Here is a 144,179-nt window from a genome sequence, read left to right on the forward strand (position 1 = left end):
AGGTCTTTTCTGCAGCCCTGCTACAAAGGCTTAGTGCTGGGGTTGGACTGGGATGCTCCTTTCTTGTTCAAACAGAACAGGTCCCAGGGCAGATGCACTGGTGGCACTCCACTGCCACCAGCCTCCAGGTAAACACAATCCTCTAACTACTCTTTGTCCTTTGAGCACAGCCATCCAACTGCTTTTTAACCAATTATCTGTCCACCCATCCACAGTGCAATGACTCAACTTAGTTCCAAGAATTTTGAAGGAGACTCTGTTGGAAGCCTTGCTAAAGTCAAGGTAAATGACACCCACTGCTGTCAGTTTGGTAAGGTGTGATTGATCACTCCCTGGAAAATCCATGTCGTCTGTTGCCAAGCTCTTATTTCTTCACCTGCCCCCAAAATATCCTTCAAGAGGACTTGCTCCATGGTTTTTCCTGGGATCAGTGTTCTGGAAACTACTCTAACTAGTAGAAATTTTTCCAACTTCTATGTAAAATAAATTGTATTGCATGTCCTTCTCTACTACTAGAATGATTTGAAATCTTCAGAGTGGATACCACATTTAATTAATCACTGAACTTCATTTTAAGTTGGTGTCTTCAAGAGCCCCACTCATTAAATTCTACTTCTTTTATAATATCTTTTGTCCATTGTTTGACAGCAGAATTTAAGGCTTAGTTTATAAAATCCCCATCCAAGCTGCCAAAATATAGGTGAAGGAAACTTTTTTTATCCCGAAGAAAAATGATGACCATAATTACTTCATTTGAATTCAGTATAGGATAATGCCTTTATTTTAATTTATTATTTGAGTGATATGTTTATTTGCACACTCTTAATTGTCTGTTTTTAAAGAAACCTGAGTTATGGTTTTAAAGGTTAAACACAAAAAAAGTTAGAAAATATATTGCTTTGTGTATTAAACCTGTATTTGGGGTATATGCCCAATCCTAGTATACGAGTGCCTACTAAGATGTCCAAAAGCTGGTTTTGCAAGAAAAGTTCACTTGTAATTTCCAAATTCTGACTCAGAAAGTACATATTTTTTTTAGCATATTGCTTCTTGCTTTCTCCTATTATTTTTATTCTGTGACTGTTAACTGAAAGGGACTGTTCTTTCTGTGTTTAGACAGCACCTGGGCAATGCAGCCCTAGTGAGTGACTGAGGCTCCTGGCAACAGTGAAAGGATCTGCAACATCCATCTAGTTGCTAAATTCTGAGACACTTCTAGATTATGTGTCACTGCCCAAAACAATTTTGCCATAGCTGAATTTCCTTCCTTCCCTTCTCCATACCCATGTAGCTTAATATGATGAAATGGGGGTTACAGTTGCCAGGTTTGTGTGGGAGACAATTAACAAAAACTCAGCTTTTCTTCTCCCTGCTCCTTCTCTGCATATCATGCTTCAGGGAAACACAAAATTTGGGGGTACTGCAGCAGATTTGGAGATAGAGCTAATTCCAGTCCTAACTGTGTATTTTGGCATTCCATTAGAAGAATAACTGTTTTTTGCTTTGGCTTCTGAATCAGCCCAGCCACAGAGTTCCACAGTCTGTGAATACTTCAGCTTGCTTGTCTTTACTTGTGGTTCATGAGTTAAAGAAGGTCAATGGCAGTATGAGGCATTTACATCTCAGCAGAAGCTTACCAGAATTTTACAGGACAAAGAAGTATTTCATCAACTATAAGTACTCCTCCTCTCAAAAATCCTCCTGCAAATATAGGATATATATATATATATATATATATATATATTAAGAGTCTTGGATAAAAATTTGAAAGAATGCTATTAATGCAAAGTGTATAAAAGCTGATATTTAGCAGAGTTTCAAGTTAGTAAAAGGAGTGTAACTTTTAATTACATCTCTGTAGGCTATCTGCAGAGGTATTAGCCAACAAAAATGAGGATATGCTTTAAGAACTGTGTCCAGTTTTCAACTCCACAATTCAGAAAAAGACATGCACAGACTAGAGAGGGTCCAAATGAGGGCCACAGAGATGATTCAGTTGCTGGAGAACCTGACTTACACGGAAAACTGAAGTAATTAGGCCTTTCCTCTCATGAGAAGACTCATGTGACCTCATCACAATTTTCTAGTACTTTAAAAAGCACATTATTTTCACATTATTCTAATTTCTAGTACAGTTAAAAAGCAGACAGAAGGTCACTTCACAGGGACACACATGAAGAGGACAAGGGACAGTGGGCTCAAGCTCCTTAAGGACAGGTTTCATCTTGAAATAAGAAACAGATTTTTCACAGTGAGAAGAATCAGCCATTGGAATGATCTCCCAGTTATGTGATAGTCTCCATCAGTGTAGGTATTTAAGATACCACTGGACAGGGTGCTAGATAATGTCATTAGGGCTCCCTTTCACATGAAAGTTTGAAACAGATGAACTTCCTATCTTTTCCAACTTAGGGTGTTCTATTATTCTATGCCCCATTTACTACTTTTTGTTAGCATTTGGACATGCATTATTAATCAGTTTACTTTTGCTGGGGGCTTTTTGTTTGGCTGCTTTTTGTTTTGTTGTGGGGGGTGAGTGTTTTGTTGGAGTTTTTTGTTCTGGTTCTCTTTTTTGTTTTTAATTCAGGAATTCCATCCAAGCCTGAAATTTAGAAGCAGATGGGACAATTTACCATTTGCTTGCCTGAACAAGATAACATCAGAGATCTCTTCAAAATGCTTTATTATCTCCTTTGTCTTATCCTCCTTACAATTCTCCTGGAATCTCAACCAGATTTGATAAATTATTTGAGGATTTGGTTTTGACATGAACAACTGTCTTCTGCTGTGGCTCAAATTCATAGCATGGAACAAATGGCTTATCTGCCTCACACTACTATTCTTCATCTGTCTGAAACAGCAAAATTATCAGTGTTGCAGTGACCTCTTTTTTTCCATGATGAAGGATCATGCTGATGTTTTTTACTAAACAAAATTACTTTGAACATCTAAGTTGGCAGGGATAAGAAATTAGAAAAAAATTCTACAGTTGAGAAATTGCAGTAAAATGAGAGGAAAGGATTATAAATATCAACCAACAAAATGTAATTTGTGGCTCAGCTTGCATAGATTTTATACTACCTTCATTTGACGTAATTTTAAAGCACAAACACAGCACATAAACCCCAAGGATTTAAAAACACATGAAATTCAGAAAAAAATAAAATACTCCAGAGGATATTCTGATTTATTCTTAAAGGCTGGAAAAATTGCATCTTGAGGTCATAAGTAACTGAAAAAAAAAAAAATTACAGAGGACAGATCTTATGTAACTTATGACAAGAACTCACAAATACTCAGGTATGCATAGTTAGGATATATGTGCCAAGAAGAAAATTAGAAGTTCCAAGACATGCAAAGTAATTTCTTTAATAGGCCATTAAAAACATTAATACATCATGCCCACCTTGCTACACAAATTTACCAGTCAAATATTGAAATTTGAATAGGACAATTTGGCTAATAGATCGAGAATTTTCAAACTACTTTCAAGAAGTAGAAAAACATTATAAATTACGAAATTCAGTGAAGAGTAACAGAAGTGGTCAGAATGTTGGGACTAATTTTAGGTACAATTAAGTGTTGAATACCTCAAATATAGCAAGGAGTTGACTGAAGGACAAGTAACCAGTTACAGATATTTCTTTAAAAATGTTAACATTAATATGATATGGATGAAATAAACCAGGAAACAATTTGGTAAATATAAGTAAAAATAAGGAATAAGCATTTTATGGTTTTATTTATGAAAAATAAAGGAAATTGCATACCATAGGAATATTTGGTATGTGAAGCATCACTGTAAAAGTGCAGATGTATTATATGATGCAGTTGGCCACTTTCTTACTAAAAAAGGAGGCTTTTTTGTGGAAAGGGAGCAAAAATTCATAATATTGCAATCACAGAAAAAGTATATTTCCAATAGGTCAAGAAACAAATCAAGAAAGAGTTTCTCACTGCTGCTGTGGCTACCACTGACTATAACAGTGAACAAGTGTTTTCGAGAATGAGGGTAAGCCTTCCCCTGAATTCCTGGATAAGGTTGCTACAGAAAGAAATTCTGACCAACAGAGCCACGGTCTCACAGCCAGTACCAAAACCTCCCAGAAATTATTGGAGTCTTTCCATGGATTTAAATAGACTTTAACATTCTGCTATAGTGAAATGAACTTATGGCTAGCATAAGCCATATAAGGTCCTGGTCTTTCTATGCCTAACAAGGGGAAACAAGAAAAGAAAAGAACAAAAAGGAAAGAACAGTAAGGGAGGAGGGCAGGCAGGAGAATGGTAGAGGCATAAATGAGAATAGCAACTCTGGGCTATGTACCTCTTGGATAAACTGATAGGGAAGAGAAAAGAGATGATCAAAGGAAGCTGGTTTAAGGAAGAGGGAGGAAGAAGAACCTGGCAGAGGAACATGAATAACACAGTTGGCAGACACTTCATGGACCTGCAAGGATTCAATATCCTCCAAGTACCTCTCCCACTTTCCTATTCCTATTGCAAATTCCAAGAAAACTGAAAGCAAAAAAGCAAAGAAGACAAAGAGGAAAGCTTTTCCATTGGTGGCAAGAAGTAAATATGCTAGTTATGAGAAAAAGAGAGAATGCAAATCACAGATTAACAAAATACATATTCTCAGATTCTTGCATTCATAAGTTAACACTGGAGAGGAGGTTTTAGTTTAGATAAACACTTTTTGGTTAAAGACATAAAATCCAAAAAGATGATTAGCTATGGGCATGATAAAAACGATCCTATATTACTCATGAGCATGCATGAAGCAGAATGGGTGGCCTTAGAAAGGGATTATGGGAAGAGATGGAGAAAAAACAGAGCAGCCACATCAAAAAACTGATGAAATCCATAATGGCAATAAGCTTGTATTAAAAATATTTTAACCTAAGACTGCACAAAGAGAGCCTTAAAATTTTTCATCCTGGGAGATGGTGAGCAGACCAGCTTTACCTATTGATGAAGGCACAGTTCCTCACTGAGGCATGGGTCATGGTCCAGGTGGCAGGTGCTTCTCAGAGCTTTCACCAGCAGTGACTTGAGTGGAAGGGTTTTGCCTCTCTTCCCCTGCCAGGCAGTCCAAGCATTAATATTTATTCAAATGGGATAAACAGTAGAAACAATTTTTGGAAGAAATAGAAATTCAGTTTATTAAGACTATGGAAACTCAATGCCAGATATTTAAAAGTATAATCAAGCACTTAGGTCCAGCCATAACATTTAGATTCTATTTAATCCTAATGTATTTTTGTAACTGATTTTTGATGAATCAGCCTCTTAAAATTTTTTACATAAACTGTTCTTTGGATTTATATGCAAATACTATCCTTTGTAAACCAAAATGTTGGCATATATTCCTACCACAGTTTACAAGTAGCCCAACTATTTACCCATCAGATTATTCCTAGATTTTTGATGGAAAATAGCATCCAAAGAAAGGAAAGTGCTACCTTTTGGTATACTGCTACAATAAACCCAAAGACATCACAAAAATTCCCTCTGTTAACATTCTTGCAAGAAAGCTAATCTGAATCTGATGGGTTAGCTCAATTTCGTCCTGATTGCTTGACATATGCATTAAGAACAGTTTGGGAAATTATCCATATTATGCATGAGCTACTTCAAAGACTGCTAGAGCTTGTCAAGTCATGCCATCTTACAATGTTCTTAGTTGACCAAAATGGTATTCTTACCTCCAGCTGAAGTGAGACACCTGAATAGCACAAAATTCAAAACAGGCCACAAAGCAATAGCTTAAAGACTTGTGGATCTTCCATACCAGATCTGCTGTAGAAAAAGGGAAAGAACCTTTCATTTCCTTATGCACCCTGCGGGTTACAGCAATATGTGCTTTTTAAATTTCTCAAGACACTTGCTTCTGCCTACTCCTATAGAAGCTTCCACACTTACATGTTTGCCTTTGTGCTACAGATATCATACAGATATTACTGCCCAGTAAACTGGAGTGGTCAAAATAGTCAGAGAAGTTACAGAAAACAAAAGTCACAGTCTGAGTTAACAGAATAAGCAGTGAAACAATTATTTGGCATAGCTAGCTTAAAATATAGTGAAGGGCCCAAAAAATGGCCTGTCAGAGCAAAAAGTCTCTAACCTTTTAAGAGGAGCAGAGATTCAAACTTTATCTCACCTCAGATTTCCAAGAGTTCTTCCCACACTCTACATTGTGGGTGACAGCTAAAGCTGTAATTTCTGTGAAACTTTGATAATATTCATTCTGCATTTTGGTGCAGTCTATAATTACAAGCGCCTACAGAGGCTTTCGGGGCTATTTAAATTCATTTATGTATTTCTCACAGTAAACCCTGTGAGTAAAATACCCTGCTTAACATACAGAAATATATAAAACCCCTTCAACAACACATTGTTACATCAGGCACCACACCACAGGTCTAACATCATGTCACACAATTTTTAGTTAGTACATTCTATATAAACACCCTCGAATATCATATCACATTTGAAATGCAAACACACATGATAAGACATAATGAAATAATTTACTATGCATCTATCTATTTATGTATATAGATATCTATCTAGACATAAAACATAATGTAACATAAAGACAAAGCAATATTTTATTTTTCTCATCAGCCAATTAAATTTTGCTCAAACAGGCACTATACATAGTTAGGATTCAAGGAGTGAGACATTTTGAAGAGTTCAGACAAAGCTCTATACAATACTGAAATGTAGATAACAAATGTAACAAGGTTTACCTAGGGACACTTTAAGCTCATTGCCACGTATGTTCTTTAAATGTACTCTGTCCCTTGGTGGTGCAGAAGCAAATTAACAACAAGGGAAATCTACCAAGGAAAACAGAAGGTGTACATTAATTTCACACCTAATTATTAACTAATTTTCTCAGGCTCTGCCAGAATAATCAGCACTTGAACAGCTTCACTTGTTCCCAATGAGCCTCTGCAGCGCCTGTGTTTAAAATTCCAGGGGGGGACAGTTACAGCAGGATGAATAATAATGATTGCACGGAGCCTGAATCTGGGCCTGGCTTGGGCACTCTTTCCATGGGGCTGGCACCAACCACATCCCTTCATAGTACCAAGAATGACTAGGACACTAATGCTAGTGCAGATAGATGTAATTTCTTTCTGATAGCTGTGCTACACTAGCATAAAACTGAAGGGGAGGATGATACAAGTGAGGTAGCTCCATTGGTTTTGTGTTGCTATAAAATTGTAACAGGATTAAGACAAAGTCTGTGTTATTCACACTGGAAAAATTATTCAGGACAAATTAATTTGCATGAAGTATTATGAATGAAGGCTTTGGTGCTCTGATACAAACAATATGTAGTGTTGGGAGATGACAGGTTCAGCTAACAATAAATGAAATACAAATCATCTTTGACAGACAGATGACGTGAAGGGCTGACAGAATTTTTTCTACATGCTGCCTCTTTTGTAGATAAAACTTCTAAACATACAGCACACTTAATCAGTTCCTTATATGTTTGATTCAGATTGCCCTTCACTTCCTTCTGTACCCCATGCAGATTTTAATTTGCTGTAACATCTGTCTGATAAAAACTCTTACATTTATACAAAATAAGTGAAAATTTGAAAAAACCATTATGCTTATATAAAGATACAAACATCTTCTACATCCTATTCTTATTATGTTATTCTAGGTAACAGAAATTGATATATAACCTGTCGTTGACCTAGAAAAAGAAGCACATGTGAAAAATGGAAGACAGTTAGGACCAGATTCAGGTCTGAAACTGAAAATTAGGGTGCAGCCTCCTATTTGGCTCTGAAAACCCCAAATGCCTACACAACTCTTTACACTTCAGTCTCACAGTGCCCACTGACAGTATCTAACTCAGCTCCAGAAACTGGGAACTCAAAACAAACCTGCTCCTAGGAGAATTTTTTAGTGTCTGAGAAGCAGGCTAGGCTGAGCAGGGCTTTCTCTTCTGCTGAAGATTTGTGAAGGAGGTCACGATTTGCCAAAGAGGGAGGGAAAGACAACAAATGCAAACTTGTCTCTGCAGAGACACTTGGATAGGAATGAGTTGTAGGACTGTCTCTGTAGGATTGTCAGGACTGATCATCCATTTTATATTAAACAGTGACTGGACTTCATTAAAAAAAAAAGTACTCCCATTAAAAAAAAACCACTCCCACATCAGTGCTTAACCACAGTGCTACAGTCAAGCTTCATCACTGTGTTAAGATTTCAAGGAATTGGGGTGTCATGGTTAAAATGCAAAAAAAAATCTGCATGGGGTAAATACCAAAAAGAATAAATGGTTCTAATCTGCAAAGTCAGACTATTGCCATCCATTGCCTTCAGAAACAATTGAGAATGTGCAATGACACTCAGGAGTGATCTTCAGGTAACCTCTGAGGCAAAGCATTACAAATATAAACTAATTTTCAAAGATAAGTGCAAAAACCATAAAATCCTAGCAGAGCTTATTTACTGTTTTATACCAAGATCTATGCTTCCATAAGACTTTATGGAATTGCACCTAATTTACCATGGATTATTTCTTGAATAAAAACTAGGAAGAAAGGGAATAATAATTTCCCTATAATTTTATATTATTTTCATCACAGTAGGTAACCTACCTATAATAAAAATCCTCCAACTCTGTTTTGTAATACTGTGTTTATTGTATTGAGTTATATGCAATATAATACACATCAATACCATATGGTGCATAAGCAGTAACATAAAGAGTATGAAACACAATGGCATTACAATTATTTAGTGCTATAAACACTATAAAGCATCAAACCTAGCAAAATTAATCTAAAAAATAAGCAGAAATGTATTTTTAAAGTGTTCTGATAGCTTTGAGAACTACTCATCTGTGAGTAAATCCTCCTTCCTCCTTAAAACAGGTTGAATCCTCCACTGGTATATTTTGATAGATCCATCAGCATAAATCAGATAAATCAACATACAATAGCCTAGAATCTACATCCACATGGATTCTTTCTTCCAGCTACTGCATTATCCTCCAGTGCAAGCCCAGGAACCTCAGTTAAGCAGAAAAGAGTGCACCAAAAGGGAATCTACTTTTAAAATAATAATTATCACATTCTTAGCATACTTTGCATGCTACAGGAGTGCTCCAAGGATTCCAAGTAGAATAATCAATCTCCAGTCAAATCACAAGTTCACAAAACCCATCTGACAGATGACAAAGGGATAAAGTTTACACTCAGACTTATCAAAATGGAATATGCTCCCACTTGCTTTGACTGTAAAGCCAGGTAAATGAATTTCCAACCCCCATCTTTACTCCAGAATCACTTTACTTTTAGTCCAGAATCACTTTACTTTTAGTCCAGAATCACAGTTTTTTCCACCACAGCAGCACTGACGCACACACTGCAGGTCTGGTATAGGAAACAAGACCATTGACAAGTTGGAAAAAACATACCTTCTGAATCAAGAGACCTGAGTCTCATCTTTTGTATTCAACTAAACTTCTAACCCAGGAGAACAGGGGCTCAGTGTGTGTTTGCTCTGGCTGTTGCCCAGACAGGTGCATAAGTACAATTGCCTAGATGGAGAAGGTAATTCCCAAAAAAAAAAAAAAGAATTGAAAAGATTAATTTTCTGAACTGAAGAGCAGAGAAGGGATCTGGACAGGCTGGATTGATGGACCAAAGCCAGTTGTCTGAGGTTCAACAAGGCCAAGTGCCAAGTTGTGCCTTTCGGTCACAACAACCCAGCTTTACAGGCTGTATGATAAAATATGCATTGCAAAATTTGTAAGAGTCCATAAGCAGGTGTATGAAGATATAGAAATGTTTGTCTTATTGCTCCGTGAAAGGAGTTGGACTGACAAAATCCTGTCTCTATTGGAATTTCAGTCACATCATGAGGGCGCTAAAAAATACCAGTGAAAATATTAAATATTCTTATTATTATTTAGAGATTATTTTTCATGTCAGAGAAATCGGTATTTGCAGATTTACTGAATCAAATTCATTCTTAACACTAAAATTCACTGGAATTATATTGAGATGAGGGTGGCATATTGACTTCAATAATGTAAAACTGTAACACTTTTTTTTCCCAAAGACATTAGATTCATTATCTTAAGGAATGTGTGTTACTAGTTAGATTCCATTGCACAACAGATTACATAATAATCTTAAAACAATTTTTTATTAAAAGACCATGTTTTGTGTATTAAGGCATTCAGGACTGGTGTTTTCCTTCATCCATCTTTCTTTATTTCAGACACTGTATTCGTTCAGAAAATATCCAAAAATCTTTCTAAGATGTAATATTCTGTTAGGATCACAGACATTATATAAGCAAAATAAAAGAAAAAGTAAAACCAAGTGTTTTCTAGAATTTAAATAAACAGTGTTGTTACCAAGCAATGCTTTTACTATTTCTTTAAAACATCACTTTGAGGAGGAGGTCACAGTTTGCTAGGACACAAAATATTTGAAAAACAAAGCACACAGTTCATGTTGCTGTAAGTACACAAAGGAATAAAGCATGGCAAAGGATGGGCCAAATTCTGTCTTCCTGGGCCTGTCTTTCAAAGAGTACAGCTTCAAACAAGCAGCAAAGAGTATGATTTGCTTACTTTTCAAACATTTTACAACATTCCAAAAATGAACAGAACAAAGTTATCTGTGCGTCACATCTGGCTAGATTAATCTGTACTTGTAGAAGAGACTCTTAAAAGAAGATCATAACTTATATTAACAAGAGAATATAAAACAACAGCTTACATAGCAAATGTCTCCAGTCTTTGACTCCCTGCAAATATTAAGATTACAGACAGCACTTGGTTGATGATGCAGGAAGGAAACTGTATTGTGTTTGACACTGGGATTCAGAACTGTAGCAGGATAAGCCATTGGGTAAAGAGAGCAGTAGTTTATCTGGACGGGTACAATTTCCAGAAGACAAATGGGAAACAGGAAAGGGAAGGTGTGGTGGCTCAACACTTCAACCACAAGTAACAAAACCACTTTTATCACTTGTAGTAATAATGGTGTAATAAAGGAAGTGATAGCAATGACACATTTTAGGGAAATCTAAGAGGGAGCAGAAATGCAAAGAGAAGTAGCAGTCAGTGTCTGCAAAAGAATACATCAGCAGCTCAGAGGAGCTGATGAATGAATTCTGAAGTGCAGTAATTAATGCTGATCTTGAGAGGAAGTCTGAAGGAAGTTACTTTAGCAATATTTTACTAAGGATGAACATAAATTGAGCAATTATAAAAATATTCAACTTCAGGATATCAAAGTACTGTTTTGAGATGTAGCACAGTCACTGGTAAGGACAAATAGAAAGATGGACAATACGAAGGCACAGGAATATTCACATGCAATTACTGAAAAAGGCCACCAAGCTTGCTGAGCAAACTCCTTAAGAAGCACAGTGTAATAAATTCTGTCAGCATAATTTAAAATTGTAGCATTTGTGTTCCATGCATATTTAGAAGTGGAGATTATTTTTTAAAAATAATGAAAAAAATTAAAAAACACCCCAATTTCTTCCTCACTTTTCTCTCAGGATGAAACATTCAGATCTGAAGGCATGCAAGGATTAGAGAGTGCATTTGGACCAGTGAAGACTCACAAGGAAGCCCCTGCTTATGTTTTGCATTTTCTTTGGAAGCATGGTCATTGGCAGCTACGCAATTGACAGAATCACAGAACAGGTAAAGATAGAGTGACCACGGGAAGTCATCTGGTCTAACCTCCCTGCTCAAGTCACATAGCACAGGATTGTGTCCAGGTGGTTCTTAAACATCTCTAGAGGGAGAGACTCCACAACCTCTCTGGGCAAGCTGTTCCAGTGCGTGGCCACCTGCACAGTAAAGAAGTTCTTTCTCATGTTCAGGTGGAACTTCCTGTGCATCAGTTTCAGTCCATTGCCTCTTGTCCTATTGCTTGGCACCACTGAGCATAGCCTGGATCCATTGTCTTGACGTTCCCCTTCAGATACTGGTAGACATTGATGAAGTCCCCTCTCAGCTCTCTCTTCTCAAGGCTGAACAGGCCCAGCTCCCCCAGCCTTTCCTCTTAAAAGAGATGCTCCAGGTCCCCTCATCATCCTCATAGTCCTCTGCTGGACCGCTACAGGAGCTCTATGACTCTTTTGTACTGAGTCATCAAAGTGGCATTTCTGGGACAGCAGTACCAGTACTTGGGCCCTTGTCCTGGATGCATTGTGAGGGCAGCCCTGGAGCTGACAGAAGAGTGCAGGCAGAAGAATGACCTGACATAATGCAGTTGTGAAAGACAAAGGGGAGGAGAGCGCTGATGCAGAGATACCTTTGTGGGCTTCCATGATCCTCCATTTAAACTGCAGTGGGATCTGCAATTCCCTGACCAGGCAACCACTAGCAAAATGAAAGGAGACAAAAGTTCTCTAAATTATTTTGTATTTCTAATGTTGATGCAACTGCCTTGCCTCAGTAGCAGAAGCATTTTACAACAATGCAGTGTACCACATCTGAAGCAAAAGCAGAAGTGTTAAAATTTCTTTTTTAGTTAAAACTCTGCAATGCTGAGAGGTAGTTGGCCTGAGTGGCTCTAGCAGTGATTTTAAATGATTAAGATCAAATGGAGGAACTGAAAGGAATCCTACAGACAGGCTATAATCTTTTTTCAGTGATCACACATACTATTTGTAGTGTTTTGAACTGCCATGTAGTTTACATGTCATTTACAACAAATGAGCTTACAGTTCACTTCAGAAAAGGCATACAATACAGGCTTCAATGAAGACAATGAAATGGATAATTTTAACTGCAAGCAATAGTAAACAGTTAATTGAAAATATTTAATACTTTTGGAATCCTCTTTAGCTTACAAATGTTTATCATACAAAAGAACAAGCAATTCTAACACTCCAGGTCAACATAGTTTCTTCATATTTTCTAGTGATATTGTACATCCTATGTCTACAACTACAATTATGTCATCAAATTTGATTTAAGCATATTATTAACATCCATAAATACAAGTATATTTACACTGAAAGAAATGTTGTATTACAGGTCAATAGGTTCAATTCACGCAACTCCTGAATATTGCTGCCACCTTCAGGAAATACACGATAAAAAAGGACCAAAGTATTAATTAGAAAAGAAATAGAAAATTAAGTCAAGGTCTATGATGCCACTTGGTTATTATGTTGTACTTCTGTGAGATTAATTTTCATAATGGCATATAAAGATGATTTCATTATTCTCAATTTCCAACAAAGACCTAAGTCTGACCTAGAGGTCTGCCTAAAGCCAGTCAGAGCTAGTAACACATGTCCTTGGCTCCTTGAAGTTTCATCAAAAGAAAGTTGTGGATCGGAAAATTATTTTATTGGCACTTGGATATTTATATTATCATTGAAGCTTATTTTGTCTTTGATTCTTTGAGGTAGTTACTTAGCATTCCAGTATAGACTTTATCCCCTCACTTCCAGTAGTTACTTTTACAAGCACAATCAGAGCATCTATTGAAAACTGCGTCATAAAATACAGATGGAAAAATCAGTACCTATATATTCATTAAGTTACATTTTTAATCAATAACATTCCTGATTGGTATTGGACAGGCTGGTTCAGAGCTGGTGCTTAACAATGTTATGCGAGAGTTCTATCGATTTCCTGCCAGTTTCTCACTTTTCAGAAAAAAGAGATCAGAACAGCAAAGTAAGATCTTCAGCCTTTTTGAAGTGTCAGCATAACTGAAATTTAATCACCAAATAAGCAAACTGACCTAATTTGATTTTTGATTCCTGTAATAGTTTACATGCATCTCATACCAGCTTAGTTCTCAACAGGTATGTACAAAGTCATCTGATGTAACTCTAGACCTGTCAGGACACTTTACATTTTCCCTATTATGGAACTGATATAAATTCTGTTTGCATGTACTCTTACACATGACTTCTAAGTGCAGCTGATAGTATAAGTTCTCCAGCCTGCAACCCTTGTGACCATTTACCCACCATTTCCTTAGTGTTTGTTTTAATGGAAACATCTATCCAGGGGTTAGTATTTCCCCAGAGTGCACAGGGAGGAAAGGACAGATGGTCTCCAAAACAGAAAATTTCCTTTGGAGATTATTTAAAAAGATTTTCCCATAAGCAGTAATATTTTAAGCAGTTTCCTTTTTGATATTTATGATTAGATTATGATCTAAAGATGTCTTAGAACATGTTCATTGTTCCTCCAAATCTGGGAAACTGCCATAGATGTGACGTGCGAGGGCAACAAATGCCACAGCATTCATACAAGGCTTGATGAAGTGTCCTTGTTTTTTATTTGCAAGCTCAAGAACTGCTTAAGGAATGTCAGTGAGCAGAAAAGTGATGAAGACTTCTTGTGCTATCTCCAGAACCAGAATTCACATTTTTTTCTCCTTTCCTAACTTATTTCTTCCTTTTCATATCTTAGTCCCAGTTTGGGAAACTCTAAAGTGAGGAAAACTTTGCTCCTGATCTTCATTTAGCTCCGAAATGGAAGAATAAAATATTGCTTTTGTTTGGGTTTGGTTGAGTTTGTCCTAGTCAAGTGGAGTTTGCCTTCCCTTTTATTTCTTTGGTATATAATCCTTTGTAAACTGTATCAGCCAAGGAAAGGCTGATAAACTGGAATTTCAATAGATACTGGCTGTGCTACATTTTTTTATGAGATACTAAACCCCAATTCCTTTAGTAGGTCCTACATACAGAGTTCGTGAAAGTCTTAGCTAGAGTCTTGGAGAAACTAACAGTTGTGTATCAACTACATAAATCAAAAATGTCTCCAGACTTTGTGTATCATCCAGAAAAAGTACTCTTGTGGGAAGTTACAGTGAAGAAAAAAAGCTAGAAAGAGCAGAAAGTGGGGAAAGAAACTGTGTTTCTGTCATAATGACATGGGCACCAACACAAGCTGTTTCCACTACTACCACCAGCTGTAAAGATTCCTCTCTTTTCCACAGTTTCCTTTTTTTTCTGGTCTGCCACATTGAAGACACTGCAGAAACATTTCAAATTTACAGAAATTTGGCATAAAATGATAATTCAAATATTGGGACATGTTCAAGGTATGAGGAGAAAACTATATTAATTAAATTAAACTTCTCTATAATACTTAAATTACTCTACAATACTTAAATTACTCACATTCCTATAGCGTTTTTCAGTTTGAAACTCTGCTTACGTTATATGCTACACACTCTAGGAATTTGTGTACTTGTTGTTTCCTTTAATTTTCTAAAATTAAAGAAGTCAGCACTGTGACTTTCTAACAATGCTGAGATCTTATGAAGAGTTATTTGTATCTCATGCCTTCCTGAACTGGAGTTAAAAGCCAGGCCTGCCTGTTTGTACAAATGAGAGAGAACATCTGGAATATTTTTACCAAGGAGAAGAAATTTCTAGAGTAAGAGAGAGTGTAATTTCACCAGTGTGAAATCCATATGAACAATTTCACAGTGACTGCAACCTCTCTCATGTGACAGACATCCATCCATATAAACATACTGTACTTCAGAATAGTGTTCACTCTGGAGTATCACCCTTGGAGGGTGTCTGTCTGGAGGCATCCCCATAATCATGGCCAATGGCATCTGAGGTGTGCCAGCTTTATTCACAAGAAGAGGCTTCAGGTTCCAATGGCTACAAAGTGTGGCTAAAGAAGCTGGGTGCAATACAGAGGGTGGGAGAGGGTAGAAAGAAATTGAAGGATTTCAGGAACATCACAGGGATATCTTTCTGCGGTGACACTACAAGTGTAACTTTTCTTATAAGGTGTTTTATAAGATAAGGAAGGCTTCTTAAAGTGGAGACTCTTTCAATAAAGACTACAGATGCTGAACAATATATACATTGATTTTTTTTCTATTCCTTATCAGCTATGAAACTGAGATGCTGTCACTTGAATCAGTGCTTGTGAAGTGATAAAGGAATTAGAAGTGTTGCACCACAGCTCTCAGTTGGTATGAGGACAGAAAAGAAGCAAACCATTCCGCTGCCTGTGAAAGAAGAACCTGGCATGGATGAGGAATAAACTGCTGTCACTTGTAGCCCATTCCAAACAGTGCACTTTAGAAGATGGGAGAGTGCATGGCCAAGCTAACAGGACTTGGGTCAGTTTACTGGTGGCCCTCTGCAAGCAGCAGTCAGCAGAAAATTTCTCGTTTTATTCTGTGGGTACCTGAGGGCACAGGCCATGTTCAAGCACCGAAGAGCTCACTGCTAAAGGTATCACAGAAAATTTGTTGCAACCCATCAAAATCTGGTTTCTGAGGATAGGCAGTAAGAGAGATTTGTGTTCCTCCTGAATCATCCCTTTTCAATAGAAGTACTGCGGTTTACAAACTTAATTCCACTATGCAAGTGGATGCCCACAACTAAGTAGAGCCCTGTTAACTGAAGGGGCTACAGGTCCAGTTAAAGGAACCAGCCCTCATGGAAGATTAGTGTTACATGGAAGATAACATTTAAGGGACACATCATCGTGGAAGATTAGTATCACCCAACATCAGAATCACTAGAAAAATGTAGGAGGAAAGGAAACTAATGCACTGTGTAATACCTTGCATGCAAGCACTGATGAACATCGTTATGAGTGCTTACAGTAACTAAATTCTGGTTTATTATAGCTAACCCAATAGAAATAATTTCATATCAAACTGCTTTTCCTGTTTTTGTGTTATGCAAAACGTTATGTTTTATGTATTTATTTGAGAGAAAAAACACTGTTTGTTATTTTTAATATTTCCTTAATTATAGAAGGGAATGTAGAGTTAAAGAGGACTGAAAAATTCCTTGCCGTTTATTATTTTATTTATTGAGACAGCCTGCTCCCCTGCTGATGTAAATCGGGAATAACAGCACGACTGTATTCCTTTGATTTGAGTGGGGAACCTGGAGGCCACCACCCCCCGTTAAACAGAGAGAAGCCTGAAGCCAGGAGGGCTGAGCATTCCTGAGCTCTGCTGAGGATGCCCGTACAGCAAACACATCCCCGCGCCGGCCGAGCTCCTCTCCCGCCGCCCTCACGGAGCCCTCACGGCGGCCGCCACCACGGCAGCGCCACCCCGCGCGCCCGGGCAGCGGGCGGCCCACGCGGCTTCTCGCGATGTTTCCAGGGCCCGGCGAGACTCGGCGGCGGCGGCGCCGCGGTTGCCAAGGGCCGCGGCCGGCCAAGGTGAATCCCGCGGGCCGGGCAGCGGCGCGGGCTGCGGGCAGGGAGCCGCCCCGGGGCTGGGAATGCGGGGCTCCCGGGGCACGGGGGAGCGTGGCGGAGCTGAGCGGGTGGGAGGGGCGAGCGCATCCGAGGTGCCTGGGCAGACGTCGCCCGCGCTCTCAGCGATAGCTGAGGGAAGCGCCTGAGCAGGGGTAGCATCTCCCGACGCTTGGGAAGAGAACGGCGGCTCTCCTCCTGCGTGGCTTCTCCCAGGAATGCTGGTTGCTGGCCAGCCCTGGTGCGAAGCCGAAGGACGGGGGTAAAGCGCCAGAAGGGGCAGGGGTTCTCGCACTGCTCGCGTTCTGGGAGCTGCTCTTCTCGGTTTGTTGCTAAAATTGCTTCCCTGTCCAGGCGGAGGCTTGTGTATGTATAAATGCTGGCAAAAACAGGCCGCTTCTGAATCGTTGCCTGAGTTGTGGGGCAGGATTTGCATTTGGGATAGTGCCGGGACCTTGAAAAGAGTGCCCAAACTGGACTTTGGGTAAAGCTGTAATTTAGGGAGAAAACGACCATTTAAATGTTGCCTGGAAGCTGAATGGGGGATATGCCTGCTGGGCAAATAACCCCCAAAGCAACAACCACCAAATAACCCAAGCACAACAAACCACAGACTTTCACTAATGAAGTGTAAGATATGTATCTTTGTTAGTGGTTGCATAAGCCAGGTTAGACTTTTCAAGGCAAACTGGAGGTGAAGCTGCAATATGCTCATGATTTCTCTCTGAATAACCTGAGCAGGGCTTTGCATTGACTGCCAGCCAGTGTTTGGATACCTTGCACTTCTAAAAATGCCTATTTATATCAAAATACTTGGTGATTTTTTTTTTCCTCCCCCAGGGAATTAGGATATTGTCTTATGTTTATATAGACCTAAAAGAGCATTGACTTTAAGTATCTTGAGATTCTATAAGACAGCTGCAAATCAATAAGTTAAGATTATTGCAAGGGATTTGGTGTGTTTTGTTTGTTTGCTCAGTTTTAGTTTAATGAAATTTCTGGTAACATGATTGTGTTAATGTTGAATTATAATCAAAGTGGTCAGCTTTACTTACCACAGAAAAGTGCTATGTTGAGGAACTCAGCTGGTGCTATACTGCTGCTTTTTTTTTTTTTTTTTTTTTCTGCTTGATACTATTTGATACTTAAGCAGTAATTTACTATGTTGTCTCTTCCAAGTGTGTGTGTGTAATTTATTCACAGGTGCTTAGAGGATCTTTAATTTTTAATTCAAAGACGTCAAATATCTCTAAGTAATTTTTCCTTAAATAGGCTAGAAATGTATAAGCTAAAACTGCCTCTGAGGTTTGAATGTATTCCATGGCATGTAAAGATTTTTAAGCCATTGACTAAGCAAGATCAAAAATGAGCTGGTGTATTTTTTTTTTTCAGCCTTTGAAAATTTAACTGATGTCTATCTCCTGGACTTGACAGATGTTTCCAGTTTCTCACTGCTTCTTCTCCTCCTAGTTTTTCTCAGCAGTTTCCATTTAATTTAACAAGACTCTGTCAGGTCACTGCTGTTGATTAGCACAAGGCAATTAAACTGTTCTGATAATTCCATCTGGCCCTTGCAAAAGCTGGCAGTACTTTCAGTCATGGGTGCAGCAATAGCTCTGAGCAGGGGGATTCCAAAGTCAAAACTGGGTAGTAATAGTGGGTAAGAAGCAGGTGAAAGACTATTTATAAAGTTTTCATATCAAGATACAGTCATTACATCTGTAAAACTTTCCCTCTTTTTTTTTTTTTTTTTTTTTTAGCTTACTGTGTGGTCTTATGCCTCTGTGATGGGCAAGTACAAATAGGAATATTCATGCTTTTCTTCGTATATAGTATATCACCTTTAAGAACATTATGCTACAATATCAGGAGTTTTAGTGAAACTGAATTGATTGATTTGTTTTCAGTTTGTCTGAAGATAAGCTCTATCAAATATTTCCTGTCTGTGATTTTCTTTTGATAGAAAATCCTGTTGATAACAGAAAAAAAGTGGCAATTTAAGGGATTTAAGGCTTTTCTTAGCATCTTGAGGAAAAACAAAACAATAAGTTTCTTTTCCTTCTATTTGTTTTCTACAGATGTCTCACTTTACAAGTGAAGATGAAGCTCTATTACAATCTATGCTTAGACAGTTGCTGCTGAGTGTGAAGGAAAAAATCACTGGAGCCCCATCAGTAGAATGTGCAGAAGAAATTCTCCTGCATTTGGAGGAAACGGATGAGAATTTTCACAAGTAAAGATAATTTTTTTTGCTATTTTTAATCTTTGGAAGAAGTTGGTATGTGTTAAGCTGTATTATTCCTGGGAAATGTCTACACTTTATATTGCTTTGTAAATGTGTATGTACTTGTACATTTATAGATATTTCTGCCACTAATCAACTCTCAGATGATGCTAATTTAAAGAATAAAATTGATGTTGTCATTTTCTTGGTTTGCTTTTTTCCCCATCCACTCTTGCTAATATATTTTTTTACTGTAGTAGTAATTCATTAACTGTTTGTGAAAGAGGAATTTACAAAGCTCTGGTGCATGTGCACACATAATGTACTAAATGCACATGTGAAAAGGTGCTAGAAGAAGTAATCACTGAGACTCTCAGTATCTTTGACACCTGCTAGACATCACAGTCTTGTTTTTCAAAATAGAGTACTTTTTCAGAGGGCCATTTGGCTTCCATATTTGATTGTTCTCTCTGGCCTATATTACTGAAAATGTCTATCTTATCAATCTATTCAAATCATTATTTTAATTTATTTTTAAAGTAAAACAGAAATGTATCCCCATCACACAGCTGTTAAATCAGATTTGACAGTGTGACCTCACTTACATGCAATCTAGATTTCCAGATCCCACACTCCTCTTTCCTTTCCATGATGTTATAGCTTGATTATTTTTTTGCTACATGGGAGATTTTTAGTACATAGTTTATGGCAATATCAATAGAGAAAATATCAAAGAGAATATCAAGCTGAAATGACTTGAATACATTTTAATAAGAAACAGATCTCTGTGACATGATTTCTTCTGAGAAATTTGCTTCCCTATAATTTTTTTTCAGAAGTGGCACTATTTACATTCTCTTAAATTTACCTAGGTATTAGCATTCCTTTGTCAGTAGTAGGAGTTAGGTAAAAGTAAATAAGTGAAATAGAACTAGGGTTTATCTAATATTTCACTGTAATTTTAAAATCTTGATGCTTGCATGTGTTTTGAAGATTCTTTAAAAGGTATTTTAGCTCAGTTTTAGTTTTTGTTACAAATTGTATTGGATTACAATGTTGAATTTTGAGTAGTAGGTTGCTGGGTGACAAGCATGAGAGTAAAAGAATTTGGTTGTAAACATATCAAAGTTGAAAGACATGTAATTCTGAAAGAAAAACATTTAAGAGAAGATATATGCAATGAATCTCAAACAAAAAAAATTGAAATTATTTTTGTAATTTTTTTCTAAGAACCTAATAGAATAGCCAGGGTGAGGGAGTAAAGTCTGTAAGTGGTTGAAGCAATGCCTGTGTAGCTTTTCCTTTTACATCCATTACTCTTTCTTTTATTTTAGAAAATTTGTGATCCTATATATTTTCATGAGAACAGTTTTAATTTACATTTAATGGAAAATCAAGTGATCTTAAAATTCAGAACATGAGGATTACTGTCTGGTGCTGCAATATTTTTGGAGGTATTCCTGTCTTGTTTGTGACCCACAGCAGTAGAGAATGGTTTTCATGGAAAGTCAGAGAGGTCATATGGTCATTTATAAGTGAGGTGATGAATAAAATTTCTCTTTAACCTATCAATCGAGATACCAAGGTCTGTTATTAGTAGTGTGTGCTTTTGGACTGTCCAGTGCTCTAGTTCAGCTCAGCATTTTCAGCAGTACTGTGTCTGCCTGCCTCATGCTTATTTGCAGGCAGTAATTTTACCAGATTTAGAGGCCTTACTTTACACTTTGTTCCCACTTTGATGTAGAAAAGACAGAAATCCAGGATCCTCAGAAAGCTAATAAAAAGGAAAATTGAATCAAGTACAAAATGTCTGTGCAGTAGTAGACATCAGAATTTTAAACTACATAATTAGCATGTTTTCTGTTACATTAGAGGTATTTTTAACACCACCCCAAAGTGTGATACCTTTGTAAATCCTACCAGATCAGTCTGAATTGATTCTGTTTGTGAAGAAGTAATGCTGTCATTGCTGAAACATATAATTGTTACAAAACATGTCTAAGGTGGAAGAATAATGCAGAAGGTGAAGACTAAATTAGTGGTGTGAATAGTGATGTGGTTACTGTGTATTTCAGAGTGAAGGAGTCACTGCAAAAACATATAGCCTGGAAGTGTTGCCCTTATAAAACAAAGGGGAGACAGTTTCATGAAAGCTTTAATGCAGTGGAGAGTTGTGTGCAATTTCACTAATGAACACAGAAATAAATATGTTTTGCATCCTTCTTGAGCTGTATTTCTGTTACTTTCACTGAGAGCAAGAATGGAAAGGTGTAGGAGAAAAGAAATATACTGACCTTATGGAACCTGAAGTAGGCAATCCAGTGAGGAGGTATCCATCATGATACAATTTTGTGTGCTTTTTTTGTTTGTTTTTGGGTTTTTTTATCCAAGTTAGTGTGAAGTAGTTGCACATCTACTTTTGATACAAATCAGATTAAAATTTGATACAATTTAAATTATGCATCTGCTCTTACTATATGATTACTTTTTAGTGTGTTTCTGTTTGCCTTGCCCTTTATGTAAATCACAAAACTATCAAAAAATGAAAACTGATTTGTTCTGAGCAATACTCTTTAGCAATTTCTATAACTAATAAAAAGTTGGAGGACCCAGGGAGAGTCTTTAGTTTGAGATTTCCCTCTGATTATTCTATTCTTTCAGCAAGTATCTGTGGGTATCTGATCATAAGATTGCATAGTAGTGAATCCTTGAATTTGATATGTTTGTGTACTCACAGACAGCTCTTTAGTCAGTTTGACTGAGATCTGTGTATTTTCATGGCACATAGAGTTTCATAGGCCATAGGTGTTCTCATATGTTCTAATTTATAAACTGTGTTTTCTGTGTATCTTCTAATTTTGTATGCATAATGCATAAATAATATTAGGAGACAGTTTATACTCCAAGACATGATCAGAGTGCTATAAGGAATGTTTCTTTTGGAATTTGAAATTTCTTGATACTTTGTTTCTTTTTTTTAATACTTGATCTTTTGTCCGAGTGGATTTCTACTTTTAGAAGAAGCCCAAAGTGAAATTGTGCTATTTGATAAACTAACTATTGGTTTATTTCTTCTATTTGATATTGTTTCTTCTTACAATATGCTGATAATGACCATATTGAAGAAAATCAAACTGTAATGTGTTATTTTACACTCCTGAAATTTATTTCTATGCAAGTCATAAGCTCTTTCCTCCGGGTAACAGATCTACTGGGAGAAAAGATAGTGGTTGTTGATATAATGTTGAAAATGTTTCATGGTGAATTAAAGGAGATATTACATTTTAATTTTGCATATTTCTTGCAGCTATGAGTTTGTGAAATACCTCAGACAATACATAAAAAATACTGTGGGACCTGTGATTGAAGAAGAAACAGAAAAATGTACCTCTGCTCAAAATCAGAGTGAAATATCTGGCTATGACACACTTGTCCAACATCTTACTAAGAAAGCCCGTGAATCAAAAGAGTGAGTATATACCTGTAATTCACATCTCTATTTCTTCTTTGTCCTAGTCTTCCTTTCACTTTTCTGTAACATATTTTGAAAAAATAAGATCTGAACCAATAAAAATTCTGAACCTGTAACCAAAATCAGTGCTAAGAAATTCAGATTTTGCCCTACATTGCAATCTGTCATGCTTTGTCTCACACTGGAATTAAGGTTGTGAACAATTGCATAAAGTGATAGGTAGAAAATATGTGAAATTTTTGAGGTATTTAGGATTTGAGCATCAGCAGTTATTTTAATGTGTTGCAAAATAAAAAAATAGGAAAATAAATGTTAGAATGGCTGTTTTTTAGATTGTTGAAATATGCTGTTTGCATAATTTTGTTTCAAGGATCAGGACCTTAGGGTTTTGTGCCCATTCAAATTGGTAGAAGAAACTCCAGTGAGCTAAATAAGTATCTTATATTTTTAATTTGACATGTAGGAGGATATTAAAGAACAATATGATAATTTGTATCTTTGATGACTGTAAAATAAATAATTGTAGCATTAACGTAAAAAACAATTTGAAATAAAATATCAACATTTTACAACAGGAAGCTTCTTTGAAGCATTTTTTTATTTTGAATTGCTTCCCTGTGGATATTATTTTTAAATTTATGGAAATTAGAAAAACCCTGTTTTTTTTGAAAGAAAATTACTTTGTGTGCATATCCTGTACTCAAGATCTTGAATCAGGATGATGTGTTCATGTCTACTGGTTCTGCTCGAAGTTTATAGCAACAGTAAAATTGGATGATGAACTATGAGAAACAAACAGGAACAAGGATGAAAGCTGGCCTGTTTTCTCAGGGACATATCCTCCTGTCCCTGAAAAGGAGGGTCCCTCTCTTCTAAAAAGGAGGCTTTTTGGTGGATTCATGTTGTTCTTTCTTGAGAACATCCAAAAATAGAATTATGATAGTGGTATTTCATTGAATATCTCTGGAAGGGAAAAAAGGAGTTTTTATTGTAATTTTAAAATATCATTAACTGAAACATGTCAGGTACATTTATGTTTCCTTGGAATTGGTATTCATTAATTGCTGTAAATTCAGTGAGTTCAAGTCAAATTAGCATTATGTAATTTTCAGTTATTCATGATGTAGCAATTTCTTTTTCTTATTTTTTACATAGTGATTTTTATGCTCTTATATATTAAAATAATCTTTATTTTTAAGATACAGAGAAATGATATATGCCTTGAAGAATGTCATGATGGCTGTGGTAGAATCTTTGATTAACAAGTTTGAAGAAGATCGGATGCATGATAAGGAGCTAGCTAGTAAAGCAAAGGAAGAACATCAGAGTGGCTGTTACACAGACAACTGTTCTGACAGTGACTCCTCCTTCAACCAAGTACAATGGGGTTTTTCTCTGTGTTATGAAATAATCATGATACTGCAAAATTATTAAGCCTCTGTCAGTGGAGTGGCCCTAGAGGAAGACTAATTTTTCCCATCTTTGTTGTATCTTAAACCCAAATTATTTGCTTTTCTTTCAGTTTTAAGTACAAAGCTTATACTAGCTACTATAGGCATCACATGCTAGATGAGATCAATATATCAAGCCTATATGCTCCAAAGTACCTATCCAAGTATGGTATAGGAAGATAAAGTTAGTACATCATCTAACTTTTATGATTTTACTTTAGAAGCCAAATAACATGCAGTTCATTTCCAGGCTACTGTGCTATGCTGCATTTCTTGCTGAATGAATTATTATAAGGGATTTATTGAAGATATAGAATACGTTGAAGTAAAGCCAACAAAATATGTCATAGTAATTTCATTATCTTAAGTTTAACTTTGGGCAAATAGCAGAAAACATTTGGAATGTTGACTTTATAGTAAAATTAGTATAAATGTTGAAGTCCTAATTATTAAAAGTAAATTAGGTATCAGAAAGACTGATGATTTTAATCTTCTGGTGTTCAGTTTAATAAAATATACTAATGATCATTTTATAATGTGTATTACAGAGTTATGCATTCATGAGTCAAGAACAATTGCAGCTGCTCACAGAAAGGCTTGACCCTAGTCAGCCCAAGGAAGTAAGTTTAAAAGGAGAGCTGAAATGTTAATACAAATGAATGTTTATGGCATACTGGGGAGCAGCTTGTATGTATGTAAAAGTTCATATATACCTAAGTGGAATCTTGTCTTTGTTGGTTCATCTCTCTTACCTTTAGTGCAGAAGCTACTCTGCAGTGCGGTTACTTCATTGTTTGTAACTGTCTGGTTCAAAAACTAGTGTTGCAGCAAGTATCTTTTATTTCTTTTTAGAGATGCATGTGCTATAGATTGGCATTTTTAGTTAAAAAAAAAAGAAAAAGTTCCATGATAAATAAAGTTACTGAACATTATTTGTCCTGTATACATATCCCTTACCCTTCTTGGTAACTTCTGTGTTGCCCTTTGAGTTACCTCTGTCAGAAGAGAGAGAGATGCCTGCTGATTTGCCAACAACCTGCTGCCAAATGGAAAATATAAGTCCAAGTTAGGTTTGCTGTCCTGTCAGTGGCAGTACTAATTTGTGTCTCTAACCAACAATCAGCACCAGCTGCTGGTATTTTTGAAGCTTGGAGAAATATCAGTTTGAGTGTGCTGTCTTGATAAGACTTGTTGGGGCTTGTGTGACAGTTGAAAAAGGCATGGTATGTAGGAGCTGCTACAAACATTGTTATGGAGTTTTATTAGAAAACTAGGTAAAAAGTCTGACGCTGTTAAATGTTATTAACATGTCCTACAGTTTTTTTCAGTAAGATGAAATAAATTGCTAGAGATGACACTTGTCTATGAATTAAAAAAGCTTTACTTGAAATTATTTAGAATGCTGATGAAAATTCAGTAGTACAAAGCAATGTTTAATAACTGTGTCTGCTTCTAGCTGTGAGCTTTAGTGACTATATACCTCAATAGCAAAATATTTGATTACAGGCAGAAAGTAGAACATAAACCTTGCATTCAGTATCAAAAACTCATTTAAAATGGTTTTATTACTTCTTTGAATGCATGCATTTCCCCACTCAGTGATGTAGTGTTTTGTCCAAATAGCCATAAAAAATATAGGAGAAGATAAGTATTTATTATTCCTTATCCATTCTACAGCCAGATTCTGTACCTTCCTGTCCTTTCTCCCTCCCTCTGACTTGTAAATTACATATTTCAGAGGTTCCTGTGAATGTTTTTTTGGTGTTTGTCTTTTTGACTGCTCCAGGTTCGCCAAGAAGCTTTGCAGACACTGTGCTTGGCCCCAGCCTCCGATATCCTGAGCTCTGAGAGTTGGCCAAATCTGCGTAAGCATCTGACGATCTCCCTTGCAGATCCTGATGCAACATTCAGCGTAAGGGAATGTTTTGTATCTAATTATCTGATTTGTATCCAAAGAAAGGACTACCAAAGAGGTGTGTGAAGTTACACACATAAGTAGTCCAGCAGGGTTCAAGATATTTTATTATTATACAGACATATTTTCTGAAGTAACAGAAATACAGGATTACAGTAAATTAAAAGTCCTTTGGTTTAAAGGACTGCAAGAGGCTTTCAATAGGATTTTTAGACACCAAAGTACTCATTTGGATTTCTTTTAATGACAATGAAGACATTTGAATTTCTTTTCGCAAAAATGCACGAAAAAAACATGGACAGAACTGCTCTGTAAAATAGGTCATGTTAATATTTTCTGCTCAAGTCAGGTTTATGCTCCATGATGATGAGAAAATGATACATAGTAATAATACACAGGCAGTGATGAGGAAGAAACAAGAGCTGCTTAAATGGCTTTTAGATTATTTGTAATGTCAAACTTCTTTGCTTCTTCAAATTTTAAAGTGATTACCAAATAAATAGGAAAGTGGCCCCAGATGCTGCCATATATTTCTCTTTCACCTGAGTTCTACAATTTCTTTTAAAACTGTGATAGTTACAAGTCACTGATTCTTAATGGAAAAGTAATGTTCCTTGGTCTGCTCTGTAACTCAGTGAAGCTTTGCATTGGTGCTGTAGTTCAAGTATTTGAATAAAATTTTCTTTGAACTGGAGATTTCTGTGATCAGAAACTATATTTTTATAAAAACATGTTTAATATCTGTACAGATGTCTAGATAAATAATACTCAATATTAAGAATGATGATATATTGATTATTTTGCAGTTACAATACACAGTTAATGACTATTTAATACACTGCTTGCTTTTTTCACCCTTAGGAGAAAATTCTCAGGTTCTATGCAAAAACCTTTTCTTCTTCTCCATTTAATATGACAAAAGAAGTCTATACAAGTTTAGGTATGTGCATTTAATTACATTTTAAACTTCATGGGTCATGGACTTTTTGAAAAGTTAAATTTTATAATTATGACTGTGTAAGACAGCCTGTTTTTTCATTGTTGTCATGGAGGTGAAATAGTTTTTTGTTGTTGGGTTTCTCTTTTTTTTTTTTTTAGCAAGACACTTGGAATTGTACTTTCTTTCTGGAGAATATTCTCTTCATATTTCAGCTGGTCTGGATGTATCTAACTCAGATGTAAATCGTTTACTTAAAAAGGTAAAAATGAACTTTCTGTACCTTTTCTATCAGTACTGAAACATTATGCATGAATTCTCTTTTGATTTTAATAATTACGTTTTTAGGTTCGCCTTTTAAATGAGTACCAAAAGGAAGCACCATCTTCCTGGATTCGACATCCAGAAAAGTATGTCACCTTCAAAACCCTGTAACTGTTTCTTAATTTAATAGGTATTGACAGAAAATAAGATGCATGTAATTTTGGCAAAGGCTTGATTATAGGATGCACAGTGGCTGGTCAGTGATAACAGGGGAAATAAAATTAGAAGCTGGGAAAAGTAAAATGGGGAAGTTACATAGGAGTAGTCATATTAAGCTGCTTACTTAGCTTTTGGAGTGTTCTAAGTACTTTTGAACAAAAATAATTGGGATGTAAGTGTAGCAAGTGTGATACTCAGCACTTAAAAGATCTAATAATATAGGAGGCTATAGATACATATTAGTTTTATTTGTAGTATTACAAAGAACTAATGCCCATACAAGATCAAGGTAAAGATAATGCTGTTGATATTTATGATTTGTCTGAACAAGGTTTTATGAGAAGTTTGTTCTTGAGCATTACTGGTGGATGAACTTCAGTGATATTTTTGTTTTCTGCCCATTTTTTCCCATTTGTGTCATAAGGTACATGGAAGAAGTAGTGGAGAGTACCTTGTCACTTCTGTCATTAAAACACAAGCCTAATCAGCCTGCCTCTCCAGATTTCTTGAGTCCAATGCACTTCTTGGCTCTGCTAGATATCAAAGCAGTGTGGTTTAAGAAGTGGACGGTAAGCAAATAACCTGCACCCAACAATTCACAACTTGTTCATGTCAGACATTTATTTTGAAAAGTTACAGTTCTGACATCATGGACCTATCGTGTCCTATAACAGCCCATACTGAGAACTGTAATTAAGGAAGTGTAGGGGTTTTTTAAGACTTTGATGGTCACTGCTTTTCAATATTACTATCCACCTCAATTTCTGTTCAGCTACTTGTTTTCATGAAATTTCTGATTATTTTCTGTGCTTTATGTCTTCATTTCCTTTGGTAGAATTGACTGACAGCCATCAAAAGATACAAGTATTTTTTTGGAAGAAGCGATGAACATGAAAGGATAGTTATATATATTATACACTACACACAACTTGCAAACTTCAGTGGACATTAGATATTTTTCCAGCCTACCATATATAAACTTAAAATATAGGAATTGCTTGGCAATTTCAAAATGCATAGTTTAGCATTTCAGCATAGTTATATGTTTTCTGTTTTAACTGTGTGTTTTGCTACACTTTCTTCTAATGATGTAGTTTCTTTTTGTCATAAATGTACTGCAAACAAAAGTCTCAGTTGAGAATAATATTGGCTTACTTGAGCTGGAGTTCAATACACTGAATATGTACTGTATATGGGATGCCTACTAGGACAGAGATAATTTCTACTTTTTAGTTAAAAACTAGAATATTTCTCTGCAGTTGACATTACATCTTCTTTGTCATTCAAGCATGCATATTACAGCAGAAGAGTAGTATTTAGGCTTCTAGAGAAGAAATATAAATCTTTGGTAAGTACTTCTATTAATATACTTTATTGATTATATATTCAATAATAGTCTGTAAATAAAATTTATTGATAGAAGACAGGGTAATGGCTTGAAACTGAAAGAGAGTAGATTTAGATTAGATATTAGGAGGACCTTTTTTGCTGTGAGATTGGTGAGACATTGGAAAAGATTTCCCAGAGAAGTTGTGGATGCCCCTTCCCCCATGGCATTGTTTGGAACTAGATGATCTTTAAGGTCCCTTTCAGCCCAGGTGATTCTATGAATTACCAAGGCAAATTTACTTGCAATTTAGTCTTTTTTTTTTTTTTTTTGAGCTGTTCCATGTTCTTCACCTAGTTAAGCCTTTTGGATTTTAATTTTTTTTTTTCAGTTTTTCTTTGCTTAAATGGATTATTGATAAGCACAAAGAAGTATGTATATATGGCCAGCTCTGAGTAAGGGGAATTTGAATATTTTATTGCAGGTGTTTACTTAGGATTGTAATTTATTAATTTGTTATGTTTCATTCATATTTTGGATTATTTCCAAAAAAACATAGAAATGACAAATGGTGCATGATAACCCCTGTAAATACACTGTGCTGAATTTGGATTTTTGATGAAAAGATGCTAAAAAAACTGCATGGTATTCTTTGAAACATTAAGGGTTCAAAGTCGGCAAGATAAATCAAACTGGGAAAACACATTTAGTAATATAGCTGTTAAGCTATCATATATTTTGTATGGGCAGATCTCTTTACAGGGATGGAATTTTAATTGTTTTTAATAAGACCACTGTAGGTATGAGATCCATTCATATAAAAAGGACTTGGCTTTGTTTTATAAAATCTTTTCATACAAATGAAATCAAATGTAAAACATATGGGATTGATAAAAATATAGAAAAGGACAGACAACTATAAGAGACCTTTATCTTTTCTATCTCCATGCATAGAACATGACATAGAATTAAGCATGATTCATACAACAGAGTTTATAATAGAAAGTCCATGAGCAGGGTAGTCTAATCTAATTTATAAGCTGAGGGTAAACATCTGATTAAGGTTAGGGTCTTTTTTTTATTGTGTATATCTGTATTTTTACACTTGTGAATAAATCTTGGCAGCTCCAAGCTGTAATAAATCTAACTATTCTTCTTGAATCATAAGAAAATAGAATAAAATAACACTATCCTGGCTGAAACCAGGACAATATGTTTTGTTTTCCCTTGCTACAACCATGCTTAAAATTTTTAAACTTTTATATACCTTGATTAGATTATAGTGCTATGACAATGATACACCACCAAGAGCAGCAGTAGCACTGACAGCACCTAGCAACTAAACCTACAGTTTAGTAAGTGTATTCAAGACAAACTTTTTCACATGTGGAAATTTAAAAATCTTTAATAGTAATGACAGTAGGGCATTCACAGATTGCTGTCATCTTCTCAAAACACTTCCATGTTCTCTGTACTCCTTTTCATAAACTGTCTGTATGTGTATAGAGCTGATTGTGTGATAATGTAATAATAATGGTGATATATTTTAATAGCCCTGTAAATTTTGCCTCGTCTTGGTTAATCCATCCAAAACACTGAAAAATGAAGTCATTGAAGTGAAGTGGATATTTAAGTTCTTGTGTTAAAGGACAGTACTTAGATACAAGAGAGAATGAGTTTATTGTGAAATATCAGGTACTTTATTATTTTGTGCTTTATTCCGCAGATTAATGCAGCGGTCCAACAATGTCTTGATTATTTTGAATTTTGCAAGGCAGCATTTAATAAAAATTCCGAAGTCAGTGACTTCTCCCAGCAGCACTGTAGTGAGTATCTTTGCATGTCTCACATTATATGCACACACATCCTCATTATTTAGGCTTTTGAGCATGCTACCTCAAGAGCAAGACATTCTATCTATTCTATATTTCTTCCCCAAATATTTTATGGTTATCTTTTAAGAGAAAACTAATAGCAGCAGTTAATTACTTAAGGTGTCTTTATATACAAAATTATCTGCTTATGTTGCAGGAAGTAGTTAGGTACTGTAAAGTAAACTACAGGAGAAAAGTTCTAATGTTTTTGCTTTATTGTTACAGGTGATATGCAGAATTTTTCTTACACTGGACCAGAGTTGCAGTACATCTATTTTGTTCATTCTCTGTGCCTCTTAGGAAGATTGTTGATCTATAAGCAAGGCCAGAATCTCTTTCCAGTACAATTGAAAAATAAAAAAGGTAGGATGAGAGTTGAGGAGAATGGAACCTGTTGAAAACAACTGTATCCATTCTTGATATTTGTTTGTATATTTTTACTGCAATAGTGTGGACATTGAAGAACAATACTTTGTTTACCAGCTCTGGGCCTGGAAACTTTCATAAAGGTGGTGTCTCTGTATATATCTATAAAAGAGCATCTATACACAGTTTTTCATTCTTTGATAGTTGTGGTTGAATGGATTGCTAATGTGTTTTACTTTTAATATATTAATTCCGTGTTGAAGGACAGTTGGACCAGTGTGTAAGTGATTCAGTTTTCCTTGGTGGGAGTAATAGCTCCTATCAAACCATTTGATGTAATAATTGGTTGGAAGAAAGACACGTCCAGGGACCAGAACTGTTTTTCAGGTGTGAAAGAAAAATCACTATTTTAATATCAGCTAATAGCAAATTGAAAACAAGTGCTCTGAGCTTAATCTGTTAATTGAGATAGAAGTAGAAGAAACGTTCTGTACCTGTGGAATGGAGGTGTTAATAGGGACACAAGATACAAGATAGAAAAGCTCTTGGACAGCCAGAGAGATCCATATGGTGCGGGGTTGTCAAGAAGAAGTTTGTGAGGGCAATTGTAGCATTCCATTGCTTTAATGTCTTTATTAATTCAATGTGGAATTCGAAACATTACTGGATACTAGTTCTGTGACTTGTCTTTTGTCCTGGTTAGAGGATCAAGTCTTGATAGATCCTATGTGGAGCAGTTGTAAGAAAGGTCTACTAATAAAGTACTTTGGTAATTTATGCATTACCTGTGTAGCATCCATCCAGCAGAGATCTAGGGATGGTGGTTGGTTTTGCTTTCCTGTAAAAATGTAACAATCTTGCCATTTCTTAATAGTGTCCTTCTCAGCTTCATAGATGGTAACTCTTTCCTCACAAATTGGCTGATCTATTACCACAATTACATTAAACTCAGAGCAGTTGTTACCATCTTGCATTTAGCTACATTAGTTGTTTTTGTTTCAGATCTGAGAGAGTTGTGTGACAGCCTCTCTCTTTTCCAGTTTCACTTAATCTAATAGTAAGGTAATGCTTTTTTTCTACAGTCATGTATATTCAGTATTTTCAAATGTTGGCTGCCATTTGTTGCAGTGCAAGATATTATAAAATTTCAATTGGCTAAATTGAGAGCAAGATCAAGTCTTAAAAGTTGATCATTAAATACCGTAGTAGAGTCCCAAGGACATATATGTCCTTTGTTTTATCACTTACATTATACATAACTGATTTCCTCTATACAGCAAAGCATTTTTACATATATTTACAAAATCCATTTTTCATTTGGAAAATTAAACTTAGTCTTTAATTTACAAAATACTTTCTCTTTTTTTAATTTTATTTTTCTTAATAGATAGCGTATCGATAACTGATGTGTTGGTATTATTTATTCAACTTATTTATTACTCTCCAAGTCACCCAAACACAGCTTTGGAAGCAAATACAGGTAAATGTTTTTTTTTTTTCCTTATACACGAATATATTTAGTTATAATGAGGCGTATGATAACTTCTTTTGCAATTTTTAATTAGTGTCTGTTACTAGTGCAGTTTTTTTCTTACCCCTTCCACCCTTACCATTTCTTCCTCCCTCTATGTTGAATCAGCACTTAATAAAATCATTATTAATTCAGAAGCAACTACATAAATCATATAGAAATATTTGTCTAAGTTAAAATATAAATAAATGTTTCTTGTGTTCACCAGACAATTATTCTCCAGAAAGTCTTGTTATGGAGATTCTGCAAGTTTTTTGTGATCAAACAGGATGTGCTGCTGAGTGTTTGTATACAGACACAGTGATTGATGCCCTGCTTCATCCTGTTCAAAGTTTGCTGAGTGGCACAGAGGTTTGTAATAATCTTCCAAATGATTTTTTCATTGTAGAATATTATACTTTTTCCATATTTTCTGTGTAAAAGGTTTCTTTACTCACATACAATCATAGCTTCTGTAATATTTTATACATTAACTATCATAGTTTGTATTGAATAGTTTTGTCTGTTACTGTGAATGGTGTGACATGGAAGTCTTGTGAATAGTAGCAAAAATTGTGCTGTAGTGAGACTACTTTTCTTGGGAAAAAACACACTGTTTATTTTTTCTCATTTGTTTTGTCTTTTTTCTGATGCCATTTAGACATTTCTTGGATGAATATTTTCTCTACCTTTATTTGAAAAACAACCTACTTTTATTTTTAAATTCAGTTGGCAACTTGTAAGTTAGGTGTTCTCAATGACTAGTGTAAGTAAAATATATAATTCTACATGGAAAGCTACTATTTTCTGGATTGATAAAAGAAAAAGGTTTTCCTTGGTGGTTTTGGTTTTTTTTTTGTAAACATTTCTGTAAGAATTATGAATATATTGGGAAATTGTACTCTTAATAATGAAGATTCTGTGTGATGATGTTTGAACATAGGCTGGTAACTTACTGTGTTTTAAGACATTAAGAAATCATCAGAGAGATGGCCTTCAAGTTCTGCATGTGTAAGACAGACTTGGAAAAACAGCTTTCACAAAAGCATTGAATTTATAGGTTTTTGTTTTGATTTTCCTCTTCCAAATAGGTGTATATAAACTGTATTGAGACCACTTTACTTGATGTAGCTGATATTTTGGCAAGGATTGCTGGTTCAGAAGATGGTCTTTCTCTTCTTCTTTATGGAGAAAATGAAAAAAATGCCAAAGACAGGTAAGAGTGCATTAATGCATGGCATTAGTGAGCACTTCCTTGAATTATATTGTTCTTATGAAACTCGTTTGTTCATCTTTCATTTGTCTATAACATGATACATTTTGGTTTTGTTTGAGTAAAATATCTGATTATAAATTAAAGTAGTAAGTGTTTCATAGCTGTATGGGGGAGATATTTATGTGTAGGTCCAGGTGAAATGACGATGTAACAAAATGCTTATAATAAGAGAGATTTTCATGTTTTTCTTCTTTTTCTAATTAATTTGTAATTAAGTGTTTCCCTTTCCTAATATAGTTCCATTATATTCGTAGTGTTGCTTTTCAGACCAAAAGCCTCTCTTCTTCAATTTTATTTGTTATTAGAATAAGTGTTAAAACCAACCAAATTTATTGAAATAATAGATTTAATGTAGCATTCACATTTCAATACATTTAGTAGAGACAGATCTTGTGTAAGACGTTGCCATGTGTAACACTGTACCTAATTCAGGATCAGTGTGTTCCTATGGATGGAATATAGTTAGCTGATGCTAAAACTTGTAACAGCAGTAAAACTGAGATGAGCCTTTGAAAATAGCTAAGATGCAGGTCATGAAAATGTTTGGAGTGTATGTCTTCCAAGTGGAGAAATCTCAAAATTGTATTCCCAGCTCGACTCCTATAAAACACAGAGTGTGTAGTTCATAGTCCTGTAGGCTGAGTGGGAGGAATGAATATATTTTTGCATTGAATAGTTGTTTGCCAAAGTGACATCACTTGTGTGATGACATTTCTTTTCTTCTGACTGGCGTTACAAGTTATAATATAGTTTGTCCTTCCATAGTGGGTCATAGTCTCTTTCCATAGTTTCTTTTCCCCTAAAAAATGTAAATAAATTTAGTCAGAGGATTTGTTGCAAGGCCTACTACAAAACAAAATTTTAAATGTATTATTTTATTTCTAGTCCTACAGCTGCTCATGTACTTGTTCAGTTTACAAAGAAACTTCTTCATGATGACATTCCTCTTTTATCTGGATCTGAACTTATGTCAGTTGTTAAAGGAACTTTCATTTTTGTATGCCGTCAAATATACAGAACTTGTGAAGGCCTACAGATGCTAATTCCTTATGGCTTGCATGAATCTATTGCAGAGGCCTGGAGAAAGGTAAATTTTGCTTTTGGATTGGAAAAAATCTTACTGTGAGAGGTTCAGCTTGTGTAATAGTTGTTCTTACAGGTTAGTTATTTTTAAGCAGTTAGATAGTACTTGAAACTGTTGTCAAAAAAGTTCTACTTGCAAATTTTCCTTCTGAATGTGAACCTAGCTGAAGTTTAATTTGAGACTTCTATGCCTAAGATTAAATCAGAAACTCTTGATGCATTGGGAGACCTGTCATTCATTGTCCTTGATGGTACAAGTTACTTGGTGTCATGATACCCACTGACAGCCACAGATCTTGCCTTCATTCTTGATTTGGGATATTTTGAAAGAAAATACTCCTGAGATGTGCTCTTACTAATTTTTAGTTGAACTCGTTTGTGTCAAGTGGGATATATGGAGGGAAAAAAAAAAAAAAAAAAAGCAAGCAGATTGCAATTGTTAGTGAGGTAACATTGAACTATTCTCAAGAGACCATAGTGAGAAGTGCCAGGCAGGAGTTTTTGTCTTACCTGAGTACATGGATTTGTTAGCAAGTTTAGACTCTGTACTTCAACTTCAGTTTGATTGCTAGTCCTGTGTTTTTTCTACATGACAGAAAGTGCTTGGATCCAACAGTTCTGTGTATTTTGCTTTCTGTTATCACAGAATCACAGAATGGGTAAGATGGGAAGAGAACCACAGTGGCTCAACTGGTCGAACCTCCCTGCTCAAGCAGGATAATCCTGTAGCGTGTAGCACAGGATTGTGTCCAGAGGGTTCTTGTCTATCTGCAGTGGGGGAGACTCCACCATCTCTCTGGGGAGTCTGGTCTAGTGCTTATTCACCTGCACAGTAAGGAAGTTTTTTTATGTTCAGGTGGAACTTTTTGTGCATCAGTTTCTGCCCATTCCCTCTTGTCCTATTGCTTGACACCACTGACAAGAGCCTGAGTTCCTCCTCTTGACACCCTCCTTTCAGATATTGACAGATATTGATGAGGAACCCCCTCAGTTGTCTCTTCTCAAGACTGAACAAGCCCAGCTCTCTTAGACTTGCTTCATAAATGATGATGCTCCAGTCCCCTCATCATTGTCAGTTCTATTTTCATTGTTCTAATAGTCACATGCAGTGTGAAAATTCTTGTGATTGTAAAAAATTACTTACGATGGAGAAATTACGTCAGGTTCTATAAATGCTGTTTTCAAAAAGTTCACAGAGAAGCAAATTCCAACATTTGAATCATTAAAATAACATTGGCACAGTTTAGGCAAAGATAGCAAACAAATCTTCAACTTTGGCTTCCAGCTTAACTGAAAGCATATTTAGACTGTATGTATTAGGACTCGTAGTGGAAAACCAGAGTCTAGGTGTATTAAAAGTGGGACTATCTTTTTTATATCTTAGAGAGGGATCAGATCAAACTGGAACAAAGAATGGACTAAAAGACTGAATTTGTTATTTCTGGAGGCGAGGAAGTGGGAGGGAAAATGAATGCAAGGGAAAAAAGAATGGAACAGCTATTCTTCCTTCTTGTATGCTTCTACTGTATGCTTTTATTATGATGAGGTATTTAAAAAATACAGTCACAATGTAAACTGAGGCAGCAAATACCAGAAGGGTAAAACATGAATAGAAGATACTTAAATCACCAGTTTGTGGGTATTTCTCACTGTTTCATGTATTAATATTGCTATGATGGCATACATTGTCTTAAAAATAAAATATATTAATATTCAAAATCCTAATTACATCCCAATAAATTCTGTTTCTCTCTCATCAAAGAATGTTGGTTTTGAAACTTATATTCTTTCTTGCATTGACACTTGAGGATTTTTGTTGAATTAAGGAGCTTAGTTCACTTGATTCATGCTGTAATTGATATAACTCAGCAGTCTTCTTTTTGATGCTTTCCTATTGTGTAACTCATCAGTTTTACTCAAAGTGGTCTGTTTTTATTCTATTTAATGTTTATCACAGGCAGAGTGTTAAGAGCTTTTGATGGGCATTTCCAGTTATTTTCTCTAAAAATCCACAGCATTTGCACTTTGTACAGACTTCTTTCGACATTAAAGTAGCTTATTATGGTATATAACATAATTTAGACAAATTGTCTTGACATGTACAAGATAAGGAGACTAAATGTGTTGAATAAAAACAAAGTCTATCCTACAAAATGCTATTTCTTCACTTCACTTTGGTATATATAAACTGAAGTAGAATCAACATATTCTTGACTTCAAGAATCAACAAGTTATTACAGGAAAGTCAACTCCATCATCTTACTACTTGTAAAAATATTTTATATCACTTTTCAATTTTAAAACACCTGAAGTTTACAAAATATATTACCGTTTATAGAGTAACAAAAAACAGTGCACTATGGTGGAGTCTTTCCAAGCAGTAGTATCAATTTTTTAATGGTTGGACTGGTAACTTATATCCTTTTCTTTTACATATCTCCCAGAGTTTTAAGACTGGGAGATGGAGAAAGAAATTAATTTTCTTCTTTGCAGAATCTGATGGAATTCTGAGACAGAATTTATAGAGATGATAATAACAGGGGAGCAACAGATCCAGTACAATTGATTAGTTTAATAGAATCTTTTGTTGATTTTGTGCATCAGATTTATAAGGCAGTAAATTAATAACTGCTCACTTTTATTTCAATGGTGTAATTTGACTTCTCTCCCATAAACATAAAGCAACTGAAATAACTAATTTTAAATATGCTGTCTTTCATGTCAGTTATTTTCAAATACAATTTAAATGATCAAATATAAAACTATGTATATAAATTTATGTCTGTAACTTTAATGACATCCATAACAATATATATGCATTTATATAATTTATAAAAAAATAAATAATGGCAGAATTAATTAATTAATAAGTTTGGTATAGTGACTCTAGAGGCTGTTATTTCCATGGACAGAAATGGAGTTAAAGAGTTGTGTTACAATTTTTTCTTTTTTTCCTTTTCTTCATTTTTTTCTTTTAAATGCCAGTTTTTGATTTGGGAGTCTCCAGTTGGAAAGTAAAGTAAAATAAAAATATTTAAAATGTACTATCTTTAAAATTGTTTATACCCAAGGAAGATGTTAAAAATAAGCCTTTCTGGAATAAAAACAGTGTAGTGGATTAGTGTATTCTGTGCCAAAGACTAGACTGCAACTAATCACTGTTTTTTTTTCCTTTTGTATATAACAAGAGAATAAACAAGATCTGGAGTTTAAAAATGGTGTAAATAAACATTAAGGAGGTGTTTGTTTATTTTCATTTTACAGGCAAGTTTACTTTCAGAAAGAGTGCCTACTCCTGTAACTGATGCAGACTCCACTTCATCAATAAGTCAAGAATCAAAAAACAGGTAATTTGGTACTTGACTTATGCACATGAATAAGTGTGAACACACATTGCTGCTTTAACTACAGCATCTTGTAGACATCTTGTAACCCCATGTCTTTGTTGTAGCTTGATTCCAGCTGGCAACTAAATGCTGTACAGCCATTTGCATCCCAATGGCATGGGGAGGAGAATGAGGAAAATGAATTATTAGTTGAAATACAAACAGTCTAATAATTGAAACAAAATAAAATACAGTAATACTAGTAATACTAATACTACTAATTGTAATAATAATAATATTAATAGTAATGAAAAGAAGAGAGAGAAGTAACACATAAGAGAAACAAGTGACATACAAATCAATTGCTCATTACTCTCCGACCAATGCCCAGCTCATCCCTTAACAGTGATTTTTGGCCAACTCCCTGCAGTTTATGTACTATGCATGACTTTTCCATGCTATGGGATATCCCCTTGGCCAGTTTGGCTCAGCTCTCCTAGCTGTGCTCTCTGGTGGTTTCTTGTGTACCTGCTCACGTGCAGGGCATGAGAAATTGGAAAGTTCATGACTTTGATTAGCAGTACTTGGCAGTAACTAAAATATCTGTGTGTTACCAATATTATTCTCATCCTAAATCCAAAAAAACAGCACTTTTTCGGCTGCTTAGAAGAAAATGCGCTCTATCCCAGCCAAACCCAGTATTTTTGCCAAAAGGATAGTGGTAAGTAGAGAAAGTATCCTAGCATTGGTCTCACTAGAGCTACAAAATTCTTCCTGACCTTTAACAACTTTTTTGGCTTAGATAGTCTGATCTATGTAAAATTGGTTTATGGTTGATTCTCTCTGACTTAAGAATTTGGTTCGAGGAAAATGTGAATTAGAAAGCACAGAAGAAAATAGCTGTCTGTTTATCTTATGCCTTTGATCTGGTGCTAATTTAAAATGCTCTTCTGCTGAATCATATTTACACCTTCAAAATACTATGTAGCAAGATTGGCAGCATTTTGGCTGAAAGCCTAATACATACCAAGTGAAAGGTGTCCTTCCTTTTGTACTGAAACTTAATGACCCTTTATAGAAGTTTGTATTCATTATGAGGAGAAATACACAATTATTTGGGAATCTGAAAATTCAGTACAATGTTGATTTTCCATTTACTGCTCTTAGTATGGAAAGCTATTGTGTAAATGCAGCACCTTTCTTCATAATTCTATACCAAGTTCTTGCAGGAGCCTTTAGCTCCTCATATGTGAGTTCCTCATAGTGTTTTTACATTTTTGAGAAATTCTGTGCCTGTTTTGACAACATATAACTGCCATGTTAATATCTTTAGACTGTATAGAGTCAGGTTGTAAGTCATATTTAAAGATAGCATAGGTCTTTTAGGTTCCCCTGTAGATCATCTCTCTTTTCTGAGTTCCTACCTAACCTTAGTTTTGCCACACTGAATTTGATTGTTTGAACAAAATGCAAAGTACATTATCTCTGTTCCCAAATGCTTCTTTTAATCTATCATAAACTTATAAATTAAGCATAATGTCCAGTGAGTAAAGTACTGTGCTCCTCAAAGGTTAGGAATTGTGCTTCTTTTTTTTTCATGCTTTTTACCTATTGTTTTTAATTACTATTTTTTTACTCTTGCAGTTTGTTATGGGAAGAGACTTTGTTAGATGCGTTGTTAAGTTTTTCTACCACACCCAAAGGACTATTTCTGCTTCATAGTACAGGTGCCATGAATGACTGTGTGAACTTTATGTTTAACAGTTTATCAAAAAAAATCCAGGTAAGCATTGCAGAGTCTTTATGGTTTACTTTTTACTCTAAAGTTTGAAGTGCTAGAAAAAAATATTATTTTCTTTTCTTCTAAGTGCAAATTCTTTTAGACAATGTTAGTAGGTCATGTTGAAATCTAAATATGCTAGACAAAGCTCAAAATATAAACAAAAAATCAGATAATGTGCATTTTTAGGACAAAAAATAGTAATGCCAAAGGCATCCTACTGAATGTGTACAAGAACATTATAATGCTAATGGTTTTATTTGCTTATATTGCATGTCTCAACCACAGTATTTTGTGTTTAAATTTTTATAAGATATTTTTTAAAGATGTTTGGTTAGGAATCTGACCCTGGTAAGTCTGTAGAGGATGACATCTATGAACTGTTCAAGTCTAAGCATAAAGTGGATTAAATTCTGTAAACAAGGGTAAGAAAGATCAATATTTAAGAGATCATTTGAGAGTTTCATGTCTTCTGAATTACCTACACTGCACTTTTATACTTCTTATCAACAGACAAATGAATATGAAGACTTTGGTAATAGAGTCATTGTTACACAAATGGCAACAACACCAATGGCTGCAGTAGCTCTGAAGAATTCAGGTAAATTGAAGAATGATGTTATTATGAGTAATTGCATGCTGTAGTCTTGCATTTTGGAAAAAGACAGTGAGAAAGATGTTAGAAAAAGATCAGCTGTGTAAAATAATTACACAGTACTAACAAAAACTCCTAAATGTCTGTTAATTTCTTCTTGGTGGAAATTAATTCTCTACAGCTTTCAAGTCATTCATTAATCTTGATGCAGCATTTTAGGTTGGTTTTTTTCCCTCTGATATTACACAAAATTTTTACTTCACTAGTTTGATTTCCAGAAATTTTCTGTATGTGTGTGAAGACATTTGTGCTGTTTAAAAATAAGTTTGCAGAGGCTTCTTATTGATCTGCAGATCAGAATTAATATCTGTTGATATCTTTAATTTGTATGTACATTTCCATGGTTACTGACTGTCAAAGGGTGAGGAATTGCAAGGGCCTAAATGTCATTCATGCAGTTACATATTAGTGAGATGTAAATGAGATTGTGCTACAAGAAGAATTGTCAATTCAGACAACGTCCCTTCAGAGTGAATTTCAGATAACCCAACTGTTACCATGTCATCAACAGTCCAAGTATCCATTATATTAAAACTAGAATTTCATCAATAAAATTATGGTAGGGTCTTAAGTTGCTAAAGTCCATGAGGTACCAAGGTTGCAAATCATCTCTCTGAGTATCTAGAAGTGGCTGGTGTTGACTGAAAGACTGTCAGAAAGGCAGGAAAATTCTGCCACTCAAGGAAACTGATGAGTTTCTTAGTTACTATTTATGCCTCTGGGATTTTTCACAAAGCAGGGAGCAGATCTACCAAGGAGTTACCCATCTGTCCTGTTGTAAGGTTTTCAGCCAAATTACTTCTTATGGCCTTTTTATACCCTTTGGTGTCAGAGACAAATTATATACCAAAAATATTCAGCATTGATTTTCAGCCCTTACATTTGAAGATTTCAGAGTTAGATGACTCTTTCCTCTTCTATTTAAATATTTAACTTTTTAAATTTTAACAATTTAAATTCAGCTAGTAGTGCTTCTCTTAAAGTTGGGGGATTTCTTGTCCTTTTCACTGTGGTATGTTTTAATTTATTAATGAGTTATAGTGAATCTCTATTTTAGAACCACAGAGACAATGCTAGCTAATCTTTAATCCATTGCAGTTAACTTTTTAAAGAAGGTCAGAAGCTCATTTACATAGAAGATATATAAATACAATTCTGCTCTAGTGTAATGATCTTTGGAAACCATTGCTGCAGATTGTAGATAGAACAAAAGCAGACTGCTCTAGAAAGGTAGTTTTGACTAAAGGATTGAGAATAGAAGGGATAGTAACCCTAAGGCAATCTGTGTTGTGAAATTTCAGCCTTCAGCATAGAGAATTTTGTCAATCTTGGTTAGAACTGTGGTGTAAAATATTTCTAATGTGAACCTCATGATTAGAACAAACATTTGTTTTAGGCTTTATAAAGGCACTTGTAACTGAATTATGGGCTCTTTTGGAGTGTGGAAAAGATGATTTGAGAATAACTCAACCAAGATCTACTCCAGTTGATCCTATTGACCAAAGTTGTCAGAAGGTGAGAAATTATTTAATCTTATGCTTTTGTATGGAAAGAAACAGTGCTGTGGTTCAGATAGAATGATACATACCTTTCTGTAAATTTTTATTACAAACTAAACCTGCTTCTTGGCACAGGTGTCAAAATTGGTATAATACACTAGTTAAATGATGACTGATAAAGGATTCTTGTGTTGCATGGCAGTTCACAATGCCAAGGATTAACTATTAAATAATGAATAACAATCATGACAAAACTAAGTCTTAAATGCTGGCCATCAGTTTATGTCTGGATTACCATATTAAAATCAGGAAGAGCGGTGCGTTTAGAGTATTTTTTGTCTCTAGATTTTAGAATTATGTGGTAATGAAATACTGTAATTTTCAAAATTGCTTGTCTATCTAATTTGATAGATAATAGATATTTCAGACACTACCGCCCTTTTAGATTACATGGATGCCTACCAGGGTGTGCAGTCTTATTTAGGGCAGGTCTCTATGTTAAGTTTAGCTTATGAAGCGTAAGAACAAAGGTAATGTAAATGACAAATAATTGCTAACACTTACTTGGTTGCCCATAACTGATTAATATTCCCTGCTTTCTCTCCTTTTTTTCTTTCTCTAGTCTTTTTTGTTTCTGGTAAATGTGCTCACTTACCCAGCAGTTGTTGAACTCCTGAGTAAACGAGATATAGCAAATAAACCTATGTACTCATTCCGTGAAATACCCACAGATATAATTGTAAGTATTTTGAAAGAAAAATACTTCTGTGAAGCCTTTTTTTTCCTGAGAAAATGTTATTGTTATAAAAGAATAAATCTTTTTTCTTATTGAAAGATTTTGAATTTTTCTGCATTTTGTATTATATGCAGCATGAGGGCAGTATATGCACATAACACTTCATATTAACTTAAATTTTCATTTTGAAATCTTAAGGGTAATATAAATTTTGATGCCTGATTTAAAGATCGTCTTTCATCACTTGTGTTAGAATTGTGTTTTCCCACAGAAAAAATGTAACATAAATAGACATGTTTGTAGGTGCATACAGGTACATACAGGAAAATGTTGCAAAATATGTATATACTTGTATTTTTTACAGCATTGCTCTATCACATTATTTGTGGATTAAAAAAGAATAAAGGAAAAAAAAAACCAAAACAAAATGAAAACACAAAAGCCACGTACCTCAGGCTATTTTTTTAAAAGGACATATGATTCACACAAAGGAAAAAATGATCAATTGGGAAGCTACTTAATAAGCATGCTTCAGAAAAAAGCTTCACCATTTCTCTATTTAGTATTATTTTGTATTCAATCATTCTACTCCAGTCAGTTACAGCTTTTTCTCATCTACAAAGCACAGACAAGTAATTTGTGACCTTGTGTGACAGTTAAAATCAGGTTTTTTTCTAATGAGTTAGCATTTTAAATTGGTGTTACGTTGAAGTGTTTGTTTAGCACAGGCTCTGGATTGGTGATATTTTAAGTTGTTGAGACAGAGTTTGTCATAATAGTGTATGTTATATTTGGAAGGGATTTTTGAGTTCTTTTTTGCAATATTGTTTTGCTGATTTTGGGAAGAAATTGCATGATAAATTTAATTTTTCCAATCTACTCAGTGCTAGTGTGTTTACCGATAGATAGCTTTGTTCAGTTATCAAGGTTTTAAGGAACTGGGAGTGAGGAAGATAGATCTATGCTGAGGATGATAAATACTTGAGAGCATTCAAATTGTGGTAGATCTCAAGAATGATTTTTGTAACTTTTGAAAGCCAGTGTTATTTTAGCTTTTGAGGTGCTTGAGTATTTTTATGAAATTTTCTAGGTTTCTAGAAATGCCAGTACTGATACAATTGTTCAAAGTTCCCTGGGGAGATAAAGATGTTTTGGATGAGGTTTGTCTCAACAACTACAGTGTAGCAGTGTGTTTTGTAAGCCTAGCAATCCATTTGTAATCCATTTGCATCCAAGATTATGTAGTTAACAGAAAGGAAATAGTCAGATCCTCTAACGTTAATTTAACTTATAATGGCTGAGACTAAGTACCCAGGAAACTTCTGAAGTTAAGAGATACAGGTTTGTTATAACCATGTTTTTGGGCAGTGATTGCAGAAAGCAAAAGATAAAAGATTTTGACCAGATATAACTACAGGAAGCAAAGTAAAAGCAACTTCTCTGCCACTAGAAGATTTGAATGGAAGAACTAACTGCTTTGTTTTCCTTGCTTTTTTTCTCTGTTTCTGAATTGTGTCACATTGCCACAGAATGTGGCTTGTTCATGCTAAACTATATTTGCTAATGCAAAAAACTTAATCATTTTTGTATATCCTTTATTTCTTGAATACCTGTGATTTAAAAAATTTTTACCTCCTTTGTATTTTTATCAGACCAGCTGTATCACTGGTTGAACAGATTATCAGTTGAGCTTTTACGACTTTTAACTGAAGACTAATCAGGTTTTTATTTGTGCCCTTAGGAAAATTTTTATTAATTCATGCAAGATTTCTCTTGCATGTACTGTGTTTGGCATGTAAAATTATTTTAGAAAATGGAATCCATAAGTGAGGGTTCTTCTCCCTGCCTTTAGTCTATGAAGGTTTCTGCACTAGATATATATATATATATATGTTCAGTGGAATCTAGTTTGGAAGGTACCCTCTAGACATGTAGCTTTGTAAGATATTTAGAACAGGTAATTTTCTTCAGTGATTCTGAAGAATCTTAGATGGTTTGTTTTAGGCATTCAAAGTAGATTATATCTGACCTGTAATATTTAAACTATGCTCTGTAGATGAGCAGAGCAGATCTATCCACACATTTTGGGTGTAATCTTGTGTTAGAACTTGTTCCTTATCTTCTTTCCTAAAATCCCAAATCAGAGCTTAGTCTCCTTTTTCAGTAGTCCTCTCACTGTGCCTGGTCTTTTTACTCTTTTGCAGCTCCAGGCTTTGATTTATAAATGAGAGAAGGAGGTTGATGCCAGAGAAATATCCTTTAGCATTTAAAACTCTTTGTGTGTACAAATATCTAAAAAAATCTTAAATCCCAAACAAATCAATTGCTTGCATTATCATTTTTATGGGCAGCCTTGAGGTCTAAGTTGACTATTTTAATAGAGAATTCTATTGTAAGTGTACAAAGTGAAAAAAGCAGTCTCCCCCACCATCACAAAAATCTAATAGGAAAAATATGCTTTCACTGTATTTTAAATGAGTACATTCTATGAAGACAGTTTACTTTGAAAAGTTCTAATCTTTTTTTTCTACTATTGTGAGTTTTACTCATGATTTCTACTTTTCTATGTTGAAAACCAGAGCTTTTGTGGATTTCATGAAAGTATGGGTTTTAACTTTCCCTTCATATCTTATTGAAATGACTCAGTGATCTAATTAGGTAAATAGTAACTCCCTCTGCTGTCTCTGAAATTGTACTTCCAAAATGTGGAGAAAATAAAACTCTGTATTTAATTGAGATTAAAGAAAGCTCATAAGGATTTTGTAATCTGTTTCTTCTAGCCATAGCATAGCAATCTGTCTCTGACATGATAACATCACTGAATGTTTTTGTTCATTCCTTAGTTTTTTTAATGAAATAATTTCTTCAGAAGCAGTTTGCATATGCAGCATGCCAGAGGGGAAGATAATTAGATTGGCTTTGTGGAAGAAGTGAGAAGTAGCCACAAGTCATTGTCTGTCATCCAAGATGAAAGGTGTAAACCTCAACATCTGAGCCAAGCCTTGCTATACTGAGACTAAATGGCTGTGTCTTGAGGCATGTAGTACTAGCCAGTGTGAGAAAGGGTTATTGTACTAAAGAAGTTGCTGTTCTCTTCATTAAAATAGACATGTACACACTGCAAGCATACAAAAAATAATTAACCTTTTTTTGGTGGTTTAATAATAAAGAACTAGGATAGCTGATATGCAAAGATCTTTTTTTATGTTTATATTTTTAAACATTTTTTTTTTTTTCTAACCTTCTACATGGGTAGGAAATTTTTACCATTTTCCTCTTCATTTTTGCAGTTGACTGTTGATAATAATTACATACAATAAATAATTTCAGTATGTGTTTTAATAATAGGTTTCATTCAATAATAAATATCCCTATGAAACTATGATGTGCATAAATTATAAAAACATACATGATTTTTTTCATTTCTCTTCCTTTGACAGGATATCATTGACAGGCTTATAATTTTGAACTCAGAAGCTAAAATTCATTCCTTATTCAATTATGAACAATCCCATATATTTGGTCTGAGGTAAGATGCAGGTTTTTTATTCTCTGGTCACATTAACTAAATAGGATATAATATGCTTGGATGTGTTAGTTCTGACAAGATAACATTGTTTGGGTTTTATTATTTATAAAGGTGAAATTCCCCCCTTTTTTACTATAAGATGATTAAATGAAAAATAGCCTACAAAATGAGAACAGTGGTGAATCTAATCCTATTATCTGTAAATGGATATATTGTAATATGAGAAGCAGTGATAGCAATTGCATGTTATTTTACCTACTTGACTGTAAAAAACAAGTTGTACATTTGCTGTACACCAAAATACTAAAATTATTTTTACTATGTTTATGTCACTTTGGTTTATGTAGCCTCCTTGTACTTATAATTGGTTTTTTAAGTATTTGTTTAATTACCACCTATTTCACAAACTTAGTTTGAAGACTGTAGTATTTCATTCCAAATATTTCTAGAACTTGAAGGTACACTTAAAAGATGCTTACACTGTTATGCTCATGTATTGAAATATTCAGTGCTTTATAATTTAAACAGAGAAATTAGTTTCTGCAGTTTTATTCTGTTTTCCAGCAATGAATACATAAATCCTTGAATTCACATTTTTTTTAGGAATTTATTTTGGACAGTTGAGATGAAAATCTATTGGACTGTACTTCATAATAAGGAAAACTTTGATAGCCTTGCTTGAGCAAGATATAGCCCAACTGATTAAATTCTGAAACTACCTTTTTGCAACCATATTTGTACTTTGATATCAGAGTAAAATTATTTCATAGTATATATGAATACATATAATATATAAGAATATATGAATATGTAAGATACAGTATACTTTGTTGATAAAGATGAGCATAGAGGAGATGAACAATGGCAGAAATTGGAGTTGGGAGATATATGACTGGGACTTATAAATCAGAAGTTATAAATGCTGCTTTGGAGGAAATCACTAGTTTATATAGGAACGAGAAGTCTTAAGATGAAATTTGAAAACTAAAATATTGTTCTTCATTTAGGATTAGATTGATTCCATAGAAATCTTGACAGAACTTCCATTGATTTAAATAGGATCAAGAGAAAAAGAGAAGTTTTACAGTTTAAAATAAATGGTGGTCGGGCACTGGAACAGGCTCCCCAGGGAAGTGGTCAAAGTACCAAGTGTAACAGAGTTCAAAAAAGTATTTGGACAACACTCTCTTGCATTGTCCTTGTGGTGCAGGGCCAGAAGTTGTACTAGATCCTGATGAGTCCCTTCTAATTCAGGATTTACAATATTAAGACTTATTTAGATTATTAAGACTGGCAAGTAACTGTCACCTATATTGCCTGAACATGAGAGGTATATAGTTCATTTTAAAGTTCCATGATCTTTTCTGTGAATGATACTGACTACAGACACCCATGTTCTGTAAAAGGAACCATTCTTTGTGTAGTTGGTTTGCTCCTTGACCAAATTCCATCAAGAGTTGTAACTTCAGCAGGAGTTACACCAAATAATATTAGATGCTTAACAGATCTGAAAATGTGGAAATTAGAGCAAAATATCTACATTTCTCTTTGCTGTTATGTAGAAAATAAATATTTAGGTGTTTGTGATAATTGCAGGATTGAAAAACAGTATGATTTTGTGAAGCATGTCTAGAAAATTTTCTGCTAGACTTAATACCAATAGTACAGCCAAACCTACATTCTTTTAATTATTCACAGATCTACACAACCATACACTATTTATATATGTGGTGCCCCCGGAGCTGAGTGCTGAACTTCAGATCAGTTTAACCTACAGGTTATACTTTAAAGTCCTGCTTTTGTTGTTAAAAACAGTTACACATTTACTTATTTGATTGTTAAACAACTTCTGCAATTTAGAATATTTTCCTTATTGTGTATACTGAGCTTTAGTGTCTTAAATTATTTTAGTTATTAGCTGTGTAATTGCATATAAAACATAAAATACATAGGTATTTCCACAGCCTGTTTAATCCAAAATGCACAGGTGTATATATTTATGTTTGTAGTGTTATTATTGCATTCTCTGGTGGATAATTTTCTTCATTTTGAATAAGTATGAATTCTGAATTATAAATTTAAAGACAGTCTGGTAGAGGCTCTGCTGTCAACTTCTCTTTTTAAGCTTAAACACTCTGTAAAGTGGTGTGCATGCAGTAGAAATCAAAGGGAAAGCATAGGGAAGCTAGATATGCTGTGCATAGCCAGTATCTCCCCATCTGTAAATGTCTACCACCAAAGACCGCAATGGTGGTCTGTGAAAGGTGCAGTCATATAGATTAGGGTTTCTGTGGTCAAGGGCAGAATACTAAATTCCACCACAAGCTGTAGCTAATTTCAAATCTGTGGTTCCTTTGGTTTTCTTGTGGTTATTTTTTGGTTTTGTTAGGTTTTGTTTGTTTTTTTGTGTTTTTTTGCTTGTGTTTTAATTTTTTAAGTTCTCAGAATTACCTTGGCCTAGGATGGTTCTTCAGTAGTTTCAGAGACATCTGGTTGCATTAATTGCATCAATTGTGTGTTTCTGTGATGAGATTTGTTCACTTGAAGGTCCTTTTAAGCTAACTGGAAAAACAAAAAGGGGTTATTATCTTTATAATTATTATTTATTTATTGGAAGTGAAACATTTTAGGCAAGAAGTTGAAGATAAGGATAGAAATGTGCAAGTATACAGACAGTCCCTAATTTGTGTATAGAAAGATTTTCAAACTGTCAGTTCAGCTTTCAGCTTCAAAGCAGATTTACACTTACTTACAATTGATAAGTCTCCCAGTTGGCCAATATCAGTTGAAAAAAGAACACTGAAGGCTGTCTCAGACACTCTTTTGTACAGGTTGAAAATCTGGATGCACAGGAACTAATGCAGAAATTCCCAGTGGTTTTTCTGGTTTATGAGGCTCTGAACTTTGTTCTGAGCACAAATCTTGCAGAAAGGAAATTCAGAGCCATAATTAAAGCAATATTTTTTAACATACTAAATACAGAGTATTTTCTTAACTTACTGATCAGGTTTATTTCTCTGATACAAGTGTACCCATTGATCTGATTTTAAAAGATATTGCATATCAGAAATAACAGTATTCTTTAAATGTGACACTAGAAGTCTTCACCACCTCTCATTTAAGGCCAAGCTCTTTGAATGTCTAACTTACATTAATAAAGGAATCTTTCAGATTAATGATTTTATATACTATCAACACAATTTGTCTAGTATTTCAGTACAGTAAATATATTCATGGTTTTTGAGTTTTTACAGCCTGCCAAGAAATTATATGCATAATATATATATTTTCAAAGTCTTTGCCTGAAGCATTATCCAGGCATTTACATATTGCTATTCTCTCTGCTCAGAAAATAAGTTTCCTGTGAATGTTAGTGACACCTTTTTGTTAGCTGAATTAGTGTGGCAGAGTAAAAATTTCTACCTTTGATAAACAGGTTCCTGTCTCTAAACAGTATCAATACCCCAAAATAAATTCAAAGATACTCAATTAGTGTTGGCTTGAGTGAAAAACAGGAGAAACAACATTATTGGAATATGCATAGACTGTGGGCAGTGGGAGGGGATAAGAGCTGGTTTACAGGTAGTTTGCAAAAATTCCCTTTACTTAATAGAATGCTTTTGTAACACATTGTTCCTGGAATCTCTTTCTTGTGGGTGTATGATAATATGGCAGTATGGGGTATTTGAATACTTTAAAGAGTAGACCTGTTCTTTCTTTGGCTTAGTTTTCTCCCACTGTCTTATTTTGACCATAAGTCAATAAAACTCTTAAATACTGTGAAGTTAAAAGGTCTTTTGTATGTACATGCTGAATCTGAAGAATCTTTGTTTGCTCCGCACTTGTTCACTAAGGTGCTAATGCTAATGAGCATCAAGCAACAAGGAGAGCACTCTGTTAAAGAGTTTGGCCTTCTGCAGGGAAATACCTGGAAAATTCTAAGGGTAAACCCTTTTCCTTCAGATATGCAGATTGTGACTGTTTAATTTGAAGGACACAATGTGTTTGCCTATCGTTAGAGATATCTGAAGATAACCCATTTGTAGAAGTGTAATATGAACTGCAATGAGAAATAGATTTATTTTAGGCTTCTGTAATGCAAGGCTGAAAACACAGTTTTTATTACAATGCTCTGTGTGAATAAATGCATTTCTGTTTCCGTGGAATTATAGAAAATTGTAAATATTAGTCTAAGTCATATGCTCATCTCTATCAGCCTCAGGATTGTAAAGCTACTGTCTGCTGCAAATATAAAAATATTATTGGCTTGTTATTTTCGGGTTTGTGTAATAAGGATTTTGACATTGTTAGGTCACATTTTCTTTGTTATATGAAATATCATGGTAAATATATTTTTTATGTTTTCTCGCTTACCAAATGAGTGCAGAAAATGATGAAAATGCAGTGTATCTGTTTCTGTTGCCCTAAAAAACTAGCAGAGAAAGATTTAGGGAATAAAATTTAAATGGCTTATACTATAGTGACATCAAAATCAATCAGCATCTTGAAATTTGCCGTAAAGCAGTATGTATCTGTCAAAATTTCATCTAGAACACTTCAGTGAAATCCAGGTGAATAAATTAAATGAAAAGAAAAAATGTTAGGAAAAAGATAACTTGGTGAGTTTAGGAAATACAAATAATAAACACCTCCATTACTTTTGTCAGCTGCATTGTAAACACACCACCCTTATCTTATTGAATTTTAGTAGTGAGGTAGCCTGAGCATATGAAATAGGTGATTCCTTAATTGTATTTGCATTATGTGTATTGTTAATTAAGAGAATGTGTGATTTTAATGATTGCAACACAATGCTGTTTATATTTTGTCTCTCTTTTCCTTTTTTTTTATTTGAAAGCATTATGAGTAGAAGAATCCAAAGGTAAAAGGAGACAGGGTATGGGTTAGATTAGTGACTACTAGTGATGGGGATTTGCAACAGGATTATGTGACAATGCTTCCACATTATCTGTGATCATGTAGTTACATAGTTAATACAATTTTTTGCTAGTTTTAGACATTAATAGAAGTTTGTTAGGTTTAATAATTTAAAACAAATAATTATTAATAAAATAGGAACTGTAGATTCTGTGATCAGATGTCACTTGTTGACTTTTTTTTTTTCTTAACTGAGGGAAATTAAAACTCATCACTTCTGAGTCCTCTAGACTGGCAAGTGATGTTCATGAAAAGCATTTTTGTTTAGCTAGGGAAACTTTTTATCATTAGCAACCACATTACATGTCATTTGTAGGTACATGGGATAGCTGAAGCAGGTGCTCTTTTGAAAATTTTTTCATGTGGAAAACATTGTAAGGAATACATTAGTCTCTGAATTTTCTTTCTGGGGAAAACATGACTGCCCTGAGGTAGTACCTTCCAGTGCCCTAGGCACTAAGGGTATAACTTCTGTAGCCAGAAATTCATATTTTTTTCAAAACCATGTACTTCCTTCAGTGGAACAATTAGAAGCCTCAATCCTTTAGCTAGACCAAATGCAGAGGCATTCTCTATCTGCTCACTGCTAATGTCTTACGTTCAGTTTGCAAAGGCAGTGTGCAAAGCTTTGTTTGGCTGAAGCTTCCAAATGTCCTTCATGTTCTAACTGAGTGGTTTTTGACTTCTTTAGGGTTTTTTTGTTAGCCATTGCCTTTGTCTGCTGGTCTGGTACTTGATAATAATTACCATTCACTGTATGGATCCACGTCCTTATTGATGTTTAGGCTCTTACTCAAAGCATAATAAAGAATAAATCAAATTGTTAATGTAAGCTTTGAGGCTGTCCCAAATGATGATGACACTGGAATTTTTTAAAGCAAGTTTGGCTTTGGATTTCACTCTTGTTCTACATACTCATTTAGTGAAAAGGAGGTCCTGCTAATTCAAAGAGTTTCCAGTCCTTATTTTATTGCTCTTCAGTTTTTAATATTTATTCCTGAGAGATAAAAAAATCTTACCTTGTCCCACAGCTGAGCTCTCTACAAATATCATGCTACATATTTTGCACTGGCCTGATTCAGCCATGCCTGTATCTGTAGAAGGCAGTAACTACAAGCCATAAGAAAAGCTTTTGCTAAAGACCAGTTTAGTTCTCTATGCCAGCATCATGTTACTGTCTGTAGCAGTGATGTAAGTATTTTGTGTTTAGTTGGCCATTTTATGCTGCATGTACACATCTATTACTGAGATTACAGTATAGTTTACTTTGAATGAGCTGCTTTATTTGTTCTATATGGTGGAAATTTCATGCTGCTTATAGCATAAAATTTTATTTCGTATTGCTGGACTGTGTACGGACTGGGGTTAAGTATTTTAATAGCACCCCACATGGGTGCTTCGTTTTGAATTTGGGACTAAAAGTGTATTGATAGCATAGCATGTTTCTACTGGTGCTGTGTAAGAACTGCTGAGCAACAGAGCTTGCTTTTTTATCAATACCCAGCAAATTGGCTAGGAATGTGCAAGAGTTTGGGAATGAAAACAGCCGGGACAGCAGACCTGTACTGACCAGAGGAATGTTTTATACCATATAACATCCCTCTCAGTAATAAAAACTGAGGGGCTTGGAGGTTAGTCTTGCAGGTCTCATTGGTCAAAGACTGGCCAGGCACGCATGGCAAGGGAGTGAGCAGCTTAGTTGCTGACTGGTGACAACCCACCACAGACTGTTACAGCTTCTGTGTTCAAGAACAGTATCTTGTATCTTTCACCACCAGCTGAGCATTAGCAGATATGCCTGCAGTGAGGACAGAACATTAGAGTGGCTTTGGAAAGAACATATATTATGAAAGTAAGGAAGAATAGTGTATGGTGGTGTAGTGGGAACTGCAGAAAAATGGAATTGGGTTTACCATAATAAGGGTCCTGTTTGAGAGAAATGTGGTTTGACATTGGGAAAAAGAACAAAAGACATAATGTTTTGTGTTCTTAAAAGGAACTCGTATAAAAGGTATTGAGATGTTGAAAAGCTATCCTCATAATACACATTTTTAGCAACTCAGAGTAAATCATGGGCAGTTTAATTATATTATTTTCAAACAAAAAAAATAGAGAGACAACATAAAAATAGCAAGGTTTATTTAGTTGTTGATTTATCTTCCATAAAGGACCTTTTGTTCCGTCATAATTAAAGAAGTCATTATGATTCCACATACCAAAACCAAGAAGATAGCCTGTGGAACAAAACACTAGTTAGAATACCTTCTTTAAGATTAGGGTTTTCTACAGTGAAGTATTAGTTGTGAAATTATAGTTGAAGGGGTAGAATCCAGGGAGCACCTTTCAAGACAGACAGATAGGGCAGGAAATGCAGACCAGAATTACTTCTAGCATATTTTCACAACTATGATATGTATTTTGATATTTCTGAATTTCTTTGAAATTACTCTTCTATAAAGGACTGCCTTCAGATAATCTTTTATTTTATATGCAATGCAGTTTGTTCCTGGGTGTATGGTATATCATATTAGTAGTGATCACAGAATTGTATAATCAGAATTGAAAGGGAAATGGAAGATTGTGTAGTACAACTGCTCTGCTCAAAGTGGGTTCAACTACAGAGCACTACTCAGGGTCCAGTCTGGTTTAGAATATTATCAAAGCTGGTGATCCTGCAGCATCTCTGGGCAATTTGTTCCACTATTTTACCACAATCAGAGTATATTAAAATGAAATTTCCTGTCTTTCAATTCATGCTGTTTACATCTAATCCTTTCACTGAGTATCACTGAGAAGAGTCTGACTCAGTTTTCAAACCTTCCTGTTTGATATTTATATACATTGACAGGATGTCCCCTGAGGAGCCTCTTCTCCAGACTGAGCAGTCATAGCTCTCTCAGCTTTTCCCTATGTCAGATGGCCCAAGCCTTAGTCAACCTCTTGGCCTTTTGCTGGACCTGCTCTAGTGCATCTGTGTGATGCTGTTACTGGGGAGCCCAGAACTAGACCCAGCACTCCAGGAATGACTTTACCAGAACCAAAGCGGGGCAGGGTCACCTCCCTCAAGCGACTTTTGGCTTCATTACACAGCCCAGGAGGGCATGTTTCTGGCTCATGCCATCAGGGCCCCCCAGTCCTTGTCTGCAAAGCTGCTTTCTGACTGATTGGTCCCCAGACTATATTGTTGCATTGGGTTCTTCCCAGCTACAAGAACCTTATCAAAGTGTATCTTCCAATTTTCAGCACTATTCAGGTTGGGAATTCTGTCTTCTGGTTTCCAAAGAAAATTTTAAAACATTTCTCAGAAATATATGCTTTAATCTTATTGTGTTATATCTTAAAAGGTTTCATACATTCTCATAAGCATGTACTTCTTCTAGATGAGATATTGAGATGGGCAGTCTGTACCAGTTCTTATGTTCCAAAAACAAACATGGTTACAGATATACTCACTATAAAGTGTGTTTGTGTTTTTTAATTGTAAACTTTATATGTTTCTGACTTTGGAAGGTAATTAATGGAATATTACATTAAACCAAATAACCTGTACTTCCATAATAACATTTTTAAATATATTTTTCTGTATAGGTGAAAATTGAATTTGAATGCCCCAGCAGCAGCTTCTCACACTAGATCTTGTATATCTTGTCATTTATTTCACCACAGTTCCATATACCTAATTTTATTTGCTCATGGTTGGTTGTTCTTGTTCGGTTGGTTTTTTTTTCACTCTGCCTTGCCTACCAGAAGAGATGTTATAAAGCATTCTCAACTACTAGTCTTCTCCCAAGTGGTTTTTCACTGCTGGAAACAGGTCTTTGCCATTTATTGTACTTAACAGAAAAAAATTATCCCTCTTCATAATGGTTTCAGTGCTCTTATCTGGGTTTTTTTCTTCTAAATAATAAAAATTACAGTTGAACTGTCATTTCTTCTGTAACTTAGAAAAGTATTCAGAACAAACTGATGTCACAAAACAGTTAATGTAAAAGAAATAAAGCTGAAGAGTACTGAAACTGAACAGATCAAGTTGTTTTAAAAAAACAGGAAAAAAATTGAGACATATTCTCGTCTTGACTGTTTAATCCTTGGCCACAACTGTATGAATTTTCAGGTGTTAAATTATTGAGAGAATGGCTTATGAATTTTGCTATTGTCAGAAATAGCAAATTCATATTTGGAAATGTATTAGGAATTACAGGGAAGAAAATAAACTTTGACTAACAGACTATGAATTTAAAACAGTGTGTTTTCTGGTTCATATCAATTCTTATGCGAATGCAAAATATAATGATTATCAGCCTTAATTTATGTTGCATTTTATGACTGTGTTAAAGTAGGAAATAAAATCAGTAACAAGAATGTTTAGTTACATTGTTTTCCTTGAACTAGAAGCCCTCAATGAAATTATTTTGTTGTGGTTTTAGAGTGAATAGATTACTTAAAAGTAAATGTAATATGATTTGGATTGCTATATTTCAGATTTATATGAAAATATATTTGAGTACTTACCCTGTTAGTTTGCCCCAAAGTTATGGAAGAAAATTGTGTATAATGTACTGTCTTGCACATTTCTTATTATTAATTTCATTTACTATTTGTGTTTCTCAAAAAAAACCCTACCCAGCAGATTTATTGGTTATGTTACATGTTAAATCTTTTATTGGTTTTGAACTGTGTTAAATTTGCTTATGTGGAAGGGCTTAAAAGCCTTTTTTTCTAAAGGAAATATATTTTTTTACCTCCCTGCCTTCCTCCTCCTTCAGACAACCTAATTCTGAGTTGCCTTACCAGCCTATTATTGTATAATTTCCTTACATTTAATATGGAATGTCTTTCTAAGCCCGTATCATTTTTGTTACTCTGTGATGTAAACTCAAAAGCAGACTGAGCTGACCAGTGAGTATTTCTCTGGTTGCTCAGTGCAAATGAAAAAACTCTTGGGAACCATTCCCTGTTTGCTTAGGGTTGTGCCACCTTAGTGGTTAAAAGAGATATTAAAGACTGTTCCTAACTTAGTTTGTCTTGGTTTTTTTCAGACACTTCAAGTGGGTTTTTTTGTTGTTTTTTCCTCCCCTTCCTTTCCATTGCAAGATCTCATAAACATGTTCACCCTTGTCTTTCTGTGCATTACTGGAGTCCCGACTGATGTGTTGCCATTTCAATGTGTCCTTCTGCAGGCTGTTAAATGTGCTGTGCTGTGAGCTCAATACCCTTTTACTCTTGGAGACTCAGTATAAGGTGTCTCAAGTTTTACTAACTGCTCAGGAGGAAAATGTCACAGAAACTTCAGAAGGACCAGGGTAAGAAATGATTGATGTAAATGTTATTTTAACTATCAAACTCTTCTTCTGAGAACAAGTACATGAATGCCTTAGTGGCTTTAAACATACAAATGCTTTCACTTTAGCTGACTTCTAATGTCCTAATGTAAGTTTCCCTACATGCAGGATTGCCAGCAGTATTAAATTATGAAAAGATGCAATAGCTTTCTCTTTCTTCCATATTCACCCCAATAGTATAAGAAATAAAAAAGGAATTATTTTTCTACTTTTTAGTTATATTACTCTTAAGTTGTTTCTTAAACAAAAAGGCTTTAAGACTTGTGGATGTAAGTATTTTATTATTTTTTTATTAAAATTTTAATATTTTTTATGTTATGTATTTAATATAAAATCAGGGTATTGTATTAATGTTAATGAATTAAAGGCGTCATCAGTACTTTGAAATTTTTATGGGTGAGTATTTTTGATGTTGTTTTTATTGTTTGGTTTGTAGCTTTGTCAATACTCCAACAGTTTACTTGTAGATCAGTCAGCTCTCCAGCTTCTATGACTTTCCACTGCTGTCTTTTAAAAGAAATTGCACAGCACATCCTTTCAAAAGGAAAAGAGTATTTTTGGGACAGAAGAGGACAGTCATTTAGTTACAGACATTTTTTTCCTTTCTCATAGCATGCTGAGTTTTAAGTATTTTCCTGTTTGTTATATGGGACCATTACAGAATGTAAGTCAAACAGTGTGGGTGATGATAGTTATTTTCTATTTGAAGATGAAACCTGCTATTTCCCTACTAATGCTTAATAACTTAATAACTTTTCTTAAGAAACTTTGTGAATTTTTACTGCTTTCAGAAATCCTGTACCTTGGGCTGCACAGTGACTTCATACAGCATGTTGTCTGTGTTTCAAATAGTGAATAACCCTGCTTATTTGTGACAGCAGAAGTGTACTGGTAGGCCAATTAAAGAACAAATTTTGATGGTAGATTAACTGTCACTGCCCTAATTATATAATTTTTATATGACATAAGAAAACTTGTGGGATTTTCTACTCTTTTGGGTCTGGTACTTGCTCAAATGTTTCTAATCAGGTAGGGAAGCACAAAGTTAGAACAATGCTTGGAGACATCTCAAAATGCTTCATATTTCTGTTTATTTATGCCTGTATGTATTCCAGGCTGTGTTTTAACTCCAGTATGTTTCTCAAAATATTCTTGCTTCTTTAATTTTTTTAAAATTAAATAGTCAGTTCATCAAAGTTTCAAATTTTGTTGTGTTTTGTTTGGGTTTTTTTTCCACAGAGTTTTTATAATTGATGGTCTGTCAGTGGAGAGAAACCATGTTCTTGTAAGGATAAATCTGATCGGAGGACCACAGGAAAGGATTTTGCCTTTGAGAGAATTAGATAAGGTTAGAACCTAAAGTTTACAAGTTTCTCTTTCTGTAACATCTGCCTTCATTAACTGAACATTTTTGCTGATAATTCAGCATATGAAAAATTATTTAGCACTGGAACACCTTTAGCTTTATGAAGTGTTAACATTTTAAAGAAGGGATACACTGAGCAAATACATTGCTCCTGCTGTCTGGGGATTGTCATGTACCTAGGACATATTACATTCTGATGACATGTTTATTTTGCTCCATTTTAATGTTACTTTTAAGCAAATACAATTTGTCTGTGATTTTTTTCTTTTACTTTTAAATTTCTGTGTTTTCTTTACTAGCTTTCCATTTATCTTCATTGTATTTAATATTTTTTCCATGCTTGGATTTTCATATGCAGCATCTAATACGTGGAGCTTTCATTGATGTTTTAACAATGGAGTGTTTGTTAAGCAACTTCTTTAAATGTTCTACTTCTTACTGGCTGTCAGTCTCATACAAATGAAATGCAGATTACTGTCAGCACAACAAAGACACCTAAAGCAATGTATAAAGGTGGAAATACAGTTTAGTAGGTTGTTGGGGATTTTTTTAATAATTTTTATAAAACTTCCAATTTCCTTCATGGTTGAAAAAAGGAACTGTAAAATCAAAACTGTCAGTGGAATATACACCATAAAAAATTATATTCTCAAACGCTTTTAGGATTTTCTATCTTTTTTTTAGTTATAGCACATCTCATTGGAAATTGTAGTATCAAGCATAATTTTAGTGCATAGGCAGTAATTCTAGGAACTGTACCTTTGCATGTTAATCGAGAAAAAGCTATTAATTTTTCTGCTAAATTAATTTGTTTCTGGTCCTGTTTTTAGGGCAGTGGTCTATATCCTTGGCCAATGTTTTCATCATTGCCTGTGCCAAAGTGCTATCTTGCAGAAATACCTAGGAAAGATGAATTCAGACAAGGTATGAAGAAAGCACACAAGCAGTGTAGATTTCATGAAAACATCTCAGTCAATTTAAAAAAATTTCTTTTTCCTTTCTCCCTGCACTCTGCTCCCCACCCTCACATCCCACAGATTATAATCTCATTAAGTATTTAAGGTTATTTCAGTGTTGGCTGCAATTGTAGCTAAATAAGTTGGTTTGGTTTTGCTTGTTTGGCTTTGTGCAGCTGTCAATCTGCAAAGCTCTGTTTGGTAATCTAATTCTTATGCAAACTTCAAGATTAACCTCCTGGCTCGTCTCTGGTGGGTGACTCATAAGGTACATTTATATCATCTCTCTAGTAACTGAAGCAAGACAGTTTGCTTAAACTGCAGAGTTTTTTGTACACTATTTTCGTGATTCACATCCCTGTGTTTACAGAGCTTGGTGGTGTGTGAAATAGACAGTGCTTAGGATAGTTGGTTTCCACACTGAACATCAATTTGGAATGTGAGCAGACTGAAGAATCCTTTGAAGAACTACCTAGGCACAGCAGTTTATTTCACACAGAGAAACTGTTTAAAGGTTTTAGTTTGCATAGACAATGGAGGAGAATCTGGTCAATGGTTTGGTAAATAAATAATTCATTGTATTTGTTCATGTTTACTCTATCCCTGAGATGAACTTATTAGAAATTATTTATGAATATCATTAGCAGAGACAGATTTACAGAAGTGATAGAAATTCTACATGAACTGTGGACTATAAAATAGTCTGTTTGTATATATCTGGGTGAAAAAAATTTAAAAGTTGATTTCCTGCTCTGACCAGAGGAAAGGCCATATAAGTTTTAAAAGAAGGAAGTTTTCTGTATCTTAGCTTTTTAATACTGTTCCAGGCTTCCCAAGGCAAGTTTCATAAGACAGCAATCAGATAATGGTAAAGTGGGTGTCTTCAAGGAGGCAGTAGTACCACTCCTGGGCTGGAAACACATTTTGTATTATTATTATTCTCATGACGTATTCAAAGGATCCCTGTGTTCTCTTGTTCAGAATAATTTTGTTGCTCATCATTACCCAGTGGGATAATGAAACTGATATTAGAGTTGTCACTTTTGTGGGTGAGAGCCAACTAAGAAAACTTAGGTAAAAACTTTGGCTCACAGTAAATCTGCCGAAATGAAGTTTCAAAGGTTTGCAAATTTTTCATGTTAATGGTAACAGAAGTAAAAGATTGTATAACTGCAAAATGAACAGAAGGTTTGGTAGTGGAGTCAAAATATTATGTGTTTCTTGTTTGAAAATAAAAGGGAAATAAACCATTGAAAGTGTTCTATTTCAGTACTAGGTTAAAAAAAACAACAAATCACTGAACTGTGAACATATGATTTGTCAGATTGAAGCTTTCAGGATATGTAAGTTATTTTGAAAGAAAGCCTTAGAATAAATAGATCAAAAAAATAAAAGAATGAAATTCATAAATTGCTGTTGTGGTGCTTGCAAAAAAAGAAATCAAGAGCATGAATAGAAAATGGAGAATGTGTGAACTATATTTTTAAGCACTATGATATAGAAGTGATAGATGTTTTCTTTCAGAAAGAGAGGTTAAAAATATGATTACGAGATGGATCCATGAGATACATTTATATAAGATCTTACAACTTTGTTGTGAATAGTCAGAATGCATATTGTGTGTTTGGAGATTGTCTGGAGTTTAGAAAAATACTTCTTAAATTTTCATTCTGCTTTAGTGCAAGGAGATGGACAGGGTTCACACAGACTTTTGACTGGCAAGGGTTCTGCAGCCATGGTGTGAGTGGGAATGCATGACTGCTTCATTGTATCTGTTGACAAGTCTTGAAGGCCAGCTCAATGTCTCTGGTTCCCTGAACCTGTCTGTGCTCAAATTTCATACTGTGGTATTTCATTATGTAACCTGTGAGGTATCATTCCAGTCCTCTTATTTTGAGTGTTTCTATGACATGAATAATTAAGACTAGTGGATTCTTAGTACTGTTAAAGAATGTATAATTTCTTTGGCTGAAAAAGCTGTATCTGTAGGTTTTATTCTGTCTGTCCTGACTCTTATTTGTGTCCTTTTATTGTTCAAGAGACATGGACACCTCAAGAGAAGCTTACCTTTTCTTTCTTTCTGAAAATGCAAAGATCCTATATCCATCCTATATCCATCACGTAATTGTGATGGCAGGTTTAAAAAAAGTAACCTGAGTTGATTTTTTAATATATTTATATAATAGATATTGGAGATGGCTGGTGAGAGTAAAAAAAAATTATTTTCAGATGTGCTCTTGAATATGATACTGCTAATACTTCTGTTTCTAACCCTCCCTTTAAATGGAGTTGAATGACAGATGCCATAACAGAACATTATGGAACTAGTGTGGCCAAACTAGATCAGGGAAAAGGAAGCTTCATTTCTAGATCCCTGGACTTCATTTATCCTGTGACTGTATCTGGTATAATGGAAACCATGGATAAAACTGAAAGTAGCTTATGAGGGGTGTTTACTTAAAAGGACTTGTTCACACTTAGTTTTCTAGCATGAAAACGCAAGAAGTGGGTAGGGTTTTTATTCTACAAATTCTTTTGAAGTGGTAAATGTGCAACACTGACACCTTATGGTTCAGTCTGGGGTGCAAAGGGAGGAGAACTAATGAGCTGTAATAAAAAGCAGAGCAGTGGTAATTCTGACAGTGTATGGAACATGTTTACCAGCACCAAGGCAGAAGACTCTAACATAACTCTTTTTTTAACACTCTTGCTTTTATTCATATAATTACGGTGATCACAGACGCTGGCAAGTGCATATTTTGATTCACTGAATAAAAAAGGACTCTAATGTAATTTGTGTTGGTAAATTTAGTAACTGAATTTGAGTAGTGGAGTATCTCTTCCATTTCATGGGGACACTTAAGTAAGCAGACTCACTCAAAAAATATATTTGTATTTGAGGAAAGTTTGTAGTGTATCAGTGTTTACAGTTGTTAGGTGTTTGTCTGTGTGGTATATGGGTCTGCAGGAAAGGATTTATGGAAAAATAAATTTGGTTGATTGTATATTAATATGCTCTAATCATTTCAGCTGGTAGTTAGAGTTTGAAAACTATTGGATAGTAGTATATTATTGATTCACTTCTGTCAAAGGTAATTTATAGTGAAACTTCAAATGATTACGTGGATCATTATTTATATATGAAAATTAATTCTGCCATTTCTACCTGTTTACACTGCAGCAAGGTAGCCTGTTGATTTTCTTGTTTTAACTGTTCAGTTATTGTTTCATTAAGGTAATTTGAGGAAGAGCTATTAAGTGGTTTTCAAAGAATGATATAATCCTTTCATATTCAGCATACAACTGTGAAAAGTTTTTGTTTTTTTTTTTTACTTGTTGTGTTAATTATAGTGTAGATTATTAAAAGTTAAACCATTTAGAAGGCTATTAAATGGTAATATTCACTCCTGTATTTGCACAGAATATGTTTTCCTTTTCTAGTCCTAGCTCTGAAGTTATGACAGTTGGTAATGACTGTGTCTGAAGAATATTGTCCCTAAATGTCCTGCAACGATGCATTCACTGCTTAGCATTTCCCTAAACTTGGGTATCCCACCATTCATTAATCTTATTTTCTTCTACAGTCCAAAAGTCTGTGGCTATATCTTATCAAAAATATTTTGATACTTTATCTCAGCCACTGTTCTCTGTGTTTGTTGCTTTATACTTCTAAATTGAATGGGAACTTGCTGCCATGTTTCAGTTTTGATTTCATTGAGGGTTTCTTGATTGTTTTGTTTGGTTTTGTTTTCTAAATCTGATTTCAGACTTTTTTTTTTTTAATACCTAGTATTAGCAGTCTCATTAATTTTTTTTCTAAACTTTCTCTGTCAAAGAATCAGTCATCTTCCCTGTCACATAAATGCCTTTATCACCTACACTTCTTTCACTTGTTCTCCTATTTATATTTGGTATTCATGGTCATGGTATTCATGTATGAGACTATTGCCTTTTCCTTTTAAGTCCAGTCAGTTAAAAAAAGATGAATGAGTAGTAAGTAGAAATGCAAATGAAGTTTCCTAAATTATATATCTCTGTACAGATTTGTTTCTATGTCAAATAAATTGTAGTCAGGTTATTCATCTCTCAGTTTAGATTTTGAATAAGATATGCATGGATTTACAGGTCTTAGTTATTAATCACAAAAAAAACACTTCTACCACAAAGCACAGTCAGATGAGAAGGGGCTTGTTGCTTTTCTTGTGTTTTCTAAAACATTGATGAATTTTTCTAGTTCTTACTTGCATTTGAAGAGCTAAACAAGCTAGCTGAAGAATTATTAGAAGAAATATAAAGCAGCATCTTTTAGAAAAGGGAGATCAATTTAAATTTGCAATTATGATGTAGTATGTAGTATGATTAGATTCCATACATGCATGTATGTGTAGCTTATTTATGCTACAATTTCAGAGCTTCATAAACTAGTAGATGTGGGGGTTTTGGCTTTTTTTTTCATGGGATTACAACAGAACAGCCAATGCTAGCACAGTATAAGTCCAAGCAAGAGATGGGATGCCAAAATTTAACCACATATGAAGATGAGAGGAGTGCAGTAGATTAATTAAATTGACATTAGCTTCTTTTCAATCATGACCATATTTAAAAGTTTGCTAGCGTCAGTAGAGGAAGGTCTTAGTCATTTTCTTCCTCATATTTTCTCTTCTCTTTTTTTTCTCCATCCCATGTTCCCTCACCTTCTATTCTTCACATTATTCAGCAGGTCTAGTATTTTTTCAGGAAAAAAATAAAATTCAGGTCATTAATTTATGATAACTAGTGAACTCATATAGTGACAAATCAGAAAAGAGAAGAAATAAAAGTAGGACTTCTGTTTCTTGGTGTTGTTCTGTTTAGAATACCTCTAGTCGTAGTGGTAGTGTGACAGCCTGCCCTCAGAAACATGTAATGTGCATAGCCCAGAACTGTGTTGTTGCTTAAGTTTCAGCTGCAAGGTAATACTGTTGGGAAAGTTATTGTTGCCTACTAAATTGTGAAAGTGAGCTGGCATTTTTGATATCATGAGTTTTTGTAAACCATTGTCATTCCAAAAAAACCCCAAGGTTCTGTCTTTTTTTTTTTTTTACTGTGATGACCTGCTGGTGGAAGTGATAGTCCGCATTTAATGACAACCTAAGGGAAGCAGGTGGTTTACCTGGAAGAAAATAAGCTACAGTAAGTTTCCACAATACGATACCAGTTACAGTTTGTAATGGATATATTAAATACATGACTGCACCACACTATTGTGGTTGCATGGGTCTCTGGTCCTGATTAAATCTCAGCTTGGAGTCTCTGGTCCTTGTCTGCCAAATTGAATTACTGCAATCCTTGGGAAGTAAAATAACTGTTTAGCTCATATCGAGATGTGTTTCTTTGCAGTTCTAGGATTTTTTTCAATACTCACCTGTTTCAGAAATAACAAAAAATTGCAGAGGAAGAACTAGAAATCATACTGATTATGCTGCAAGAGTTAAATCCTTCACATGAAATTTTCATAAATAAGCTGTTCTAAGCATCACTGCGTGTTATTTGGGAAGACACTAGAACTTATTTATTTGAGGATAACAAAGAAATTTCTGGTTAATTAATTTGGGGCCATTATTAATGATAATAATTAAGTTACTATAATAAGATTGTTTTGAAATGTTATGTACTGTATAATGAATTCCAATGGCAGGGCTACACACTACTAATTAGAAATCATTAAGGTCTTTAGATGAGTTTAAATTAAATTACATACAAAATCATAATTCTGTTGAAAATATTCTTAATGATAATAATATTATTATAATAATAAATAATAATCTTAAAAGAATAAGATAATTTGAAAAGAGTGTTTTGAAACAGAAATGCTATAAATAAGCAGAAGTGACAGCAAATATTCTAAATATCCATAGACTGGCTCAAACAAATAGTTGGCACTTGTCCTGGTTTAGGGCTAATTTAAGGAGGAAACTTCTGAAGGGGTCCCTCTAGAAAGCAAATTCAAGCAGCCCCTCCTCCCACCAGTTCAGGAGAAAAAAATCTGCTTGGAGAAAAGTGGAAAAAGATCTGTTTATTTAACAAGCAAAGTATTCACAAACATGAGAAAATGAATACTGTTAACCAATGGAACCTGTTGCTGTTCTGAAGAGATGGCAAATGCAGAGAGAGAGTCCTTCTCGTGGGGTGTAGCTCGGCTCGCTCAGGCTGGTGTGAGTCCCTCCTGCGCTGGAAAGTGCCGCGTCCCGGCCCCGCTGGGCCACAGCTGTGAGCTCTGGGGTTTGTCTGGGCTTTCGGTCCAGAGCAGGCTGAGCAGTTCCAGGAAAAGAAAAGCCACAGTCTGGGGAGCTTCTCTGCCTCAGCTAGGGAAAATAATGAACTAAAAGTAAAGGTGAGCTCTGTCCCTGTCTGTGCTGCAGACAGCACAGTCCGGGAGCAGGAATGCGGTGGAGCAAGTGCAGTGTTTGCAAATAAACTGAGCACTGCTTCTTCCCCCTCTCATTCTTAGAACCGGTCTTAAAGGTGCAGAACTTAATATCCAGCATAAACAGAAGAGATGATTGGGGATACAAGAATCATAAAGTCACCCTAGGACAACACTTCAATAAGAGGAGTCACCTTTCATGGCAACATTCATTTCTATAGTATCCAAAATGTAGAAACAGGATAAAGAAGATCTTGTGAGGTATAAAGAATTTTCATCACCCTAGCGAATACTTTATGTAGGTTCCATTATCTATTCAAGATAAATGATAGGAACTGCATGATCCAACAGCAGAGGAATTGTACACAGAGCAAATGCATGTGCACTTTTCTTGTCTCAGGTACCATCTTTATTTTTCCCCTCAAGATGGCCAGAAGAGATTTCATAGCAGTATCAAGTACTTCAGGAGCCACGTTACCTGTGCTCTGGCAGCCAGGAAGGCCAATCCTGTCCTGGGGGACATCAGGCACAGCATTGTCAGCTGGGCAAGGAGGGGCTTATCCCTCTCTGTTCTGCACTGGGGCAGCCTCGCCTCAAGTTCTGGGGGTAGTTTGGGGCACCACAACATAAAAAAAGACATTAAGCTATTAGAGTGCCCAAAAGAGGGCAGTGAGGATGGTGAAGGCCAGAAGGGGAAGCCTTACATGGAGTGGTTGAGATCCACTTGGTTTTTTGGCCTGGAGGAGACTGAGGGAAGACCTCACTGTGGTCTTCAACATTCTCATGAGTGGAAGTGGAAGGGCAGGCACAGATCTTTTCACACTTGTGATCAATGATAGGACTTGAGGAAATGGAATGATGCTGAGTCAGGGGAGGTTTAGACTAGATATCAGGAAAATCCTATTCATCCAGAGGGCAATTGGGTACTGGTACAGGCTTCTCAGGGAAGTGGTCACAGCAACAAGCCTTTATGAGTTCAAGAAGTGTTTGGACAATGCTCTCAGGCACATGGTGTGATTTTTGGGGTGCCCTGCATAGGGCCAGGAGTTGAATTTGATGATCCCGATGGGTCCCTTCCAACACGGCTTATTCTATGATAGTATAATAGAAAAACAAAAGCCATGCACACAGACAAAGCAAAACAAGGAATTAATTCACTGCATTCTGGTGGCAATCAGGTGTTGAGCCATCTGCAGGAGGGCCTGACCCCATCATTCGTAATGGTTACTTAGGGAGACAAACACAAACACAGAATCAATTAGGTTTGAAAATACCTCGGATGTCATTGAGTCTAACCTTTGACTGAACACCACCATGTCAACTGTCATAATGTCAACATCACTCTGAATGTTCCTCCCCTTCCTCTTTCTCCCCACCACTTTATATCCCCACCTGGGCATATCATATGGTGTAAAATATCCCTTTGGTCAGTTTTGGTCTCCTGTCCCAGCTGTGTCTCCTCCCAGTTTCCCACACACCCCCAGCCTCCTTGCCAGGGTAGCAGTATGAAAGAAGAAAAGGCAGAGTCTGTGTAAGAAGGATCTCTAGAACATCTCTAGATTATCAACTCTGTGTTCAGCACTAATCCAAAACACAGCCCTGTACCCACCACTGCAAAGAAAATTAATTCTACCCCAGCCAAAATAAGCACAAAACCCCACCAGTAAGCAGAAAGAATATGTCTGTTTTGTATAAAGCAGAATGTCATCAGCTTTAGGACTGCTTCTCCAGTTTGTCTTAGGAAAAGACATATTTATGTAGTCTTATGAGGTCTGCCAAAATATACGTGGCAGTGGAATTGGGGTTACATGATCTTTCAACTCAAACTATTCTGTCAGTGTATGATCATTATATAATAACACCAATTTTTCATTTCTTCTAGATAAAGATCTTGACAAGCTCTTAAAAGTCTTGAAAAGTCCAGACAAGCCAACTGAGTGGGCAGAAATTTGTAGAAAGCAGTTCTGCAAAGTCATGAAAACCAAACCAGATAGCATCACTGGACCAAGTGAGTATGAGTTAAGAGGTTTTACAAAGAAAGTGGGCAAAATGCCACTAGTAAGCAACTCTTCTTATTTTCATTGAGGAGTACATTATCTATACAAGTAGTCCATAATTTTGTGTTGATTATAAAAGCCATTTCAATGGGATGTTCCCAAGAAAATAAGGTTTATGCTTTTATGTCCTATTTTTCTCTTTATGACTGTTATCCCTTTATGTTGTCAGTGAAGTTTGACAGAAAAAGAGGGCTCAAATACAAGTCTTTGTTACAGATCTCTAAAGGGTCCATTATTGAGCTGTTGAGAAAATGAAAAAGAAAGCCTGAAAGAAAACAGATGCTTAGAGATCAGTGAATGAGTTAACATGGATTGGGAAATTATATTAATGGGAAATTTCAATAAAAATATCAGAAATAAGCCATACTATCAAAGAACCCATTCATTCAGGTTTTTCTTTATTTTCATATGCATTTCTAATGATCAGTGTGATAATGCAGGAGCATTGCTATAGCTCAGTTAAAAAAACAAAGTAGCCAAAGCAAAAACACAGATCATCTATATGACATAAATCAGTAGAATAATTCCCTTGTGATGTCATATAAGCTTGTGTTGCCATAAAGAACCAAGGTGTTCTCAGAAATTGCTGGATTCCTTTCCCTTAGGAATTCTGATTATGGTCAGATGGTCAGTATGTAGTCTAACTTGCTTATAGGTGCCCAAGGTTTCCCTTTATATTATTTAGATAAGCAATTAATACAACTGGCTGTTTCAAAGCTCTTCAGTTCTGTATCTGCTTGGAGATATTTCAGAAGGAGCAAAATATCTGCAGCTCTGTGATTTAAGACAGCATCATGTTCACTTTCACAAGAAAATCCATTTTACAAGAGACAGCTGTGCTACTGTGTATCTTTTGCAGCATGTGAAGCTCTCCCAGATTTCAGAGGAGTGAGTGACTTCAGTCCAGATGCCCAGAAATCAAAGCTTTCTCTATAGTTACAGATGGAGCAATCTCCATGGTTTACAGAACAAAGATGTACACTTGTGCTTTCTGTACTGGGCCCATTTTAAGGGGGACTGACAGGAACAGGAGTCAAACCAAAATATAACAAGCAAAGACAACATTAGATTCAATGACTGTATAGTGTAATGTGTATTGATTTGTTTAAAATTTTCTGTGATCTCATGTCACGATTACCAGATTCTGAATCTATAGAACCTGCTTGAACTCCATCCAAAAATTCTTGAGCAAACTATACATTATCAATATCTCTAATTCACTGTTCCCATGCTGATTACTCTCCCATTAACTTGTCAATACTTTTGTGCTAAATGCTTTGGTAATGCATTCTTTTGGGATGGCCTTAGATTGGTGTTTTCTCTGCTAAAGCATCACCTCCAACTGTAGCTTTTAAATAATTTCTGTGCTTAAACATCAAGATACAGTTTTGAAAGGCTTTATTTAACTTCTAAAAGGGGATACAAACCGTCCTCAGGCTTGCATGTCTTTTAATGTGTTAGGACTGAAAGTCTGGAATTTTTTTGGTCTCCTCAAAGCAAAACATATTGTAGTTAACCAGCTCCTACAGTCTGTTGGTCTAAGCACAATAAGCTTCCAGTCATTCCTTCCTTAAAGGTGCCACAGATTTGTGGGTGTTAGGGTGTATAGCTATTGTTTTCTTTGGGTCACTTATCAGCTAGAGAACCATGGTCAGAGCCTTTGGTTATCTTGGATTTTTTGGAGCGCTCCTTATAGTACTTGTAGCCTCCCTGAAGTGTCCTTAGTACATCTTGAAAATAGCTTTCTGTGTACAGGCATCTAAGATTTGGCAGAAAAAGAAGCGAGCAAATCAACTCCTCTGAGCTTAGATTTATGTAGAAAATTATTACTCTGTATGAATCTAGGCTTAGCCTAGTGCATGTTCAAATAGTTCAGATGATTGAGAGAGAGGTGGCTTATGGTTTTGCGTTTTTTTTTTTTCTCTTGAACTCATCTTGACTATTTTAGCCATGCCTTTTTGAATTATCTTCTCCTTTTCGTGCTTCAGATATGGCAGAAGGCATTTCTGTTGTTTGCCATTCCAGCAACTTCTTTTTTCATCTGTTCCCAGTTGATGTTGTATCAGCAGCTGACTTCTGGACAGATTCAACAGCCTTATTTCTCTCCCCTTTTAGGAGACTTTGAACCCAAAGCAAAATAAATTAAGGGTGTTGCAGAGATAATATCAATTATATGCTAACATTCTTCCCTCATAATGAGATATTCTGTTCCCAAATCCTATTCTTCTCAAGCTTTCATATGTGATATGGATAGGGATAGTAAATTCAGCTAAAATTACTTGCTCCATAGTCTTTCAGATTTTCCATCACCTGTCTCTCTGAGGATCTGGATTTTGATCTGCAGCATTCTTTAGGCCTATTAATTTACCTCCAAATTGTTGTTTTTTTAAAAAAATAAAAATCAACCAATCAAGAAAAGAAAAGATAGCAGCTCTTGATCTTGCATGTGAGAACTTACAGTAAAACAGGAATTTTCTTCAGCTTTCGTAAATGAAATGTTTGATGGAAGCAGAGTGGTTAGTCAACACAGTGTTCTGGAATCCTTTAATATTTTGTGAACTCTGCATCATCTAAGATAGCTCTATCAAAACTTGTTGACAAAAAATACAATGAGTCTTTGAGGCTGTGTCATTGTGATGTATGTGTGCTGCAGCCTTTAGCAATTGCAACAAAAACTTGAAACTAACTACAGGATTTCCCCATAGGATAAAGAACCAGTGACTGTTGTGTGCTGATTTATTTCAGGATAACAAAATGCTGATACTGTATTTCCAAAAGAAGCTTTTAGAATAATATAGAATAGAAGTTTGCCTTTTTATGTCCTTGATTTTCCAAGGAAGCTTGTGTCAGAATTCAAATGGAACAGTGGGCCTTTATGTTATGCAGAAAGAACAATTTCAGAGCAGAAATTCTTTCTTCTGTCCCCCAAATCAGTTTGGAACCACTCTAAGCAGTGCAAGTGCATGTGAATGTGCATGCAGGTGTGTAAAGATTTGGTTTGGATTTAAAGGGCTGTTTTTTCCATTAATAAGGAAAATATTTGAACATTGCATATGTTACATAAATATATATCTCTAATGGAAGCACTGACAGAATTTTTATTAACTTTTCTTCTTTTCAGAGAAAATGTACATTGTTCATTTGTCATTTTAATATATGATAATTGAAAGTCCTCCTTGTTGCCATCAATAATGAAATTGCTAACTCTGTTTTTCATATATTTATTAAACTGAAATATGGTTGATGGAGTTAAAAATTTCTGACACTACTCTTGCAAAAAAGTAATCTAAGATTATCTTAGAATCTTGAATTTCTAGCCTCTAACTGAAGTCACAGAATCAGCTGAGTTAGAAGGGACCATCAAGAACCATTGAATCCAGCTCTTGTTCCTGCACTGGACCATTCCCAGGAGTCACACCTTGTGCCTGAGAGCAGAACTGCTGTTAAAAGAATCCTTTGTATTTTCTTTTAAAAGCCGCTGAAACATCTGGGTCATAGAATATGATCCAGTAACACTAGTTATACTAGAGGATTTAAAAAAGTCTGATGCTTTTTGCATTTTTTGACCTTTTCTGGCTTAAAACCTTCAGAGTAGGAATTAGGTTAGTGCTTGTGGTTGTTACCTATTGAAACAGTTTTAACCACATGCTTTTTCCAAAGCAGTGTTCTTACCCAGTTTTGAAGCTGTTTCAGTTACCTTCCTTTTGTACACTACTTCTTCAAGGAAAAAGAAAATCCTGCAGGAATCTAGGTGTTTTATGAGCATACTGCAGTAATTTAAGATATTTAAAATCATTTCCATTTATTTCATATATGATTATACACACCTAAAATAAAATTCTCTTTATTTTGACTCTTAAAAGCTTCAATACTAATACAGTCACGCTACCATAATTTAAGAAAATCATCATTTTCACTGTGTTTAAACTACCTGAAAATTTTGGCTTTTACAGCAATACTGACTATACTGTACAATGAACCTGCCTAAATGTCATTTGTCTTCTTTTCCAATTAATGAGGAATCACTGAACCAGTTTCTAAAGTGTCCAAATGGCAGCTAAATGATTCAGTAGTAAAAGACAAAAATTAAAATAGCTGCTTGTCACTTCACGTGGATGTTCCTTTGGAAAAGGCGGTGTCCTCCCTCTATTTATGTATTAATCACATGTGTTTTGAGACACATTCTTTGTCCCTCAAACTTGATTAAAATATTTTCAAAGATCCTTATAGGCACTTAGATAAATACTTTCAAATGGTGAAAATCAATTTAGTACTTGAGTTTCAAAATAGTGCTTAGCAGCTGAACAGTCACTTCTATTAACTCAAGCACTGAATTGAAGTATTCACCTGTTAGGTCAAACATGTGGATGCCTTATGACACAAAGGGAAGAAATGTACAATGTCCCAACTTGGTTTAAAAATTTATGAATTATGGGACATTTTAGTCTTAACATAGCTCCCATTTATTATTACAGTATGGCATATTTCAGTAATCACCGTACTAATAGTCCTACAGTAAACATATAGCTAGTTACAAATTTAAAGTCTAATTTCTGCTTTTTTGCTGTCTACAGTTTCAGGAATAGACACATTTGCTCATTTTACACAAATATTTGCTATGCTGCTTGTGGGCCAAATTCCACTAAGCATATTAGTGAGGATTAGTGTGTTTGTATATTCTTCAAAAAATAATAAATTGTTGTTCTTCTATGCAGTAAATTGGTTTTTTTTAGCCCCATATGTTTTATTAACCATGATTAAAAATAGCTATATTATATTTAATTAGCAGTTTCTTTTCACTATAAGAGTGCATAAGAATATAAATTACACGTGTAGCTTTTTAGTTTTAATTTAGTAGTCCTTTGCAATGCAAAATTAATTTTGTTACTGTTGGAGTTGGAGCTCTAACTGTAAATTCATGTTTAGCTGTTGTACTGAAACTTTTTTTAGCATTACACACATTAGTTTAAGCACAACCTTTTACAAACTTTTTCTGGGCTTATTCAGTGTAAATCAATTTCTGTAAATGTTTTAGGCAATTAATCAAGACCAAAAAAATTTGTGATTTAATTTTAGTATGTCAGCTTAAAATAATTGGAAAAATACTCTATTGTCTTTATTATATAATCTTTTTCTTCATTGTTTTTGTGGCATAACAAGCATCAGACTGTGGGTGGAAGTTCTGTCTTTCTCCTCCTCCTCATTCCCAAAGGAGCTTGCACTGCTCTTTAACTGCTTTTCATCAGTTTTCCCGTCATCATGGCTAGCTCAAGAGGTTTCTAGCTTTCTCCATTTCCACCTCCAGCATGTGTTTTTGCTCCGCCACATTTGCAGTGTTGCAGCTGCTCCTGCCACTGTCCGCTTAAAGGATATAGTGGTACTGGGTGTTCTTTATGGTCCCTTCCAACACATGCCATTTTATAATGCTGTGAATATTCAGTTTAAAACCAGCAAACCCACCTGGGCAGTGGGTGCCTGGAGTTACGTGCAAGAATGGGGGAACAGGAGCTGAAGCTTCATTGCTATTAGCTGGAAGTGCTGCCTGGGAAATGGTAGCATGGTCTTTAAACAGGATATCCCACAGGTAGCAGCAGTTGTTACTCTCTAAATACACTCCCTTGCTTTGCATTCTTGTGAGAAGTATCAGTATCCATTCTATTTATGGAGTCAACAGCAGCTGTTTTAGGATAGCATTTACTTATTAAAAAAGTTCATTGTTGCTATGCTAAATTCCTAATATGGTTTACCTCATGTGGGCCTCTTCTATGCAGGTTGTGTGAAGGCTTTCTCATAACTTTTGTTTAAACTTGTGTGGTGTCACATGTTCAGTTGCTATAGCCTCAGACTTGCAGAATTGAGGAATCAGGGACAGTTTGGATAACGATTTGTCACCAAGAGTTCTTGCTAACTTCCTGGCTAACATCCTTTCAAGGTGGGAGATAAGATTTCCTCCCTAGTGAACAGATACCAGCATCAGACTTAGCTATGCAGTATCTGCAGACTCAAAGTTCTGTAGCAAGAAATTAAGATCATTATGGTCATCATTAAATGCATATTTCCCAAATGAAATACTCCTATTGCATAAATTTAAGTGAATAATTTTTATGTTATGATGGTATAAGCCTCTTTATATTGAGGTTTTTTTGGAAACAGCCCTTTAAACTTCAATTGCTTTTGTTAGCATAATTTTGGGATGGTATCAGCTTTTTGTTCTATGTGGGTTGTTGGGTTTATTTGGGGTTTTTAGTTGGTTAGCTGGTTTTGTGGTTAGTTTGTTTTATTGTTTTTCTTTCCTGTCTCCATACACAAACAAATGTGTTAAGATATTATAGTTTAATTATAGTTAATTTTCATTTCATATTGAAAGCATGTAACAAATTCTGAAGTAATCCTTGGAGGGTATAAAGATAATATGAGATTCTCTTTCTGTTTGCACTGAATATATTCTCAATAAAGCTATTAAAATTTAATTTAAGTTAGGAATGGTTTTAGGAATGTAAAAGTGCAATGCATGTTTTGAGTTGTTCTCCCATAAAAAATGAATAAATATGCAGGAATTTAAATAGCTTTACTTTCCCACATATTGTCACTTATTTAGGTGACGTATTTCCATATTTTGTTGCCTCTAATGTTTTAATGGGTTTTTTCTTGCAGTTTTGGCAAAATTAATTGAAAAGTTTGTGTCACATCTTTCTGAAAGCAGAACAGATTGTTATTTCAGCATGGGAAGCTATAAAGGTCAGTCTCCTAATAATTTATTGCCATGCAGCCTCTTCATATTTAAATTGCCTTTCTTCTAAATGTATCTGTATCATTTTGGGGGTTGTTTAAAATGTACTTTAACAGCTCAGAAATTCATTACTTCGCTGGTGGGAAAAACCTCACTTTGGAGAAGAAAATGATGTGTTTGAGTGAATAAAACAGATAATTATTAGTGATGGGCTTTCACATTTCTATGTATAATAGAAAAATTAAGATGAAGAGTAGGTGAGGGTGTGATTCAGAGTATTTGTTGACACCTGTTATGGATGATTTGCAAAGCTGGTGGCTTAAATATTTAAGATGGTGTAAGCAATCTGACTCACATTTTGAAAGCTCCACAAAGATACCTACTTTATATACTTTATATTGTATTAAAGGATATGTATTCATTGTTGTCAGAGTAATCTGAGTGTTAGTTTTATACAGGTATCATGCTTACAGCCAAGAATTAAGGATGAATGATAAAGCTGATTTATTCTGAATGTAAAGTAATGTGTTTTAATACTTTGAAGCACAGGTAAAATTAGAATATATAGAACCAATGTTAATATCTTCTGGAAAATGCACTTTCATTCTTCACTGTTTGTCCACAACTCTTCTCTCAGGTTGCAGTTCAGCCATTTAGACACAGTTCTAACTGTGGAGAATCAAGCCTGCTTTGGGGAAGAGTCTGTTATTTATACTGATAATTTTACTCTCCTATCTATAGGATGCAAATATAGTATCCTTGGAGCCTGCCTCTGAAGTTTCAAAGCATAAAACCCCTCTAGAAATTTTCCAAGCTGTCTTTCTTTTTATGTAGTGGCTCTTACCTTTCAAAAGCTTGCTAACAGGATACCCTTAATTTAATTTTAGAATCTCTATGTTTTATGAAGAAAATTGTTGATGGGACAGTTATTTCTATCATAATTTTATATTTTCTTGAAAGATACTGGAAGTGTTTTGTCTTGTCCTGTTTTACTTTTCAACTTCTCATGAGGCATAATGAGCAATAAAATAATTCCATGGACTCACAAGGTTTGCTAATTACATATTTATGAGACTTCCTAATTCAAATAATAGTTTTGGCTGTTCCTTCAAAAGCTTAAAATGCTAAAACTAACTAGAGGAAGAACAAAAATCTGACTGTGCATCCTCCAAATGGATGTCTTGCCCAGAAAAGACAGCAGTCCTGTCTTCCTTAATTATGATAGCTTAGTGCTTCCAACTAATGTAAAAGATCTCTAAAGACAAACAGTAGGCCTTATGCCATTCACTTAGTCAGCTTTTAATCCACTCTCCTCAACCTTTTGATCAAAGCTGGGATTTAAAATACATTCAGGAAGGTTGAACCTAGATCTTCCATTTAATTGATTTCACCACGAACCACTGATTAAATGGAGGTGGCATAAACATTGCATTATTTCTCTAAAATTTAATGTCAACTTTGAAAAAAGACCAAGTTTGAAAATCCTGTGACAATTACATCTATTCAATTAACTATCTAGAATGAAAAATCTGAAAGAATAGATACAGAAACAAAGATAACATAGTGAAAAGCTCAGTTCTTGTTTTTCTTGAGCCTTAAAGATTTTCTTTTAATGATTAACTAACTCATATTTCTTTTGAATTTATGAACAATATTTCTTTTTGTATTTTATGAATGAGGGGTTTTTTTGGGTCTTATACAGGCACTATTGGACATTAATTCTGGTTATGTTTCATGTTCAGTTATCAAATAAAGGCTACAACATTTGTAGGGTTGTCTAATGAACAGTTTCCATGTGCAAATGCTTTTCATAGTCCATGTGCTTTAATGAAGACAAGTTTGGAAATGGGAAAGTGAGAAGTCTTCTCAAGGGTAGTCAGTAATCTGGTGGTAAGAGGTAGGCAAAGGACTTCTGGTGCCTTACTGAGTTCTTTCCCTGTCAGCAACAACATTATCACAGACTTCTTTTGTGAAGAGCTCACCAGCCCGGTAAAGAGTGTTGTTCAAGCAAACAGCACATTTCATCAAAGGTTTATTTTAACTTTTATAGAAAAATAGTTATTAAAATGTCATAGCACCTTTTCAGACAGGTATAGCAATAAGGGTTAACCAGGGAATTTAGTTTAGACCAATAAATTCATGCTGATTGACATGAAGCAAAAGTCTGGCTCTAAAACTGAATCTGTGATAATATTCTAATTCTGCTTTGAAACAGTAAAAGGTCGTGATTTTAAGAATCAGTCATATATCTAAATTTACATTCATTTTGGGTTCTTTTTTACATCATAAAATAAACAGTATGGTCTTCCTATGAAGGAATGTTAATGCACTTTGAGAACCCAGGTATGAATTATGCTTCCTATGTTTGTACCAAAGGGACAACAAAACACACGCAAATTTTTATCAGACCTTGTTTGTTTAAAATTAGATTTCTCACTGATTGAATAACAATTGGCCAGATTTCTGTGCATTTGCCAAGGTTTTCTGGTAGTCCTTATGAAGCATTGCAATTTCTTCAAGGAGAATTACTGAACACCATGTTATTTCACAGTATTGTTTTCATATGCTCCTGTAAGAGCCATTCAACCTAAATTCTAAAACTAGTTACAGAGATGTTTTTTCTGTATGAGGTAAAGCTAGTGAGTTGTTAGAAGGTAACATCTTTCTAGCTTCACATATAAGTAAGCCAACATGAACTTGGAAATTGTGTGTGTCCACCATTCTCTTACATAAATTTGGTTCTGAGGAACTGAAAACCAGTTTCTAATTGTTGTTTCATTTCAATGAAGAAAAGTCACATTTTTCATGAAAGTGGATTCAGTACAGCACATACATATTCAGCGTTTATCATGTTTCCTGAAATGAGAATTTGATTATCTTAAAAAAATGACAGCTTTGTAAACCTGTAGCTAGTTGTAATTAGAATAACACAGTCATCCATCTGCTGTGTATCCCCTCAGGATTTCAGTCTCTTATAAAATTTGCAAATATGGAAAAATTAAATTAGATTGGGTTGTTACCATTTTCAAGATAAGAGAGAAGGAAAAAATATCTGATAAAACACTATGCAGTTGCAATGTTCAGTTACAAACAGTAACACAAATTTTACCTGAAGTTTACTTTCTGCTAGCAGCAATGATACTGCTGTGACGTTTATTCAGATGACTGAATCTGTGTATATGTTAGTGATCTGTCTGTCTCCTTTTCTAGAATTAATAATTTCTAGCTTGCTTTTATTTTTTCTTTCTCCTTTACAAATCCTAAAACACTGAAAACCAAATCATTGGTGTCTAGCTGTAATAGGTAATAAAATGGCAAGAAACTAGAATTTGCTGTAGTAGTAAAATTCCATAGATTATATATTAGGGATATGAAGTTCCTAAAATAGCCTCCTGCTCTTTCTGTTAGCAAATTCCAGTTCAATATAACAGAAACACTTTGTGAAAATGTCATATTTTTCTCAAGGTTTCGACAAACCCATTTAGAGGAACTATTCAGAGAAATTTGAAGTCATCTAATGTATTGGTGTCTTTGCCTCTTAATTGATCTCCATGGTGTGTTGCAGACTCTCCAGACTTGGGGCTCCTGAAGCATTTTGTGATCAGCAGAGTTTTTTTAGTGGCTCTGCTTTTGCAGATGACCTTGCAGTCAAATCCTCTGTTTCCACTGGACTTTGTCTCTGAAACAGCTCTGTTGTGTACTGCCAAAGGGACAGAACCTCAGGGATTTCAGGTCTTGGCCACAAAACTCAAATGTCATGGTGTGTTCCTTCTCCTAGATGAGCTTTAGTTCTCTGACAGAACAAAATCTTGTAGGAACTTTCTGCCATTTATTGAGCTCTTAATCTTTGAGGGGTCAGGTGGGTTGGGTAACAAACTGAGAAATTTAAAAAACACCAGTGGGAAGGTATCAGTACAGAACTGTTCAGAAGAAGTAGCAAATGAGAAATATGGGGTTACATCCTGAAATTGGGCTGAAAGGGAAGGGGGTAGGAAAGGAATTCTTCCATTCTTTCTGAATCATTTGATAAATGCAGTTCTTCAAACTGTCCACCATTTTGAAGATGCTGTTAGCAGAAAGCATTTTACCCATTGTCAAATTAGATAACAGGACTGAAAATGTGGTTCATTCTTAATGAAGCTGTTGCCAGAAACAGCTTGAGTATTTGTGATGATCATTATATAATGAAGTTCTAGATATGAATATTTTGGTCTTGTATTGTTATGACAAGACTACTGATGACATAACAGATACTTTTGATAGTCCAGGTGGAATTGCACATGAGATTACCTCTAAGAAGCCATCAGCATTCTACAGCAATTGCTCTTGGATCTTGTTGACATTGTGTTCATTCCCAGTTCAAATTCAGCAAAAGTAATACTTTACTTTGAAAAAAGGTTTTTTTATAGACAATTCTAACTGAATATGAGGTCAGACAGCCAGAAGTGTTCTAGATGAGTAGCCTGGTTACAGAGGTGACATCATGAAGAAACAGTAGCAAAATGGCAGAACAGAATATAGAGAGAAACTCTATAAATTTTGCTCTGCCACAAGTCCAAATAATGTTTAAAATAGAAAACTTCCATAAGAATGTCAGAATGAGAAAAGATAGTTACTGATAAAGCGTAAAGATTAATATTGACTGCTTGGGTGCCTGCCAATGGGCAGGGTCAGTGTGTAGGTACTTGTTGAAAAGTAAGTGAAAACCTGCTGGTTTGTTAACAAAAATAATAAATCATAGGAAAAAAATATGAGTTTCACAATTTCAGTTTATATGGACAAAGCCATGGACTAGAAATCTGATAGCGAGTATACCTATATACTTATAAGCATTTTAAAGCTTTTGTGGGAATTATGCAGGTGGCTCTGGCTATCTTGGTACTTTCAGATGTTTACAGAATCTTTACTTTAATATTTTCTTTGAATCAAAAGTATTTTTCATCCATAGCAAGAAACCTAATCTTTCTTATTGTCACTGAAGTTAGAATTTAGCTTCCGTTAGAATATTCTGAAGATTATTTATATAGACATAAAACCATTTGGCCTGGACATCAGGAAGTGAAAGAGCTAAACCAATAATGTGAGTGACAGCTCTAGTAATATTCTTTACTTAGGCCAAAAGGGAACTCAATGGTGTCTTTGACAGAGTGACAGCACTTTAAACAGGGAAATAAATTAAATATTACCCAAAGACCACACAAGTTACATGAAATATGCTGTAAGGCTGTTTCGGCGTGGCATCCTGTCATTTCAGTATGAATGTGATGTAGCCCATTTTCTGACTCAAACATATAAAAGCTTTGTCACAGTAAGAGGGAAAATGAATAAGAACCAATCTTTAATATAAATTATATAGTTAGTTGAAGTGTAGACTGATCAGAAAGAATGTCACAGGACTATGGATGGCAGTTAACTTATGCTGCTGGAGTGTTTTCAGTTATAGACTGAGTTTAATAATAATACATCCTTGCCTATGGGAATCATGCCTCATGGGAGTCTCTTTTTTGTGCTCTTGAATGCCACAAAACATTTTGAAAAGTGCTGCGCATTGAGGTGCTTTCTAAGAATTTTCTTAAATTGCAAATCAGCTCCTAGGGAATTCCTATATCCTTCAAGTCACTAGTTTAATTTTGGCTTCTGTTTTACAGTGTTTTCCATTTTTAAAGAAAGAAGTGTAAAATATCTGTTCACCATGTATTTTTTTTGCTTTAAGACAAATAAAAAGGAAGCTGCCAACATATCTTGTTCGTTCCATTTAATAATAGCCAGAGTGCTGTATCATATTATTAATTCACAGTTCATAGAGGTGGTCTAGCCTTTGAGGATGAATGGGATTCTTATTTAGAGAACTGATTTTTCTCCATGACTTTTTGTTATAAAACCTTTTGCGTTTCGAGACAGTTATATCAGGTGTATTGAAAAATAGTGGTCAAAAAACTCTTGTATAAAATTAAGTTAGTGCATTGAATAACATGTATGGGCATCATCACAATAATACAGTCACAACAAGCAAGCTTTTTGTCCATGGATTGCAATATGCAGTATTTAAATATTCCACTTGTTCTTCATAGCATTTTTCTAACTCTAATGGAGCATTTAAGGTTTCTAGGTCCAGATTTTAATCAGTGGGAAGTAGTCCTTTGAGTATTGTAAATGACTTTGCAGTGTTCTTAAGCCTACTCTTTCCACTTTAAGTAAAAAACAAAAGGAAAAATAAAAACTTTTGACCCATGACAAAGAAGTACAATTTGTGGATTAGCAGAGTACGGAGCTGTAATTATGTCGAATACAGGGGTATCTGAAAGCAAGAGGTTTTGCCTTGATAAAGTACTGTGTGATAGAAAAATATTATTCAGTCCAGACTTCAAGTTAATTTTATTTTCCTTCACAATACAGAGGAAAATATCAGAGGGAAGTGTGGTGGGGAAAAAGCCCTTTCCAGCCGCTAAGAAATTGTTACAACAGTGGAGAAAAGTTAATGAAAATCAGTGAAGTTGAGTTGTATTCTTTCAACATTAATGGACAATGAGCATTCAGTACTTGTTGTAAACTCTTACAGAATGGATGCTGAACTCACACAGTGGGTTGTGATACAGCTTTTCCTCATTGCACCCTTGCTGACCTGGGATACCTACATTTCCACCTCAAAATGGAAGCAGTACTGCATTGGAGCTTAGACCTCATTGTTCTCCTTGCCCTCTGCTGCCGTTAAACCTGGTGGTGTTAGGACTGAATTAGTCATTAGCCATAGCAAACTCAATTAAATTCCCCCTATTTTCTAGGATGTATATATGCCTCTTGCCTTCCTACTTGCACACACAAACTTGAAAATGAATTGGTTTAGTTTGGCAATTGCAGCCTGAGTAAACAGGTAACTTGGAACAAGAGCTGTTAAAAGTTATGAATATTTCAGTTATTTCTGTGGGATTTTAACTGAAACGCCCTGTGAATTTATATGTATTCTTCCAAAGATTGCTCTGCTGGTGTGCTATGCAAAAGATATTTGAACTTCTGTTTTTGGGTTGCAAAAAACTTCTCTGATGTGGGTTTACTGTTTCAGTCCCACCAGATTATTAAATAAGATCATTTTACTCAAAGAGCAGTTGATTTTTATTATGTATAATGTCAAAGGTATAAGGTTAATTCCTCATAATCATAGCACTTAAATTATTGCTCACTGTCAAAGTTATAAAATAGAGTGGAGTTTTATTCTTTCCATACTTCCTCTGCTGAATTTTATTGCTTCATTCTTGAGTGTAATTTTGCTATATTATTTTCTTCATAAAAATTTTAACCTACCACATCTCATATGACCAGACAGAATCTTTCTTTTGGTGTTTTTTTGTTTGTTTGTTTTGCAGTTTTTTGTTTTGTTTGGTTGAGGGATTTTTGGGGGTTTTTTGTGGGTTTGTTTGTTTGTGTTTTTTGTTTTGTTCTTGTTTTGGTGGGGTTTTTTGGTTTGGTTTGGTTTTTGTTGTTTGTTTGAGGTTTTTTTTGCCTTTGAGTCCTCTCCTCTCTGAGCTTGTAACCATTTCATCTTTAATACCTTAGTCCCTGTTTGTGTGCCAGGAAAATAGGGTGTTTACCTCCATGAATAACCAGGGAATCCTTCACTTTGATTTCTCTGTCTGAGGATATAGGAAAAATACATAAGAAGTTACTGTGTGAACTGCTTAATTAGATGTCTACATTTATCATTTACATGAATATAATAACTGCTGCTGCCATGTCAATTATTTACATATTTAACGAATGTCAGTTAATAAGGGTTTTCATTTGTTTCATTTCCTGCTGTTTTTTTTAGTAGCACTTTCAAAGAAGTATATTAAAGGTTTATTCCCTCAGCTTTTTAACTCATAATATTATTAAACTTCAATTTTTATCTGTGGTATAGTTATCTTAGATGATAACATGTACCTTATAGGGAAAATGCCCATTTAAAATTTAATTTAGACTTTAATATTTTGAGCAAATTCAACATCAGTCATTGCTTTAAATCATTATTTATTAATTTTTGTAAATTAATTTAAACAACTGAAGAAAATGGAGTATATTTTACTGTATGAAAAAAATGCATGTAAATACAGGATTTAATTCATTTTTAAATCATTCAGTTTTAGAGTTTCCTGTGATTCATATCGAAGTAGAACTTTATTAACAAAAGTTGGAATTACAGCTAGGAAATTTTGAGGCCTCTGGAATGGAAGAAAGTGGATCAGAGTAGGCTGCCTTCTCTGATTTCTAGGCCGGAAAGGACAAAATTCTGCTAAGATATGGGGCTGGAAAAGATGTCTCTTGCTGTAAATCTATTGATAACTAACCATGAAGATTTCCTTATAAAGAGGGTGATTTTGATTTTAAAAAAAGTCTTTGAAGAATGCAGGTTCTTTATGAATCCTTTCCAAACACTACCAAAATAATTTTGAATAGGAAACAGTTCTCCAGAATTGGTATTTATACACAGAAAGAGCTTTACATTAGCATGCAGTTCAAATAATATTTCTTATGATACTTTATTTAATTTATTTCCTTTTGTTTTAGCCATGAATGCAGATGTGAAGAAAGAAAATCTTTCATCTGTGCAGCAGCTTGGTGTTGAAATGACAGTCAGGTACATGGTATTAAAATATTTCCCTGGAGTATTTCTAGGATTTGTTTGATTTTCATGGAATGACTTTAATAATACTTAATCCATCAACTCATTGCTTTATACCGTTTAAATCTAAGATAAACTTTAAGAAAATTAATTCTAACTGGAATTGAAAAAGGTATTAGTACATAATTAAATTATCTTTACAGTTTATGTATGTTATTATCCTCTACTTTTGTAAAGACTAATTGTAACGTGCTAGTAAGATTTACCATAAATTTGCATTATCCTGAATTATGTGTCTTTTTTTTCCCTCACATTACTTCTCTAAATGGTTCTGTTTAGCTAAGCTTAGTTATATGCCATTTAAACAATTTATTTGGCTGGTAATTTGCAGAGTTGCGATGATGGAAAAGCTTAGATGTCTGTATTTCTACAGATTGCTATATTTAGCATTAATGTTTGAATTCTGATTATAATAATTACACATACAATAATTATATAAAATTCTAAATATTGTGTATGAAGAAATGGAGTTGTGTGTATTAGAGTACTTGTTTCTCCCCAGCCCAGTCTCTTAAAACTGAACTAAAGGGAATTTGAGTCAGGATTTGTAACAATGAGCAACAGATGGTTGCTGTGTATCCTTTCTAGATAGAGCATAGAAAGTTATATCTACAGCATAGTTTTAGTGATGAGCAATTTTATGACAGCTTAACTTTTAAATAAAGGTTTATTAAATATGAGTTCTTCTTTTTTAGGAATTTAAAAAATATGTAATCTTTAAAGAGGGTTTTTTTTTTAACTTTTTGAAATAGATATGGAAAATATTTAAACTTGCTTAAAGAAGATGCTGAAAATGGGCTGTGTTTTGTGTTAATGAATTGTGAGGAGTTTCTGAAACAACAGCGAAGAACTGTGGTATCTTCACTTCGTATCCTTTCCTGATGGTATAAGTTCTATAGTCTTCTAATTTCAGTGGAATTTGACCTCCTGATTTGTACTTTTAATAGAGGTGTAGGAGTGTAACATTTATGGATTTTTTTTTTTTTTTAAAAAAAGAACACTTTTACTTTGAAATTTTGTTAAGTTAAATGCATACCAAATGAACTCAAGAAAATATCCACCATTTTGGTTCCCATACTTTGTTAGAAGTACAAACCTCATTCATTTTTGTCATCAACTGTTTTGGAGTGGGATCTCATCTTTGAATGTGATAAAGAGCCCACAGCAATGTACCTTTGAACATTAATGAGTATTTCTGGTACTCTCACAATCCCAACACTGTTAATGATACTGTCCATATAAGCGTAATAAGTGTGATAAGAAGATGTAGTCTGATCATCAGGAGCAATTAGACTTTTGGTTCTTTTGGATCTACTGTGGAACTTCTTGTGAAAAAAATAAATCAGATAACAGCTTTTCCACAAGCTTTGCTATATTCTTTTCTGTTTGATTTGCATACCACTATTAAATTATACATCAGGTGTATTAAGTCAAAATGTGCCAAATCTCATTTTAAGGCTTTTCTTTTACATTTTTTTTTTTTCAATAATTTTAACTTCTCTTTTATTCCTCAACTATTCTCCTTTCTTGCACTTCATAAGCACACTTGTTTTGGTGCAGTTTTTTTTGCATTTGCTTGCTTTTTGTTTACTTTTATTGATTTAGCTTGAATACATATGGACTGAAAAAAATTAGTATATGGGGAAAACAGCTTAATTTTTTTTTCTTAATTCAGTTTGAGAGACAACTGTTTTTTGATGATGCCTTCTGTGTAGCTCTGCTCCCCCTGGCTATGTCTAACAACCCAGCTCCCATCTCTGTATGTCTGGGCCTGGGAAGGAGGAAAGCTGTGGTTGATGCAGGAGAGCGAGGAGGAGATCTCTGCCCAAGTTCCTTAACCTTCCCATTCAGGCTGCTTGCAGGAGCACTATGCAGGTTATGACTGGTTTGCATCTTCTATTTTCCTCATAATGTCAGGGGACAGGGAGAAGACACTGACGTTTCTTCAGCAATTTTCACAACTTCTTGTTTCAGCATTTCTCTGGCCACCAAGACTGCATTTATCTGTAAGAATTTATAACCTATTTCTTTCTGAAAGTCTGCTTTGAAAGTTTACAAATGAGACTTTATTAATCTCCCTAGTTTGGTTTTTTTGGGTTTCCTTGTTTGTTTTTGTTTGGGTGTTTTTGGTTTTTTTTTGTTTTTTTTTTGTTTTTTTTCTAATGCATTATATTTTCCTTAAGGCCCCCTAGCTAAATACATGACCCTGAAAAATTCATGGGATAATGTAGTTCTGTTATTGGGTCAAATTTTTGTTTAAAAGGAGAGAAGTAGCAGGTAGACTAATAGGAAGACAATGATTACTAATTTTAAAGCTGGCAGTAAAACGAACTTTGTTAGTGGCTTAAATTCTGTGTGGAGGTTGTGATACTGCTGAATGACCTTTTATTTTAATTAGTTCAGTAAGAGAGCAAGTCCATCCATCTGATTTTTTGATTTTTTTTTTTAGTGACAGTTTTGAAATTTACATAATACATTTGAGTATATTTAGTACGTTTTAAAAACTTTTACTGCAAAAATACTCTATGATTGACAATTTTAAGTTGTCAGTATTCTGAATTGAGGTTGTAATATAGGAAGCATCATTTCTATCTTTCATTATGGGTCTTCACAGCTATTTTAAATAAAGCCCTTTGTACATTCTCATGTTGTCTTGAATATAGTCTCTATCAGAGAATTCTGGGGTACAAGAAACACAGACTAGATTCTGTACTTCTGCATGGAGGCTTCTGTAGTAATACCAAGTGATCTGTCTTGTCACCAGAAGAGAGGATGGTATCAGTCCATTCAGCAATGAGTCTGGCCTGAGGTTGTTCCAGCATAATGAAATTTGTGCTGAAATTTGTTCCATTGTGCAAGTGCTGAAAAACCACTGGTGCCAAGGGTAACTGGAACTGGGAATTGATATTCAGAGCCTTCCACAGTGATAAAACCTCTGCTCCTTTTGCTGCACATAATAGAATTTCACTCACACCATCCACACATACTGCAAAGATATGTGCACTCATAAAACAACTTCAAATATCATGGAAGTTCTGCTCCACCACTAAATGGAGGAAAAAAATCCAACAGAAATCAGTCTTTTTTCACCCCCTTTGTTCTCCTCCTTAAAATATAACAGCAATTTCTCCATCACTGTTTTGACAATTAAAGCCTGTAGGAACTAGACTGCAAATGCACAGTAACAATCTAGATATATTTATCAACACTTTTCTTTAGTTACCTACATGTTTTTCTTGGTGGAAGTACAACTGATTTTGTTTATTCTGTTTCCTGTCTCTAAAATTATTGGAATTACTTATCTTACGTATAAAAATATATATTTTTACATATTGTTCACAGTAAGATATTAAAAACCAGCACATTTCTGTAGTCTGTAATCCTGTTCCTCAATTTTGTTGATGATGATGTTGTTGTTGTTAACCAGATGCACCTGCCTGTTGCAACAGTGGAATATGGCATCCACCCAGTCTATTTTTGCAGTGCCCACCACGTTGAAATGTTGCTGAAAGCTGAGTTGCCTCTTGTCTGTTCAGCCTTCCACATGTCTGGTTTCACTCCATCCCAGGTAACCAATCAAAATGTAATAAAGTATCATCAATCTATTGACTTAAAGCTACAAAATCAAGAACACAGAGGAACTACTGTCCATTTTTCCTAAATGGTGCTTGTGTGGTGGTTATAAAACAGGGTAAGAGATAAGAACATGTAATGACTTAGAGCTTCTGAAAATAGAAAGTAACTGACTCATAGAATAATACCAGTGTACTCGAGCTGATGACCTTTTATTACATGTTCATGCAGAAAAATTGCTAAAAATAATATATACTAAATCCTCATATTTAGCATTTAAACAGAATATCTCATTTCCTGAAATAATTATCTCAATTTCCCATGGGAGAGAAATGAGTAATTTTTAGTAGTTACATACTAGGAAGCAGTTCCTGTGATATTAGAGAAAAAATAATTTTATATGAGCTACCATAACTATTACAAACAGGTAACACACTATTCTTTCATAATAAAGAGGTGTTACAACAGAAGAATAATTATCTATAACACCAACTTTCATTTCGCTTACAAACAATTGTTTGGTAGTATGGAAAGCAATGGATGAAGCATGTTTGTAAAGATTGCATTCATGATGAAGGGTAAAGAGCTCCATGCAGTGAGTTACATTGTCTGTGCAAAGGACATCTCGCTGTGCCAGGCAAGAAAACTACTTTTCATCTTATGCCTTCAAAATTCCTTTTTGCTGTGAGATTTCCAGCAGAAGAGACTGGTAGATGCCAGTGTGGTACAAACATTGCTTAAAGTAGTCAGCTTGGGGTTTGGTTTTTGAGGAGAGAAGAGCAGCAGTTGAAGGAATTTATCTCAGCATAGGAATAAGGTGCTTGTAATAAGGTTCCTGTTTTGGGTTGAGGAAAACATATGGGGACAAGCACTCCACCAGCTATTCTTTTGCAAGTTACACTGTTTTTTAATTGTGTAAACTTAGTAATAGTCTAGATACTGTTCTAAACTGCTAGCAAGGATTTTTTTCATTTATTTAATTAGTTACTGAAATGCCACTTGTGGGTGCCCCTGTATCTTCTGTGTGATTTTGCAGTTCTTCTGCAGCATTTAAAACAAAGTTTGAACTGTGGAAACAGTTTTAATGTATTTAAGTGATTGTGTGCCTCAATAAATACCCCAAAACAGATTCACTCCCATACTATATTTGTTGTCATCTAATTAGAATTGTGGTAATTCTGCTGCGTATTTTTAAACACTTTAAGGAATGATTAGAAGAAGATTTGTGGCCTAGAACCAAATGAAATGTGCATTATACCTCTTAATATGTTGTAATTTAGAACAGGGCAAAGGAGTCACGGTGTTCGTACTCACTTCATTAAAAGAAAATGTGTCGTAGAGGAGGGCCTAACATTCATTTATAATGCAGAGAAGTACTTTAATTGAAAGGAAAACCCACATTGAACATGCCTTCATCACTGTCATTACCCTTTAGGCCACATTTAAAACAAAATCTTGAGAAAAAATCGCTTTTGCTTTCATTGGTATTTGAGTTTCAACCTCAGGAAGTTCCAGAATATACTCGTACAAGTGAGATGCATGGATATAGGGTGTTATGTCAATGTTATATCTAGTCAAACTCACTAGGAGTCTGTTCAGAGGCTCTGCATTAAAAAATGGTGAATCTTGGCTTCTTTTGTACTTTATCCCTTTTATTTTCACAACTGTGGTAATGTCATAGGGAAAAGGTTCTCTAATATAGAAAAGAGATAAAGCTGATCATTATGACTGAATGTATAGAACGATTTAATTATATACAATTTCATTCTCATCTAGATCTGTCTGCAATGGATAACTCAGTGTTTCTGGAATTACATGGACTGGAGTGAGATCTGTCACTACATTGCCATATGTATTTTCCTTGGTCCTGATTATCAAATATATATGTGTATTTCTGTGTTCAGACACCTACAGCAAGACATCCTGAAGCACACAGAGGCCCGAGATCTTCAGGTTTTTCTGAAAGTAAGAGTTTCTTAATTTTTCAACTGCTGAGGAGAAGCAAATCTCTGATTACTGAGGATATATACATTACTTAATCTGAAACTCTTACTGAATTTCACTCAGTCATTTTAAATGAGTGAAATAATACTTTAATTTAATTTGTTCCCTGGAAGGAAATTATGTATAGTATTTTCTAGAAAATAGCTTTCTTGCACTTTGGAATGAGAGATTTCCTTCATGAGCAAAGAAAATAGGCACACTAAGTCATGAGAGCATTTGATTCAGTTCTCTGTATATGGGCTCAATCTCATTGAACAATATGCTCTCCAGAAAGATGGGTTTGCACTGTGGTCTCTTGCTGAAGCTTGTAGAGATGTGGCACAAAGCTGAGCAAGCTGATAGTTTGAAGAAATACCAATTACTATATTACCAGCCTCACAATTTCATATTATTTCCCAGTTATAAATTATGTTTGGGTCTGGGGTTTTTTGAAGGGTAATGCATAACTATAGCTGTAGTCATAAATAGATACAGTATCCTACTCTTCTTCACAGGGATATTTTTGTCTTTTTCTCTGGTCTTTTTTCACCTGTCAAAAATTTTTTGAGAATTAGATATCTGCATCATAGTCTGCCCTAAGGACAATAGTTTTCTAACTGGTTTGCATCCAACTTACATATTCTTAAATATGAAAAAATATCTCAGCCCAATCAGATTCCTTGAAAATGTTTGGTACACAGTCTAATGAATGTATCCACAGTCTAATTAAATGTATTGTTCTGTTTTCCCTGATTTTGGACATGTCTTAAAAATCTTGTATATCTTGATGGCATTATTGGATAGAATATGTAAAACATAGAAGAGAGAATTCATATTGCAACATGCAGTATAAACAGACTGAAGTTTTGGCACAGTATTGTTAAATTAATGAGAAAAGAATGTAAATTAATGCAGTACTGGAATATTTGCAATTTATTGAGTGACCACTGCAGAAAAAAAATGAGCATACTTAACTCATCCTCCTGTAAGTCTTAATTAATTGAAACTAAAAAAAACCCCAAAAAACTGGAACTGTAGAATAGTTTGGATTAGAAGGAACCTTAAACATCATCTAGTTCCAATACATCTTCCACTACACCATTGAACCTGGCCTTGAACACTTCTAGTGTTCCACAACTTCTCTTCAGTGCCTCGCCATCCTCACAGTAAAGCTCTTCTTCATACCTAATCTAAACCTACCTTCTTTGTGTTTGAGACCATTCCCCCTTGTCCTCTCTCTACATGCCATTTAGTTCCAGATTTATGTGTGTGTATATGTATATATATATATATATATAAAATTTTATATTCCACTGTAGTCAGCCTTCTCACAGTGTATGAGGAGCAACTTGGAAGGTAAAATCTTACTTTCACTTGCTTCTGTGTAGAGGAGAAGAAATATAGAAACTATTTTGAATTCCTGTTCAGATGTCAAAGTGCAGTTTTCCAAGCCTGAGCAGATGCTCTCAAGAGAATTCTGTTTAGCAGAGATTCACAGTTAATACTCCAGAGGTACAGCTTATGTCCACAGAGACTGGCTCCAGAGAGTTTTTTGCAGCACACACTGCCAGCAGCGGTAATACTGATTAGTAGATGATGAGTATGCAGCAGCAACAAATTAACGCTTTTCACCTAACCATTCTTTAGGATCCTGTGTTCTGTGGTGCATCTTCCTTATCCTTCCAATACAGTAGCCATGAGGAGGAACATTACCTGTTTGTTTCCTGAGGACACTTTATTCTACTGTGTTTTGGATTTAGTAAGAATTATTCACTTGCAGTGGTACAGAACAGTTTATTCTATTTTTATTTAAGCACTTCAGAAAGATCTTCTTTTATCAATGATTTTAAAAATACACATCTGTTGTTTTTCTTTAGAATCTAGCTGGATATAAAAGCCACACATAAACTTATGCCATGTGCTGATGTAGAAATCTTCTTTCAAAAGAGTATTTTAATACCTGACTTTCTCTTAAAGCTTACTTTGTTTTGCTTAAAAATCTTCAATGAAATATTTTCCAAAAATGAGGTAAACAGTGTCCCCATGCAAGTGTGTTTAGAAAAAAACTGCCTGGAAGCAAATAATGCCAAATCTGTATTCCTAAATAAAACATAATAAAATCCATTTTAAACAGCCAGGCTCTAACAATCAGAACAAAATGAGCTATCTTTAGAAGCTTGGAATTGATTAAATTTGAGTTGTACTTTTTTTTTTTTTCCCCCTAGCTAATAAATGCTTTCTATGTGTATTTGTGCAGGAGGAAGCACTGCATGGATTTCGAGTGAGTAATTATTTAGACTACATGGAAAGCTTGGAGGAGCTCTACAGACCAATGCTGCTGAAAGACATGAAGACCATAAGAGCACAGAATACATAGATGAAGCAAACAAGCACTTTATTTTACAGTTTTGATTAAATCCTTTAAAAGGATGCTGATTGATTGATTGATTGATACATCAGTCTCCTAAAATCTGCCAGACTGTTGAAATGTACATACTGTAAAATAAATAAGAGGGGTTTTCATAATATAGTTTTTCAATAAGACATAACTACTTTTGATAGCCAGATTTTCCCTGACAGAATATGTGCACAGCCTCATTTTCCTTTAGCAGAAGGCAGCTTCAGAAGCCGCCTGTAGAATGCTGAAGTGTCTTCCTTATAAAGCCTTGAACCTGTTCTCAACTCATTGTCTCTTTGTCATCTCCTTGTAGCACCATCCTAAAGCCTTCATATTTTGCTCAGGTCTGACAAAAGGATTTATTTTTTATATCTAGGCATAATTGCTATTGTGTATTCATATGCATGAAAAGTCAACAAATGAAAATGAAATTATCTGTTCCAACTTTGTGCATAATGTTGAGAAAATGGGATGTTCAAATATATGCAATGAAAAAAGACTTGTTATTCCTGTCTTTAAAAAAAAAATAATTTTATGTAATAAAGTATTATTAGCCTTTGTTCTGAATGAAATTAGAATCTTTAAAAATTATTATTTGGGTAAAAAAGAAAATACTATGTTTTCTCAACACATGTAGTAACCTTTTTCTTTACAGAATGTCCAGAATCTCAAGATATTTTGATTAGAAATTAATGATAAAGTAGGTGTTTTGGAAGTCCAATGGAAACCACAAATGTTGAATTTAGCTTTATCCAATATTGTTACCACATTCCTGGGAGACAAACTAAACATTACGGCAAAGTTCCTGAAAAACAACTTTTCTAGATAAAATGGATATATACATGAATTGAGCACATACTCAAATTCAAATTAGAAAACACATTAGAACCTGCAGTGAAATTTCTGAAGTGATATGCAACCTAAGAGTGAACACTGACAAAGGTTTTGCCACTAACTTCTACTTCCCTGACTCTGCATTTCATGAGTTCACAAGTTTAGCTTTTTTCCTGTCTAGCAAAGATATGTTTTAAATATTTTTGCACTTTCGTGAACTGTGTTAGCTCACCTACATGAATAAAAGAGGCTGGCAAGTATGAGGAGGGAATTATGATGAGAACTGATAGAACCAAGTGTTTGCCTGATACTGAGGCCAGTGAATGTTATGACTCTCATGATACCCATTCTTTTAACCTTAATAGCAGTTTCTCTTTTCTTAAATAACCCTATTTTGCTATATATCTCAAACCAAGAAACAACAAATAACAAACATCCTGGTGGTGAATAACACTCTAATATATACATGTTTCTGGACAGACCATGGTTGATTAAATATCCATTATGAAGTAAGTCATCAGTTCCTTTAGCAGCAGTAGAAATTTTTCAGGAATATAGGCCCTTGTGATAGCCACATGAGTAACCCAGGGACTCTAGTCATGACTCTAGTTCTCATCTTTTATTCCTTGTCCCCCAACAAAGAAGAGAGAGGTGCTGCAAAGCTGACCCTTAATATTAATAACTTTCATCACTATTGCATCAAATTAATCCAAAGAGATCCAGTACACAATAACCAGAAAGAAAAGTCAAATACAAATAGTAGAAAGCAAAGCCTCAGTACCAAGCAGTGCTACTGATAAAAGCAATTTTTGCATTGCTTTCAGCAATTCAATCAACTGCAATTTTCCCATCTGCAAAACAGCTACATTTTTATACAGTCTGTATATGCTGAGATTATTAATTAGAGAACATCCATAAAACAGTGCATGAAAATTTTATGTAAATGCTAAATCTTAATACCTGATAATAATTTAAAATTCTATTGTGCTCTATGACAGAAACAGGATGCCTATTACAAGTAGACTGAAATAAAGCTTGAAGTGGTGGGGAAACCAATGGCATCTTCTTTAGATCAACAATGATCTGAAAACAAATGACTGTTTTAGCAACAGATACCTGAAGACATGCTCCCATGCTATATTACCTCCAGTCTCAAGACTCCCTTATCCAGCTTTGCTGGTTTATATATGTTTCTCCAGTCAGCTCCCTATTTTCTGTCAAGGAGCTATTCTGAGATGTAGACAGTTTCTATCTCAAAATCTGTTTGTATTTTTCTGGTTTCCTCTTCCAGCTGCTTCCTCCTTGCTTTCCATCATGACTGTATTTACCTCTGTCAGGCTTTTTCTCTCTGTTATTTTCTGCTGTCTCATTGTTCCCAATCCCCAGTGACAGCCCAAGCACTAAAGGATAAGAAGTATTTTCTTGCTTGTACCTAAAATGTGTAACTAAACTTGATTTAAAATAAACATAATGGTGCAAAACCCCAAAAACAAGACAGTAAATAAATCCCCAACTTGAGAAAACTGAGAAGCTGGTTGTTAGGAAGACAAGACCCTCCCAAATATGTTGTCAGCAGTCGTGACCCAGGCTCCTACTGGAGGTAGCTGAGCACTGCTGCCTCTGCCTGTCTGTCATATCTCCCTGACCATCAGCTGGGATGTCATGCTGGATAGAAACATCTGTGTTATCTCTTAAAGATACACAGTTTCCAAACTACCACCTCTAGTCTCTGCAGCATGAGTCAGCCTTTTGGGATAAAAACTGTTAATATCCAAAAATACTTTTTACCTCTTCATGTCTGCCCACTTGCCTCTTGCCAAATTATTTTATTTATGGAAACTATGAGTGTCTTTCTAAAAAAAAAAAAATACAATAATGCTTCCTTTTTTTTTTTTTTTATGACAGTTCTGCAGGTGGAAACAGTTTCTCCATTACTATATATAGTGTTCATGCAACAAGAGAAATAGTGGCAGTGAAAGAAACTAGAAACTTTAAAACAAAACATATTATATGTGGTAGTAAAAAAAAAAAAAATCAATAGTAAATAGTTGCATGAAAAACATTTAATATGTCCAGATCAATCACTAGGACAACAGATAAAAAGTTTCAGATTTTCCAAACCATTTTGTGTTGTCTTAAAGTACTTTTTAGCTAATCCATAGCAATTGTCCATAGATTTAAGAGTAGATGGTAATATCATAAATTTTGCCTTTCAAATTATACTATCTACCTATATATCACATTGGGCTAGATCTGAAGATAAAATTTTACCTAGTTGAGCAGACAAAAATTAAAAAGTTGTTTGAGATGTAACAGTGTATTTGTACCAGGAGAAGTAACTATCATTATTTTTCCCATGAGGAAGTAATTTGAAGACCTGCAGTGTTTTTTACTGTTTCTGCAAATCTGTGGACTATATTTATGACACTTCTAGCATTTTGTTTATTAACATAAGTAGACAGAAATATGACTCTTTCAAGCTAGATTACTCAAGGTAGTTTTGAGTGATTTAAAATGACATTTCCATATACACGGATCCTGTCCTTTTAGAGTTCATTTTTACTCAAAATCTAGGCTAAAGGAGAGCAATTCTTTACATTTCAGATTGTGATTGAGGTACCAGTTTTATTAACCTAGCAAGAACAGATTCAAAAAGTTTTGTATACTCAGCAGTGTATCAGGGAAAAAACATCTTCCCTGTTCCTCTGATATCAAAACACCAGTAAATTACAAAATCCCCACAGCTCCAGAGCATAATGTTGTTTGATTCTGTTTCCTTACAGAAAACAAAAGGCCTTAAAGCGTAATATACAGAGCAGTGGTGCATAGGGAGGTTTCAACATGGTTTGAAAAATTAGTTTAGATGGTGCTAAATCAGGAACTGACACCTGACTAATATTTCATAAGGTCAGTTTCCTGTTCAGAAATAGAACAAGACATGGAGAATACATGAAATTCACTTAAAATGATGAATGAGGAAAGCAGGCTTTTTTGGAGTAGGTTTTTAAGGAAACAAACACCACAGGAATAAAAAACTCCAAGGGAAATTAACCACTTAAAAGAAATTAGTGTTTACTCTCTCAGAAGACTTTATCTGCTCTCTGCTATAACTCAAAGCCTGTCATGGAATCAGATGCACCCATGTTGTGGGAATTAACTCCTTTAAAATTTGACTCCATTTTTAAAATGCTGGTTTAGTTTTAATACAGATATTCACAAGCACAATAATTCCCTCAAAGTTTTTGATAGTTTAGATATGGTAAATTTTTATCGAGTTATCCAGACTATCTACTGCCACGCAATTTTCACTTACAAGGCAAATTACAAGTGTTTTTTTCAGATCAACCTTTTCCTGATTTGTAAAACCCACTGTTGTGAGCAATGTACTGTCACAATTCTGTCATGGATTTTCTAGGTAAAGATTTCTTCTCCAAAATAACTTATTCCCCATGTAGATTCAGCATGGTGTTTGATTATAATGCACTTTTTCCTCTAGCTCTAAATCAACAGACAAAAGCCTCCTGTTAGAAAATAGAAACCAAAGTTTGGAACAAATACAATTTTGGCAAGGAATTCCTTCTGAGGGAAATTATAGGCCCATGAAGCCAGTTAGACCATCTGTCTAAATCACTTTGGAGTCATTCAGATATTTGTAGGAAATTAATTTTGTACAGAATCTGGAAGTGACAGGAAACCATGGTCTCTAGATGTCCCAAACCTTTCAGACTCCCATGAAAATTAAATTTGATGAATTTTCAGCCAAGTTACTTGGAGACATGCAACTTTCTCCCTTAGAGAAACTAATTTTATATCCTGAACAATTGCCTTGACCTTCAATATGCAGTAGGCTTGAAACTTCCAAAACATCCTGAACTGAAGGAGTGTGAGAATATCAGTGTTTAACAGCTATTGTTCTGTTTTTAGCCTGCAACACTGCTGCAGCTACCACTCTGGCTATTCTTAGTGCCAGCTGTTTCACACAGCTATGGACAATATCATGCAATACTAACATGCTATGTTGAGGAAAACAGGGATATTTTCCACCCTGAATCAGCTAGCTCATCCTCTGCTGAATAATAATGAGACAGTTTGCCTCAACAGAATTTTGACAATGGATTTCATCAAATGTTTTCCAAAAGCACAGTGATTCTTTTCAGAGTGGCAAATCCTTCTAAATGTCTCTTATGAAAAAGTAGCCCACCTCCCCATCAGCACTGCCCCCCAAAATTTCAAGGAATTATTTAAAATGTAACACTCATTACAGAAAAACAGTAATAAAGAACTCCTGGAACATGCTGTTTTGGGCAGCTAAAACAACAAGCTGCTTTTGTAATCCCTGCCTCTGCAATAAATACTCTCACTGCTTGCACCACTCTGACTCTTACCAGATCCTTCCACTAGCTGGTTTGTATAATTAAAACAGCAGGACACAATCTTATTTTGTGAGGGTTTTTTTCTAGATGTTCTATTGGGGTATGGGAGCCCCATCAGGATTACAAGGAAAACCTATAACATGACTAATAGTGTGCACATGGAAAAATGTCTCCTCCACTTGTGTCACAAGCGCTTAAACTGTCATTTGTTACAGTAGAGAAGATGAAAGTGTCAAAATCCCAAAGTAAGTATAGTTTGTTTCCCCCAACATGAACTTATTTCTACTGTAATTTTCAGCCACTGGAGAAGTTTCAGAGATTTAAAAGAATACATTAACATTCTTTATGGTACAACATGTTCTGGATTGTGAGCAACCAGTTTGACTTTGAAGAGCAGAGGAGATAAATGTAAGAATTGGTCTTCCAAATAACCCTTGCAGAGGATAAAAAAAACTTGAAAAAATACAAATGTTATCTGTGGTTCTAAGTGTCCTGGTTTAGGGCTAGTTTAGGGAGGAAACCTCCGACGGGATCCCTCTATAAAGCAAATACAAGCAGCCCTCCCCCCCTCACCACTACAAGAGAAAACAATCTCATTTGGGAAAAGTGGAAAAAATCTGTTTATTTAACAAGCAAAGTATTCACAAACATGAGAAAATGAATACTGTTAACCAATGGAACCTCTTACTGTTCTGAAGAGATGGCAAATGCAGAGAGAGAGTCCTTCTCGTGGGGTGTAGCTCGGCTCGCTCAGGCTGGTGTGAGTCCCTCCTGCGCTGGAAAGTGCCGCGTCCCGGCCCCGCTGGGCCACAGCTGTGAGCTCTGGGGTTTGTCTGGGCTTTCGGTCCAGAGCAGGCTGAGCAGTTCCAGGAAAAGAAAAGCCACAGTCTGGGGAACTTCTCTGCCTCAGCTAGGGAAAAAAAAAAAACTAAAAGTAAAGGTGAGCTCTGTCCCTGTCTGTGCTGTAGAGAACACATACAGAGAGAGAGCCAAAGCTCTTATTTTTATGTTTTTGAATACAGACACCTCAGACATTCCATTGTTTCTCCTTCTCCCCAACCCCCACTTCACTCTCAGATCTAGTTTTAAAGGCGCAAAACTTATGTCTGGATAGATGAATGGGGATACAATTTAGCATCATAAAGTCACCCTGCTGACACTAAGAAAACAAGCTCAGCACCTATAACAAAACAAGTTTTCCTTTGGGATAAACCCTGCTGAGACTCTCAGCAGATTTTCTTTGGCATACAGCTTTTATTTCAGCTTGCTTATTGAACTGTCCTTTTCCTCCACTATATACCACAGCTGCCAGTGTCTATCTCTAAGGTCCTGGTATACCCATGTTACCTGTACCTTTTAAAAAACAACAGCAAAGTTACACAATTGCAATAGTAGAAGATAACAAACTCATCTTAGGGGTACTTAGGGGTACAAATTCTAAAGGCTCAAGTACCATTACTTGCAAATTCCAGGTTGATGACAATACAGTCAACTCTGATTTTGGACTCTCATAATGTGGCTTTGGATGAGCCAAGTTTAGCTTTTCTCCAGCCTCTCTGACACTAACCGCAGCCTCTTCACACCAGGATTTGTCCAACTTGCTACTCTTTAAAAGTTGTCACAGGTCCTAACAGAAATCTGTCTGGAAGTTTGTCATAAATTACATACTCTGTTACTTAAAAGTATGAGCAGTATGGAGAACTCCACATATACATCTTCAAATGTCTTTTGTGAGGAAAGGGTTGTGCTCAGTTCTTCATTCCACATCCCTCCTCAAGGGCAGTGGCATGCAAAACAAGTTCTCCATGCTGCAGATCCACAGCTGTAGAACATGGAGAAGAATGTTTTGTCCCTTTCCACCTTAGCTTATGCAAGATCTTCAGGAAAGAGCCTTTTCCTTAGTATTTGTACCAGCACTTTCCATTTCACTTTCAAAAAAATTCAGGACATGGACAGAATGTATGAAGAATTCCTTGAAATACAGTATCAATCTCATGGACTGTGTTTATGAAAAAGTCATTCACAAAAAGGATGTGCTGCTCACAAAAACCAAGGGACTTAACTGCTCTTTATGACTGTAGCAAAACATTCAACTCTGCCATGTAGTAAAGGCCAATGTTGACACATTTTTGTTCTATTTAATCCTGATGACAATTTCACTAAGATTATATAATTTTCAAATTCTACCTCAAAAGTTTCATCTGTGAATAGATAAAGCAATGCTAACACTAAATCTTTTTCACAAAAAAGGTAAATTAAGCAATTTAGGCTAGATGTGATGGGTAACTTAATACGTAGCTTTAGACATACTTAATCTGTCTGAAGAAATTAAAGCTTTGTGTGTTCTGCTTGTAAAGAAAATTCTAGCATCATAAGCTCAGTGCACAAGGCAAAGCACTCTATACACTTTATAGTTTAAAACTATAGCTTGGAAAAGTACGTGCTTTTCTCTGTTGGCCTCAAATTAAATTATATTAAGATACATCATTATTTATACAAAGAACAGTATTGGGATTTCTTTTAGAAATATCTTACTTTTATTAACTCCAGAGCAAATGACCTAATAAGATCCCGGTTTCTGTTCTGACAGAGCTGAATGTTCAGCGAAGTTTCTAGCTGGGTGTCAATAGAGTGAGAGCTCATAAATTTCAGCAGAACTTTGAGCAAACATACCTTGATCATTTGTGAGGTGACTGTGCAGTTTGATAGATTGCAATTATTATCAGTTAAAAGTTCAATTCTTTCCACAAAGTAATCAGCCAACAAAGATTAGCTCATTATGCAAATACAGGCAGTGAACACTGTGTGCACAGTAGTGTAGCAAAGATGCTGCACTGGCAGCAAGCTGCTTAAGGTACAGAGAGAAACCAGAGCTTAAAACAGTAAATGTAATAATAAAAAACAATTAGAAGGAGTGTGAAGATTAGGTCTGAGACTAAGAAATTAGAAAAGAAATAACTATCAAATTAGTATGCCAGCATGGAGCTGGAAAGCAAGGCCCTTCATAAAATTATCAGAGCACAACAGAGACCATCTGAATTTAAAATTGCAGTTTCAATGGATATGAAAGCATCATCTGCCTGCAACAACAATCAGCCCCTAGGGGTACATGAGCTCTTACCCTACTGTAGAATGGTGTTTTCTGTGCAATGCCTTGCTATGTTTACACAACCAAAAATTTCTTGACAGAACCCTTTTTTTTTTTTGAAGTACCAGTATATTGAACTGAGGCAGCTCTTCTGAAACATCTTACAGTGAAAGTTCCCTATAAACACATGGCCAGTATTTGGAAAACTCTCCTTGCCTTACCTGAGATCAGGCTCTTCCTACCCTCCCAGTCTGGCTCCTCTGAAAGTGGTGGCAACAATACCAAGAACACACTTACAGGCAAGAATGATCAGCTTTGAACTAGCTTGTCTTTTCCCTTCTCCATGTCAGCCTAGCCAGTTCAAGACTCACTGAAAAACTGCAAACTCTGAATACCTTCTTATAAACCAGAAGTGCTCAAATAATTCCAGGTTTTTCAATCAGAAAAAAAAAAAATCTACTGTAAGTCTCAATTCATTTGTTTAGATACAGTTATTCCAATAGCATTACAACAGATAGTAATTCTTGGAGCATAGCTCAGAGAAACAGATTTGTTTCAAAGTGTGGGGCACCACTCAACATCTAGCATCCAATTCCTTGTGTAGGCATTCAAATTGCCATATGTATTCAGATCCTTCTGAAGATGTTGTTCATACTGAAACCTTTAAAAATGCTCTTTGGATGTTTCACTGCTAGCCATGGGTGTGTGACATAAGAATTTGCTCAGTTTTTCTTTACAGTGTTTTGGTCATTCAGTTAGTTCAAATATACATCACTGAGACATTACCATTCAATATCTAGATGCAAATTGTTCACTGCTTTACCATGTGGCTTTCTTCAGACTTTATCCACAAGCCACCAATAATCCATATCTCAATTGCTTTTTGCAAAGCAGGAAGCAATATGGATTTTAATTAGCCACATACAGTAGGAAAGCATTCATTCAGGAGACTGCTTTCTTTCTCACTCTCCTCAAATTGTGACTAGCCCCATATCATTCTGCAAGAACTATTCATTTTTTTGTGAAGAGAAATGCTCTCAAAGAAAATCTGTTCAGAAATGCAGCAATGCAGCACTTCACCTGGTTTAGAGATGAAAGGCACAAAAGCTCTTAAGGAGCAAAGGCTGTTCATCAAAGAGAAGGAGTTCAGGAAAAAAAAAGAAAAAATTCAGGAAAAAAAGTTAATGGCCTTCACTAACAAAAATGTAGGTATTAAGCACATGCATAGTTTGATAGATTACACATCCCTTTCTGTATGTTAGACTGAAAGTGAAACACAAGTATTAGAACCTGATATAGATGAGAAGTTTTCAAAAGAGGAATTAATGACAAAATATTTTGGTTTCTCAAATTTCCAAGTAAACACCAAAAGTTAATTGGAGAAGGAAGAAGGGAAAGAAAAAAGACAGAAAATCCTCAGACCACTACATAGAAATAAAAATGGAGCTTGATAGTGATCTTTTGCTGATTGTTTTTTAACATGACTTGAAGTTTCAGTTCTACACCACTCTCTAATGCCAATGGGAGAAATGTATTTATAATTTCTGATCTTGATGAAATCATGATACAGACCACTTCCCAAAATAACAAAAGAATCTAGACCCAACTATTAAGAGTATTTAGGCTAATCTGCCTTTGATATTTTAAGATTCACTGCTGTTCTCTGATCTAACTCTAGAGATTTCAGCCTGTGAAACTTCAGGCAGGGAGATCTCCAAACCTAAATCAAACTCTAATATTAATACTTGGCTTTTCTATAATTCCTAGATCTGTACCATATAATGCCTAAATCTTGGGTGTAATGTCAGCCTGCCTGCACACCAAAGAGGTCAATAAAAGAAATTTATGCCAGCTATTATTGCTACATGTATAACATTTCTAAAGAAACTGTAAGGATCTGTTATTCCACAACCTAAGACCTCTGTGTTTACTAGGAACACTCTTCAACTTCACCTCTTTTTCTGTAATGTTCGTGCACATGACAGTGATCCTTATTTGTGCTGCTTTACTTTACCTAGAGTCCACTTTGCCCATGGCATCAGAGCTGCAGCAAGCTCATAAATAGCTGTGGATTAAAGCAGTAGAGATTAATGAATTGCAGGCCAGAGTTCTTCAACATAAGCTTTATAGCTAATGGCCCACCCCAAATTATATCAGAACTTAGACAAATACTTATTTGAGTAGCATTTCTCCTCATTCTCTTTCTGCTTTATCTCCAGGAGCCTGGCAGGAGCAAGCAGAGCTGCAGGCTGTGTGAGGCCCAGCTTGTCCATGGCTCCATGATGACACCTGCCACCTCCATGGCTTCAAACCTGCTGAGTTCCCAGCAGATCATTTGAAACACAGAAGTCTTTTGTTTTTTTGATATGATGTCTTACTGAATCTTTGCTAAAACTGAACTTGGTATCTTGCATCCAAAGCCAATATTTTAAAAATCATAAGAGCAGCAAGGCAAGGCAGGTGGTCCAGCAGGCTAGTGTGGGAACCACACCATGAAAATAACAGTAAGAACATTTTAGCCATCCTTTCTAGATGTATGGATAAATTATTACTACAGGTTTTTTTTTTCTTTCTCTCTTTTTTTTTTTATTTTTATTTTTTTATTTTTATTTTTTTTCCCCGTGTGCCTCCCAGTATCTCTCCCAACATTTCTTCTGTGCCAGAATGAAACAGTGGCACCTTGATGGTCTGGCAGCTGGCCAATATCAACCTCACACAGTCTGTTTTCTTCTGTTTTTGTTAATCACCTGTTTTCTGCACTTTTAGTGGGAAATCAAATACATTGTTTCCAATTCTTGCAGCTTCGCTTTTCTTCCACACAGAAAATGAACAGCTATTTTTGGTATTTTCCACATTTTTGTAACACTGGAGTAAATAATGTAACTGTTTGAGTTTTGTTGCCTTTTTTATATTTTTTTTTAAACTGATAAGGTTTACCTCATTCCTTCCCATCCTTAAAGGTGTTACTTTCCTAGTATACTGATGAATGGTGTCATGCAACTTTCACCATTCTCACTGCATCATCAATAGCCAAGTTCAGCTTAAGGCAATTTAAGAATTCAGCTGTGGAAAATCTCATTTATTCTAACCCACTTGAAAGGATAAACCAAATCATAATGCGTGATCAACTGAACAGATAGCAGGATTTTCTACAGTGGCTGCATTAAGAGGGCATTATTTCCAAATGCAGAGAGAAAAAATACGTCTATGACAGTGAATACAGACTGAAATTTTGAAGCCCTTCCCAAAGTCCTGTTGCATTCATGTTTAATATCCAGTTTTCAAAGGCATAAACCCAAACAAACTGACCAGAACATAATCAACCATACCTTGACCAAATACCTGGGTAGAATTTTTTTTAGTGGTGATACTTGTGTGTGCCTCAGTACAGCAGAGGTTATCACACAGATAAATTCTACATATCCTTTTCTGAAGTATAGAAACAGTTAAGTCAGAGCTTTGTCTTGCAGACTTGCAAAAACAATTCAAAGACACCTGTATAATAAGTTATAGTCAATTTTCACAGGCATATGCACAATTCTATTTGTGATTAAGCTATCTGAACCCTGCATACAGTACTTGGCAAAAGAATTAACAGACGTTTGCTGATTTTCCTTACCACTTTTCACAAAACACAGATTTTCTAGCAGGAGACTCCAGTTTTCAGCACTGTTCAGGGTACACACCTCGGTTCCACTACAGCCTCTTCAGTCAGCCCAGGTAAGCCAAATGACATTTCTTTTTATACCCTAAAACAATTTTCTCTGCAGACTGCATCCAGACTGATCATTAAGTATTCATTTGTGCTTGTGGTCTTAGGGCCCCTCATGGTCCTGTGCCTATACTTTCAAGACTGTTGTTGCAATCTCAGGATTGTAATTTGACTTCCTTAAGGGTTCTAAATTATCTTTGCCCTGAAGTGCAAACTCAGCAGACCTTATGCACCTTATGCACCAGCAGACTGGTATGCACTTTTATTAGAGGGCAGCTGAAAATTTTTCTTTATAGCTGTGTTTCACTAAGATAATCTATCAGTACAAAGCATGCATTTATTATCCTTTATTTTGGCATGGAAAAATATAGATTCCCAAAAATAAAAATTTCCCAGCCCATGACCAGTTAATGACTTTTAAGAACACTTGATGTTCCTGACCAAAAATATACTTGGAAAGGAGATGTGCCATTGATATTACTGTTTCACACCCAGCAAAACACCCTGCCCTTTTCTTGACCCAAAAGACTTTCATTATATTCCCCTCTCCCCTGTCCAGCTGAGGGGTGGAGTTATAAAGAAGTTTTGGTGGGCACTCCATATCCAGCTGGAGTCAACACAACCATACTGGTCTGGAAAAAAGAGAAGTATCTTACAAATATTGTCTCATTGGACACCAATTATTCTGTTTTAAAGGCATTTTACTGGCACAAACTCTTCTGTCCTAAGCAAAGCAATACTGGGTACACCCTGGCAGACCTGAATGCTGTCTACAAATAGACCCAGGGGAGACATTACCACCACCCATTGCCATAGGCCAGTGATTGAAGTTCAGGAAGATTCTTTTTCTCTTGATGCATCTTGCCAGGTATTGAAATAAGACTGAGTAGAAGCAAATTGAGCTATATGCTAGCATGGAGAGAATTTTAATGAGAACAGAAGCTCCTTTTGCATCAGCAATATTCACAGTAAATTTATCTTTTTTTTTTCTGTGGGTATCAGAGCAGTAGGCAAACTTCCCCATTTATATTCTTTAATAAAAACAAATAGGCTCTTCTTTTAGACCTCATAAGAATTCTACCATCATCCATTAAGCACTACATCTCTCCTTCCCCTTGGAAAAAAAAATTAGAAGGTTTAGATTCCTCACTTTTTAATTCTGATTTCCCTTCCCCACTGTCCCCACACAGATAGCAAACGAGTGGGATGTACATCCTCTGGAACGGACCCTACCCAAGCTCATTACCCTTCTACCACCATCACCTGAGCCATGACTTCAGCTTAGAGGCAAGTGAATGGGTGCCAGTGGGAGGCTCAGGTGTCTCAACCAGCCAGCCATGCTTTCAGTACTGCCAGAACTGAACTTTCAGTCACTTAAGAGTTCATTTTAAGTTCACACTGGTCCCTGATTAATCAGGGTAATTTTCCCATCTACTTCAACAGTCTCAATCACACACTTGTTCTTCCATCTTTATTTGTAGGTAAAAGGGAATATTTGGTGGGAATATCTTTCACATGCTCAGCAGTACTTGCTATGGGAAAAGCACTGAGAAAATTACACAAAGAAAAAATTATCTTACTGTTATCACCTTGCTGTTTTTGCAGCATGCTAAGAGGAACACGTGTGAAAAGATTACAGAATGCATTACAAAGCTCCAACATTTCATTTTGCTTCAAAATATCCAAGCAACCTTTCCTAATTGCATTGAAGGTTACAAAAATGATGTTCCTAAATTAACAATGGATTATTACCAACATTTTTTCACCTTTTCAAGAAAAGCAAAGCAGTTCTTCCAAATGATTTAATTAAAGGTACATTAAGCCATAAACATCAGAAATAAATACTTGCACCATTAACATTCCAGTTCCACTTTAATGGTACTGGCTTTAGCAGCAGGTCAGTAACAAACTCAAATTTTTGATTACAAGGTAATAATAAAGAAACACAGCCAGTCATTCATGCCTTTCCTTAGCACAATATTGTTTTACTCTATTTGTTTGTCACTATTTGCTCTCTCTATCCTGCTATGCTGTCTGCAGTGTTTAGCTCTAATTCAGCCCTAATCTCTGAACCAGACATTAACATGCCATAGCTACACCTGGGACAAGGTCAGCTCTGCCAGCAGTTGATTTCTGAAGGTCCCAGATGATTAGCTCATTCCAGGCTTTTTAATGTCATCCTACCTAAGTTTTCTAACACACCATGATGTGGCATAAAATGGACCATTTTTTTCTGTGAGGATGCCTGTTAATCTAATAGCAGCTGCAAGAAAGAGGGGAGACTTTGTGAACAGGTATCAATTTTGTGCATTCAGTGTGTCAGGGAAAACTGACATTTGGTTCCTGTAGATCAATAATTGATTGCTCTTCAGCTCATAGAGAGTGACTGGGTGTCTGAGCCTGTTTGAGGTATTTAGGATCATCCTCTGGGCTCTCAGAAATATCAGAAACATAATCCCCTCTAAGAAAGTAACAGCCACCATCAGAAGTTCATACTTTGAGAAAGAAGGGAAATAGAATATGTCCAATTGCCTGGCACTGTGGTCTTGAGCAATAGCTTTCTCTGATAGGTGAGACACCTCTTAAATAATGCCACTGCTGAGGAATTGGTGCAAAAGTAACACAGACAGCTAAAGAGGCAGAAGAGGAAAACAAGGAACTGTTCATATTGCTTTCCCTGTCCGTGTAAGCACTGATGCCATGCTTCCTGGACAGCTGATTTACAAGTTGTCCCTTATTTGCTGTCAAAATAATTGACACTCATTTGATCAACTCTCCTTATCCTCACTCAGAATTAAATTGGTCTTTACCAAACACGTAGGAAGATTTCATTTCTGTAAATAGAAGTAACGATTCGTGATCAGTGCATGCAGAAATCATTACAATATGTGGATAAAGGTATCAAAAATTAAAAAAATTTCCACCCTCCTCAATTCTAACAGAAGTTGTAAGACAAAGATTCTATACATTTTTTGTATTTTAGAATCATACATTTTCCATTATTGTTAAGTTCTGGTTTATTTTTTAATAACATTGAATCTTATTTATGGCTTCATGTTTATCTCCTTACAAGAGCTGATTCTATGCAAACATATAAAAGACTCCCAGACACTTAAAATTTTTTATAAATCACCATTTAAGGATCCAACTTTCATAACTGAGACATTTCCTGACTTTTCAGCAATGCTCACATCACTTATGCAAAAGTGATATTCCACAGTAACACACAACACTAAAAAAAAAACTGTGGGTTTCAAATGTTAGATTGTTGTTCTCTTAAAAACTAGTCAGAGGTATAAATGAAAATTAAATGAAAAAAGGCCCCAGCCAGTGCTTCTTCCTAGAAACTGTGAAGATTTTTACACACCTTATGTGATTCTGTAACTTTCGTAATCTCTAACTATAGTACATAAAATTGTTTCTCTTACGCATTCTGTTATTTATTTCTGCATGCATCCCAACTGGCAGCGTCGGTCCCTGCACTATTCATTCAGCAGAGACTGGAGAGTAAGACACATATTTGAGAGAGAGTATGACATCCTGTCAAAGATGTACACTGGGAAAATGTTTCCTTTAATTTTTTTCTTTCCTTACTTTAGCTTCAGTAAAATCAAGAGAAACCCTCCAAACAGAGTCTACTGGGTATCCTGGAGTCCATTTAAAAGCCTTCCCTGAGGCTGTTTAGGTTATTGTTTCCTGCTGTAGGCATTAGAGTATGAGGCCACCTTCAAGAGCTCCTTTTAGCAAATATTACTATGCCGAAACTTCTACTTCCTCAGATAAGTATGAAAAAATAAAAAATAATAAAAAAAAGAAACTTTTGGTTCACTGATCTCTAAGTATCACAACTTTTCATAAAGCACAAAGCTCAAAGTTCTATTTCAACAGAGCCTTCTGGGACAATGTAATTTCTATTCTACAGCAGCACACAAGGAATGATGTGTCTACGCTGTCTCCTGGCAGCACTGATTATACTACATCTTTTAAACCTGTTATCAGCTCAGACTGAATACTGATGTCTTTCTGTATAGGTAGGCACAATTTGATGAGAAAATCACCTTTTCCTGACTTTAATTCATCCACTGGCATTTTCTAGTGCACTGAGGTCTCACTGTACCCCCTAGGGGCACATTTGGGGGCAGAATATTCATGGCAGATAGGTCTAAGTGCAACTCCTCCCCACAGTTTCCTCACCCACTGCAGTGCTGCAGGTTGGACATGTACAAACTCTTACAGATACCACCTTTGTGTGAGAAAGATCTTTCCTGAAAGAAACAATATATGGTACTGCACTGTAAAAATTTCCCATTTTGTCTGCCTGTTATGGCCAAATATCTTACCTCTTATACCTTTATACTGTTGTCTCCCCATCTCATCCTCCCACCAAAATCAATCCTACAATGATTTACAGCTGCAGAGGATATTGTCTCTTTCCTATAACTCCATTTTTCCTTCAAGAAGAGATGAGAAAACTCGCAGCAGGATGAATGGAATATTAAACCTGAGCAGAGACAATGCTCTTCTGACAAAGTGGTCAGTGCTTCGTCAAAATATCTGGCAGCTACAGAAATTAACCCATATGAGGCTCTTCTACTAAGACTGCAAAATCAGGGTCAAATTTGAACAGTGGTTTTAGCAATAAGAAATGTGAAAATGCACAAACAAGTAAATGTTGCGGTACTCTAAAAAATGTGAAGACAGGTAAAAAAAAGCCAAAACAACAAAGCAAAACAGGTATTTAATCTGCCTTCCCCTGAAACACAGATATATGGAGTCTCTGGCTATGACAGTGCAGGAGTGGAGTAAAAGCAGAAGTGCTAAATAAAAGCTGAAATAGGCTGCAACTTGAAAAATACCAAAAATAGATATTTTAAAAGCCCATTAAGAAGATTAGGCTATTAAAATATCCTGAAGTGCTGTTCTGCACCTTTATAAAAGTTCATACACATTTCTGTCCCAGAAATGAGTAGCAAAAAGAGCAAAGGGCTTATCTTTTCTGTTCTTAGCTTCACTACAAGCTTTGTTAGTAAAAGCCTAGTCTCCATTCTAGAGTCACAAATTGAATTCAGCTGAAAAGATGTAATGCATTTGGTCTCTAGTTCCCTTACACTCTATAAATAGACACTTCAACTGTTGTGAAAATTGTTTCAGGCCACATCTAGAAAGCACAGTCCACACCACGAATGACATTTCATTATAAAAGCTAGTGATTTTCTCCAATTTTTTTTGGGAAGCAATGTCATGAGTTCAGACTTATGTGACATTTCTGATTTAGCTAACAGGGGCACTATAAACCCAGATATAGCCAGCATTGCAAGTCAGTGAAGCTGACTTATTCATTGCCTTTGGTTTCCTGATAGTCCACCTCAGACTATTGTTTAATGATCAGATCTGCAAGAAATTAATCTTACTAGGGTGAGTAAAGATGGCACAGACTGTTTAGTTCTTACCACTTCAAAAATCATTCTTCTCTAATGGGTTTTCAGTCAGAAACAAAGTAAGCAACTTTCTTCTATCTGAAGTGCAGTTAAAAGATTTCCACATTGGAATGAAATCTGGCCAAATCTCTTCATTTGGAAGCTAAATTAAATGATGATAGAGATCTCTGACTGTCACTAGCAGGCCCACAATGACTCCATAGATGGCCAGACACACACTGTGTACAAAAATGTGGCAATGCTCTGTGAGGGCCCTTGTTTCTGCCCCAAAACCCAAACCACTGCATAGTCAAGGAGCCATGCAGCTTGATCCCAAATCAGTCCAGATAGGGATGCAGAGGGTACAGTTTTATGTTCAAAACTGACAAGGAGATGGATGGATGATTTTGAGGGAATTAGAATGTAAGTGTTCAAGCATTCCCAAAAAACATAAATTCTCTGAACAAACCCATCTGTAAGTAAATTGAGGATTAAGAGACTTTTTACAGTATGGATTAAAGCACCAGTAAGAAAACAGCTTTTACAGAAAAGCCACAAATCTTCAGGCGGAATAAGTGATTTGTGATCAAGTGCTTGACCACAACACAGGCCACACTTCTCACCCGACTGTCCAAACTTGCTCTATTTGATCTATAAATCTTAAAGCTCAAGAATTAAGGGATTCTCATGCTTCTTGATTGTCTAATTTAATTGCCCACCTTAAGAAAACTGAAAAGCAGCAGTGTATTCCTTGTTATGGAAACACATCTGCTTAGACTCTGCTTTTCTGCAGTAGTGTAAGCTATGTACTTTCAGAAATCCCCAATTGCTAGGTACCTCTGTATTTCAATCAATTTACCTTTTAATTTGCTTCAAATTAAATTAAATACCAAATTGACAGGGCTTCTTAGATCTCTCACTAAGGTGGAAAAAAATTTAGGGTTGTTTTTCTTATTGTAGAGTTTTTACTTTTTTCCCCCCCTTCTTTCTCTAAGAGTTAAAATGTTGTTATTTCTTTATTAAACCAAGTTTTCAGTGTGCTCCATTGCGACCATTTAACTTCTTTTTTGATAGATCCATGCTCTTGCACCCACAGAGTCTGCTCTAGCACAGGAGGGAGCCAATAGTTCACAGTGGACTGATAACCTGCCATGACTCATTCTCATCTCCAGGTGTATTTTGTAGAAGTAATCTGGTTTTTTGTTTGTTTTTTAATTTATTTATAAATACATGAACTTACAAGAGGAGAACTTCAACCTGCAATTGTTAAATGTAACAGCATAAAACGAAAATAATTGTTCAAACAGAAATACATTTTTTAACACAAACACTAACAGAATTCTCCTTAAGAAGAGCACACATTTTACACATATCTTTTTCTTATTCCTAATAATGCATCAGAAAGGTTGGACTATGCTCCTTGGTTTGGTTTCTTTATTTTAGTTTTTCTTTTTTCAAAATGGTCTTTCTTCCTTGAAAAGAAAACTTTTTCATGAATGATCACTGGTTTTAATTGGTCATAGGACTCCTGCTATGCCAAATATCTTGTTTGCTTGTTTTAAAGGACAAAAATATCATCTTCCTTTCAACCTTCACAATGAAGCAAAATGCCCCACTGGATACATAATTTCATAATTTCATCTACCACTTATGAGATAACAAACCTTCCCACTGATACAGCAACCTCCGTGATCCGTGGGGACAATTTGTCCTTTATGTGAGAATAGGCCAAATTGATAAAAGAATATATTCATCAATCACTGCAGTGACTCCATTTATGAACTTACAGAAGTTACTGAATGGCTGCACTTAGCCCATTTCTCCTGTTCATGACTGAAGGCTAACATTCTTCTGCCCAATAAGAGGGTTATGATATTAAAGTAATGTAAACACCTTTCAGATAAGTATAAATGTATAACCACCAGAAAAAAAAATAAGAGAACCACACTCATTATTTGACCCGTCAGATGACAATATGTATTTGTTTTTGTAAAAACAAAGCAAAAAACAGTTCCCAGCAGTTTACCAGAAAGATACATTTTATGCAGCATCATCAAGGTTTTCTTTTGACAAAACCTTCTGCAGTAAAAATTCCTCCCTAAGATTTTGGTCTGTTAAAATACATACTGAAATTCTCCCTTGAACATTTCTTGCACCAAAGAGAAGTAATAGCTAATATTTTACTTATCTAAGGAAAAAAGACCAAAATTTGCAAGAGGTGGAAAACAGATGAATAGCTAGTTTGACTGAAGAATGAGCAGATAAATATTTTCTAATATTTACTTATTACAGGCTTGATCTTTCTGTAAAGTAGTTCCAAAGTTATATTTCACTGTAAGTGGTAAGTCCAAGGCTTTAGCTTGGACATACCACTGCATTCAACCTACTACCTGCATTCAAATGAAATATAAATGACTGTGTTCTAATTCATTCTGCATCTGAGAGGCCTGGAAGAGAAGATAAAAGGCAAGTCACAACCTTTCTTTTGTATTCAAATGGTAACCCACATAGATTACAGGTTCCCTTTTTTGTGCTCATGACTTTCTGACCTACAAAACTGAATTACATCCAAGATTCTTTGAAGGCACATCAAGGTTTCTGCAGGACCCAATCAGACTATTTCCCATCATTATTATATGAACTTTGTCATGTTTTCTGAGTAGCATTTTAATTAAATCCCATTTCTTTCATCCCTAAGATCCCTAATGAAAAGTTCTTACTAATACTCAATACACCTGAACTTCAGGACACAGGAGTCGTTTATACAGCACCTGCCTTATTTTAAATGCTTTCTCATGTCATTTAGATAAACATCTGAACACTAAAAATTTTTGCAATTTCCAACCCAAGAAGGCCCACAACATGCAAGTTCAGCCAATTTCTGTGAGTGTAAGAAAAGTTTTAGAGTTCTACATAATTTTCACTTGTTTAATTAAAATATGTTGGGGGGTGTGTGGGGGGGAAGAAACAAAAACTTCTTCAAGAAAAACCCAAACAATCAAACAAAAGAGACCACAAAAGAGGTCAACAATAATACTAATACATCTGAAAAGCAAGTACATCAACCATACCTACACTTAAAAACCTGAGAGATTTTAAAAGGTAGCTGTTTTTGCCCTGTGAGACTTGTTCTCAGTTGCTGCAGTGGGAAGCTCTAGTGTGCTGCACATGGGTGTTTACTGATTCAGGGGAATGTCAGGGGAGCAGAGACACCTGACAGGAGCTCACAGCTTGTGCCACAGTGGCAAATGAGACCTGGGTGAGGCCAGAAGCCATATCAACCGAGCACCCCAACCCTATAAAAGAAGTCCTTGGGGAGTGCCCATAGCCAGGGTGTGATGTGTCAGCCAGGGCATGGAATGACACCTTGAACAGAAAGGGGCACAGGAAGGGCACTGAAGCCCAGACAGCTCAACCAAGGAGCACTGTTACCCACTGAGCAGAAAGCTGCTGCTTCACCAAGCTCTGCACACACAATGACTGATCCAGCTGCCCAGACAGTGCTCCTATGGCAACACAGAATCATCCAGTTTTATAGTGGATATTATGAAAAAATCATTTACCAAAAAGGTTGTCAAGCTGCATGAGGAAGTGGTGGAGTCATCATCCCCCAATGTATTTAAAAAATGCATAGACATGGCACTTAGAGACATGGTTTAGGGACTTGGGAGTGCTAGGTTAACAGTTGGACTTAAAGGTCTTTTCCAACCTAAATGATTCTATTCTTTGCAACTTATTGTCATGCAGCATTTCTCAGCAGAAAATAAATTATTTTTCATATCATTCTCTGCCCTCATATTTTGCTAGTTAGGGTGCAAATCTTTGGGGATGAGGATAGAGTAGTTCCATATATCAGTTCAAATCTACATAGCCTATACTGAAATGATATCTCTTCCATGGACTTGTAAAAACACAGTTCATTGTAGCATCCAAGCATTTTTAACAGTCCCCAAATTTATAGACCACTGTCTCCATAAACAGTGTCTAGTCTTTTGCTGACTTCCCAGAGGAATGGCTAAGGCATATTTTATTTTAGTGGGGCCCAGATTTGAATTTTCTTTAGTGAGTGGTGCTGACTTTGAGCCCTGCTCGAGACTAGTTCAGAATATTCCTGCATCGCACTGGGCCAGAGCCAGTGAGTTCTCTTCCTCCTCTACTCTCCTGTAGAAACCTCTGTTTTACCTGAGCCAACTTTTGAGACAAGGCTTCCACCTTGAAGTGCCAGGTGTCAAGGAATGGCTTTGGAAACACAATCTGGACAGTGCTGAGTCCCCAGCTTTGTCTTGCCCTTCTACAGGAAGCCAACAAGCACATAAAACAAGCTGGTCTGATGTGCACTTTGAGGGCCTTCACAAACATAAATGCTATTACCTCAGCTGGTATTCCTCTGGATGGGAAGAGGTTGGGGCCACTGCAAGAGACTCAAGACAGAAAACATTAAATGCTATTTTACAACATCTGCAAAGCCAAAAATGTGTCTGCTACAGATTCAATTACAGTAATCATCCTGAAACATCCCATACTGCAGAAACTAAACACACCATCTCTCCTATTCGAATGAGGCAGGGAAGAGAGCTATGCTGCTGTCACTGTGCCCACTGTCTATCCAGCCTTTTCATGACTCATTTATCAAAAGCATTTTATGTATCCTAGGATAAGGGCCAAGCACTATGAATGTCAGTGTCTACTGACAAGGTAGATAATGCAATACCTTTTATTGGGCCAACAAATTAAATATTATGCTTTAGCTTTCAGGTCAAAAAAGCTCTGTCTTTTGGATGTTGTCTGTATTTCCAGAGGCATTTAAATGAGGCAACTGATTTGAGGCATTTCAGCTGTCCAATACCAATCACGTCTTAGGGGTACATAGAAAAGCATTCTAGGAGAAAAAAGACAGGCAAAATAAAGTCTCTAGGCCCTATTTCTTGTTTTAGAGAACCTGTTCTGATATTTCTAACCTAAAATTATTCTGTGCTTTTATTTAAAAGTGTTACACAGCCTGTGTAAAAATTGTCAAAATAAGGATCAGGTGTGGAGAAATTACACTGCCTAATTAATTTGAAAGTGGTTCAGGAAACCTGAAAAAGAAACAGAAGATTCTTAGAACATCTTTCATCAAAACTGATGAACATTGAGAGAAACAAAGTAGAAATAGGAAGAAGAATTAGAGCCCCGTTTAATTTAACATAAATTAAGCTAGCTAGAGAAAAGATTTCAGGAGGAAAAATAAACAAAAAAAGACAAAAATTCCTGTGGGCTAACTGCCCTGATCTAATTATCTGAGTAACAGGATAAATATCTTATGCATAACTAGCTTATTTGGTGAAGGTGCATTAAAGATCAGATCACATTGTCATTAAAGATTCAACAATAGGAAATGCAAGAGTAAAATTTTAAAATTTCCAAAATGGTGTTAAAAGTATCTTGCTTGCTGTTCTTGATTGAAACTTTGAAAACTATAGTCATCACAAGTGTGGATGAAGTTTTTACCTGACTTTTCCAAAGAGTAATATAAAATGTTAAATTACTTTCTGGAACTGTGTGAAAGAACTGCAGAACCTGAGGATAGAGACCTTCTCAGCTCTTAGCTTCTGTCAAGGGGCTGAGCTAGGCAAAGAAGTCTAGATAAAATGCTGACAAGAGCCCCTCTGTAACCTCTCAGCAAAGCTGTATCTGGCCAGGGAAACTAGAACAAGGGCATACATTCCTCCTTTGTCTGAAATCCCTCAGCTTGTGAATAAACAGGTTTCCTTAGGAAATGATTGCTCTTAGGCCTTCAGCTAGTAAGATATCTTAGGCTGTTTTTCCAGATAATTTCTTTCACTGATGCATCTTTGGGGAGATAAGACACCATTTCATTATTAATAACGCCTGATGCTACATGTGAAAAAACCAGATTATTCTCATCCTGCTTCATAGTGACCAGTAAGTCTCAAATATAACTTCCATTGCTTTATGACCCATTTAATATTTTTACACCTCCTCCAGAATTGTCCCCAAATCCCTTTCTCTTCTCACAAGACCTAATTTAACTGCAACCCCAAGAAGATGACAAATCACTGTACTTTTTAATCCTCTTTTCAATGGCAAATTAGTACTCTATGCTGAAAGGTGGCAGTAAGCAGTCTTTAAACAAGCTTCTTTCTTTCCCAGTGTAATGGAAGAATCAGAACTACCAATATGCAGTAGCTTTAAAACAATCATGTAAGGACACTGGCTCACCAGTACCTTGGCTTAAAAGATTTATGGTACCCTCAAAATTAGGAAACTGCTTAACCTGTGCTATACAAAGGGCAATTTTATACCTTGAATGCACAAGAACATTCTGTTTCTTTACAATGAAAGCAGGAGATGTAACTGTGTAACATCTTAGACTCAAAAGCCTGTCACTAAATTAGAACAAATTAAGTAACACACCTAAGCTGTCAGTAGCTTGGTATTCGTAATTTGTAGGATAAACTTTCCTATAATTTGAAATAAATTACGCAGTACTTTCCAACTAGGAAACTAGCAGACATTCTTTTCTTATTTTCTTACCCTCTGGTATTACCATTATTACCATAAACATTTTCTAATATATTACTCATATTGTCAAAATATTGATAACAATTAGCAAAGCAGCATTATAAACAGTATTATGTTATTTGTTTTGGTGCTTGTTTGGTAGATTTTTTTTCCCCAGAGGTTCTGAATCTTTTAAAAGACATAAGCCAAAATCATAACCTGATAAAATGGAAGTCTCAAAAGAAGAAAAAGAAGCAATATCTTCAGGTTAGACAGCCAGATTTTCAAGTAGAACAACTAACTCTTCGTGAGATCAGATGGTCCCAATGATTTTGGTAAGACTACCCTTGATCTAACTGAGAACCTGCCCTGCTTTTTTAGCACTGGGTAAAACATCAGGACATGAAATATCCTGTTATAACTAGAGGCAAAATATTTCTTACTCCACATCTACATTAAAAGATAAAGGATTTGCAATGTAGTCTCTTCTAAAGATGGTATAAAAAGATTTCTAAATTTCTTTGTAAAGCAACAGCATTATGTACTTGCACAGGAGGTTGGTGCCAGAATTTAGGATCAAGTTTAGATGCTCTGCAAAGATACTGTACACCCCTGCAGACCCAGGTCTCAAAATTTCACATCCTCATCCAAATATCACAACTGTCTTTTTTCTAGGGAAGACTTTTGGAAAGATCATCCTTTACTTCCTCAGCACTTTGAGCATTCAGTGTTGATATAGTCTTGAAGAACATACCGAAGTATTCCAATTTAGAAGTAAGAATATTTTAAATCAGGCATGGATAGGATTTGAAAGAAGTTAAACAAATAAGTGGCAAATGCTGATTTTCTTAACATTTTCACATCATTATCTTGTGCCTTCTTGATCAGACATGTCTATCAAATACTGATTAAACAGTTTAGTGAATTTCTTTCAGTCAGTGACCTGTGAAATACAAATGAACAGATGGGATCCTGTCATCTGATGTTACACACTGTGAATTTCATGATAAATTACCTTTCTAGTCCTAACTTCAAATGGCTACAAAAGCTGGTTTAAGGCTTAACTTCTGCATCCATGTTTGAATATTTTTCTGTATACATAAAAATATCAACTGTATTCAGCAGCCCTTCCTGAAAGTCTAACTTTTCTTTCATTGTTAACAGTGAAGCACTGAAGTTTTGAAAACATCAGAGACAAAGCCAGTGTGTAAGTCCTCAAGGAACAACAGAGTTTTGCACCAAATGCTGTACTTGTTTAAATTGAAGCCCATTATACTTTGGAAAAGAAAGATTTTCCTGTTAAGTGGTTTAGATTAAGATTATTTCTGTCTGTAAAATTCAATAAATGTTGCTATTTCCTTGTAAGTTATTTTAAAACCAGTTTCAGTCTACTCCAGCTATTAAGATAAAGTGGTAAAAGGTTGCATTTCTTAAAATAAATGTTACAAATACTCAACTTCAGAAAACTTGAAATTTTTATCTGTCATAAAAGCAACACAATTTTCTACATGATATTTGCCAGTTTATTAAAATTACTGAAACTCCCCTTGAAGACAGATATCTTTCAGTCCTTGCTATTAAAACACTTCAGAAAGGAAAAAAAAATATAATAGATGTTCCAATCTGCTGCTGATGCCTTAGGATTTAACATTTACATTTTTCAGATTCTATACTGTTTTAGTGTATAACTCTAAAGCTCCACAGCCTGTCAACTACTACAAAACAATTCCTCTCTAGGACTGAAACTCAAGGACACCTTACTGTCTCAGGCCCCAAGACATGTAAATAATAGTGAATTGGGGGGGGGGGGGGATAACTTGGAGTAAATGACTTCAGTACCTGAAGCTGTAATTGCAGGATTAACTCCTGATATGTACAGGGGCCAAACTTATGACTGTATGAAAAACTTGTGACCATCGTCTATCTCAGAAGTCGCCCCTCTCAGAGGCTTTTGATTGCCCAAGGTGTTCCTACGGAAGGTCTTCTATAAGTACCCACTTTAATTCTCTTTATTCTGATAAGTTTCTGTTTCAGGTAGCCACTCCAAGGCATCATTAAACGGCTTCAGATTTGGCTGATCTCAGACTTACTAGCACTTTCCTTTTCTGAACAGTCCTTCCTGGGTTTATGGTGAGGTTGTATGCTTCCACACACTGATTCAAAAGGTTCCAAAATTACTTTTGCCTGTACAGTACTCCAAATCCCCCGTCTGTCCCATGTGCCTGTCACTCATGCTTCTGAACTTTACTTAGCACCTGGTAGACATAAAATTCTGTTTGATGAAAGCAGAGACACAGTTCTTGCTCTTCATGAATGTGTGACAGCACCTTTCAAGGCAATGCAACACAGCTCACTTGACAGAATTCAGAGTTTTAGTACTCACATTAAAAAGTGATTTAGTTTCCACGTCCTCAGAGAGCAAACATATGCTTCTAGTCTGAACAAAATTAAGCTTACATTAAGAGAAACATTTTAACAAGAGTGAAGATTCCAGCATTTATCCAATTCCTCTTGTGACAGTGCAGAGATGCTGAAAAGAGAGAAGAGAGAGGGAAATACTCTGTCCTGTAGTATCAGCTGTGCCACTTGGTTCTTCCTGAGACAAGGATATCTTTTCAATATTTCAGAGATATAGTTGTAAATAAAGCCATTTCTCTTATGCAACTAAGTATCCTACCTAAGTGGAGTCTGGAGATCAGTCATCTGTGCAAGGTTCCTAGAAAAAACTGGGGGTTCCGTGTGTTTCAGGACTCTATTTGTCAATACTGAGAATAACAAAAAATCCAAAATGGATATGGAAAATATTTACCTGCTTAGCTAATAAGCTGTGTCTCCACAGAGAAGATTTCTGGTTGTCTAAGCAAATAGACTAATGTTTTTATTCTGTACAGACTCTAAGAAATGAGACATGAATACCAAGTCCACTTCATAGGTTAAAGGCCATTTTAAAAGTCAGATTGTGCACACATTTCAGAAATGTTCCTCAAAACAATTCTGTAGTCACAAGTGTCAAAGCACACTAACTCTTCTTAAAGCAGCACCCTTCTGCAACATGTTAAAAATAAATAATATTAACAAATAGACTATACAAATGTAATATTTTCTAATATTTGCTTTTTATATGTTCAAATGTACAATGTTATGTCTTACCTGTTTGGTACATTTCTGTATTCTCTCTCTCATAAATTTTGTTGAGTTCACATTGTCAGTATTAAGGAGCACTCAATGGATAAAGTGCATGAAGTAGAACAATGAAAAGGCAGTAAGATGAATGAAGAGGCAATACAAAGAGAATGAGCGTGCCATGAAGTTTTCTGCCTGCTCCAGACACAGTTGTTTGCTGTTAAATGTGCTCAGCAGCAGTGTGGGTGTTTTTAAGCTGTGACATAAAAGCAAAATCTTCATTACTTTGTTCTACTAGTAACAAATGCAATGTGCAACAATTACTAAATTTAACTGAAATTTTCTACTGCTTGACTATCCAGAGAGCAGGTCAACAAGTTAAATATGTCTGGAAAAATTTATTATGCTATTAAGTACCCAGAGTTACATATTTTAACTGTTGCATGCCTATGTAAACAAATGTACAGATGGATAATTTTTCCATTTCTATTATTTAAATGGTTTCTAGTATGGTTTGGTTTTTTTAACCTTAATTTTTTTTTTTTTTTTTTTTTTTTTTTTAGTTTAAAAACTTTAGACATATTTGGTGTTTCATTGAGAGCTTTTGGAACAGAGAAAAATTGGATTCAGGTAACAAATTTATTCAAAGAGGCAACTCTTATTTCATTAATTTGAATACACACAGAGAATATGTATTCTTTTGAATTATTATGCAAAGGCTCAAAAAATTCTACATTTGGAGATGATACTCAGTAGTACGGTACAGAAATAAAACCAAAAGAGTACTTATATGTTTCAACTGTAAAATGGATTTTTTTTTTAACGTTGTATGGAAAACTGACCTTTCTTTGTGTCTACTGTGTTAGACATCACAAGAAATTTTGGCTCTTAGTTGAAGGAAATGTGTTCCCTTAATTACAACATGCAGAAATTTAAAATTGTTTAGATTGTTTGTCTTTACACTACAAATAAAAAGTACACATTCATGTGTAGCACAAGCCCCTTAAAACTGTCTCCAAAGCAGATGAATAATATTTATTTTTACCTATGGAACCACCAGTAAAGCTTCCATTAGAGAACCATGACCCAAGAAACCTAAAAGCACAGATCCATTCTCGCCAAAGAAGAGACCACTGCAATTCCCCATTCTGCCTTTTTCAAAGGGAGAAACAGTATTTAAACTTCTTGTGGCTGAGAAGTAATTTTTTCAATCGAAAAACAAAATCTGAAGAGTTGATTTAGTAGCATGATGAATTATTGTCACACTTAAATGCAAACATGCTTTACATGAAAGTATTAAACACATAAAAAGTGGTTACAAAATACGTGACAAAATATTAATTTACTTATTTTAAATTAGGACAATCACAGTGGAATTTGAACTATATAAACTTATAGTGCTTATAAACATATAATAGTGTTACATTGGCCAGCTGAGTAATTTTTTATTAGCTAATAGCTATGGGAGTTCACAGATATTAGGTTACGCCTGGGGAAATAAATTCTTTTTCCATTACTTCAATAGAAATGGATTAAGAATTTCAAAGGAATACTAATAAAGATGCTGAATATCAATGCTTACACATTTTAAAGCCAGTGCTTTCACTATTTTTTCCCATAACCAGATTTTTAAATGTCCCAGAGATTTGTGATGAGATATCTTGTATTTCTCACAAACACAAAGAGGAAAGGAAGGTTAAAAAGCCAGCTTTATAAACACATTCTGCATAAATTAGATTAACTAGGTTTATGTAAGAAGAAAAGTTAAAAGGTTTCGTCTACCTATTAATATTGTCTGGATAGTACAGCAGCTTTCCTTACACATAATCTGATAACAATTAACTTGAAGGTAAATATCAAAATTCACATTCAATCAAGCTGAAAATTAAGAAATCATTTTGCAATCTGGCTTAGAATTATCATCAAGACACGGAAATGAAAGAGGTTTAAAAAAAAATTCTTTGAGTTATAGACCAATGTAAGGTGGCAGCAGCTAATTCAAACCAAAATCACAATGTCTTAAAAGTGTACTACTAACGGAGAAAACCTGATGAAAGTGAGACTTTGATTCATCTGGAAAGCAAAAGGAAATAGGCATATTTTCAAATCTGTGCCCAGGAATTCACAGCATATTCTTAAATGGCAGTGCTAACAATGTTAGCAATGCTGAACACTTAAGATACAACAGGCATACCTTTTGTGCTTCCTTATGCTGCTATTAGTTTCTGACACTGAAAGACTTTAAAATATACAAGTAAAATATTAATGAGCATAGGAGGCTTTTTTTCTCAAAATAAACATTTAGAATTGGTGAATCAACAGCTGGAGTGGTATCATAGTCACCAGCTCTGTGGTAGCTCCTGCCTTCCCTGTTAAACCTTCAGATAAGAGAAAAAAAACAAGCTATTAAAATTCACTACCACATCAGAACATCATCACCACCAAAAGGGAAAACAGTCATCACCTAACTTCTAATCTTTCCCTTCTAGCAAGTGCTGAAAGAAAATACAGTTCCTATTCTTTAATCACACACAGTTCCAAATCTCAAAATCCCAGTCTGTATTTTAGTCTGAGAGTGACATCCAAGTCAAAATCTCTTCCTATCTTTCTCCTCCCAGAGTCTGGGATATCTTCTGCTCAAGCATTTCACTTTCAAGATCTAAATATCCAATCTCATTTGTATCCATGTCTGACAGGAATTTGTCAGAAACACAAGATTTCATGTCCCATCTATCTTGAAGTTTTAAAATCTCAAATTCCCATCTGAGCACTGTCATCAGAGATTGCATCAGCAAATGAAGTTTAAGAGAATTTAAAACTTCATCATCGTTTTAAATTACTTCTTTCTTCAATGCTAATTAGCATATTTTAAATCCATGGGTTGGATTGCTTTTCCTCCTTCAGTTTTGAAATACATATTGTAAAGAGGATTTCTTTCACATATTCATCCAAGAAATGATGCCTGAATCTAAATGGAGATCTTCTGCATGTAACTGCTTTAATCTTCCAGATCACACTTGCCTTTGTCAAGCACCGGTGTTGATTCCTTTTCTAAGAAAACTGTGACAAAAGGTCTTATAAACCTGCCAGCGTAATAAAGGATATTTTTTGTTAAACAAAACTAGAACTCTTCCCCCCTCCCCCAGGTTATCATTTAATTGCTGTATTGTTTCAAGAAACAAAAATTCATGTAGAAAATAACAACTGCATATACAGCACTGTGTATCTACAGATTGTTGGAAGCTAATTGGAAGAAATTTAAGCCAGTTGCTCCAGCACTTGTATTTCACGGTGCAGAGGTTCAGGAAAACTAATTCTTTCATATTTCTGGCTTTTGAAACCTTGATTTTCTTATCAGTTTACTTCACATGCAGTCACTGCTGGTTTTCAGTAACTACCACAATACAAACTGTTACTTGAATTAGAACAGTCACTGATTCAGACAGAAATAAATTTCTTGGAGAAATTTCAGAGTTTCAACAACACCCACACCTCTGTGGCTTCACATCAGGTGTGCTGTAAGGCACCAGGTGCAATAGTTTCCCTCCTATCCCTTACTTCAGACCATAACCCCTCTTGTTTGTGATTTTTATAAGCAACTGAAATAAACTTCTGTTCAGTTATGACTGAATACATCAGGGGAAAGGCGGGACATGACAAAATAAAGAACAGGAAAAAGACTCATGTCCACAGCAGAAAGCCCAAAAGAAACCTTTAAGTTAGTATTCTGGGAGACCACACTCATTAGCAGGAAGGAAGAGTGTTAGCATCTTTTTTACTTGCAAATAATGTTATTGCTGCAATTTAATAATAATTCCTATAAAAATTGGAATACCACTTTACTTTTATTGCCTGCTTAATTTAAAATCCCATGTTTTTGAATTAAAAAAATAGAAGTGAACTGTGAATTGAAAATAACTCCTTAAGGTTGAAGACACCTCTAGTTTCTCAGTGTAACACAAAAGGGATTTTATGGGAATTTAATAGAACATCATCAGTTCTGCCCCACCAACCTGAACTAGGAATCATTGTCAAGAATCATGCAGCCCTAACACGAAGACCTCACAGAAGCATCACCTGTTCCACAAGAACTTCTTCCTACAAAAATATCTGTGGTAAAGTCCTGTCAACTTGAACAGGCCCAAAACCTCATTCACGGATCCATTCTCAAACAGTACCCCAACGATGTCTCCCAAATTCAGAACTTAGCTTTGACCTTAACTGCAATAGATTTGTTACACAAACCTTTCTGGATCCAGCCTACAGAGATGAGGTTGAGTGGAATTTTTTTTAAATTTTAAAATGCAAACAACAGCTCAAAAATGGATGTAGATATATATATTTGACTAAGTATCAGTATCTGAGTAATTCAACACAGACAACCTTTTGAGTCAGAAGTAAGCAAGTCAGAGTTAATTCCATCTTAAAGCAAATGCTCACCAACATTAAAATCAGCTGAATTGAAAGTCCTCCTAGGGCATCCAATTCTGTCCACTTGATAAAGAACGGAAAACTTATGTTGTATCACAGGGTTAGAATTTTATCTTAGGAGCTCTTACCTCATATTTAAAGTAAAGCTTTTTCAATCTTTTACAGAGCACATCAAATTCAATCACCTTTCTTAAAAAGTAAAAATCAAGTGACTATACTTTCACTGTCCCTTCAATGGGTTTACTTAGTTCACATTTGAAAGTAGACAAGGTTTTAAGGATATTAAAATATTAATTTCTCCTGCTTCCCTATTAGAAACTTACTTCCAGGGAGAAGACACTATTTATTCCTTTAGTAATGGAAAAACAGAAAGAGCTCAATCCAAATCTTTTAGAAGGGGCAGGAGCCAACATACAGGAAGAAAAATAAAACTCCTTTAGCAGGTGCACAGCTCCAGACAAGCTACACTCCTGCTGTAGTGATTGCATACAAGTGGTGTGCAAGGACTTGTGATAATAGGAGATCAAGTTTCATTAGTTCTGCTACTAATGGAACAGTTTGTTTTAGCTTATAAACGTTCTAGAAAAAAATTAATGGCTATTAGAACCTTTGAAGATTACATTTGATCATTAAAGTGTAAAATAAAGAAATTTATGTCTGTTTTAATTGAAACGCTTAATGCAACCTTTATGGCAGAGTTACCTTCTGATATATCTTCAAATGTCTACAGAAGTTTCTTCTGCTGTGTATATTTTACGTACACCAGGAGATTTTAACTAAGAGAATTAGATGGTGAGGACAGAGAAAAATTAATGGAGATTCAATTAAGATTTTCATAATTAACAATTGAAAGCGATCACTTTGTCCTTTCTACCTTTTCAAGTTGCATAAAACAAGGGAAGAAAATTGGTGCAGTTCTAAAGAGGTCATTCTAATACTTATGGGGGGGAATACCTCTCCACATAATGTATACTCAAAGTGTCAACTCAAAGGTGTGTAGGTCAGCTCCTCAAAACTTCACCTGCAATACTCTAAATAGAATTCTTCTATTGAAACTAATCAAGTTTGTACTTATGTGAGATAAAACAAAGCTAATAAATCTGCAAATCTTCAAGCATCAGAAAGACAATTCTGCTCTTTGATGGATCTGATGTCCTATAAACCTTGTGCACAAACTACCTTGCCCCTGGAGACTGTCAGTTTTGTGTGTCAACACAGGAGTTTAAAATCATTGCCCCTTGTCCTGTCACTCTAGGCCTTGGAAAAATGTCTCTCTCCCTCATTTTTATAAGCTTCCTCTAAATACTGAAAGGCCACAATCAGGTCTCCTCAGAGCTTTCTCTTCTTCAGCCTGAACAGCCCAACTTTCTCAGCCCATCACCAAAGAAATGCTCTGAGCATCTTCATGGACGTGCTCTGGACTCACCCCAGCAGGTCCACGTCCTTCTTGTGCTGAGGAGCTGGACACACAATTCCAGGTGCAATCCCAGCAGAGCAGAGGGGCAGAATTCTCTCTCTTGTCATGCTGGCCACGCTGCTTTGGATGCAGCCCAGGACATCATTGGCTTTCTGGGCTGCCAGTGGGCTTACCAGATCATGTCCATCTTCTCACCCATCAGCAACCTTAAGTCCTTCCCCTTAGGGCTGCTCCTAAACCCTTCATACCTGAGCCTGGCTTTGTACTTGCGATTATCCTGATGCAGGTGCAGGACCTAACAATGTTATTATATATATATATATAGTCACAACTGAGACTCTGTAAAACCTACTGGGACCTACTGTAAGTTAGCCACACCTTTTGCATGTGAAAATTTGTATTCCTTTCTCCTCAGATTCAAGGTGTAGTCAGGAGCAGCTCATCAGATTTCAGCAAAAGCTCTTGCCTTGAGTTTGATGGCACAAGTTGATCAGAAAGCCTTCAGTTACTGGCTTTATTTAAATAAGAAATGTTCATAAGAAATGACATAGGAAACCTCTCTTCACTACAAAATATGTGTTTGCACCATCTAATGGATAATTTCTAGCTACATTACTGAAGCCTGCAAGCTCTTTGCTCCATTTGGAATACTTTGAATACTCTGTCAGAACAGATGTGGTGCATTCAACTCACTACTTGAGGTCAAAACAAATGCAGCAGCAAAAATCCCACTTCAGTATCTGATAGCTTTTCCACAGCTTATGTAAAAGAAGATGAGGGAGGTGATTTCTGAATGGGACCTTAGACAGATGATTTGATAGAAAAAAGAAAAATATCTAAGGCTGGCACATAGTCACAACTTCATTTAACCTGGCAATTTGAGATTACGAAATACAATTTGCATCCTTGCTGTGCAGTATGGAAAAATGCCATGGCAGCCAGTACACAATAAGATACTAGAGGAAAAACAAATTCTGAAGAAAGAACTTTATGATTAATAATTAAATAATTAAATTAAATCATTAAATTAAAATTAAACAATTAAAATCATTAATTAATCATTACTAAAAACCCCTATGACTCAAGCAGTCTGTGCACAGGAGAGGAAAACTCCAACTTTTAGAAGTTAATAGAAAATAATATGCCTATAATTTTCTAAATAGGATTCAGAAATCTAACATTTTTATAATATGTTCATTTTGCAAATACTAGATGCTACTGATGACCACTGATTAATATGACAAAGTGATAAGTTTTCTGTCGTGCTTAAGGGTTTCAGTATAGAACTCCTTAGAAGATTTTTTGTCTTCCATTTTTTTTTAAGGCAGTTTTATGAAATTCAATTAAGAGCAGGACAACCTAGCAGTACTGTGATTTCCACCTTATTCAGATAGCAGGAAACAAAGCAGTGTGGGACCAGACTGCAAACAAAACATCCCTTCAATGACCCAGTATCTCTGTTTTATCTTCATAATTTCAAACATCACTGTTCTTGGATTACCTGTCTTTCACAATTTTTCCTTACATCACAATATTTTTTCTTACCTCAGTTATTTGGGGATTCTCTGGTACATATTTCATACCTTAAAATTTTTATACAGAGTTAATTTTTTCATCTACAAGATAACAGAATGAAAGAGTATTACCAAGACTTAAGAATATTATTAGAACTAGATAATAGTTTGAATTGTTTTGATGAAAAATTAAACTTACGCAATTTAAATTGAAGTCAAATTTTCTGTGAAACCATTTACTCTTTCATAATTTTAATAACACACTTAAACTGAAAAAATGGATTGAAAATTAAAAGCAGACACTTTGTCTCTTCTAGAATTCTCAGAATACCTTGGTTTTGTAACAAAAATAGTCTCCCTCCTCGTGCATTATGATTTAAAAAATAAAATTTATTTCAGAAATGTAATGGATAAAATGGGATAATTTCCCATCAGAAACATGTTGAATACTTAACACATTTTAAATTATCATTCATTTTTTGTATTGAATATTTCTGTAGGATTTTTGTGCATTTTTTGATATCTTTTCCACTCTGTTCATTATTTACACCAATTCAGTTCTTCTGTTTTGAAGTCAGCTTTTAAAGATTCTACATAGCAACGCAGCAACTCTCAGTATGTGAATCCCAGACAAGAGGTTTTCCAGATTTTTGATTCTGAGATTAAAACTATACATCTCTATTTAGTGGTTTGTTTTTTTTTGCCAGTTTTGGTGACATTTAAGGTCTTATAAGTGATCCAGAACCCCCTGTGAAGGTCAAACCTTCTTCAAATTCAAACTTCAATTAACTATTCAAAGAACCTTTTTCTCAAAGAGCCTGAAACTCAGGATAATCTGGTTCTAGTTGGTCAGATTTATCTCCTTTTTCTGCACTGTCAAACTGATTCTTGAACCATTCATGCCTTCAAGGTTTCTGTCAGGGCATTCTGTAGAAAGTCAAATGCAGGGTTAAATGTGTAATGCAGAGGATCTCATAGAAGTTAGAGATTTAAGCAAATGAGAAAATCAGGGTCTTTCCTGTCAGTAAGACACAATCTAGACAGCAGTGCAGCTCATATGTGGGTCAACTTTCTTAAGAGTTGAGGGCCATACAGTAGGCATACCCTAAGGAATAACTCTGGGATTTCCTTAGTACTGTTTGCATCAAAAAAATCACAGAAGTATGTTGAAGGGGGAGAGCTACTCTGAAAGTGCATGTATAAATGAAAAATATCTTAGGCAAATGCCCTAACCAATAGACTAGAGCCAGGCAGCCAGCTGTTGCTGCTTCTCTCACTTCCAGGATGCTCTACATTTTAAACCAGGTTTTAAGACTGATGGTTATCAGCCAAGCATCTTCAAGTCCACACAGTCACATGAAAGTTTCTCTTTGAATCTAGGCTAATTATATTATAGGACACTAGGTGATCATATGCAGCACTTTTTCCTTCCAAATCCCATATATATACATAAAAGCAAGTTAGATTGTTTTATATATGAGTATGTAGATGGTAGTTTTTAGGTATGTTTATCTGCATTCAGGCTCAAGCCATTATTTATAAACCTACCATTAGCTAAACAAGTACTAAAACTTAGGAGAAAACAAAATAATATATAATAATATATACAGGAAATTATGTCTTTGAAAATTATGCCAGTTTTTCCCCATGTTATTCTTTTCTCTCTGACCAAAAGCTACATTTGAGTCAGTTAGATGAAGAATTTTCCCTTTTAAATCAATGAAGGTTTCAATTCTGATTTCAGTTTGAGAATAGTGGCAGCCTGTGAATTACAGGTTCCTGTACACTTCTCTGACTCAGATTTATCAGCAAGGTCAGGCACGGCAGTGAGGGAATAGCATTGTAAATACAAAGGTGATAGTTCTGCCAGCAAGGTGTAAATTGTCCCAGCAGTACACAGTGAAACCTTTCTTTTATGTGTAAATTAATTGCAGTAGCTATCAAACTACAGCTGGTAAGGCAGCCAGCTGGGCATAAATGGGAATTCCAGACTGCCAGAGTCTTCCTGCTGGAAAAACATCGTCTTCACAACATGAGTCTTCAGCTGTTTGAGATGAGAAACCAGAGACAGAAAATGCCACCTCACACACCTGACTTGAAAGTGAACATCTAACAGCTGATACTCTAGACAGAGCCAAACCAGAACACAGAAAAATCCTTCATGGCTGGTTATATGATACAGCACAAGATCAAATGTTTGAGATTTTATGGTTTTTCTTACAAATTGGACTTGAACTACATTGCCTCTAAATAGAACTGCTAGTTTCTATAGCTTTTATACTTATTTATCCCTTCAACCACCTTTTTCATCTTTTGTCTATGGAGATGAACACCATTTAAAAGGAAACAATTATACAACAGAGTGGTAGCCCCACCAATACAAAGTATCAGTGATACTTGATAGGTCTTGAACAACATTAATAGGAATTTTGAGATTTTTCCTCTTCAGTCGTATTCTCGCACCTCAGTGACACAATCATCCTTTGAACTGGCTCACTGAACATGCATGAATGAAAATAAATCCTGAGGGGAAAAAGTTATTGTAGTTAAAATATGAAGCTGAGGTAAGAACTTCAAGAAATCATCCTTCTTTTCCAGAAAGCTCATAAAATGTAATTCTACTACAATGTCAACAATTATTTGAGTATTTAAATGTTATGGTCTTATTGAGTTTCAAAATTTTGGTTTTACTGCAGTCATTGACTGAACACTTAGTGTCCAGAAAGAAACAAAAAAGGCAAGTTATAGAAATGATGAATAATGATAAAAAAAATCTCTTCAGCTTCAGAAAAAGAAATAATCACAGTCCTAAGTTTAATTTACTTCTACACAATAACAAAAACAATGGACTTCCTTTTTTGTTTAGGAAGCTTGTCATTCCAGCAAAGCTGACACAGAGAGGTGTAAATCTCTAAATTTCTGCATAGACCACAGGTGTGGATGGATTCAGAGTTTAAACCAAGGTGAAACATAGAGCAGAAACCAGCGAGCTCATTTATGTCTTATGTGCTTGTGAAGAAGGCAGCTGCTCCTGGTTGAAAACACACTGATGAGAACATCTGTGCTGGACACTTACCTCCCTTTCTCTTTTCTTTTAAAGCCTGAAAGTTCATTTGTATGGGCTCAGGTTGTAGAGAAAGCTGATTTGGAAAAGCATTTTCTAGGCTATGCTGATCATCCAAGGTATAAATAACAAATTGAGATTAACCTTTCCTGGAATAAAGCTTTCATCAATCAAAACAAGGAGGAAACACATCCACTCATTTACAAACACAGAACACATAATCTATTTTTGCTTTTTGCACCTGCTCACTTGACAATCTGTCATCAAACAGGGAAGAATAAAGTTGTGATTAGGCATTAAGAGTACAGATCTCATACTGTTGAAAATCCCTAGTGGGCTTGTCCACTTCTAAAAAATTGCATTAATTAAGAAAATTCATGTCAATATATCTGACACAAGATTGTGCTTGTCTGTGTCAGCTGTTCATGTACCAAGCCCAGTGATCACTGATTTAAGTTTTCAGGACCATATATAAACATTCCCACAAGCCTAGCTGTAATTACACAAAAACAACACAAACAGCCCCTAGAATTTCTACTAAGGCCATATTTTCAAGACATAATCCGTATACCCTTAGGAAAAATATTTGCCTACAAAAATACCAGCATTTGAGAATAACTAAGAAGGTGATCTCTTCAAATAATTTATGAAAGAAAAGGAAAAAAAAGGAGGAAAAAAATCAGTCAATGCCAAAAGAGAATGGTGAAGCAGAGGCTTTGGAGCCTGAAAGAGGAGGCCTATGGATTCAAACTGCTGACAATTCACAACTTTAGCTTCCTAAGGCTATTTTGTGTTATTTTAGATAGATGACAAGAGGTAATTTTTTTATGCTTGAATTACAAAAAGCTTCCAAAATATCTGCCCTTTTTTATTAACACTGAATATACATTTTGTCCGTAGAGAAAGAGCATATTCTTTAAGAAAGCTCAATGAAAACCATAAAACAAATAAACGATGAAATGAAAACAAACCCCTAAGTAAAATATAAATGTTTATCCAGAATGGATCCTGTGATTCATATACCCCTCTAAGCTCAATAAGATCTCTCAAGATGCATTCCTCAGCCCAAACAGAAAATGTAGTAGAGTATATCCTTGGGATATTAAGCCCATTTTCATCACTTTAGTTGTTGCATGGGCAGAAGACAACAGCCATGAAATTGTTCATTTAATCAAAATATCACTTTTCCGTTACAATCAGTTTTGACAGAGAGTGATTGGTTATCCAAAATTAAAAAGCAGATATGCAAAGTCATGCTTGTCTGTGCATTGAAACATCACAAAACAACCACTTGGGAATCCTTCCTGGTATACAAATCCTTTAGTTAAAAATATAAACAAGGTTCAAATATGCTCCCAACAAAAACATAATTTTAGCTACTTTTGTCTATCCCCTAGCTCACATTTGCATCCTTTCTTCCTTTACCTAGTAAAAAGTATTTAATAGAGCATTCATTAGAAACAGCAGTTTTCTTGGACTTTGCCTATAAAAATAAAAAATCAAACAACACACACTCAGCTATTTGTAAACAATACTCATGTTCGGATCTCTCCCTATTTAAATGGTATTCAAGTAACCAAGTGGCCATCTATTAGTCAAAACCAGTTCTTGATGTGCATTTTAATAAACATGTAAATCACTAGAAAATGTAAGACAGATTTCACTGCCAAAAAAACCCCTAAGGAAATCAGCATCTTCTCCAAAATTAGTACCTGAGGAATCTTAAGGTGCTATAGACCTCCTTATTAACTATGCTTGTTTAAAAATTTGCTTGTATATATACTTACAAATAAAACTTTTACTCATAGAATTGGACAATAAAAGAGAAGTTTATCCCTACATATATTTATATGCATATTTTGTATGTGTATTTACATATATTGTAAATACACATATCTGCACACATACCTTTAGACAGGAGCAGCTGCAATTTCTAATTATGTCAAATGAACCTTACAGTGCACTCAAATTATAATTGTGAGTTTTCAGTGCATCATTTCAGTCCAGAAAACTCAAAAAAAAATAAGCAGAAGAGAGATAATATTCCCCTTACGAGCAGAGTGGCAGTTTCTACAATATTAAAATTAGACAATGTGCATGTTACATATGAGTTTTAGAACAGACATTTAATTTACCAAATGTATTTGAATAACTATTAGGAAAAAAACAACTTAACTTCTGAATGACCAAAACATCTTTGTGACATTATATTACCCAGGAAATGAGATGAACAAATAAAAAAAATACTTTGTTTTCACATATGAAAGCACTGCTGACAGTCAAAAAGCTAAATTCTTTCAACAGCTATCAAGTAGGTGCCAGCAAAGAGGACATTTTGATCACTGTGATTATTTCTTCTTATTATTTTTTAAGATATGTATCTGTTTGGCCTCTAAAAAGAATCCCACAAAGGAAGTTCTAAAAAAAATAACTTTCCCATTCTGGCCACACAACACCAATCTGCCACTTTCCATCTCTCCCAGAGAAGACAATATATAAGGGAGAAACAAAAAATTAAACTGCAAATGATGAGGTAAGTAAGAGATCTCAAAATATAAAGGGAAAAAAGCGCAAAATATCCCTCTCACAACTTTATCATTGAACCTCAAGTCAATTTTTACTAAGGTTCTTTGAGTGTTTCTGTGATTAGCAGCTATAGCAATGGGTTCCACCCTCTTTCCATGAATCAAATCACATCACTTTCTTAGCATTACCTGAAGACCACTTCTTCCTGCAGTATTCACTGCTGAGGCATTGCATCCTCCCACACCATAAACTCAGCAAAATTGTCATGTGTACGTGAAAACAAACAAACAACCAACGGTGGTTTTAGAGGTTGGCACAGCAACAAACCTCTCATAGGAATTACCAGAGATTCTGCTCTAACCAAGAACACTTTTGGAAGGGACAGTTCATTAGCAGGCAGGTCAAATTGACCAAATGATCAAACTGCTTTGAACCTGTCATGTTACACATTGAAGAACTCATGGAACATAGAAATATATATATATATTTAAAATTATTCTCAGTGAACATGAAAGGGCTATCCAGTCTACTGCTAGGTAGAGAGTAACCAAGAAAGCCATGCTACTGAACCAAAATAATATTTCAGAGTTTGAACAGGTAGGTAAACACTACTGTACGTATTTGCTTGGACTTGACTCTGCAGCTAACCAGGATCGTAAAAATTGTCAAATCTCCCAGAGAATAGTCATTAATTTTTGCTTTCTCAGTCCAAATGCATACAGTCTGGGATGATAAATACATTAAGAAATAACTAACTTAATTTAGCCTTCAATATAACCAGTTGTTTCTCAATAAGGGCTTTGTGAGTTTTATGGCTGAAAATACATTTGTTTGCATTTAAAACGTATTAATGCCCAGAGTGCCCTCTGCAATGAATTGTATTGCTCTGAAGGATATAAACTGTAAGACAGTCACAAGAAATAACCAGGTAATGAGGAAAATGTTACCAAAACTAAACATCTTCAAGACCTCTTAGATGAAAGACTAATGATTGATCAAATTAATCATACTGCCAACCATTTTATCCAATATTGTGGATGAGTAGGCAGCCATTTTAAAGAGGAAACAGACATTAAATTCACTTGCAGATGGCCTTGCTCCCTCTAATCAAAGGGCTGTTGATGATGGTTTGAACAAAGTTTTGTCCTACAGGGAGGAGTCCCAAAGAGGGCTATAGGCTCTATGTTTCAACTTCAAAAGAAAGTTGCTTGGAAGAACTGTAAGCCAACGAGCTGAAGGCAGTGACATCTGTAGACTGACACTCTGATATGTGTTCTTTTTCAATCCAATAACACTTGACAATCTAATTTCTTTTTTTCAGATTGTCTCAGGATTAAAATTGATTAAATCAACTTTGTTCATTCCAAATGAAGTAGGAGTGACATTTATTGTCATGGGAAGGGATAGAGTGGTGTCTCTGAAAATTTTTTGGTAGATGACACAATTTCTTGCTAAATTGGTTCAGAGGCATTACAGGCCTTTGGGCTTTGAAAAAAAGGGTTTGGATTCTCAAAGAACAGCACAGGCTTGAATTACTTATATCTCATTACTGATCTGAGAGAAAAAGTAATGTGCATTCTACGTTGCATTTGACCAGATCACTTAAGCTTGCAAGAATTGTTTTACCCCACAGTGGACAACACTGAGCTGGTAAGAGTGAGAACAGTCATTCCAACTATAAGCAGATTTATTAATGCACGCTTCTAGTAGGAATTTGGGTCCAAATGTAGACCTAAATTAATAAGAGCTTTCCATAGACAACATTTTGTCTGACTTCCTGGTTAACTACAACCCTAGGACACAACAGTGTTATTATTTACAGGCATAGTGAGTCATCTGGGAATTGAAAATGCATGAAACAATTTTCAGAAACATAGGTATGCTTTAGTAAGCTAAGTTTGCGACTTGAAACTGGTTGTTTACTCTTTTCTTCATCTTCTGGATATTTAGATGAAATATGGCCTCTTGAGGAAACAAGACAAAAAAAATTAAAGGTGATACTTAGATGACCACTTCTTCAACAGGATATCCTGTTTAATGCCCAGTAAGCACTTGAAGACACGTCTTCTATGAACACATTTCATTCTGCCATGTCTAGTCAGACAACTGAATGATTAAATATGTACATGTGCCAAAACACCTTAAAAGATCATAAAACAGCTTCACAATTTATTATCATCCTGCATCCCTGAGGCAAGAAAAATGAGGAGAAAAAAATATTCATTCCTCTTCTATATGTTCAAAAATGGGCTGCCACATAAAGAAAACCCTCTTTTTCGGTAGAGACATGAGTTTTCAAGACAAACAATGAAAGATTTCATTTGCCTGCTTTTCATCAGCAAAATCAAATAGATATTTGTTTGTGATGATTTCTGAAAGTTAGTTCTAGATTTAGGTTAAAAAACCCCAGATCATTAGCAAGCAAAATGAAAACACTCTCCCTGTTCTCAAAAACCCTGAAGAATATAATTTCAGATTTTAGATTAAGGGTATGAATCTCAATTAAGTACTCTAGGGACCGGTCACCTTCTAACCGCTACCCTGGGGAATGTGGGGCAGTACTGAAGGGAGACCAATCTCCATCCATATGAAGCCAGCAGACTTTTAAAGTCCCCATTTCCTTCTTGATAAAGCTCAAGCATTCTTGCATTAGCCCCCAAGAAAAAATATCCACTCTTTTCTGCTTATTCTTACCTCATTAGCATCCTGTCAGTTGTTTAAGAGGAGATTCTTTTTCATTTTAAATTCTCTTTCAAACCATACTGCCCCCCACCCCTGCTTCCCTTCGAGGACCTTTAATTGTGCAGGCTATAGACATTTGACAAGCATGACAACTACTTTGATTTAATGCCACAAGATTATTTATGTGCTGCCTTAATTTTAAAGAGAAAACCTGATTAAAACCAAAACCTTGAGTTCCAAGATTCAATAAATTAGCTGCAGAAACAGCAGCACAAAATGGACATTTCCAGCAAAGGAGTGTTTTACTTAGAAATTTCAAAGAAAAATGGCAATAAAAAAAAACTTTGCCCACATCTATGCATACACACTCTACCATCAAAAAGTAAGATCTTCTCAAAATCTGGAGCCCTGAAATGCACGTGTTCAATATAGTCAAGAGAAAGGAAATCATTTTAGTTGAAAAAAAACCTTCTGTCTTTTCTCTACAGCTGTGCCTAATTTATACTGCAATGATTATGCAGGTATGGCAATTAAATTTCAAACTGAAATCACAGTATTTTGCTGTTGTTTTGACTGTAATTATATGTCTATCAGAACACTATGGCGAAAAAGAGAATTTCTTGGAGCAATTTAAGAGAGGTTGTTATTTTACAGCAGTGAGTATGAACAAACATTATTGTGAGGAATTGGGAAAGATGGTTTTATTCAGTGCTAATGACTTCAGTCTTGTTTTATTTCCATAATGCTGTTTTTGAAGTGTACAAGCACTTGACATGAAGCCTGTGACCGTGAAATCCCTCATCTTCCTTACTGAGTTTGAACACAAAATAGTAAACTTTTTTCTTATGTAGTCAGTTCTGAACATCTGAAGAAGAGGCAATGTAGAGGTGAGATTTACAGTACTTTTAGGACTCCAAAATGTTTTATGAGCACATGCAAATCATTACAATACTACACAGCCCCCCCAAAACATCTTAGAGGAGGAAATGTAATTAGTTAATACCTCACTGTACCTCAGTACATTTGCTTAGGTCATGAAAAATAGTTGAATTAAAATAAAAAAATAGGAAATTATTAAAATATGGATAATTTAACTGAAAACTGCTTGAGAAATTTGTTAATCTTGCTAATCCTTTAGGCAGTGAATCAGCACCTGACCAGCAGCCCTGTTAGGATGGGTACAAGAAGCTGGTTTCTCCAGGCATGAAGAAGTAGAACAGCCCAGAGCTGTGAGGGAGGGAACCCTGATCATCCAGTCAGGGACACAAGTCCCTGCCCTGGCTGCCCCAGGACATGCCAGGAGGGTTTCTGCCCCAAGGACTGGCAGTGACATCAATCTCTGAGTCATCAGGATACCCTGTCTGAGGTCACCTGCAGACTACAGGCTCACTGCTGAGGTATATGCATATATTTCCCAATAATGAACTTTTATCCTGGTCAGACAGGGAGGGGAATAGGATGAGGCCTTCGGTGCTGTTTGTGAGAGTGCTGAGTGTCTCTCTCTGCACTGAGCTGGGTGGCTGTGTTTTTGTGTAGATACACATGTATGTGCATCTACTGGAGGTAGTCCATGCTCAGTCTCCCTGCTGGCTGGACCTGGGACATGGAGCTATTGCAGCATTGGCTCTATGTACTGCTGGATACAGCAATCCCTCCAAGGCCAAAACCCCAGTCAGCATGGAGGAATACTAGCTGGGTGCCCTAAGATCTATTTATAGAAATCTCCAAACAATTTTTGGCCAGGTCAAAAATGAACTGCACTTCCCAGTATGTGGGTAACACAGAATTATCTTCCTTTTCCTTATTCTTTAAGTAGTTTTGAATCTGTGTTCCTATTCTTATACACTCCACTTGCTTAGGAGGTGACACAATTAAGATATAGTGAAATTTAGAAGGCAAATGTCCTAAGAACGGAAATAAACTCTCCCTCCAAATCAGTCTGTAACAGGACACAATTTGATTTCTGTAAATGCCCACACACACACACAAAATATATATACCCATACATAAACTTTCAAAATAACATATATATGTACACACACTGTATGTTTCTATATAAAGATATTACATAAGAAAGAAAAGACAATGCTGGGTGTGTATCTTCAGCACAGAAAAGAAGTTTTCAGGTTTTGGATCAAGGTCAGTTTGTTGTAAGAAAGCAAGCCCACCACTGAGAGCAAAACAAAGAAAATTAGCATAAACTATATTCTATTTTCAGTTGCTTAGTACAATTCTATTTTTCAGTCTGAAAAGGGTTTCAGTGTGTCAGGCCAGATCATCTCCCAGCATGATGTGACCTTCCTTCAGGCTGGTCACTCAAGTGAAGTCACAAAGTTTCTAGGGCACTTCATTTTAACTGCAGTAGTGTGAGGCTATTTTAGACTCATATTATCAACCTTTCTGATATGGGTTGCATAAGCATTTCCCATCGTGTTGTTCTCTTGAGTTTACTCTAAGTCAAAGTTGAATGCTTATATGTAAGGACAATCAAACATGCTCATCTGGGAATCACAGCAAATTAGTAAAACAGAGGAAAGCAAGTGTAAAGGACTTGTATGAGAGCGTCCAGGTATTAATTCAGTGAAACATAATTTGTTTTCTGAAGTTAAGGTGGAATCTTGCTTTGATTCCCACTGAAACAGGGAGATAAGAGAGATCGTGATCTTTCAGTCAGGACCAATGGCCATCACTGGAAATTGTGTCCCACTACACCTTGTTAAACACGTAGGAGAGTCAATGTGCACCTGGCCAGGTAAATCTGGCTGTGTGCCTGCTTCATTGGCAGTGGAACACTAACACAGACAAATCATGTAAATCCTTTCCACTTATGCATTTGCTCAGCTACAAGTGGAGTTTATCTTAGATGTTTAATATCCGTAACTTGTGAGAGGGACAGGGACTTCTCAAAAACTGAGAACATCCATGCGTTATTTTTTGCCTCTGAGAATTAAAGTTTCTCATCCTTGCTGTGTAACCATGATGACAAATGCTGAGATTTAAAACAAGCAGTAAGTAAAATTAGCTAATATCAATTTAATGAATGAGCTCCATCATTTTTTAAGACAGCCTTGTTTTCATCTATCAGAAGGAATTCAAATAAACTGAGCACTATTTAAAAGGCAAACAAAGGCATTGTGTCTAAACTAGATCACAGGGAAGAAATGAGGCATGTCATTCCCATTAAGTTATGTTCAGCATACACAAACAAGGAGAGTACTTGCTACGTGTTCTTAGCAAATGCTCTCTGATGCCTTTACTTGTATATGCTGTACAGACTTACTTGTATTTACATTTATTTTCTTCTCCTTGCATGAAATATTTCAATTTACCATAGCCCTGTCTTTTACATAAGAACAGGTCTGGTCTGAAAGAGAGGAATCCTGAACCCCCATAAATTTATATGATTATTAATAATAAATAAGTTATCTATTAGGTAAAAATCCCACCTGCAAGACAACTCCTTTTTTCAACACAACTTGTACTTGTCAATTAGGCCTATTTTGTTTTGTTTATTTTTCAAATCTCTTAATCTTCCCACTATCCTACCTTCTCATGATATCTATGGATATACTACAACATAATCTGTATGGGTAGCTACTAAAATTATTAAGAACATAGCAATTGTTTACCTTCACAAACCAAGAAATTTTGCTTTCAGATGGAGTCTTGAATTCAAATTAGCACGTAATTAGGACAACTTGGTATGTCTGATCACTCCACTTTTCAATACTAAACTTAAAATAACCATGAAGAGTTTCTGAACTTCAATATGAAATTCTTTGAGTTATTTGTTTCAGAATGACTGAAAAAATGAGTCTGATTTATTTAGAAAAGATAAATTTATCCTGCATGAAGATTCAAAAAGTTTATAAACTTTCACTACTCTTAGAATCTGGTTAAAGTATCAGAAGAAAAGAATTCCATGAGAGACCCTAAAAGATATCAGTAATTCAGCTCTCAATTCACAGCTACTGAAATTGCCAATAAAAATGAGTGATCCTGTTTCTACAGTCAAATTTCTCTATCAATAAGCAAATGATAATTCATTTGATATAGTATCCAGAGAACAATGGTGAAAAGTGCTAAATTATACAAATTATTGAAGTAATATTAAACAGCAGATTTGCCACCGAGGTTCATTTTCATTCACAGAACAACTTCAATCCTTTATTTCAGAGAATACACTGATGATGATTCTCCATGATAACAAAAACACTTTCTCTCCCCTACCCCTCTCACTCACAAGAGCTAGGTAACCATTTCTAGAGGATAACATTAGGCACACTCCCCCCTTTTTCCCACCTGGCCATTGCTCAGGCACAAAGGTCTCAATGCTAAGTGCCCTCTGCCAGCCATTCTTTCACAGCTCCACCTCAGATGGATCACTTGGCTTTCTCTTCCTCCAAGCCTAGTATTTCTGTCCTAACTTTTCTCAATATAATTAAACCAAATGGTATTTTATGAGGCTACTTCTAAATTTTGGAGGCTAGAGGTAAGAAGTAACCAGTAGGCAAACTAAGGGGAAGATACTTCCTGAACCACAATTCATTTGAACAGAAGGCAAAGTCAAAAGTCTTTTACAAATCTATCTTATGTGGCATAGTGAGGGCTTAAGTGAGCACTTTTGGGCTTCCAAATGGAATGGCTAATTTCCCAAATCTTTCCCTGTTCCACAATGTACAGAAAGCCTTGCCCAGTTTAGCTCACTATCAAAAAGCAATTAAAATTATATCTCTGGCAATAATACATTTTAAATTGGTTCTGAGTCTTAGCCCATTAAGCACCACATTATTCTGAGGTGTTTTAATGCTTCAGCTCATGAAATTTTTAATTTGTGCAAAACAAGGAGAAATGGGTACATATGTTTTATACATGCAGACACACTCAGGAAAATGAAATATTTTCCGTCTTTTTCTCCTCTAAGCCCACTATTTATTTAGACTTCTAGCTGGTCTTTTATCTCAATTTCATCTTATTTTATTAGCTTTGATAAGTATTAATTATCAAACATATTAACATAAAAATATAAATAAAAATTTAAATTTCCTCATAAAATTGTAAGAGAGAAATGTTTTTTTGCAAACTCCTATATAGTACTGAAAAAAGAGGAATAAAAAAAGTGGCAAAACAGGTCTAGACAAACTCAGACAGTGATAGGCTTAAGGAAGATAAAAAAACAAAATGTGGATATCCACAAGCTGACACGTAGCTTGGCATGAAGCATGTGATACATGTTTTCCCAACAGCCTTGTAGTGGAGTTCCAACAAGAATGACATGCAAAGACTTTTGGCCTTTAAAATAAGTTGTTACAGAAAATCTCTTGCAGTTAATTGGTAAAACTGTGTCAGGAGGAAGACAATCAAGAAAAGGACAAGCCCAAATAGTCCTTGATGTACTGGGAAAAGAAAATCTTCAGCTGTTTGCACACATATGCCAGAGGAAGAGTAGTTTCTTCCAATGACTGCACTCTTTGACCTTGCAGAGGAAGGCCCAGGTAATTTCCATTAGCAAACTATTTCTGTTGAGAGAAGAAATTTAAAACAACATGGACAGCTTTTCAGGGTCCAGGTTGAATAGATAAGACTGTCAGCTAGAAGGCATATATAAAGACAAAAATGCCAACCCACTGCAATTCATTACACTCCTGAATCTGATTTGACAATTCTTTAGAAGGAATAAGTATGGGAGTTCATAGGACCATTTGTACTGCAACATTTCCAAAGCTAGAGATACACACAAAAGATTTTGCAGACAACAAGTGATGAATCCACCTTCTGAATGACTGAACACTCCTGAGAAGTGATTTTTCCCTTTATTTCAAACTGGCTGCCTGGCACATATGAGAGCCTTCTTTTCAAACCATCAGTGTAAAAGAGGCCAAAGAGTCAGGAAAAGAAGGGCAGAGTTTTTGCTGTGCTCTCACAGAGGAACCAGATTTCTCCTGTATCTTTCACAGGAAGAGGGGTCCTGTGACACAGCTTCATTGAATGGTCCCGGTGGGATGTGGTTCCATTGCCATTCCAGCAGCAGCACTATTCATCTGCATTGCTTTAGCTCTGCATACTGTCCTGTCTCATTACAGGGAATCACAGCTCAGCAATGCAAGGAACTGCTTGTTATTTTCAGGAGGAACTGGCAAAAACTGGATGATGGAGCTGGTTGTATCATTTGCACATTTGTTCAATTACATAATGCTGATCAGACAGAATTAAATTAAATGCAAAGTAGGCCTCAGCTGACCTGACATTCCTTAGCATTTTATGAATAGCAGAAAGATCTCTGTTAGTGATTTCCTGAAGCTGGACCAAATAAAAAAGAGAGAAAAAAACTTTATGGTTCCTAGCAGACCCCAACCTAATTCTAATATGGCTTTCTGTCTCCTAACAGACTTTCCATATGTTATTTGTTAGATTTTGGAATAATAACGGATACCAGACTTCTACAAGAATAATCAAAATCCCCAGATGAATGAAAGAACTGAAGTCTCCTGACAAATATAAATATATTCTATTCATAAGATTTTCCTGAGATTACCATTTGGAGCATTTCTGTCCCAAAAAAGCTCTCAACATAACCTACCTACTTATTATTGCCTTTTCAAAATTTTTTTCCTCTGTTTTGACAAATCTTTCTTTTCTCCATTTCTTATATTCAGATTACTTGAGTTCCTTCCTTTTCCCAGGAAAACCACAGAAAAAGAAGGTAAGCCACCTAAAACTGCAAACCAACCCTGCCTTTACATGCTGTCATTAACTATTCATAACTTGTCTCCCAGTGTGGCAGGAACTGCCTGTTCTTTTTCCATAATACAGGATTATGCACGCTGTCTCATGGTGAGGAAGAGGGATCATTTCAACTCAAACCCATATGTTTCTGGCTATGTCCTTCTCTCTAAGGATAGGTTACTGTTTGCACTTTCAGTCATAATTCCTCAAACATCTTGGTGAATTTATCAGATTGATTTTATTATTTACAGGAATTTACAAGCAGCTGGCAGAAAATGATATTAAAACACATAGCTCTAAGGTATGGCTGGTACGTTCCTGTCTGGGTTTTGAGCAAAAAAAATGCAGTATCCAGTGACAAAATACAGGTGAGGATTTTCTGAACATTACTATTTGGTGCTTGTTTAAAGTATGGTGATGAACAGATAGTCACAGAATAAAATACCATAATTTAGCTGGAAGGAACTGTGAAAATCACTTAGTCCAACATAATTCAAAAATCTATATAGTCTAAACATCATCTACCCCACAAGGAACAGTACAAATGTATTTCCTTTACTAAAAAAAACCCAAAACAATCAAACAAGAAACAAACAAAAAAGAAACTAAAGCTGGAAAAAAGTACAGTCAGTTAAAAGTGTCACTTGTTCCCACTCTTAACTCATTCCCACTAAACTTACATCTGAGTTGTTCACTCTTGTCCTATTGTTGTTCTTTATTTTGCTTATTGTTCTTATTTCCCTTTTCATAGAAGTTGACACAAGGCTACATTTTGTATCTGTGATCAAAACACTTGTAAATTTGGTGTTTTATTGCAGAGCAGTACATACATACTCTGCTTCTCACCCCATCCCATCATCACAGCATGCTTGTAGATCCTTATACGTAGAATCTCTTTGCATCCAGCACTATCTATTCCATTTAAGATTGCAGAATGATTTGGGTTGGCAAGGACTTTAAAGATCCTCTAGTTCCCATCCCTTTACCATGAGCAGGGACACCTTCCACTAGAGCAGGTTGCTCAGGGCCCCATCCAACCTTGAACACTCTCAGGGTAGGGTACACACATCTCTGAAAACCAAAAGTGTTGTATTAAATATCATCTCAAGCCTAAAACCTGGCACACTGTCATCTTTTACAGTGTCATCTCATAATGATGTTGATGGTATCCTGTGGACTTTTCTCTCCTGAGAAAAGCTCATGTCTAGGGGGCTGCCATTCTCAGTGCTGTGGTCAATATCACTTACACATACTATTTTCAGAAGTGATTTGTGGCTGTGTGCTTGAATATACAAATTGTATCTTGGAAAAGTAATTTAGCCACTATAACCCAGCTCCCTACACAGGAGAAAGAGGTGCAATCTTAAAATTAATGGGGACTCTGCCTCAGTCCTCATTTTCCAAGCCCATCCTTAAAACAGGTCTATTTCCCGAAGCATAGCCCCAAGACCTTATGAATATGTGTTAGTCATGATACTTATAAATTACAAAGCCAGATAAAACTTACATGACCCCACAGGGGGAAAAAAAAAATAGCAAACCACTGAAGCATAGATAATGCAGGGTTTGCTGCTCCTCTCATTTGTGAGTGTACCAGCAGCCAGAACACTGCTGCGTACAGGGCATCGTGTTTCCTCTCTGCTCCTGGGGCAAAACTCAGATCTTTTTTCTTAGCAAGATGTCAGGTTAGGGAAACAGCGTTACTCAAGCTGCCAGCCTCAAGGACACGAAGTTAAACAAAAGCATAAATGTCACTCTACAGGGATCCTGCATGTTTTCCAAGCTGGAATTAAAACTGAAAGGCAGTAGGAAGCAGACCCCCATCAACACCAAAGATTAAAATATAATCACTCCCGTACGTGCTCTGAGTATAATATTGCAGTAATGGTCTGGCATGAACTTACCTCTAGAATGAGATTTCTCAATTAGTGAAATAGCCTTTCCTGGCAAGCTTAGGATTACTGTATGCTTTCAGAAGCTTCTTATTATGAGCAAAATGATCCATTATCAAAGTAAATTCTTTATTCATTAACTTCAAACTGAAAATTCCCTCATAATGCAGCTTTTCAGAGGACTGTATGACAGATTATGCAACAGAAATACACTGCTTCAGAATTGTGTCAGACCAGCAGCCTGTGAACAAGTTTAAGTTCTTGCCAGACAGGGGACAACAGCCACAATCTGAAACACAGGAAGTTCTATCTGAATATGAAGAAAAAACTTCTTTACTATGTGGGTGACGGGGAACTGGAGCAGGCTGCACAGAGAGGCAGCGAAGCTTCCATCTCTGGAGCTATCCAAGATCTGACAGGATGCAAATATGTGCAGCCTGCTCCAAGTGAACCTGCTTTAGCAGGTGGTTGGACTAGATGATCAGTCTCCAGAGGTCCTTTCTATCCCCAAATATTCTGTGAGCACTGAAATCCTTCACAGACTCCAACACTTATCTGTAGCCAAAATTCAGGAAATCACATCTCTGTGGGATATGTAATTTCACCAATAATGAGCTTTTCCCACATTGAAAGTAAGTCTTCCTGATCTCCTTCACCTTTACCCCAAGCCTCCAAAAACTGGCATGCTCAAGTTTCAGCTACTCTAAAGTTCTCCCATGAAGATCAGCTCCCATTATCTGGTAATGATTTTCATCACCTTTTTGTGAAAGGGTCGTCTTTGCTCACCCTTCATTTCCATTTTCTTTCTTGCTTCCTTCTAATGAAGCCCTCTCTGTGTTCAGTGTCAGCCCATTCACATCCTCTGAATTCCCCTCACACATCTCTTTCTGCTCCCTTAATTCCTCACAGCATATTTTTTGTGACTTTTCTTCATCATGAATATTTCAGCAGACTTTTTCGTCTGTGTTACTTGTGATGCATTAGTTGAACTATTCCATTTTCATTAGTTTATTGTTTACCATACCATTCCTCTCCTATGTTTTCTAGAGAAATCTTTGCCTTCTCCAACCCTCCCTGTACATTGCACTCATAACACAAGAGCAGAGGCCAGAGAGACTGTCACATTAATTTCTTTTCATACCATTTTCCATTTTACCAGGAAAATCCTCCTCATACCAGCAATACAACAAAACAACCTGATTTTACTCATGTATTATTTAAAACTTGAAGTGATATATCACAAAATAATGCAGGATAGAAATGTGTAAGTGGGTCCTCATAAACTCCTAGGGCAAAGCTGACTAAGCTTCAGCAAATGAAATAGAAAACACTAAAGCTGTTTTGCTGCTGGCCCCTGTGGAGAGCAGCAACTCCTATTTGCAAATTCAGTATCTTGGTACAGGAGCTACTCTGTGCAGCACAAGTTTAAATCCTACTGCTTTGTGTAGGTGTTGAAGTTTATAGATGGGGAACTCTCCTTCCTCATTTCCTCATCCATTTGCTCATCTGGTTCCATGTCTACCACTGTGCTTTCCTGCTTGATACAGTTGAAATTGAATTGAATTGAAATTCAGAAAATCTAACAGCTTCAATTCAGAAAGCAGGCTCACCTTAAGGAAGCATTTGAACTAAGCAGAACTGGCAGCAGGCTTTCATTTCAATCTTACCATCACCCTCCATGTACTCATCTTCTAATTTTCTTTCTCAGGAGGAAGGAAAAAGATCCCCATTTTCACGATGTTTTTGTTTCTGTTACCATAATAAATCTTCCAGAAGAGTAAATATTATACTGATGGCTTTG

At 35.5% G+C, this 144,179-nt stretch overlaps 1 protein-coding gene across 2 annotated transcripts; it reads left to right on the top strand.

Annotated features, from left to right (window-relative positions):
* Positions 1-17,143: 17,143 nt before the first annotated feature.
* Positions 17,144-91,634, top strand: TBC1D32 (TBC1 domain family member 32). 2 transcript variants are annotated; one of them, XM_015622857.1, is made up of 34 exons: positions 17,144-17,191; positions 19,306-19,460; positions 22,759-22,920; positions 24,123-24,300; positions 24,923-24,994; positions 26,161-26,286; positions 27,151-27,229; positions 27,388-27,488; positions 27,575-27,636; positions 28,134-28,278; positions 28,998-29,057; positions 30,763-30,862; positions 31,136-31,273; positions 32,664-32,756; positions 33,016-33,158; positions 33,878-34,002; positions 34,948-35,149; positions 38,410-38,492; positions 40,116-40,254; positions 40,765-40,852; positions 42,303-42,421; positions 43,028-43,144; positions 46,582-46,670; positions 56,789-56,911; positions 58,190-58,298; positions 59,147-59,240; positions 67,561-67,686; positions 74,390-74,473; positions 83,007-83,076; positions 83,874-83,989; positions 84,973-85,127; positions 86,549-86,689; positions 88,471-88,659; positions 90,935-91,634. In XM_015622857.1, the coding sequence occupies exons 2-34, from the start codon at positions 19,306-19,308 to the stop codon at positions 91,052-91,054; spliced, it is 3,903 nt and encodes a 1,300-aa protein (XP_015478343.1). In that variant the 5' UTR covers positions 17,144-17,191; the 3' UTR covers positions 91,055-91,634. The 2 variants fall into 2 exon arrangements, with proteins under 2 accessions (XP_015478343.1, XP_015478345.1); XM_015622859.2 differs by lacking the exon at positions 17,144-17,191 and adding an exon at positions 17,410-17,489.
* The last annotated feature ends 52,545 nt before the right edge of the window (positions 91,635-144,179 follow it).

Source organism: Parus major, chromosome 3, assembly GCF_001522545.3.
Source record: "Parus major isolate Abel chromosome 3, Parus_major1.1, whole genome shotgun sequence".
NCBI lineage: Eukaryota > Metazoa > Chordata > Aves > Passeriformes > Paridae > Parus > Parus major.

Bases quoted from the DNA above. Each gene is read 5' to 3' on its own strand.
- TBC1D32 (XM_015622857.1), top strand. From the start codon at position 19,306: ATGTCTCACTTTACAAGTGAAGATGAAGCTCTATTACAATCTATGCTT. The intron at 30,863-31,135 runs GTGAGTATCTTT...TTATTGTTACAG, and splicing joins CTTCTCCCAGCAGCACTGTA to GTGATATGCAGAATTTTTCT. The intron at 74,474-83,006 runs GTCAGTCTCCTA...CTTTTGTTTTAG, and splicing joins CAGCATGGGAAGCTATAAAG to CCATGAATGCAGATGTGAAG.